At 35.9% G+C, this 144,179-nt stretch overlaps 9 protein-coding genes and 1 long non-coding RNA gene across 15 annotated transcripts in view; 8 read left to right on the forward strand and 2 right to left on the reverse strand.

Annotated features, from left to right (window-relative positions):
* LOC110112194 (mechanosensitive ion channel protein 5-like) overlaps positions 1-2,569 on the forward strand; it is a 4,378-nt gene extending 1,809 nt beyond the window's left edge. The window contains exons 1-4 of the mRNA XM_020844328.2: positions 1-204; positions 1,495-1,618; positions 1,695-1,988; positions 2,081-2,569. The exon at positions 1-204 is cut by the window's left edge and continues 1,809 nt beyond it. Of these exons, the coding sequence (XP_020699987.1) occupies positions 1-204; positions 1,495-1,618; positions 1,695-1,988; positions 2,081-2,356 (898 nt within the window). The 3' untranslated portion in view covers positions 2,357-2,569. The remainder of the gene's footprint in view (positions 205-1,494; positions 1,619-1,694; positions 1,989-2,080) is intronic.
* Positions 2,570-20,255: 17,686 nt separating this feature from the next.
* On the forward strand, positions 20,256-21,484 carry LOC110112172 (glutathione S-transferase F10). Its single transcript, XM_020844286.2, has 3 exons — positions 20,256-20,573; positions 20,640-20,688; positions 20,766-21,484. The coding sequence occupies exons 1-3, from the start codon at positions 20,424-20,426 to the stop codon at positions 21,215-21,217; spliced, it is 651 nt and encodes a 216-aa protein (XP_020699945.1). The 5' UTR covers positions 20,256-20,423; the 3' UTR covers positions 21,218-21,484.
* A 6,070-nt stretch (positions 21,485-27,554) lies between these two features.
* Positions 27,555-28,212, forward strand: LOC110112177 (glutathione S-transferase F12-like). The gene is made up of 2 exons (XM_028692871.1): positions 27,555-27,582; positions 27,740-28,212. Exons 1-2 carry the CDS (start codon positions 27,555-27,557, stop codon positions 28,210-28,212), a joined length of 501 nt encoding a protein of 166 aa, XP_028548704.1.
* A 5,036-nt stretch (positions 28,213-33,248) lies between these two features.
* Positions 33,249-49,134, forward strand: LOC110112203 (thiol-disulfide oxidoreductase LTO1). 2 transcript variants are annotated; one of them, XM_020844345.2, is made up of 7 exons: positions 33,249-33,468; positions 33,542-33,794; positions 34,560-34,816; positions 34,894-35,006; positions 40,698-40,845; positions 47,835-47,972; positions 48,709-49,134. In XM_020844345.2, the coding sequence occupies exons 1-7, from the start codon at positions 33,382-33,384 to the stop codon at positions 48,808-48,810; spliced, it is 1,098 nt and encodes a 365-aa protein (XP_020700004.2). In that variant the 5' UTR covers positions 33,249-33,381; the 3' UTR covers positions 48,811-49,134. The 2 variants fall into 2 exon arrangements, with proteins under 2 accessions (XP_020700004.2, XP_020700005.2); XM_020844346.2 differs by having other exon boundaries at positions 33,545-33,794.
* Positions 49,135-50,800: 1,666 nt separating this feature from the next.
* LOC110112174 (probable alpha-amylase 2) lies at positions 50,801-76,790 on the forward strand. 5 transcript variants are annotated; one of them, XM_028692886.1, is made up of 13 exons: positions 50,801-50,956; positions 51,126-51,216; positions 51,492-51,522; positions 52,202-52,239; positions 60,046-60,172; positions 60,244-60,470; positions 61,756-61,901; positions 61,987-62,102; positions 70,548-70,636; positions 70,728-70,850; positions 71,010-71,045; positions 76,274-76,372; positions 76,448-76,790. In XM_028692886.1, exons 2-13 carry the CDS (start codon positions 51,199-51,201, stop codon positions 76,637-76,639), a joined length of 1,242 nt encoding a protein of 413 aa, XP_028548719.1. In that variant the 5' UTR covers positions 50,801-50,956; positions 51,126-51,198; the 3' UTR covers positions 76,640-76,790. The 5 variants fall into 5 exon arrangements, with proteins under 5 accessions (XP_028548719.1, XP_028548723.1, XP_028548720.1 ...); XM_028692890.1 differs by having other exon boundaries at positions 76,274-76,312; XM_028692887.1 differs by having other exon boundaries at positions 50,810-50,956; positions 51,166-51,216.
* Positions 76,791-78,348: 1,558 nt separating this feature from the next.
* Positions 78,349-87,894, forward strand: LOC110112173 (prolyl endopeptidase-like). Its single transcript, XM_020844287.2, has 12 exons — positions 78,349-78,589; positions 78,676-78,895; positions 78,974-79,174; positions 80,650-80,720; positions 80,812-80,974; positions 82,063-82,656; positions 82,812-83,192; positions 83,319-83,394; positions 83,483-83,546; positions 87,103-87,238; positions 87,340-87,453; positions 87,547-87,894. Exons 1-12 carry the CDS (start codon positions 78,492-78,494, stop codon positions 87,610-87,612), a joined length of 2,184 nt encoding a protein of 727 aa, XP_020699946.1. The 5' UTR covers positions 78,349-78,491; the 3' UTR covers positions 87,613-87,894.
* A 3,826-nt stretch (positions 87,895-91,720) lies between these two features.
* LOC110112191 (prolyl endopeptidase) lies at positions 91,721-116,719 on the forward strand. The gene is made up of 13 exons (XM_020844323.2): positions 91,721-91,827; positions 91,901-92,125; positions 92,211-92,430; positions 92,508-92,708; positions 92,811-92,881; positions 92,973-93,135; positions 107,527-108,120; positions 108,273-108,653; positions 108,779-108,854; positions 108,944-109,007; positions 113,970-114,102; positions 116,239-116,352; positions 116,442-116,719. Exons 1-13 carry the CDS (start codon positions 91,772-91,774, stop codon positions 116,505-116,507), a joined length of 2,364 nt encoding a protein of 787 aa, XP_020699982.1. The 5' UTR covers positions 91,721-91,771; the 3' UTR covers positions 116,508-116,719.
* Positions 116,720-118,495: 1,776 nt separating this feature from the next.
* On the reverse strand, positions 118,496-119,573 carry LOC110112192 (UPF0548 protein At2g17695). The gene is made up of 3 exons (XM_020844325.2): positions 119,242-119,573; positions 118,953-119,163; positions 118,496-118,858 (listed from the first exon to the last, which is right to left on the reverse strand). The coding sequence occupies exons 1-3, from the start codon at positions 119,484-119,486 to the stop codon at positions 118,670-118,672; spliced, it is 645 nt and encodes a 214-aa protein (XP_020699984.1). The 5' UTR covers positions 119,487-119,573; the 3' UTR covers positions 118,496-118,669.
* Positions 119,574-123,699: 4,126 nt separating this feature from the next.
* On the reverse strand, positions 123,700-124,891 carry LOC110112205 (dehydrin DHN1). Its single transcript, XM_020844347.2, has 2 exons — positions 124,458-124,891; positions 123,700-124,358 (listed from the first exon to the last, which is right to left on the reverse strand). Exons 1-2 carry the CDS (start codon positions 124,731-124,733, stop codon positions 123,882-123,884), a joined length of 753 nt encoding a protein of 250 aa, XP_020700006.1. The 5' UTR covers positions 124,734-124,891; the 3' UTR covers positions 123,700-123,881.
* A 7,765-nt stretch (positions 124,892-132,656) lies between these two features.
* LOC114579144 lies at positions 132,657-143,452 on the forward strand. Its single transcript, XR_003699990.1, has 2 exons — positions 132,657-132,914; positions 140,523-143,452. It is a non-coding gene; the product is annotated as an uncharacterized LOC114579144 (long non-coding RNA).
* The last annotated feature ends 727 nt before the right edge of the window (positions 143,453-144,179 follow it).

Here is a 144,179-nt window from a genome sequence, read left to right on the forward strand (position 1 = left end):
ACACAAGCTCAACCAGAAGACCATATCAGCTTGGAATATGAAGCGACTAATGAGAATTGTAAGGCATGGAACATTAACGATAATAGATGAACAGATAACACGAGAAAGTGGAGAGGACGAGTCAACTTTGCAGATTAGGAGTGAGCATGAAGCGAACATAGCCGCAAAAAAGATCTTCAACAATGTTGCAAAACAAGGTGCCAAGTAAGTCTTGAAGGTTTCTTATGCATGTTATTAGTTAATAATGATAGATATATTAATCTTACAAAAAAGGTTAATATGTCACCAAAATTTTTCATTCGGTTGAATTCCTTTATGTATTCATTCATCCGTCTTTCGTTCTTATTATTTCACATTTATAAGCACGTTTACAAATGATTACATTTTTAAAAGCAAATCAAATCTTATATGCATTCTACATCGTTGTATGTGTGTGTGTGTACACATGGAGAGAGAGAGACATACATGCAAATGTTGATGATCAAAACCTTTGGAATGTAGGAGCAGCTATGATTGTGAAGTAAATGACCTGGTTCAAATTCTTAGAAGAATGTCATTTTTTATATCCTAGGTGTTGCTATAATCTCAACTTACATCGTGACCTCCTTCTTATAAGATAACAATGTGTCAAGAAAGTACAAAACTTGACCTTATTGTATATTTTGATCTTGTCTGGTCAATTTTAACTATTCATATTCGATAGTAGAAGACAAATTGAAGTATCATTATCAAATGGCCTAAATGTAAGTTATAGTCACCTGGAAATAAGGAAATCATTTTTTTTTTTTTGGCTATACCTTATTTTGCAATCACTGTCATATGTTGTCCCTCTAACCGTATATGATAGTACCTCAAAATCCCAATCTCGGGACCATCCCTGTTGCACCCTCCTTGTGCACCTACTATCATCTATTGCTTGAGATTTCTTTCATAATTTATGTAATATTTGTGTATATATAGGCACAAGTATTATATAAATATATATCAAGTTTTATCAATTACCTTAACAAGTGTAACTTGATCTATTTTATGACTTTAGATTTTCAATAAAAATTAATTTTCTCTGTCTAAAAAATAAAATCAAATATTAAAATTTTGAGAGAATCCCATTTTAAAATGGAGCTCTTTTACTGTTTTCAACTTTTGGAGGAAGTTTCTTTCTCATTTTGCCTTGGTAATATGCATACATGGGTGGATCCACCTTAAGGTCTTGCCCCCCCACCCCCCTAAAAGTTTTAAAATACTATGATCTTTAGGCAATTTCCCCAATATAATTAAACACATTGTGTAGAGATGTTATTGTTAGGGAAGGATGAACCAAAAACAAAGAGAAATAAGAAGAAAAAAAGATGTTATTGTTTTTTTTTTTTTTTAAGTTTCTTGAGCTTTTTAGCAGGTTGATTATCTTCCCTTTTGTTTGCATATTCTCAATGCTTAACTTCCTTCATAGTTGATGGTCGATTCACCTATGACAAGGATTGCAATATTTTGCAGGCATATCTACTTGGTGGATGTAATGCGATTCATGAGGGAAGATGAAGCTCTAAGGACGATGGCCCTTTTTAATGGAGCACGGGATTATAATAGAGTTAGCAGGAGGACTCTCAAGAACTGGGTGGTATAGGTCAAGCAAGTCATGCTCATTTAATATTTGAATTACCATATATGAATCTTATTGGATATTTATGTTTCAGGTCAATGCGTTCAGAGATCGCAAAGCCCTTTCTTTGACATTAAATGATACGAAAGCAGCAATGAACGAACTTCATCAGATGGCAAACATCATTGTTTTCATAATACTAATGGCTCTCTGGCTTCTTATTTTGAACATCGCAACAACACATTTTTTACTTCTTCTTAGCTCTCAAGTTCTATTATTGGTGTTTATCTTTGGCAACACATTAAAAACGACTTTTGAAGCCATCATTTTCTTATTTGTGATGCATCCCTTCGATGTGGGAGATCGTTGTGAAGTGGATGGTGTGGAGGTAATATAGAAGTTGTTCGTTTTTTTCCCCTTTTGGAACGCTTCGATGAACTTATTTCAAGTCCAAATTAACTTTTCTAATTGAACTTTCAGATGATTGTGGAGAAGATGAATATTCTGACAACAGTATTTTTGAGATATGACAATCTGAAGCTTACGTATCCAAACAATGTGCTCGCTCGACTACCCATTAGCAACTATTGCCGAGGAAAAGATAGCAATTATGCGGGAAAGAATTACAACATAAGTAAAATGCCCGTCGGTTACAAGAGATTATTTTGTGCGGATACCGGACACAGCTTACCGTCCAGAGGAATATCAGGTTCAGCCACGTCATCCAGTACCGAGTATTATCGAGCTCAGTACTGAGCAGTACCGAGCCGCAATACTGAGTTGGGGTGATGTGGCGTTTTTTCATTGGGCTCTGGATGGCGTTCGATGTACGCACCTAATAATTTCACGCCGGTTACAATTTTTAACAATCCAAAGGATATTGCTATGTACCATAAAAGCTTTAGAGCATTTCACGATATGCAATTATTCTGAGAATTGTATCAATATGCAAATCTTGTTTCAAATTTATTATGGTGCACTTTTTCTTATAGGTTATTTAGTTTAAATGGAATTGGCTTTATAGAGTGAAGTATTTTGTATAAAGAAATATTTCACTCTATAATCTCTTGTAAGTGACGCTGGTCTTTAAATTAATATTAAGTAATAGAATTATAGCTAAAATATTCATTTTATTTATACTAATAATAAATTAATATGACGATGGCACAATTAAAGCCCAATGTAATCCAAATTTTTTGTAAGATTTAGTTTAAATGGAATTGGCTTTATAGAGTGAAGTATTTTGTAGAAGAAATATTTCATTTTTGGCTTATCTTTTCTGTATAAGCAGGTTCTTTCTTTTTTTTTTTTTTAATTGCTGCAAATGAGAACACGATGAAATACTATTTACTTTTGGCTCAAGATTATTGGGGAGTTCCAGCTTAAGGGATCAGAGCTGTGCTGACATATTAGCGACCAAACTCATTTTTTAAGCTAAAAGCTTAATCCTTTGAGGAAGGGACAATTATTTATATTCATGAATCAATATAAATTTTAATTATTTGGTATGAATAATCCTAATGTACGTTCTTATGTGCATCAATGATTTTAGTCAAAAATCACCTGACTACTTGAGTTACATACAAGAGAGAAGCTAAAGAGATTGCTCCAACACGCCTATCAATGATCATGATCCATCAATAGTCAAATATATTTGCAATCTAAAAGCTTAAGCTTCTGATTGAGGGTTCATCACTTGTATTTCTATAACAACATATTTTAAAGTAATGCTATGTGGGATTATATGAAGACTCTCATGTGCTTGAACAAAAATAAGATTTTGTGGTTACAAATCTGAATGCTTGCATTGAAAATTAGTTAATGTGGTCCAAATATCATTTCACTAAGAAGCATTTATGGTGAAGTAAGGGATACATATCAATTCTGAGCAATAGATCCAAGATATCTAAAATGTGCACTATTATTAATGACTTGATCGCTCAAAGTCACAAACCCCAATAATTCAAGTTTACCTTCAACTCCATGTATTCGGTTTTAGATCTACTGAAACAAAAACCTTTAGACTCTAAAGTTGACCTCCATAATTCAAGTTTACCTTCAACTTCATCTTTAGTCTTATCAACAAGAAGAATATCATCAGCAAAAATATATACCAGGGATCATCCTCTTGCAAATCTCTAGTAAGAACATCCATGACTAAAGCAAAAAAGATATGGGTTTAAGGTTGATCCTTGATGTAATCTGACTGAAATTGGAAAATACTTGGTCAAATCACCTTGTGTTTGAACACAAGTAACAGCTCCAACATACATATCTCTAATGACTTGAATATAAGTATTATTAATCCATTTTTATTTTAGAACTCTCCATAGCATTTCTCTTGGAGCTTTGTCATATGATTTCTGTAAATCAATAAATATCCTATGAAGATCTTCCTTTTTCTCTCTATACTTCTCCATCAAACCTCTCAATAAATGTATGGCTTCCATAGTATGTACTACTCGGTATTTGCTCGGTGTTGCTAGGTACTACACGGTATTTGCTCGGTATTTATAGTAACTCACCATGAAACGCCGACACGCCGCCGTTCGCCCGCGAGAACGGTTCCGGCCCGTCCGTATCAGGACCGCCTTGTGCAGCAACGGCTAGGCCCGCACCAGCGCATCCTGGTGGTGCTGCAGCACGTATGGTGCGTATGATACGCCTCCATTGGACTCATCGTCATCGGCGACTAGGGTTCGTCCGATCTCGGTGAGGCTGTAGCGGCGATCGACGCCATCGTGGTATTCGGAAAAGACGTTGTGGCTGGAGAGGAGGCGTTGGAGGTTAGAAGGGGAGGCGGAGGATGAGAGGTTGAGATGGGCGAGGATTTCCGCTGCGCTGAGAGCAATACCGAGCAAATACCGAACAATAACGAGCAAATATCGAGCAATACCGAGCAAATACCGAACAAATACCGAGTAGTACCTAGCAATACCGAGCATATTCGTTCCGGGTCGGGTAGTCGGGCCGCACGGTAAAGAGTAAGAGCACGTGGCTATATATTATAGGCTACCTGATGTATCTCTACGTCAGGTAACCTGAGGCAATAAAAATTCCTTATTCTGCGCCCCACCAACTTCAGGTGGTCCTCCTCCTATGGCCAAGTGGTCCGAAACATTCAGTTCTCATTCTGCGGTCCACCTTTGGAGTTGTTTCAACGAAAATTAAACAGCTTTATCCTTTTCTTATAAAAGGGAATGAATCTGTTCTTCTCCATCTAAATCTTTCTTGTATTCCCAATCGATAATACATTTGAAGGATCATGGATTCGCTCCAAAAATCTCACTGCTCCAACAAAACTTAATAGTCTTGGAACTGATTTGAAGCGACCGGGAGGAGCAAAAAACCAATTTTGTACGAAAATCGTCACGAAAACTCCTGCCATCATCAGGAGGCCATCTTAAGATCGATGACAAAAGCCAAGATATCCATATGAAGACGATAATTCTAATTCAATTTGTCGGTAGCAAGGTGTGGAAGGAGTCCAGTGAAGAGTTCCAAAATGAAGTGAATCCTAACAATGGTAGAAACGGAGTTGGGGGAAGAGGAGGAGATGACTCGGGCTTTTCATTTCAGAGCCAAAACCCTCAGTAGATCAACCAAGACCCTCCATCTCAGCCGATTAGATTATTTACGAAGAAACAAATGAAATCTGGTGCAGAGATGGCCCTCGATATGAATCTTGAGATGGAGGGGCTCAAGAAACCGATGGAGGATGTTAGACATTCGAAGGAGTTGCGTGTTGTCTATCAAGATGATTCCAATAAAGCGCCTTCCCCACTCTCCCAGACGGAGTCGGAGGAGGATGAATCTAAAACCTATGACGAGGGGTGCGAACATTGGCGAGGTTCGGCCACCGCGAGCCCTGCCGTGAGGGACGCTGGTGCCAAAGTCCTACGATGTTCTTCTAACTCTTTATTTTGCCGAAGGGGCAATAAGCTGCTAAGGGCCAAGACAAGGTCTAGGTTGATAGATTCGCTGACTGCCAATGGTGGCAGGGATGACGAAAGGATGTCTTTGTGGATGCCAAATGGATTTCATCCGCTCCCACCATGGTCTAGCCAATTCCCGCTGCGTTCTAGCCCACCCAAATCTAGACTACTCAGCAAGTCGTCGATGATAGAGGAGGATAAAGAGGACCCTTTCGAGGACCTCCCTGATGAGTTCAATCACAAAAAATGAGCAAATGGACTACACTACAATTGATCGGCTTCATCCTAATCATTATTGCACTAATTTGCAGCCTCACAATCCACAAGATCCAACACCAGACCATTTGGGGACTTCACCTATGGAAGGTTGTGGTTCTCGTCCTCGTTCTCATCTCTGATTTTCTCCTTTCCGGTTGGTCGGCATGCATCATCTTCTTTTTCCTTGAACACAACTTTAAGCTTCGTAAGCGACTCCTTTATTTTGTGTACGATGAGCACAATGTCGTCCAGAATTGTATATGGCTTTGCCTAGTGTTGATTGCCTGGCAATCACTTTTTGACAAGAGAGTTCATAGGGAGAACAAGACACTTTCCTATATCACAAGAATATTATTTTGCTTAATTGTTGATACTGTCTTACGCCACGTGAAAACCTTTATGCTCAATGTCCTAACTTTCTCCTTCCATGGTAGTATATATTTTGATCAAATTCAGAAAGATTTCTTTAAGCAGTACATTATTCAGACACTCTCAGGTCCACCACTCATTGAATTACAACATAAAATGGAAGAGGATGATCGAATGATCGCCAAGGTGCAAAATTTTTAAAATGCGGGAGACACGATTTTGAATGACCATTGGGCGGCAGCTATACCTTCCAGAACAAGAAGGGTGATTTCTGGTAGTGGTGGTATCTACAGTGGGTCCACTGGGTTGAGGTGCTCTCAAATAGGAAAGAGTATCAAGCTTTCTGGTAATCTCTTGAGGACAAAGTTTGGTAGACAACAATTGCAGGAGGAGGATGGTATTAACATGGATCAACTACATAAGCTCAATCAGAAGAACATATCAGCTTGGAACATGAAGCGATTAATGAGAATTGTAAGGCATGAAACATTAACGATACTAAATGAACAGATAACAGAAGAAAGTGGAGAGGATGAGTCAACTTTATAGATTAGGAGTGAGCATGAAGCGAACATAGCCTCAATAAAGATCTTCACCAATGTTGCAAAATAAGCTGCCAAGTAAGTCTTGAAGGTTTCTCATGCATGTTATTAGTTAATAAAGATAGATATATTAATCTTACAAAAAAAGGTAAATATGCACCAAAATTTTTCATTTGGTTGAATTCCTTTATGCATTCATTCATCCAGTCTTTCGTTCTTGTTATTTCACATTTATAAGCACGTTTACAAATGATTAGAATTTTTAAAAGTAAATCAAATCTTATATGCATTCTACATCATTGTAAGTGTGTGTACGTGTGTGTGTGTGTGTGTGTGTGTGTGTGTGTGTGTGTGTGTGTGGGGGGCAATAAGCTGCTAAGGGCCAAGACAAGGTCTAGGTTGATAGATTCGCTGACTGCCAATGGTGGCAGGGATGACGAAAGGATGTCTTTGTGGATGCCAAATGGATTTCATCCGCTCCCACCATGGTCTAGCCAATTCCCGCTGCGTTCTAGCCCACCCAAATCTAGACCACTTAGCAAGTCGTCGATGATAGAGGAGGATAAAGAGGACCCTTTCGAGGACCTCCCTGATGAGTTCAATCACAAAAAATGAGCAAATGGACTACACTACAATTGATCGGCTTCATCCTAATCATTATTGCACTAATTTGCAGCCTCACAATCCACAAGATCCAACACCAGACCATTTGGGGACTTCACCTATGGAAGGTTGTGGTTCTCGTCCTCGTTCTCATCTCTGATTTTCTCCTTTCCGGTTGGTCGGCATGCATCATCTTCTTTTTCCTTGAACACAACTTTAAGCTTCGTAAGCGACTCCTTTATTTTGTGTACGATGAGCACAATGTCGTCCAGAATTGTATATGGCTTTGCCTAGTGTTGATTGCCTGGCAATCACTTTTTGACAAGAGAGTTCATAGGGAGAACAAGTATATATATATATATATATATATATATATATATATTATCATTAATATTATATATTATTTAAAAAAATATTACTCATTAATAAGCAAATCATCTAAAAATCTAGGAACACCGAACAGTTTAGTACAACCTTCATCATCCTGGCACGTGTCATCCTAACTGGGTGATTCAAAAGATTTTCTTTCCACTCTTTCTGTGCCATCCTTGGCTCTCCCTTATTATACACTCCACTTTCGGAGCTTCCAGCGAACGGCTAGTTTGTGTCTCACATCTCCTCTTCCTACGGCTATGTGCCTCGAAACCTATCATTGGTTTAATTTCAATCAACGAAAATGAAACAGCTCTTTATTGTTTTCTTATAAAAAGAAATTAATTTGTTCTTCTCCATCTCGTTCTTCCTCGCATTCCCAATCGATAATATAATTGATGTCGGTGTAAGTTCAATCAGTAAATAATCATGAATTCATTTCACAAATCCCACTGGTCCAATAAAAACTCATCATCCTGGAACTCATTCAAAGGCGCCTAAGAGGACCAAAGATCAATTTTGTACGGAAACTCTCACGAAAGAATTCGACATCATCAGGAAGCCATCGTTAAAATTGACGACAGAAGCCAATATATTCATATGAAGACGAGATTTGTAATTCTGGTCGTCGTTAGTAAGGTGTGGAAGGAGTCCAACATTGAGTTCCAGAAGGAAGGAAGGAAATCCTAACAATAGCTGCAATGGTGTTGGGGGAAGAGGAGGAGAGGGCTTGGGCTTTTCTTTTTAGGGCCTGAGCCCATAGGAGATCAACTAGGACCCTTCATCTTGGCTGATTAGCTTGTTTATGCAAAAACAAAAGATGTATGATGTCAAGATGACCCTCGATATGGATCTTGAGATATAGGGGCTCAAGAAATTGGTGGAGGATATCGGACAGTCGAAGGAGCTATGTGTTGCCTTTCAAGATGATTCCAATGAAGCGCCTTCCCCACTCTCCCAGGCGGAGTCGGAGGAGGACGACTCTAACACTTATGATGAGGCGCGCAACTTTGGCGAGGTTCAGCCATCGCTAGCCCCGTCATGAGGGACGCTGGTGTCGAAGTTCTGCGATGTTCTTTTAACTCGTTCTTTTGTCGAATGTGCAACATACTGTTAAGGTCTAAGAAGAGGTCTAGGATGATGGATCCGCTGAGTGTTAGTGGTGGCGGGGTTGATGAAAGGAAGTCGATGTGAATTTCAAATATATCTGGTCAGCTCTTATCGAGGTCTAGTCAATTCTCGTTATGATCTGGCCGGCCCAAATCTGGATTACTCTGCAAGTTGTTGATGATAGAGAAATACGAGGATCCTTTTGAAGATCTCCCTGATGAGTTCAATCACACAAAAATGAGCAAATAAAATTATACTATAATTGATCGGCTTCATCATACTCATTGTTGCACTAATTTGCAGCCTCAACATCCATAGGATCCAGCACCATACCATTTGAGGACTCCACCTATGGAAGTTGATGATTCTCATCATTGTTCTTATCTCTAGTTGTCTCCTTTCTAGTTGGTTGACACGCATCATCGTCTTGTTCCTTGAACATAACTTTAAGCTTCATAAGTGACTCATTTATTTTGGGTATGGTGTGCGCAATGTCGTCCAGAAGTATATATGACTTGGTCTAGTGTTGATTTCTTGGCAATCATTTTCTGACAAAAAAGAACATATACGGAATAAGGCACTTACCTATATCACAAGGATACTATTTTTCTTAATTGTCGCTACTGTCTTGCTTGTGCCTCTTGAAGACTTTTATGCTTAAAGGCCTAGCTTCCTCCTTCTATGTTAGTACATATTTCGCTCAAATTTAGAAAGTTACTTCAACTAGTACATTATTCAGATGCTCTTAAACACACCACTCATTGAAATACAACATAATATGGAAGATGATGATCAAATGATCCCTGAGGTACACATTTTCAAAATGCTGGAGCCATAATTCTGAACGATCTTAGGGCGACAGCTATACCTTTTAGAATCATAAAGGTGACTTATGACAATGGTGGTATCTACAGTGGGTCCACTGGCTTGAGGAGTTCACAGATAGGAAAGAGCGTTAAGCTTTCAGGTGCTCTCTTTAGAATAGATTTTGGAAGACAATAATCGTAACAGAAGAATGGTATTATTGTGGAGCAACTACACAAGCTCAACCAATATAATATATCAGCTTGAAACATGAAGCAGTTAATGCGAATTATGAGGCATGAAGCATTAATAACATTAGATGAGCATATAGTACGAGTTAGTAGAGCGGATGATTTAACTTTGCAGATTAAGAATGAGAATGAAACGAAGATAAGCGTAGGAAATATCTTCAACAATATTACAAAACAAGGTGTTAAGTACGTTTTGAACATTTTGCATTAATGTTATTAATTCATAATGATAGATATATTAGTTAATATCTCAAGTGCTACTTCTGCACTTCTCTTGATAAGTTTTAGCTTAATATATCTATAATTATTAATTAATAAGGTGCATGAGAAACCTTTAAGATTTTTTTGGCACATTATTTTGCAATATTGTTAAGGATCTTTTTTACAGTTATATTCACTTCATGCTCACTCCTAATCTGCAAAGTTGACTAATCCTCATCCTCTTCACTTTCTCGTGTTATATGTTCATCTAGTGTTGTTAATATTCCATGCATCACAATTCTTATTAGTCGCTTCATGTTCCAAGCTGATATGTTCTTCTGGTTAAACTTATGTAGTTTGTCCAAGGTAATACAATCCTCCTCCTACGAATATTGTCTACCAAAATATGTCCTCAAGAGAGCACCTGAAAGCTTGATGTTCTTTCCTATCTGAGAATTCATCAACCCAGTGGACCCACTGTACATACCAATGTCAGAAATCACCATTTTGGTTCTGAAAGGTATAGCTTCGCCCTAAGGTCATTCGGAATAGTGGCTCCCGCATTTTGAAACTTTTTGCATTTTGATGATCATTCGATCATCAGCTTCCATGTTGTGTTATATTTCAATGAGTGGTGGACATGAGAGCGTCTGAATAACATATTAGTTAAAGATAACTTTTTGAATTTGATCGAAATATGTACTAACATGGAAAGAGGAAGCTAGGATGTTGAGCATAAGGGTCTTCATGATGCGTAAGACAGTGACGACGATTAAGAAAAATAGTATCCTTGTGATATAGGAAAGTATCTTGTTTTTTCTCTGCGACTTTTTATCAAAAAGTGATTGTAAGGCAATCAACACTAGGCCAAGCCATATACAATTTCAGATGGTACGTATTGCGCACACTATATACAAAATAAAGAAGTTACTTATGAAGCTAAAGTTGTATTTAAGGAACAAAACGATAATGCATGTCAATCAACCGGAAAGGAGATAACCAGAGATGAGGACGATGACGAGAACCACCAACTTCCATAGGTGGAGTCTTTAAATGGTCTGGCATTGTATCTTATAAATGATAAGGCTGCAAATTAGTGTAGCAATTAGTATGAAGAAGTCGATCAATTGTAGTGTAGTTCATTTGCTCATTTTTGTGTGATTGAACTTATCAGAGAGGTCCTCTATCATCGAAGACTTGTTGAGTAGTCTGGATTTGGACAGCCTAAAACGTAATGGGAATTGGTTAGACCTCAGTGGCAGCTGACTAGATTTATTTGGCATCCGCATCGACTTCCTTTTGTTAGCCCCGCCACCATTTGCAGTTGGCGGATCCATCAGACTGGACATCGTCTTGGCCCTTAGCGCGCAGCATATTGCTCCTTCAGCGAAAGAACGAGTTAGAAGAACATCGCAGAACTTCCGCACTTGTGTCCCTTACGGCAAGGCTCGTGATGGTCTAACATCACCAAAGTTCGCGCCCCTTGTCATATGTGTCAGAGTCATTCTCCTTCAACTCCGCCTGGGAGAGTGGGGAAGGCGCTTCATTGGAATTTTTTTAAAAGGCAACGCACAACTCCTCGACTGTCTGACATCCTACACTGATTTTTTTAGGCCCTCCATCTCAAGATCCATATCGAGGGCCATCTCGACACCAGATATCTTTTATTTCTGCATAAATAAGCTAATCAGCCAAGATGGAGGGTACTAATTATTTTCCTGTGGGCTCTAGCTCTAAAAAGAAAATCCTGAGCCCTCTCCTCCTCTTCCCCCAACACCGTTGCTTCCATTGTTAGGATTCTCTTCCTTCCGAAACTCATTGTTGGACTCCTTTCATACCTTGCTACTGGCAACCGAGATCAGAATTCTTGTCTTCATATGGATATATTGGCTTCCGTCGTCGATCTTAATGATGGCCTCTTGATGATGGCTAGAGTCTTCATGAGGGTTTCCGTTCATAATCGATCTTTGGTCCTCCTGGTCGCCTTCAGATGAGTTCCATGACGATGAGTTTTTGTTGGAGTACTGGGATTTGTGGAGCTAATTCATAATTCTTTACTGATTGAACTTACACCGACATCAAATATATTATCGATTGGGAATGCGATGATGATTGAGATGGAGAAAAACAAATTCATTTCCTTTTATAAAAAAACAATATAAAGCTGTTTCATTTTCGTTGATCGAAATTAAAGCCATAATTGGTTTTAGGCCACGTAGCCATAGGAAGAGTAGATGTGAGATGCAAATCAGCCGTTCGCTGAGAGCTCTGAATGTGGAGCGCAGAATGAGGGAGCCAAGGGTGATGCGGAAGGAGTGGGGGAAAACATTTTGAATCACCCAGCTAGGATGAAGGTTGTACTAAGTTGTTCAGTTTTCCTAGATTTCTAGATGAATTACTTATTAATGATCAATATTTTTTTAAACAATATAAATACTTTTCTAAGATAAATTTTAAATTTATAAAATTTACTTTAAGATGAATTAAAATTTGATTAGTTATTATAATCCAAAAATTTCTAACATTTTTATGAAGCTCAAGCTTCTAAACTAATTAGGATAAATTTAGATATACAATTTTATTTAAAAATAAAAATCACATGCATAAATATAAAATATTGCAAATATATAATGTATTTATATGCATAATTTTTTGTCTAATTTTCTATATGATGATATTGAATTTTTCATTGAATGAAAAAATATTTATTTATATGAGTATAAATAGATCACTAGAAAATCAATCAAAATAATTATGCATTTTAATGTAAATATATGGATCAGAAATTTCAATAATTAAAATTATGTTAACATGAAATTTTATTTTAAAAAATTTATCGTTAAAATGAATTTTTAAATGAGGCAAATCCAATTAAACAAAAGTTCATCAACCAAATCATATTAATCATAAATCATAGTTTATAAAATTATTTTTATGAACAAAATTATTTTTGAATCTTACATATTTATTAACAACATGAGCTTCTCGATGAGATAAACCAAATGAGTCTAAGATCATTCAATTTGAATGTCATCAAGGCATTTAACTTTTTAAAGGCTTTGATCAACATTTAGCTAGAATAGTTAAAATGCCAACCAAAACTCTATAAAAAGACCCCATTCTACACACAAGGGAGAGATAGATATTCACCTTGAGTTGAAGAAGAACACAACTTTGCCCAATGATCATTGTCTACAATTATTGTCTTTGTTGACAACAATCTCCCAAGTGTCATTGCTTGATCACTATTACAAAAATTACTATTGTCTAACCAAAATCACCTTTTGATTACACTTGACAATCACATTTAGTTATAGAAAAAAATTGGCATTCATGATCACTAATTTAGTTGGTGCATAGCATTGACACCAACATTGTCGCATATCGTTGCTAATGAGGTTGATGCACCTATCAACATGAACACCAATGCACGCTATTAAAAAGAAGGTCGATGCAAGTCGTCGACATTAACACTTAGCATGCCTTTACCAACAAGGGTGGTGCACACCATCAATATCAAGCCTAATTTTTGTAATTACCAACAAAGCCAATACATACTATCGACATTTGATCTACCTTTTCCACATCAGATCAGATTTAGCCTTTGCTATAAACATGGTCAGCCAGTTCATGCAAAATCCAAAGCAGACTCACATACAAGCATTAGACATAATACTACACTAAGGTAAGGGGAATCCATGAAAAGGGATTTTAGTTAAATCAGTTCAATTGAGTTAGGTCTTATGGTTTTTCCTTTTTTGGGGTTTTAATGCAAAAATTATTGCATATCCCAATAGTTGTTCTTGACTAATATTATCTATGTGAGTACAGTATCTACATACAATGCTAAGATGAAAGTTGTTATCTATAACAGCTAAATTTTTTAGCACACAAGTATAATGTTATGTTGGTAAACAAAGTAGTTGAACACTAACAATGTTTCTCTTATTAACAAAAAATCTAATTAGTTGTAATACTTACAAATGTTGCCCATTGGTTCTCAACCCTAAGCCATTTTTATTAATGCTATCATTATGATGCTAATCTTGCTCACAATTTGTTTTCAAACTGTTCCAAATGATCTCTTAATTATAGTTGATTTGATGCAACTTTTTAATTGCTTTGCTTTCAAATAATAATTACATTTTTTGTTTCACAACTCCATTAACTGTTTTTCATCCTTTATGCTGAATGTGAGCAAAGTATTTTGTTCAGACTTCAAACTAAAAAGTTGATTAAATCATTATACTTCAAATTAGAGGAAACAGTAGTGATTCACATAAAGCAATTTGAGCATATGAAGACAGATGATATAATTTCGAGAGAGATTTTTACTATACGAATAATAAAAAGATAAAATAGTTATTAGAATTCTAAGGAATCTCTTAGTAAGAGGATCTTAGTACGAGAGTTTCTTATAATTACATAGAAGAAAGTAAAATATAGAGCTTTTTCTTCAGTGTTAATTCTGTGTAAGGACGCTGATCTATTTTTATGATTTCTAAAGAGGCAACTAATGCATTCACAACATTGCATTTCATGAACATGGAGCTTCATGGAGAAGAGCCACCTATAAAGCATTTCTTCTCTTTGCTATCTGGATTCAATCAACCGCATTAACATAATAAATAGATAATAGATGAAAAATGCAGCCATACTTCTTAACAAAAGGAAATCTATAAATTATCTTAAGCTTTGTTTGTGATAATTTTTTATTATTATTTTTTTAAAATAATTGTTCGAGTATAAAATTTTCAAATTAATTTTTTTATTAGAAAACTGTTTTAAAAAATAATTAAAAAATTATCCTAAACAAAATCTTAATAAAATAATTTTTTATAACTTCGTCTGATTTAACAACAAAGAAGATTCAATGTAATAATGTTAAAGCAGAGGCAACAGTGAATAAAAATCGTTCTTTCTATCATGCTTTACCTTTTTTTTTTTTTTCCTGTGAACATCCAGATTTCAGATAATTGTTGTTCTGGAGCTCAAATCGTTATCAAGGATTTTGAAGAAATAAATAAGTTTCACGTGTCACTGAGGATGCCACGTCGCTTCAATTTCCAGGATATGGATTTATAGTGGAAAAGGAGAGAACCAGTGGTCCAGGAAATTATTAATTAAAATTGACATTAAATTTTTTTTTTTTTTTTTTTTTTTTTTTTTGGGGGATTCAACTGAGTAAAAGATTCCGTCAACCATCTTGTCTCTAGTTATCTTTGAGGCAAATTTTTTTGCAGTCACGTCATTTGATATTGAACATTATCGACCCGCGGTAACAAGCAATATCAAGTCACCATACTGAGCAAAAGATGATGTGGTGAAAATTTATCTTCACAACTAAAACTAATTTGCATTAACCACTGCTGTCTATCAGATTTCAGATAATTGTTGTTCTGGAGCTCAAATCGTTATCAAGGATTTTGAAGAAATAAATAAGTTTCACGTGTCACTGAGGATGCCACGTCGCTTCAATTTCCAGGATATGGATTTATAGTGGAAAAGGAGAGAACCAGTGGTCCAGGAAATTATTAATTAAAATTGACATTAAATTTTTTTTTTTTTTTTTTGGGGATTCAACTGAGTAAAAGATTCTGTCAACCATCTTGTCTCTAGTTATCTTTCAGAGGCAAATTTTTTGCAGTCACGTCATTTGATATTGAACATTATCGACCCGCGGTAACAAGCAATATCAAGTCACGGTAATGAGCAAAAGATGATGGGGTGAAAATTTTATAAGCGAACAGATTATTCATATTTACATTAATACCATGTATTTCCTATTTAAAGGATTATGTACCGCATCTCTGGTAATCAAGTCTTTTTCCCTTTTTCCTATTTCGGTTTCTACTCTCTGTTATGTTACCTTCTTCCTTCTTCCTCACCGCTGCTTTCATGGTATCAGAGCCATAAATGGCTGATCAAGAATCGACAAGCACACACACAAATCCCTCACAACCACCCTCCGGCCACCAAAATGGGGTGGCCGAACGCAAGCATCGCCACCTCCTCGAGCTCACTCGCACTCTCATTCACGCCTCTAACACTCCTCACATGTTTTGGGCGGAAGCTTTATCCACTGCCAACTATCTAATTAACCGGCTTCCCTCCAAATCCATAAATTTTCATACTCCCTTTCAACGGCTTCACAAGCGACCACCAAACTACACTTTCCTTCGCACTTTCGGTTGTCTCTGCTTTCCTTGGCTGCGCCCATACACCTCCACTAAACTTGATCCGCGATCTCAAGAATGCGTGTTTCTTGGCTATTCTACTTCTCACAAAGGCTATAAATGTTACAACTTAAAAAACGCACAAAATTCACATATCGCGGCATGTTGTTTTTCATGAAGATATTTTTCCTTACAAGACAGAACCACCTAAATCTAACTCTGATCCTTCTGTGCCTCCGATCCCCATTTCTCCTTATCTCTTAACTCCTACTTCTACAATTCCCATTCAATCCCACAAGCCAGATACTACTTTACCTACTGTACCTAACCAAATACCCATTTCTACCACTACATCTCAAAACGATCAACACAATTCTCTTGCTCCTGAGACTGCCTCACCAGCTCCTATCGCTCCGCCTCCGCATCGACCATCGCATCCCATGACAACTCGTTTGAAATCTGGAATTTCTAAACCAAAACAAATATTTTCTCTTGTGAGCAACACTTCTATGCAGGATACACCGAAAACTTTCAAACAAGCCATGATGCAGCCTCACTGGCAGAAAGCCATGCAAGAAGAATTTGAAGCACTACAAAAACAGCAAACGTGGATACTTGTACCCCCTCCGAACGACAAACCTATACTAGGTTGCAAATGGACCTATAAAATCAAAACTCTTCCTGATGGCAAGCTCGATCGCTACAAAGCACGCCTTGTGGCTCTCGGATATGATCAACAACTGGGAATCAACTACACCGAGACCTTTAGCCCGGTCGCTAAAATGACAACCATCAGAATATTACTCACTTTAGCTGTTCACCGAAAATGGAGCATTCTGCAGCTCGACATTTCCAACGCTTTCCTACATGGTGATCTACACGAGGACGTTTATATGCGGCAGCCACCAGGATTCGCCGATACAATCTCTCCAACCGCGGTCTGCAAACTACAGAAATCGCTCTATGGTCTCAAACAAGCTCCACGCCAATGGTTTGAAAAACTAACTCAATTTCTTCTCGCAAGAGGATTCAGGTTTAGTCGTTCCGATCCCTCACTTCTTATCCTTACCATTCAAAACATTCAAATCTTCTTTCTCATTTATGTCGACGACATTCTTGTAACAGGAAATGATTGTCAAGCCATACAAGCTCTACTCAAGGACCTTCGCACCACCTTCGCATTAAAGCAACTGGGAGACATAGCATTATTTCTTGGCATACAGACCATTCGGACTCCTGAAGGCTTCTTCCTTACTCAGCACCACTATGCAGAGAAAATTCTTAAGGAGTTCAATTTCACGGACTGCAAGCCAGCCCCCACGCCGAGCATAATCAAATCCAAACAACAACCTCCGGATCTCCAACTTCTTCCCGATCCTGCTACCTATCGACGCATAGCCGGATCTTTACAATACCTCTCTATAACTCGCCCCGATATTGCGTTTGCCACAAACCAAATTTGTCAACACATGCATCAACCAACAAATTCTGATCTCCAAGCCCTCAAACGCCTTCTCTGGTACCTAAAAGGTACCCTCACTTATGGCCTTCCCATCCAAATCGGAGATCTATCACTCCGCACTTACACAGATGCTGACTGGGCCTCGGACACAACTGATCGCAAGTCTATCTCGGGTTACTGCACGTTTTTGGGATCTACACTCATTTCGTGGACTGTCAAGAAGCAAGTAACGGTTGCCAAGTCTTCCACCGAAGCAGAGTATCGAGCACTCTCCGCTTGCCACCTCCGATGTCCTTTGGATCCGGCGCCTTCTGGACGAAGTTGGCATTCCCCAACAGCAGCCGACTACCATTCATTGTGACAATATCTCTGCCATGGCTCTTGCTAAAAATCCAGTTTTCCATGCCCGAACCAAACACATCGAGATAGACTACCACTTCATTCGGCAACATCTCAACTCCGGTGCCATACAGCTTAGCTACATTGCCTCTTCCGACAACATTTCAGACATTTTTACTAAGTCTTTTTCTCCTGCTCGCTTTCAAGAACTTCGTCGCAAATTAACCATTCAAGATCAGAATGATTAATTTGAGGGAGACTATAAGCGAACAGATTATTCATATTTACATTAATACCATGTATTTCCTATTTAAAGGATTCTGTACCGCATCTTTGGTAATCAAGTCTTTTTCCCTTTTTCCTATTTCGATTTCTACTCTCTGTTCTGTTACCTTCTTCCTTCTTCCTCACCGCTGCTTTAAAATTTATCTTCACAACTAAAACTAATTTGCATTAACCACTACTGTCTATCAGCAATTTTTTTTTATTATTTCTAATAATTAGCGTAACTATAGCATTTCAACCGTTTCCTCCCACTGCCAACATGAATTTTTTACGAGAAAACAAACGCATAAAACTTAATAAATTATTTTGCTTTTAGTGCATACAAGTCAACATCCAAGTTTCTTAGTTTCATTATCAAACAAGTTATCATGGAAGCAATAAGTTATTTCGATCTACTGCTTGGAATTAATTAAGCAAACGCATTAGTTAGCTTAGCTTGAACCTGAGCAAATGCTTACAGTTATGCTGAAGGAATTTTCTTCAATGTTAATTGTGCTGCATTTTTAAGCCGACAAAATGTTGACTTCGAAATGGATATTAGGCGTAGCTCATTTTGATATGTTGGTTTGGAATGTTGGTTATAAACCAAGAGGTTTTTTATTTAAAACTTGAGTGTGTGATATGTGTGTGAGTTTATTTTAATTGATTAAAATGTACACATAAAAAAATGCTAAACAATAAACTGCGTCTTTGTTGAAACACTTGGAATGTCATTTTTTTTCAAATTGTGTTCTTTGTTGAATCACATTGCACGATGCCACAGTCTCTTTGAAAGACTGATCACCAAATGAAATAGATTAAAGATTTGTTTGGGATGATTTTTTTATTTTTTTCTAAAGCTATTTCTAGTAAAAAAAATTCTTTGAACTAATACTTTTTGTACTAAAAAGTTTGTTTAGAAAGCATTAAGATAAGCTGCCCCAAATGAAGCCTGTACCTGCACATCTCCTTGCAATTGTAATAAATTCGGCTCAAATAGATGTCTCTTCAAAATAAAAATATTCATTCTCTCAAATATATTTATGATTGATCATCATTTGATAGAACAAAATATTTGAATGATGAAAGGAAGTTAAATTTTATATTTGGTTCACTTATGATATATTTGAGATATAGAGAGAGAGAGAGAGAGAGAGAGTTGGTTGTAAAATTATTGCTTAAAAAAATTTTAAAGGTAATTATAAAAAGTGACTTTTTAGAAAAGAAATTTATTAAAAATAACAACATAATAATAGTCAAATAGAAACTTAAATAATATTCTAATAAGTAAAACAATATGAAATTTATTTCAAACAGATCTTTAATTTACAGTTATTTCAAACATATAGTTAATTAAAAAAACATACATTTAATTTACACATTGTTGTCGTTAAAAACTTGTCTTGGTTGGGCATGAATTTCGATGCAACTATGAATTAGGAACTTCTAAATAAAATTTAGAATCATCCAAACTCTAATTTCAATCAAATTGAATGTTTTGAGGAGAAGAATCCAATCACAAAAAAGCCAAAATGAAAGTATTTTTTTACTACTTCTTAAATCAATTTGTACAAATCAAAATGATTTAAGAAGTAATATTAAGCTCAAAACTCTCAACTAAGAGACAAAAGTTGAGCTGCGTCAAATGAAAGCTTTTCTTATTATCCTATTTTATCAACTTTCAATTTAAGCAGTCACGTCAATGATACGAATTAAATTATATCATTCTTAATCAAGTAAATTCTATTTATGTATGAGTGAACCTATCCTAAATAAGTAAATATAAATATTTTGATATTATAAAAAAAAAGTCTATACAATCAACTTGAAACTAAAGGCAACAAAGTGTAGCACAATAATTTTCTTATCCTTGTGCCATCTGCCACTGTCGGCAAGGTAAAAGTAAATATTCTACGGCTACATTGCGTTTCATATTATTTTTAAATACTTAATCAAAATTATGAGTTTTGTTCTTCAAAATCCGGTCTTTGTTCCTCATTTTAATCCACAAATAAAGGCAACCAATTTGCTCTTCATTAATCTCTTCTTCATTTGCCAAACAACCTGCTCAGCCTCAACACTAACCCCTAAGCTCGATCGTCACCGAACGAAAAACCTTTCCCTTCTTCCGGAGAAGATGGCCACGGTCACGGTGTACGGTCCTCCGATCTCAACGGCGGTTTCGAGAGTCCTTGCCTGCCTTCTCGAGAAAGACGTTCCCTTCCAGCTCGCCGCCGTCGACATGGCAAAAGGCCAGCACAGATCCCCCGACTTCCTCAAGCTCCAGGTTCTCTCTCTGCCTCCCACCTTCCCTTTCTACCTCTAAAGAACTAACCCTCGCTATATGTCACAGCCATTCGGCAAAGTCCCCGCCTTCAAAGACGAAAACACAAGCCTCTTCGGTCAGTAATCTCCCCCCATTCCATCCTTTTTCTCTTCCCCCTTTTTTCTCAGGCATTTCCTCAAACACAAACTGCAGAGTCTCGAGCCATATGCCGATACATCTGCGACAAGTATGCCGACCAGGGTTACAAGGGGCTTCACGGCCGTGGCTTACTGGATCGGGCTTGGGTTGATCAGTGGCTGGAAGCAGAGTCACAGAACTTCGAGCCGCCGAGCTCGGTGCTTGTTTTTCAGCTCGCCTTTGCCCCTCGCATGGGCGTGAAGCAGGACTCGAAGGTGATCGAGGCGAACGAAAGGAAGCTTGCGAAGGTGCTCGATGTTTACGAACAGCGACTTGGAGAGAGCAGGTTTCTCGCCGGCGATGAGTTCACCCTTGCCGATCTCTCTCATCTCCCCAATGGGCATCACCTGGCCGATCGAGAAAATCTCATCAAGTCCAGGAAGAATGTGGGGAGGTGGTGGGAGGAGATCTCGTCGCGACCTTCCTGGAAGAAGGTTGTTGAGATGCAGAGCGCCCCTGTTTCTTGATGGTTTTTTTTTTTTTTGCGAGTTTCTGGCCTTTGATCTAACTTCTAAGAACAATTTGGAAGATTTTTGCTTTTGTGTTTTGGTTCTTCCTTAATCCATTGCCCTGATTCTCACTTTTGATGTGTAAGTTGTTAGTCTGGTGATGGAATTCAATGTGCGCATTCATCCATGTTCATTGCTTGGCTGGTCTACAAGTTATCAACGTGTAGGATATGGCAAGCAAATCAAACCTGTTCCTTTTGGCAGCTATTAACAGTATAATTCAAATTGCAATGTGTCCGTTTAGTTAACTGAATATTTGATTTAATATAACATTCAGGAAATATGACTGAAATTTGCCTCATAATATGCTCAATTAGTCAAACACCTCAACCGTTGGTTTTTTAATGAGATCAATCTCAAAGTTAATTTTGAACAAAATAACCTACAATATGAGATTTTCTCTTATATTTGCACTGTTCTTTGGACTCAAAGGTTTGTTTGGAATGGTTTTATTTTTGCTTTTTAAAACAATTTTTCCGAACAAAAATTTTTTACTAAAAAATTATTTTAGAAAACTGTAGGACAGATGTTCCTAACAAAACTTAAATCTTTCAGAGTGATTCAAACTAGTTAGAATTTGAACTTTGTTCCAATGGTCCGAGCATTATTCGTATCTCAGTTCGAACATGGGTGAAATTTGATTTTAATAATATTTGAATAAGAACATGGTTCGCCTATGATGGGGAAGGCATCACAGAAGTTTGTGAGGCGTGTGATGGAGCTCACTAGTGATGAGGAACATCATAGTTATAAGAGAGGATAGGTCTGCTTTATCTTTTGGCTTTTTAAAAGATTCTATTGCCATTATATTATATATATACAAACAATATTGTAAAGTGAGATAAAGAAAAATACACATTCTCTTTTAGAGTTGTTTGGGTTATTTATTCCCTTTTGTTCTTTGATTTGTTCATTTAGCAAATCTTCTTTTTCTTCCACCCATCCATTGCATTAGTTGTATTAGAGCCTAGAGCTCGTAGAGAATAGTGGACTGCAGAAGAAGGTTGGTTGTCGACGACAATCGAAGCTGAAGAAGATAGGTTGTCGACCATGATTGACGCGAAGAAAATGAGTTGTCGACGACGTTCGACGCTGAAAAAGATGAGTTGTCGACGGCGATCGACACCGAAGATACATCATTTCATCAATGAGGTCTTTAATTTTGTAGAAACTCATACTCAATTCTTGAGTAGAAAACAGAGAAGGAACGGTGAAGAAGAAACAGTGAAAGAGCACTTTATTTCCTATCTTGTTGCTGTCAATACAGAGCTACTAATTATATATACTAGCTGAGGCTAGGCATTACACGTGTACACCAGTAATTGGAGAACAAGAAGAGAATTAAGTAATACATGATTTGGTTATTCTAACAAATTTTACAGTTTTGTGCTCAGGGTGTGGCAGCTTTGTATTAGCAGAAGAAGTGGCTGCAAATGCAGAGATGACTGTTGTTGTTAGATCTTATCTATTTTTCTTTCATTAATCTCAAGTTTCTCTCTTGTAAAATTTCATTTATTTTCTTATTATCTTAGTCTACATCGTATGATATGTAGATATGGACATAAGATGCTAACACAACACAATATGAATAAAAAATACATCTATTATCAAAAATATAGGACACCACTATGCTTTTGACATTATATTATAATTTATATTTTAAAATTAAAAAATTATATAATAATTATACAACTTAAATAAATCATGCAATGAGTTATAAAATTCTAAGATCATAATGTTATAAAACAATATGATAGTTAAGGATTAAAATATGAATAAAAAATATCATACATTTAATAAACATGATGTGCAAATTTTAAAAAGAATGTTTGTTACTAATTATTTGGCTGAGGAAACAAAACCCAAAGATAAAAACTTAAGAAATGATGTCAATTGTTTAGTAAATCCGTCAAGCGGAGGGTAACCCTGCCCATGACTAGCTGGGCTTGAATGAACTTGTGCGTAATTAAACTGGCAGTGTATTCGGGTTGGTCGGATTTAAGGCAGAGTGGCCCGAACTCAAACTCCAAACCTATAAGATCCTCTACCACTTGAATTTGCCCCGTCAAAACTAGTTGTTAGGTTACGAAACAACTATCATCATTTTTTTTTCTTCAAAATAATTAATTACAAACATCATTTTAAAAATTTATCCTAAATATGATATGAAAACAAAAATAAAAAGAGGACTCTTATTGACACAAAAATTTTGGGCATGTTTAATTCTAGATTGAATTATTTAAGCTTGACCATTCAATAATGACACAAATGTGAGATATGTTTGAATTATGTAAGATTAAAATTTTTTGTAAGATTAATGCCCCCCACGCTACCTTTCCTTTTCTTAATTTTTTTTAAAAATCATCGATGTAGACCCAAAGCATTTGTTCTAATCTTGAGATATGACAATTCTTAGTTTTCCAGATATAAGCCAGTACCAACACTGCTTTTAGAATCTGCTTTGTCCCGTAAAAATTTAATAATTATATATAATTTATTAATTTTAAAGTATAAATTATTAATATTTATCATCAAAGAATTTTTTTTTTTCCTTTAATGTCTTATTTCTCCCTTATTCATCAAAAGCAAAATTTATTTTATTAAGTATAGACAGGGAAGCTACTCAAACCAACGCGAAAAGAAGAAAAGCCCATTCATCAGCACTGAATTTATAATATTTTATATTTAAAATTTAATTTTCTTTTTATTTAACGTTTTGGTTTTCTTATTGGCAAGCAAAGAATTTCCTAATTACCACCACTGGCTATAAAAAATCCGTCCTCGCCACACGCCTCTCAACTTACCGGCGTTAGAAGAAGAGCGAAGAGAGCGAGAGCTGCGAGAGAACAGCAGAGAAGAAATGCGCGAGCGTTCCAAGTGTTCGCTGCGGCGTCAATGGAAGGTACAAGAGTTTTCTGTGTCTATTCGAGAAAGAGGTGGACTTCCAGTTTAGTCAAGATGGACAGGCTCCAGGGACGCAAAGAGGCTTCCGAGTTCCTCAAAATTGCCAGGTTATTTTCCACAAAATATATTTAAAAAAAAATCAAAGACTTTTAACATATTATTGTATTAATAATTTATATTTTTAATTCATCTTATAAATTAAATTCAATGACCTTAAAATTTAATCTTACAAAAATTTTGATAACATTGGTTTTAATTGTGCCAGTCGTCAAATATTATTTATAATTAGTATAAATAAAATGAATATTTATAGCTATATTAAATTATCTTAATATTAATTATGTTATTATTAATACTAAAATAAAGCTAAATTTTAATATCGTTATTAAGGGTGTGCTTGAGGAGAAATTATTCTGTGCGGACACCGGACGGTCCGGAGCTAATCAGAGCATGCCAGGTCACCGGGTACAAGCGTACCGACGCACTGTACCGATCAAAAAGTTGTGTGGCTCGTTCTTATTGGTCTCCAAACCACATAATAATTTTTCGTGTTTGGGAGTGCTTTTTCATTGCTTTGTTTTTTTAGATAGTAATTATAATTTTATTTGCTTTTTTTTTACATTTTTTATATTATCATTAGTCTGTGTTTGCAAAAATAAAATTATCTTCCATCTAATTTCAATAAATACCATTAGATTTTAGCTGGCCCATACTATTCATCCTTAATGGTCGGTGGGATTTTAGCAGGCCCAAAATATTTAGTATGCCAGCTTGAAAGGTTTTATATGAGGATATTCTGATTATCTGATATAATATTTTTATATAAATTATATTAAGATGAATCAGAAACATCTTATATATAAGATTAATTAATGAGGTATATAATATTCTTAATTATGAATATAAATTGAAAATTTTTACATTTTATTTATAATTATCTGACATAATTTTTTTCTCTCTTATTGATTTCAGCTTAGGGGCGAAGCACTTTCCTACCAGGACGACAAATTTGCTCTTACTGGTGAGAAACCCTGAGGATATCTAAACCCCAAATGACATAGAACATAACACGTAATTAATCTTGATATGTTGGTTGAGAGTTTTGCCTATCAACTAAGAGGTTTTGGATTATTTTTTTTTTTTTTTTTTTTTTTTTTTTTTTTGGAAAATTAGGGGCATGAGCCCATTTTATTCCAGCATGAAATAAGAGTACAAAAGAAATGTTGACATCTACCACAACCAACCAGTAGATTCAACAGAAACTAACAGCCATAGCCGCAGAATAAAAAGAAAGCCAAAAAACTGAGAAATACTAACAGCTTGAGCTGCTGAAAAGCATAAAAAAAGAAAACCTATACCACAATAAGACTAACAGCTAGATTTGCTGAAAAGCAAAAGAAACCTATTCCACAGAAGAGGTGAAATAAACCTGCCGAGAGTAAAAAACAAAATTGTCTCAGAAAAGGCTGAACCCGGCCTTAAAGATACTCCCAGGTCATGAAAACCTGGACTCAGAAAAATGGATTCATAGCAAGTTCTAGCGACCGGGCAGTTCCCTGGTTGCCTTAAGGCCGTCCAAGGGAAGCATATAGGAGCTTCATCATCGTCCAGGTGATCAAAATGATAACGGGTGGAGTCAGATTTGAAGTCTCCTAGAAGTTCAATCAGGCAGCTACCGAAGCAGCAACAACAAACAACATCAATTATCTCGCGACCAAAACAGATGAGCCCCATAATTCATATGATGATGTAATCAATTTCAGAGCAAATGAAGCCCAGGACCCACCTACAGCAGATGAAACTATACAGCTAAATTTCTCAACAGGTCTCCATCACACCATTTGGAGACCTTGCAAAGAATAGCTTTCTTGATCTTAATCAAGATAGTGGTAGTGCTAGAAGCAGCTAAAGCAAATTTTCTCTCATTTCTTTCTCTCCAAACATGGTAAACTGTGCAACAAATAGTAATGAAATAAAGCCTTTTGGTTTGGGGAGAGAAGTTTTGGTTTTCATTTACCCAATCAAAAATTTGCATCAAGTTGGGTCTAAGAAGAATATTGGCTGATTCCGGGATGAGATCAGTAATGATGAAGTGGCTGTAATTACAGTCAAAAAACAGGTGGTTAGTGCTCTCTATGTGATTAAAGCATAAAGAGCAAGTCAGATCCACCACAATGTTTCTACGTTGAAGTTCCATAGCCGTTTTAAGGCCCCCAACCAAAGAAAGCCAGGCGTAAATAGAGTATCTCAGCGAGTGTTTTGAATGCCAAATGTATTCCTCCCAGTTGCAGTCCGGGAAAGAATTGTAGAAGTCAGTGATAAAACCTTTAAAATTTGCTTTAGCTTTATTTGCCAAAGATAGGCATTCAGAGTTATTATCCAGAATACTAACACTGAGAATAGCATTAGATACCATAGTAGGTAAATTAATTGGAATGTTCCAGCAGCCATCAGAAGAAATGAAATTGCTCACATTAAGGTCCTCATAGTTAGCATATTCCGGATTTAAATCCACCAGGCTAATAGAATTACACCAGCTATCCCAGATAAAAGAAAAGGGGGAGTTGGGAGTAACTTTGAATTTCCATATTTCTTTGGAAGTAACAGCTGTGCTACAAATGGATTTCCAAAATTTAGAGGCTTTGGAGTGGGGAGGTTTCCAAGGGGAGGAATAGTATCTGAACAACCAAGACGCCAAAGGAGAGGTTTTGGATTTGAACATTACGTTTGTGATATATGTATGAATTTGTCTTAATTGACCTAAATGTGCTAAAAATATATAGAAAATTACATTGATAATTAAGAATATTGAACAATTCTGTTAGAAACGTTGATTTACTGCATTAAAATTGTATTATATTTGAATAATTGGCAATTGCATACTTATTATGTATTTACATGTGTACTTCTTAAATTTTTTTTAATTAATGATATAACATTCTAATATATTATATATAAATATATAATTTTAAATAAATTAATAATATTATTATTTTGATATCATACAAAGATTAAAATAGTATATAAATAAATATTAGATGCATAAATGCATAGTAATTTAATGATATATGTCAAAATAGGGGTGTCAATTTCGGATCACGGGTCGGATTCGGGTCTAACCCAAAACTGACACGGCACTATTTAGGTCAACCCGAATATTACCCGTTTTTAAAAACGGGTCGGTTTTCCGGACACGAACCCGACCCGCTTCGGGTCCAGGTCAAACCGACACGACCCGAATGACCCGTTCCCAACAAAAAAAATTACTAATTTTTGGGTCAAATGGGTCAATCTCGAGTTGTCGGGTCAAAATCGGATTGTCGGGTCAAAACGGGTCACTTTCAGGTCAAAGGGTTAACCTGAACCCGACCGATTTTTGAAACAGGTCGAAATGTTGAACCTGAACCCGACCGTTTCGGGTTCTGGTTGACCCTAACCCAAAATTTTTGGGTCGGATTCGAGTCGGATTTTTGGGTCGTGTCAAATATTGACACCCCTAGTCAAAATTCTCTCTTTCTCTAATTTTGTCCATATATTCACCTGTATATAAATTTTTAATTACGCGCAACCGAGCAGAATCACGGGCAATCTGCCGCCACATTGTCGACAAGTTCAAAAACCAGGGGAACAAAGACCTCATGGGAGAAGGCGTCCTCGAAAGAGCCCTAATCGAGCAGTGGCTTGAAACAGAGTCTCACAAGTTCGATCCGCCGAGCTCCGAACTAGTCTTCTTCCTCGCCGTCGCCCCGAGTTTGCCGGAACCCGAGCTCCCTCCGACTTCGGCGATCGAAGAGAGCAAGAAGAAGCTGGAGAAAGTACTCGAAGTCTACGACCATAGACTCGCCGACAATCAGTTCTTGACCGGGAGCAAGTTCACTCTCGCCGACCTCTTCCACCTTCCTAATACTGAGCAGCTTATGAGGATTGACGAGACGCGGAATCTGTTCGAACGGCATGGCAATGTTAGCCGTTGGTGGAAGGACGTTTCGAAGCGGGAGTCGTGGGAAAAGGTTATTCAGATTGCGAAGCAACCGCCGCCTATGGCTTGAGAATGAGATTTTATATTTTATGTAACAGGTTCTTTGGTGGTTTTATATTTTATGTATTTGTGCTCCGGTGATTATGAGCGAAATAAAGAGAGAAAGTTTGATTTTTTTTTTCTTCTTAAGAATTTTCTTTTGCTGGCTGCTTTGTTGTATGTGATTGGATAAGAACGCTTTCTACTAAGGGAATGTGGCATGTTTTCAACTATATTGTTTGTTTAACAACTGCTTCGTTTAGTTAACATTTTTATATATTTTATTGAGTTTATTAGGCCATCTCCAACCGAAAAATATATTATCCACTTTAAAATGCAGTAAAACTTCTAAACGCCGTAATACATCTCCAATCGAATTGCATTTCTTTCTTCTTTCGCGCTCTTCCTGCGAAGGTATCCATCTCTCTGCTCTTTCGGACATTTTTCTCCTCTTTCGGGATCTTCTTTGGCGAATTCCACAACTCAATTTTTTGGCGTGCCTGTATTGACGACGTACTGTTCACCTACTGAATTTTGGCATGAGATTTGGAGTTCGAATGCATCGAATGACGGACGGCATACGGTGGTATGCAGTTCAATTGGAGATGATTTAAGTGCGTGAAATATGCTTAAAATTATGTTTTATATTATTAAATAAAGCTTAGTTGGTAAAAAATAATAGATAGGTGTGGGCGTTTAGTTGGTTATGAACTTATGATACTGAATTTTATTATTAAAATTTTTTTGTTTATATTCCCTCTATATTAAATTTATGTTTAGTATTTATTACTTCTAGAATAAATAAATAAGATATTTAAATCGTATAAAATGAAGCCAATTTAATATAATTAAAATAAAAAAATTAAAATCGAATGAACCAGAAAATTCGATTAATTTTGTTGTTTGATTTCGTTGAACGTTTTGGTTTCTAGTAGGAGAAGGTTGGGAATCAAATCAAAGCATTCTTAGAAAGCACCCATTAATAAGTTGTATCTCTCACGATTTATAACGAGCATAGATCGAATATGATTGATAAAAGAGTTTTGCATGTTTTTAAAATTCTCAATAATAAATTGCTCAATTTTATGACTTCTTTGACTCCGATGATATAATTATGATTGCTTCCACAACATTTCTAACGTGCATAAAAACTCGCCCATGACGGCTGGGCTTTTATGCAATTCACATTATATATCCTAGTGGTTAGAACATTGGACGCTTCAACTCTAATCATTACATAGCTCATCTTAATTTATTGATTGATAGTTTTGATTAACAATCAAGAGGTCTTAGGTTTAAATTTTTATATATTGCATGTATGAATTTTCCTTAATTGACATAAATGTTCCCAAAAAAATTTTGTTGTTAAGAGCTTGTTTTGGCTAGCTTTGTGACTATTTTGTTTTTCATAGCATAATCATAATTTTGTTTTATTAAACTTTTATTTGGGACAATTTGTTTATTGATTTTTAAAATAGTTTTCTAGTATTAAAAATTTTAATTCAAAAATTTTTGTAAAAAAAAACTGATTTAAAAGACTATATATATATATATATATATATATATATAATTAAATATCTCTCATACTTATTTTCTTATCAAAAATGTCAAAAACTTCTTCCGAACTAATTACTCATCATATATTCATGAATTGATATTTGACATTGAAGTTCATCTAGAATAAATTTGATTCGAATAAGAGTCAAAAAGTTTCTAACAACATTCAAACAATATTTATAAATGTTTGAATAATGATATAAGGCCCTAAATATGATTTGAACAAGCAATATCACAGCATACAATAATTTTTATGCAACATAGTGCAATATTAACATGTATAATATTTCAAACCATAAGGTTTCGTTTGGGGCGGCTTTCTTAGTGCTTCTTAAAGTAATTTTTTAATACAAAATTTATCTATTTTTACTAGAAACCTATTTTAAACAGTATGAAAGCTGTTCCAAATGAAGCCTGAGCATGATAAGAAAGCACAACCATAACAATTTATAAGTGCAACACCAAATCAATAATAAATCAAGCTATGAGATTGATATAGTTAGTGATATCAGAAAATGTATGATGTAACACATTATAAGTGTGACATATCAAATTGTAATCATGACAATTATGACACAATATATTGTAAATTTGATGTAATATAGTGCAATCACAATATATATTATAAACTTGATATATCATTGTGTAATTACAATAATTGCAAAACATAAGTAAATGTACATGATTTATACAACTCAATGAATAAATAAAAATTATTAAATATGCACTATTTGGTATGGTTTTAAATGAATGATATTGTGTATATGTTATGTACCTAAAGATCAACACTGTGGTAAAATAAAATTTAATATAGCCACAAAATTCATTTGCTCCTCTCTCGCTTTTCGGGGGGGGGGGGGGGCTAGGGCTTCGTCCTAGCCGCCTTTTTCGGCCTCTCCGTGCTCGATCCTTCTCTTCGACTCTCAAGGAAGTTCTTATTCTTCTCCTTTTGTTTTTCCTTTTTCTGGTGTTATGATGCCTTCTCATTTTTGTGATCCCGATTTTTTTGGTTGGATCATTGTCTTTGTCTTTTAAGGATGCTCTATTCGGATCCCCACCTTCTTCCGCGTCTTTTTCCTGAATTGAGAGTCTCTTCGCATAGAGGCTTACCTTCTCTGTGGATTTCCGAAGAGAAAATCCAGTCTTTGGCAGCCCCTTTTGAATATGATCTGGTCGGTAAATTCCTTGGGCGTAGACCTTCCCTTGATGCTATTAGGAGTTTCTTTTTTAAGCTTAAGTTAAATGGTGAAGTCTTGGTTACTGTTTTGAATTAGCAGAATGTTTTGATTAAGCTATTCAATGACTTGGATTATTGTAGGGCTTTTGCTCATAGATCGTATTTCATGAGTAGTTGTTATATGAAACTGGTTAAATGGACTCCTCTCTTGGACATTGAGATCGAATCTCCTGTTATACCTATCTGGATCTCCTTTCCTAACCTCTGGCCTCACTTGTTTGCCCGCGTATTTTGCATGTTTTAAGATTAATTTTTGGCAAACCATTAAAAATCGATAATGCTACTAACACTGGTTCTCGTCCATCAGTTGCGTGAGTTTTGATTGAATTGGATGTGTCCAAATAGTATCAGGACAAAATTTGGGTTGGTTTGGATAGTAATTGCTATGTGCAATATGTGATTTTTGAAGATTTTTCGGAATAATGTTCTCATTGTCTTGCTTTGGGTCATTCTAAGGCGGGGTGTATGATTCTTCATCCTAATCTTGACTCTGCTATTGTGTCGAATCCTTCTATTTCGTTGGGTGTTGTTGATCGTGTGGTTAACCATTCCAATTCTGTGGTTCCGGCTGTGTGTTTTGAAACTCCTGTGATTGATGTACCTGTGTTATCTAATGCCCCAGCTTTTGTTTCTTCTGATTTGGTTTCTCCTGCTAAAGTTGTGGATGATGTGGACTGTGAGGAGGTTAGTCTTATTAATTTAGTGAATCCTGGTGTGGGTTTGGAGGGAGTGGCCCATGTTGCTTTGGAGGGTGCTCAGCTACCGGTGAATGGAGTTGTGATTGCTGTGGACATTGCTGTTCCTATTGATTCTGGTGCCGATGAATCCTCGGTGAAGGTTTGTAAGGGTGTTGTGGCTGGGGTATTACATTCTATTTCGATCCCTCTGGCTTGTACTAGTGTTGGGTCATTTGGGTTGTGCCTTAAATTCTGGTCCCGTGTTATCGGAGGTGGGTGCTGTGTCTGCACCGTGTCTCTTGTCTAGTAAATCAATGCCTTATGCGGTTGGGGATTACGCGGATGGGCCTGTTCCTGCCCCTATTTTTTTTAGGTGGGGTTTGCACGGATAAACCTTCAGGTGTGGTGAGTGAGGGTTATGCTACTGTAGTTGTTCCTACCTCCTCTTTTTCGGTCGCTAAGTGTACCCTCTGTCTCCTCTCCTGTTATATGCATGCTAGTATTGTCCCTAACTCCTTTATTAATGTGCTAGTTAATCTTATTGACCCTTACACTTTAGTGTATAATGTGGGAGATAATTATGGGGTGGATGTAAGGGTATATCTCGATTGGCTTCACTGCTCATCCGATTCCGATTCCTTTTCAGAATCTTTTGGGGGTGATGATCCTTGGCATGATTTTACCTTGCAGCGTGACAAACCGATTGTTTCTATCGCCTCTCGTGAGAGGACTCGTTGCCTTGTTTCCTTCATGTTTCACTTGTTGGTCGCCTTCTCTGTTCGTCTTATGGGGTTGATCTTTTAGGCTGGGCATGTAGGCCCTTTGTTTATTTTTTTGCTGGAAGTTACACTGGGCTGGCTCATTGGTATCTGATTAATTTTACTGTTGGCGGTTGGTTTTTGCCGGACAATGATGTGGTTGGGGCTCGCTTCTCAGTCGGCTTGGCTCGTGGCAACCTTTGGTGGTGGTCTCTTACTTGGATGGTTTGGCTACTTTGCATTTCTATTCACCAAATTGGATGGTCTGCACTTGGCTTCGGGGAAGCTGGAAGCCTCGGCCATTTGAACCCTTAGGCTTGAATCTTCATTGTACTTTCTTTTGTTTTCCTGTCTTTTTGCTCATTTGCTTTGTGCACTCTTTTTGGATTTTAATAAATATTTTTAGTTAAAAAATATTAATATAACCAATTCCTGTATAATGATATATGATCATATATAACTTTAATAAAGATATTTCTTTGAAGTCAAATAAATGATGTATTATATTACATACACTCTATAACTTTCATTATAAATAAAACATATAATACTAGTTAGATTATGTGTCAAAGTAACAATTAAATTTTGAGAGATTTACATACATATCATTCTATATCATCCTATTTATATATCTAATGCTTAAAACTTTAATATTACATACATACTTTTTATATTATTTTAGTATGTCAACCATTTTTTATTCTTTGGCTTATATATTTCATTCATATCATTTATATTTAATATGAAAGTGAATTATGAGTGATATGTAATATGCATGTAATATTAAAATTTTAAGTATTTGATATATAAATAGCATTAAGTAAAGTGTTATTTATGTAAATCCCCAGTCTGCTTCTTCGCAGCGCCAAAAACCAGCCCAACCATAGCAGTTCTAAAGCGATAGCTGTTCGCCAGCGAACCTCCAGTTTCAACGCTAGCAGTCGGCGGCGGAAGGTAAGTTCCTTGGCAGGATGAGCATCTCCTCCGCTCTAGCCATCTCTCGCCTACCTTCTCTTCCACCCATTCGCTGTTCTCTTGCGGTCCCACTTCGCTTCAAGGTAACCCTATTATCCTCCACTGCAGTTCACTGCATCTCAGATGCCTTAACTTCTCATTCATCTGCGGCTGCAGCAGAGGTCATCGGTGGTTTCCTTAAGGTGCTGGTGCGGCCCTTCTCCAAAGATGGATTCCGATTCTGGGGCCTCGGACAAGGCTTTTTTCCTCGGTTTGTCTACATCCAGTTGGTGTACAGGGCTTGGAGCTGTAGGGTTTATGGAGACGGCGTACCTTACCTATATTAAGCTTTTTAACTCCGATGCTTTCTGCGCTGTTGCTGGAGGTGGCTGCAACGATGTCCTCAACAGCGATTATTCAAACGTATTCGGTAACCTTGCCCTTTTATGCTCTTTCTGGAAAATTCGTTGCCTGTCTTCTTGTATTTCAGTAAGTTTTTCTTTGTACGGATACTTTCAAAGAAGCTGTAATTTGAGCCTGATACAGTGCATTCCTGCAGTTTTTAACCATAGCACTTTTAAATCGAAGATCAATTTGTCATATGCATCTAAACTAATTTCAATCTGCCTTTCTACTTACACCTACGGTTCATTAATCGTGCTCTTTCTAGAATATTGCTACTTTCGTTCCTAGTTTTCTATTCCAACAAAAATTTTGAAGATATTCATGTCATTAGAGTAATTGCTGTTGTCGACTAGGTGACTAAGAGTTCTTTTTGCACATATAGGAAGGTTAAACAATGAAGAAGTGCAGCGGGCCTAGTACAATGACCAATCCTATTGTTACATATGCATATTATGGGATGCTTTGACGTGAGTTTTTGGTTGGAATAACTTATATGAAATGTTGAGTCATTTCACAATTCACTGAATTATTGAAGTAAAGCTGTTTGTTTGGAGTTTAATGATCCTTTCATTTAAAAAAAATGTGATTCAATTATGGGGGTTTTAAACTTTTGTTTTTGTTTAATGCAATTTGCATTACCATCCACCCTGTACCATAAAGAATTAACTTCACTTAACTGGTTTAGCTTCTCTTCTTTGTCAGTACACTCAGCTTTTTTGCTTTCAGAATAATATACCAAAGGTGACATGCTTGATAGAGGTTCACAAATGCCTTTTTTTTTTTTTTCCAGGTGTTCCACTTCCACTTATAGGCATGGTTTCGTATGGCTTAGTTACATTGCTTTCTCTACAACAATCAAGGAGCAATTTACTGTATGGATTTGGTGAAATTGATGTTCGTTTTCTTTTATTGGCGATAACTACTTCAATGGCAACAGCAAGCACTTATTTCTTGTACCTTCTCGGCACTAAATTATCAGGGACAGTGTGTTCATACTGTCTAATTTCAGTTTTCCTATCCTTTAGCCTTTTATTTATTACTTTGAAGGTATGCATTGGGATCCTAATCTTATAAAAATCATTCCTTTGTTTAATAATTTGTTTTCAACTTGATCTATATAACAGGATTATGCTTTTGAAGAGATCCAAAAGGTGGTTGGTGTGCAGTTTGCCATTGTTGCTATTATTCTTGCTACATTAAGTAATTCATATACTATGACAATGCCTAAATATTTCGGGTGAGCTATTTGACACAAACATTCTCCTTGAAAAAAAAAAAAACATGTTATGTTTCTAACGTTTGGATTGATATCTTATTGCCTAGCCTGCCCAATTTTTTGAATATTGAGGTTGCATTGGAAAGATTACTCAAGTCAAATATGATTTATTTGTTTCATTTTTGAATGATTCATACTTGCTATTAAAAAATCATTAATATATTTGGTTCATTTTTGAATGATTCATACTAGGTATTAAAAAGATAATTAATACCACCATCATCTCTAGTAGAAAGTTCTTGCTGCACAATATATAAAAATCGATTATTTGAAGACATTTTTGACCTTTCACTTGACATTTAATTATATTTCAATTCAAAGTTAGTAATCCTTTAATCATTTTAGTTCAATCCAAGGTTATATATTAAAAAAGTGGCTTCAGAGCTGTGGTGAGTGTTGTTTGGGTGGCTGTAGTTCAGAGGGAGAGAGTGATTGAGTGCTTGATAGGAATAGTGGGGTTGCATCAAATTTTGAGTCATAAGGAGGATACTTTTTTTGATAGAGGTAGGGTAAGTGATTGTGCTGGTTTATGCCAATGATGGAGCAACTATGGGGTTCCTCACTTTACAAGAAGTATACATATATTTTTCAGTAGCTTGGCAAATCTATAATGTTCTCTTGAGGAATCTGGCAAGGTGGCACAAAGTGGTGGTTTTGAACTCTTGATTGTGAGAGGAGAGGTCTAAAGATATCATATAAGAGTTCTTAACACACTTCTGTAGCTGTTGGTCACTGGCTAGGATCTTTTTACATCATTGAGATTAAGTAAATTGAGTTTGAAAGGTATGACGTCATTGCAAAGGTGATTTTGGAGCATGTTAGAGTGAACTCTTCTATAGAAATGAAGACACCAATGCTGCTGGCAAACTTGGAGATATCAAGTTAGTCCAACGTTATGGATTGAGGTTTGGAAATTTAACACAAGTTCATTGCATTCTATGGCTGATTTGAAAGAATGGGGAAATCTGAGTCAGCGTTATGACAGGATGAGTGAACCAGTTCAATGAAATGCAAATCCACTTAGCAAATTGAGATATTCACTTAAGAAGACAATTTGAAGATGATAATGCCTTAATTTATGTTTATAACGTCTACTTCCAGGTGGTTCTTAAGCTTTCTCACTACGAACATAAACTTTTCAGTATGAATCAGGGAATTTGGTTGATCCTTGTTGCTTCAACTTCTGACGAAGCACTTTATGAAGAATAAAAAGAGGAAATGGTCACAAAAAACTTTAAAAGGTGCTAGAGGAGGCCATGCAATGGTCACAAAGAGCTTTAAAAGGCTGGAGGAGGCCATGCAGTGGTTCGTCAACAACCATTTGATTGTCATCGGTAAAGAGCCATCATGTTATTGGTTGTGTCGAGCATGTGTCCAAAATCGACAAGCCATATGCAAAGGGGAGTTTGAATGCATGTGGTTTGCGTCTATATGTCTACAATTGAGCGACTTGCGATAGAGCTTTGGCCTACAAAAAAAATAGCCTGCAGAAACATTTGTAAAGTCAAGGTGGTCAGCCCGAAAGCCAACCTAGTTACAACAATTGGTGAGCTAAACAAACACAACTAGTTTTGATGTAGATGAAGGATTAGGCACTACTCTAGATCTGGGTTCCAGTCCATTACACGTGGTAAGGGGATATTGAGTTGGTTTTGGATTAGTGGTTGGTGCATTGGAATGCAATGTTGGGATGTTTGTTTTTCCCATCCTAAGGTTTGCCATCATATGATACTAACACAAGTTTGTTTTCCTTCAATAACAGTAGGAAGTGAGCTAAGCTAGCACAATTAGCCTTGATGTAGATGAAGGAGTAGGCACCCGTCTAGATCTATGGTCCAATCGCTATTGAGCTGGTACAAGATTAGTGGATAATGAGCTGGAATGCAATGTTAAGATGTGTGCCTTTCCCATTCAAAGTTTTCCCACCATTTGCTACTAGCACAAGTTTGCCTTCTTCAAATGCACTCTAAAACCTGTGTGTAATGTCACATTATCGTTGAGCGGTGATGTTGATAATGCTGAAAAGTCGGCCTACTTAAATGGAGTTGCTTGATTGTAAGGCATGAGTCTTCATTGATGATAAGCAATAGAAATGGAGACCACTCCATTGACACCGCTATCTTCCATGTAGGTATCCAACTGAAACTTGGATTTTTTAAAAAAGATATAAGAGTGATGTCGCCACATTAGTGAGGCGTATAAGCTTGATTTTGTCTTTATAGAGTATCATCATCACATTAGTTAGGAGGACACTATTCATATTGTCTTAAAAGAGCAAAGTCTTTCGACCTAAAGATGACCTTGTTATCGGGGAGGTTGTTGGGTTGCAAGTGGGAGGTGGTGCCATCACCTCTTCAGGGGGTAGAACAAAGTTTACCCCTAGGAGGTGAGTGGGAGGAAGGGGAAAGAGGAGGAATGAAAGGGGTAAGGAAGGCAAAGCCATGAAGTAGGGGATTGAGGGCAAGTGAGGATGAGGACCTCGGTAGGTAGCCATAGGTTGAAGAGAAATTTCCCTATAGCCTAGCAAAGGAAGAAGTTGAACTGCACTGGAGGCGGAAGAAATTGTTGAGAGATTAGCCAGGTTAAGCCAGCTTAATCATTGTTTTGAGATAGATGGAAATATTCTAGAATTAGTCTAATATTTAATTGATTGTAACTACTTTGGGAATTAGAAGCATGTTACATGAAGGTACTAATCCTAGGAACTATTCTAGTGAGTAAGATAAATAAAAGGTGCCTTACTTGGTCAAATCAAGATAGATTTTCATTTTATTATTTTTTCCTTTGGAAACTGTCTGAAGTGCTAAACATTTAGAAGAACTAATGGAAGATCGGATTATATCTTCTCAAATCCATAGTCTAATGTCTTATGGAGTGTTACTATGATTCCAACACCTCCTCAACGTCATGTAATGAAGTTTGTTATATATTGACTTCAATAATTGCTATACAGTTCTTCTAATACCTTATTTATGTTCCTTCACGTGATCACATTTTAGTATTATGTGGTTCATTTGTTCTTTTTAGAGTAATTTACAACTACCATGCACAACATTTATCGCTATACTTTTTCTTTTCATTTTGGAGAAAATATGATGCAGGACATGCATGAAATTTTCATTTAGATAAGGAATTTTACACGCTCGATGATTAAGAGCAAGTTAACTAAAGCTTAATGTTGATTTAGACAATGAAATAAAACACAAGAGCGATAACAAAAACTTAGGCCAAGTCACTTGCAAAAAGTAAAAACCACATAACAATCAATTATTCTTGACTTTGCAAACGAAATGAGTTTCAACAAGAAATCCCTAATCTAACAATAAGAGTAGTGCTATGAAAGATCTCTTACACAACTCCTACTAAATACTAGGCTTTAGCGGGAAGAATTAACACAACTTTCCATGAGTCAATTAGAACTATAATTGAGAGCGACTAAAAGATAAAAGAGTAGGAGGAAAGTCACCCAAATAAACAAGACATTCAAAGCTCCGGCGTGGTGTTTATGTGCTTGAGCGGAGGTAGAAAGCAACCTTGATTATTGTCGATGTCGTTGGATAGCAATCTGAACTTTAAAGCCAATGAAACAGCAATAGGAGATTGCTACGATTTCTGGACAGCAACTTTGACACTTGGTAAATTCTGGACAGCAAGTAGCCAACCTGGAACAGCGATTCTGGATAGTTCCGGGCAGCAACGGTAGCTCCCAGAGGGGTTGGACAGCAGCGAACTGCTGCTGGAGTCTTTGAACAGCAGATAGGTGGTCTTGGACAGCAGCTTTCTAGGTTTTGGAAGGGTGGACAACCACTATTAGCATCCATAAATTTCTGGACAGCAAGTAAAGATGTGTAAACAACAGCACATTAAGATTGGGACAGCAGTGAGAAGCCTTCCTGGTGGTGGTACGGTAAAGGAAGTCTTGCTGGAGTGAAGGGCAGCAAGCTATGGACAGCAGTTTACTGTGTATAAACTTCAAGACAGCAAGTAGAATATGTCCAGAATGCAGAAATCTATTCTGGACAGCAAGATATTCTTGCTGGAATAGGGGGGACAGCAAGCAGAAAATCAGGGAAAACTGAGGGCCACATGGTAGAGAGCTGGGAGGGGCGGCTGGGGCTGAGAGAAGGTTGGAGATGGCTGGTTTTGAGAGTCTAGGGAGTTAAATATGGATTGATTGAATTGGGAAATTTAAAATTCCCTTTCCAAACTTAGGATGTTAAATACGAAAAGAGGATTAGAGGCAAGTATCTAATTAATTGATTGAATTAAATAGATAGAGGGGGCCGGCCATGCATGGGGGGAAATTGATCGGGGATTTAAAATTCTTTCCAAACATAGGATATTAAATCAGGGAAGAGAATTAAAGGGAATCTCCAATTAAATTCAGATTTGAAGAGATTTGGAAAGTGTACAAATTAGATTATTCTTATTTTAGGAAAGGATTCAAATTCAAATTTATTTGAATTTGAAATTTGAAATCATTCCAAATTTAAGAAGATCAAAATTGGTAAGTCTTCAATTATTTCTTTATAGGAGATTTGGAAAGAAAGGAAGGAGGGGCAAGTAGGGCCGGCGGGTGAGGGCTTGGGTGTTGGGTGGCCGGTGGGGTTGTGGTTTTGGCCGAGAAAGGAAGAGGGGTTATTGCCGGCGGTTTAGAGGGGATTTGGTTGGGTTGAATGGCTTGGTGGTGGGGGAAGTTGGCCGGTGGGGCACGATCGTAATCGTAGATCTCTGATGTCCTCCTCAAAACATCAACAAGAGTTTTTGGTAATGAAAACTTCTAGCCATTTTTTTGAGCTTGTATAATCTTGATGTTGTTTTGAAAGAGTAGCATCACTGCATTGGTTGGTTGATGCGCTTGATGTTGTCTCAAAAGAGTGAAGCCTTTTGACTTGAAGATGATCTTGTCATTGTGGAAGTTGGTGGGTTGCAAGAGGACGAGGACCTCGGCAGGTAGCCATTGGTTGAATAGAAATTCCCTGATGGGGCCTAACAGCTGAAGAAGTTGGACAACACTGGAGGTGGTAGGACACCAATCGTTGAGACACTAGGGAGGTTAAGCTAGCTTAACCACTGTTTGGAGATAGAAATAAATATTCTAGAAGTCTAACATTTGTTTGATTGTAACTGCTTTGGTAATTAGAAGCATTACGTGAAGGTACAGATTCTATGAAGTAGCTTTGAATTCTAGAAAGTAGGATGAATAAAAGGTGCCTTACTCGGTTAACATAGGATAGATTTTCATTTTATTCTTCTTTCCTTTGGAAACTTTTTGACTAACATTGAAGAACTAATGGAAGATCAGAGTGTATCTTCTCAAATCCATAGTCTAATGGAGTTACTATGATTCTAACCACCTCAAACTTCATGTATTCAAATTTGTTATGTATTGAACTTCTATAATTGCTATACATTTACTTAAATACCTTTATGTTACTTCACCTGATCACATTTTAGTATGGTGTGCTTTATTTTTTCTTTTTATATTAAGTTACAACTACCATGCATGCAATTTATCACTATACCTATTTTTTTCCTTTTGGAGAAATCATTTGCAACAGTGTGCTGAGTAATGAAAAACTTCTAGCCATCTTGTTTAGATTACATAAGTTTCCAAATGTTTATTTTTCTTTTGCTTTTGAGGCTACACAGGTCAAGTGACATTATCCTTGAACCATATGAAACAGAGATTATTGAACAATCAACCCCTTGGACAATAGCTTTGGCAAAACACTTGCATTCTATAGGTGCTAAGATGTATGGGGCCTTCTGGTGTTCTCATTGCCAGGAACAGAAACAGGTATTGTTTATGTAATTTCTTATATATGTCTACCGTCAGATGTATAGCTCAGTGGTATTTCCCTTTACCTCTAAATGGGAGGTTTGGGTTCAAAATATGCACCAAAAGATATTTTTCTTATATATTTGTTATCCCAGCTACGTTTTTATGGTAAGAGACTGCAGTATTTACTCTTTATTTTTGCATAGCGTGTTTTTCTTAAAAGGTCTGATGATGGATTCCATCTCTATTATGACATAATGTTTATATTTTACCATGTGTGATAAGTCTGGCCGGCTTAGTCCTTTGGACAAGCCTTAGCTATGCAGAGCAGTGCTTTTAGTGCTATTTATTAGTAAACTTTTTTATTTTGTCAGCATTCTCCAATGGGATCATAGCTTCCTTAGTCCGGAAGAATCTCACTTTAAGATGTTAACAATAGCTTGCCCGATTAGATGATTAAAAAGTTTAGTAAGGAATGGCTTGTCCTTAGTGAAAATTAGTATTACAACAACTACAACAACAAGCCTTTATCCCACTACATGGGGTCGGCTACATGAATCCTTTTTTTTTCCATTGCATCCTGTTAAGAGTCAAATTCTCATTTAGATCTAATAAAGAAATGTCATTTCTAATATTTTCTAACCAAGTCTTTTTAGGTCTACCTCTACCTTTATTAACATAGGTTAAATCTAATACATCTATTCTCCTAACCGGGTCATCGAAAGGCCTCCGTTTTATGTGACTAAACCATCTAAGGCGACTCTCTCTAATAATCTTATCTGCCACTAGTGCTACTCCAACCTTTTCACGTATATGCTCATTTCATATCCTGTCTCTAAGAGTAAAGCCACTCATCCACCTGATCATCCTCATCTTTGCAACACTTAGCTTAATATTATGCTTCTCTTTTAATGGGCAACATTCTACGCAATAAAGGATTGCAGGTCTAACCACCATCTTATAGAATTTACCCTCAACTTTGAGTGGTACTTTTCTATCACACAACAAGCTCGATGCATTCCTCCATTTGATCCATCCAACTTGAATTCTACTAATAATATCCCATCGATTTCACCATCACTCTGAATAATAAACCTAATATATCTAAAATATGTACTCTTATTGATGACTTGATTGCTTAAAGTCACAAACCTCCACTAAATCTATTATTACTAAAATTACATTCCATGTATTCAGTTTTAGATATACTCAAATGAAAACTTTTAGACTCTAAAGTTGACCTCCATAATTCAAGTTTACCTTGAACTTTCTCTTTAGTCTTATCAACAAGAAGAATATTGTCAGCAAAAAACATACACCAGGGAACATCCTCTTGCAAATTACTAGTAAAAACATCCATGACTAAAGCAAAAAGATATGAGCTTAAGGCTGATCCTTGATGTAATCCAATTGTCAAACCACCTTGTGTTTGAACATAAGTAACAACTCCAATATACATATCCCTAATGACTTGAATATAAGCATTATTAATCCATTTTTTTTAGAACTCTCCATAGCACTTCTCTTAGAACTTTATCATATGTTTTATATAAATCAATAAATATCATATAAAGATCTTCCTTTTTCTCTCTATACTTCCCCATCAAACCTCTCAATAAATGTATGGCTTCTATAGTAGACCTACTTGGCATAAATCTGTTAGACCGGTCCTTAGTGGACCGGTCCAATTACAACCGGTCCCTTTAGTTCTACTCTAGGAGGGGAGGCGACAAAGGGAGAGGGAGAGGAGTGGGGTCACCAATGCTTCAAATTCAAATTCCTTGGAGGGAAAGGAGGGGGTGGCAAGGACTCCTTAGTCATTTTGCTTGATTAATTAATTGTATGTTTTAAGTAGGATGAGAGAATTGGGGTTAGGGTTATGTTTTGATTATTATATTCTCTTGGAGTTCTCTTGGGTGTCTTGGGCTCTAGATTCATCATCTAGAGATTGGGAGAGAACGATCCTCCTCTCGAATTGAGGATCAATTGTATCTTTGTTTGTTCTTGCTTTTGGTTTGATTTCTATAATACAATCTATTGTTTTTGGATTGTTTTCATTGGAGATCTTGAGGTTTTCTCGCTGTTTTTATCAAATCTTGCAAGGGGTTACTTAAAATACTCTAGTATTTCCTATCAAAATCCAGATTGATTTTGAGAAAATTAGTATCATGTTGTAACCTATGCTCCATAACTCTCTTCCATAGTTTTTAAGTATGACACATCAACTTAATTCCTCTATAATTTGCACAATGTTGTGCATCACCTTTATTCTTAAAGATAGGAATCAACACACCTTAATTGAGAGGGAATTATTTAGGGCAAGAGATCTGATTTAAATTCAAATATTAGAGAATTATTTAGGGAAAGGGGACTGACTTGGGAGGGAATTAGGAGAGCTTATTTAAGGCTGACAGTAGGGTGATTTCAATATTATGTTTTGAGTTTGCTGAAATTATAATTTTTTAGGTTGTGAGGGCTCTAGCCGCCGGCTATGAATTTGGGAGAGCAGGATCTTTCTCTCCAATTGAAGATCCAATTATATATAACGTTTTCCTTTCATACATCTTTTAATAAAGAGTTCTTGTGTGTTCTTAAATTTCTTGTGTTGTTCTCTAGTTTTGTTGAAATTGCATTCACTTCCTATCAAATTTCTGTCAAAGCTGTTGGGCTATGACTTTGAGATCTAGTATAGGCCAGTGTTAGAGAACAAGGTGACTGATGCCTTGTCCAGATGCATGGGGGAGCTCCATGAGTCAGCCATGTCGATACCACTGATGCTAGATTGGGGGGCTATTAAAGAGGAGAGTGTGCATGATGTGGAGCTGGGAAAGATTAGAGCAGATATACTGAGGGATGAGAATAGTCACCCTGGCTATTTCCTATAGAGGGATAGACTATTGTACCAGGGGAGGTTTGTGTTGCCTCGGACCTTGGTCCATATTCCACACTTGCTGCAGGAGTTCCATGAGAGCGTTGTTGTGGGTAATTCTGGTGTGCATAAGATATACAGGAGATTGACACTAGAATTGTATTGGAAGGGGATACATAATGATGTGTAAGAGATGGTGGCTAGATGTGAGGTATGCCAACGGGATCAGTACATGACCATGGCTCATGGGAGTTACTTCAACCCCTAGCTGTACCCGACAGGGTGTAGGAGGAGGTCACCATGGACTTTATAGATAAGTTAGTATGCTCATTTCATTCCTCGATATGAGTGATTTATAATGATTCTGGTGGTAGTTGACAGATTGAGCAAGTATGCTCATTTCATTCCACTACGACATCCATACAGCGTAGTGATAGTGACAACGACATTCATCAGTAAGGTGGTCAAATTGTATGGGATATTGGAGTCTATAGTGTCCGTTCGAGATAAGATGTTCTTCAGTCATTTTTTAAGTGAGTTGTTTAGGCTGCAGGGGACATTACTGGAGAGGAATACTGCTTACCACCCTTAGACAAATGGGCAGACGAAGGTGGTTAGCAGGAGCTTAGAGACTTACCTGTGATGTTTCACTTCAGAGACATCTCCGTTGTGGGCCGAGTGACTATCATGGGCAGAGCACTGATATAACACTTCGTATCATTCGGCTTCGCAGATAACTCCTTTTAAAGTGTTGCACGGAAGAGATCCACCCCACCTGGTGCATTTTGGGTTGAGTAGCACACCAATTTCTTCAGTGGAATATACTTGGAGGAGAGGGATAGGATTTTGGAGGAATTAAAAATACATTTGTTGAGGGCTCAACAGATCATAAAGAAGCAGGCAGATGGGCATAGGAAGGACATCCAGTTTGAGATGGGGGATAGGATATATTTGAAGCTTTGTCCTTATAGACTAAGGACAACAGCTAAAAGGAGGATCGAGAAGTTGGCCTCGAGGTACTTTGGTTCTTATGAGATACTAGAGAGGGTTGGGGAAGTGGCTTATCGATTGAGTTTTACCAACGACGGTTACCATACACCCAATGTTCCTTGTGTCCTAGCTAAGGGGAGCTATTGGGGATCATTCAACCAGTTCAGATTACCGACGACACTCAATGAAAATTGGGAGGTGGTGTTGGAACCACTGGAGCTGAAAACGGGTACGACAGGGAGGAGGGATCAAGGAAGTGATGATCAAATGGAAAAACTTACCCGACTATGATGCCACTTGAGAGCCGTACGAAAGGGTGAAGCATCAGTTCCCGCCTTTCACCTTGAGGACAAGGCGAGTCTTTGGGAGGAGGGTATTGTTAGACTGATCCACGATTTAATGCACTAAGATGAGGGGCGGGAAGAGTTGAATTTGGAATTAGGAGGGCTATGTTGGTATTTCACATGTAATTCTATGCTTTAAGTAGGAGTTTTCCCCAGGGTTAGGGTTTTCTCTTGTTTGGCTGAAATTAGATTGTTCTAGGTATTGATTGGGCTCTAGATAGCGGTTTGAGATTGGGAGAGTTGGATCTTCCTCTCGAATTGAAAATCCACTGTATCTTGTTCGTTTTCTTCCATATTTCATCAATTATAAAGATTTTCTCCTAGTTTCCCACATTGTTCTTCTCAATCACTGTTTTGCTTTTGCTGAAATTCAAATTCAGCCAAACTTTTCTTGGTTTTTCTACAACTGCTTCCTTTCACTCTCCCCATCCCTAAATATGCTTCAGCTGTGTGCTTTGCTGATATCATTTTTGCGCCACTGAGGCTTCGTTTGGGACTGCTGCAGTTGTCGGCAAAGCAGGTTATGAAGTTGTTGTCCAGAAAGCTACTTTATAATGTTGTTGTACAAAAATCAATAAATTTTGTTTGGGTAGTATAACTGCTGAGCTGCTGCTGTATTACAATAAATTACCTTGATACCCTTCTATATATTAGCATGAAATTTTTTTATTAAATATAAATGTTTTTAAATTTATATGATAACAAACTAATAATTCTAAATTCAAATCAAATATTTATTTTAATTTTTTTAAGTTTATATATAAAAATATTATAATTTTTTTACTTAAATTTTTCTACCATATTTCAAAATAATTTGTTCAGATTTTAGATTCTCAATTATTACTTTATAATGAACCATATATAATAAATGTTGCAACTTCAGCTTAAAAAGTGGTTAAACAATTAATAAAATGGATATAATCATACAGTCGCAAGGGAGTCGGGTTGCAGCTCGTGGAGCAAATGGAGTGGTTCCGTTCAAGTGGCGCCGAATATGCATACATGGCGACCGACAAAGACAACGAAGCCTCTCTCCGCCTCTTCACTAGCTGCTGCGGCTACACCAAGTTCCGCACGCCAAGTTTACTCGTACAACCGGTCTTTGCCGGACACCGCCTCCCCCTCCGCAGAGCCGTCACACTCGTCCGCCTCTCCCCTGCAAACGCCGAAATCCTCTACCGCCGTTGCTTCTCAAAAGTCGAATTCTTCCCCCGCGACATCGACGCCGTCCTTCGCAACCCTCTTTCCTCGGAACCTTCCTCGCCCTCCCCACCGGCTCCGGCTGGACAAACATCCACAGATTCCTCGCTGACCCACCGGAGTCCTGTTTTCACAGAGAAGACAATCACTGTACTATACTGCTTGCCGCGGCACCAGAAGCCCTTAGGCCTTCCAGATTCCCTGTTGGAAGCCCCAAAAGGGGCTGAAGGCAGAGGAGATCCAGACGACGTAGCCACCGTTGGAGGGGAAGAGGGTGGAGAGCTCAGCAGTGATTAGAGCCCAGACTGATCCGCTGACGACGAGGGAGAAGCAGTCTCGCACAAATGGGGGCATTTACAGCATTTTTTTCTCTTCAAAACCACGGGAAGCAGCGGACCGCGGGAGGCACCGAAAGGTCGCTGAAGTAGCCACAGGCCGCAAAAATTTTTCTAACTTCCTTCTGCCGCGACGCCCCAAATAAGCATTTAACAATTTTTTATAAAGTAGCGTAGCCATGAAGCCGTCCCAAATGAAGCCTGAATCTGTTGTTGGTTGCTGCTGCTGCCACAAAAAACAGTGAAAGAGTCGCTATTCAGCAAATGGAAGCTCGAATCTAAGAAGAAAGTTTGCATTATACAGCAAGCAGAAAGGGAAAACAGCAAATGAAACTCATCTAAAGTGGATATACTCAATCTTGAGATATCTAACTTACTCCTAGCTCATTTGGAAGTCTAGAAAAAATACACAATTCTCATTTTCCTTTCACGGTCTCTTAATTGTTTACTTTGGTCACACGTTCATGTATTTAGTACCGGATCAAATTGATAGTGTAAGTGAAAAATATGACTTGAAATATGTATTGTAAGTAAAACTCACCCAAGGGCAATCATGATTTGCACTTTAGTGAGGCTACTACACATTTAAATAGATGCTATACCATAGATTGTGATTTTGTTTGTTGACATGATGGTGCGTGATTGATGTCTGTAGCGTTCCCTAACCGGCTTTTTCCAGTTTTCAAAAGCTGTTTTATTATTTTCTCAGTTCAAAATAAACCACCACTTGACTAATTTAGGCTTCGTTTGGGACGACTCTTTCTTAAAGCGGCTTTTTAATATAAAAAATTTAATTTTTGTGCTAGAAAGCTGCTTTATGAAGTAGTAAGAAAACCTTCCCAAACGAAGCCTTACATTTTTTTTTAATTAGAGATTGAATTCAAGAGGGTAATAAACAATTCTAAAGGACATGTTCATTCATTAACTGCCTATGATCAAATTACTTCAAGATCATTTTTCTTCATCAATTTGGTATAAGTATAATTATAATTTATTTCTGTGTCATCTTCTCTCTGTGAAACTGTTGTAATTATTTATTTGTTTATGCCAGACGAGAATTATCTGAATATTAGCATCCCTGAAAATTTTGAGCCTTGAAAAGCGCGCCAATTTTTTTATTTGTTTCTAGCTTTTTGGTTATAGCAAATCATGCTTCACGAAGGGTAAAAATTAAATTACCCAAAGTGTTCCATGATGTGCTAAGCCTTGTCAAAAAGAGTTTTTCAATATTGTCAAAATTAATTCTTACAATCAAATCTTTTGATTTAGATGTTTGGACGTGAAGCTGCAAAAATTCTAGATTATGTTGAGTGCTTCCCTGACGGGGTTGGAAAAGGAAGGAAAATGACTACGGAATGCACACTTGCTGGACTGGAAGGCTTCCCTACGTGGATTATAAAAGGGAAGGTAATAACTAAGTCTATTTCAATGAGAAAAGTTCGGTAGGAATTAAGATATTGTGTTCAAAATTTAGTTATAATAAATTTTATAATTATTTAATTTATTTTGAAATTAATGCAACACATAATTACAACAACAACATCAAGCCTTTGTATCACTATGTGGGGTCGACTACATGAATCATTTTTCTCCATTGTGTTATGCTAAAAGTCAAATTCTCATTTAAATCTAATAAAGAAAGATCATTTCTAATATTTTCTAACCAAGTCTTTTTAGGTCTACCTCTATCTTTCTTAGCATAAGTCAAATCTAGTACCTCTACTCTCCTAACCTGGTCATCGGAAGGCAACACATAATTAATCAATAAATTTTTTTTTTATTGCACTAATCTCAAACCAAATTTATTGAAGCATAAAATTCATCTCGATTAAACTTTAATTAGAATATTCTAATTTAAATTTTTATATTGTTGCTATTTAAACATTTATTGGCCTTGACTAGTCTCTATTAGCTTTTAAGAATGCCAACCTGAAGAAAGAGTATGGCTTTGTTTGGGACTACTTTTTTACTGCTTTTTAGAGCAGTAGAAAGCTGCTCTAAGAAGCAGTAAGAAAGTCGTTATAAACGAATCCTATACCTTGGAAATACTAACCTTGTTTGAAAGAGTGTTTCCTACCCATCTCATTAGTCATTATCATAAGTTTGCTTCATTCAACCATCACAAGAACGTTTCTTATATCAGGTTTTAAGTGGGGAGCAGAATCTACAAGCTCTAGCAGATGCATCTGGGTTTGCGAGTCAGGATTCTTCTTATGCGTTGGCCTCAAAGCAAGATCAGTCATGACTCTCTTTTCCCACCATATTTTAAAAGCTCTACAAACTTGCTTCCAGTTTCTGTAAAATTGGTGCTCAGCTTTGTAATTGTATATAAAGCTGATGACGAGGAAGAATAATGGAAGATCAAATTAGGGTGATAGCTTACGAGCACTAAAGAGGTGTTTCTTATGTGTAGATTTTCCCATGGAATTTTGCCAATACTTTTGTAGCAAATTATATTTTCCAACACTTAATGTTATATCTTCCATTAGTAGCAATTTATAGCAGTTACCCCCTTTTATGTAGTTCTTAAAGCGTTAAGGAGCTCTAACTCGAACATTATTTTTTTTTTTTCTGCATCTTTGTGAATTTGACATAATTTCATTTATTGTGTTGGTTAGTTTTTTAAGAAATGCGCTAAGTAGGTTACCCCAAACAAAGGATTTGATGTCTCGATGGCTTAGGGCATCTCCAACCGTAAATCTCATTTTTCACTTCAAAATGCTGTGAAACTAAAAAATGTCATGATTCATCTCCAATCGAACGTCATTTTATCCCGTAATGATCGTTCACGCGATTCTTCGGCAAGTTCAGTAGAGATCAAAAAATGACGAAGATGAACAGTGCAACGCCAATATTGGCGTCATACTGTTCATCCGCGATAAAATGACGTAAGAATTGCCGCTCGGTTGGAGCGACGGAAGAACGGCAAACAGTTCCTCTTAGGAGGTGGCATGGCATGATAGAGGTGTCAGCTGATCAGGAGCCAAGGAACATCACCTTTAAGCAAAGGCTACAAACGATGCCAATGGTGAAATGCTAGTAGCTTGAATGGTGACATTAGGGTGTGTAATTACTAAGCTAAGACAATATTTATATATTAAAGTCGCCGTGATTTTGAGCTGATGGGTTTGATCATCATCGATGCCTGGCACAGGAGACGATTACTTTGACAGTCCGGCAGAAAATACGTGACTATCATTCTACCTAAACGTTATTCAAACTGTCAATGTAGAGTCACCATGTCTAGTTTACTGTGAGAAAATATTATGTGCGGAGATCGGTTGCTACGTTTTTGTAAATATTCAATAAAAGACAGTAAATATGTCTTTATAATTATATTTTTGTTTTTCTTTTTGTTGAGTATTTATAAAAAGGGCAGCTAATTGAAGACCTTTTGTTGCGCTTTTTGTAAATATTCAGTAAAAGAGTATCAAAAGTATAATTATGAATATATATTTGTTGTCTTTTTATTGAGTATTTATAAAAGCGTAAAAAAGTGTAGCTAAAAGACAACAAATTAAAACGTTTCTTATTGTCCGGTTTTCGCACATAATAATTTCTCCTTTATTAGTCAATATTAATGTCGATATTATTGACTAGCGCTATACAGATTTGCGAGATAATATATTTGATTTTATGACATCAAGTTACTTCATTATCTCCTAAGCTTAACATGTAGAAGGCTCATGCATATTCTTGATTTAGCATGAAAAGCAAGTCTTTAAATTGTATTTGAAATTTAATATATATTTTAAAAATTAATTACTTGTTAGTTATAATTTAAATTAATTGTTGAATAAATAAATAGATATTTAACTTTAATTTAAATAATTTTTAATTATTAAATATACTATTAATTATCTAGTTAATTATTTACATATTCTATTCAAATTAATTAAATTGGTAATTCATTAGTTAATCATTCAATTATTATTTAATATTTAATTTCTCACTTTGTTTTAGTAAATTTCTTACTATTTAATTAATTTTGCAATTATTTATTATTTCACCCCTTATTCTTTGCCTTTCTTCTTCCTCTTGTTTCGGAATTTTTATTTTATCCAGTGAACGTACGCTCCTCTACGTTCGGTTCTAGGTAAAAAAAGCGCAATACCGAGTACCGAGTTGTATCGAGTTTTTTTGAAAAAACTCGGTATTGCACTATTTTGACCTAAAATTTTTTTGAAAAAACTCGGTATTGCACTATTTTGATCTAAAACTGAAAATAGAGGAGCGTACACTGGATGTAATAAAAGTTCCTTGTTTCGACTTCCACCTCTCCTGAGGTCAGGTCGCTGGAAGCTTCTTCGCCTACTTGGACGAGTGGGATCGGACGGCACACAGGTAGAGAGCGTTCTTCCTTCGCCTCCTTCGACGACTTCACTGCGACGGTAACAAACTTTCTCCCCTTTCGAGCGCATCTTCGGCCAAAACCCATAAATCAGCGTAGATGCTACCAGTTTGCATTTTTTACTTTTTTTTCTGCTTATCCTTACTGGTTTTCTCAGGAGTTTAGCATTTTTGACTTTCTTTTGTGCTTATCCTGACTGGTTTTCTCAGGAGTTCATGAGCTGATTGTTTAGCTTGGTTTATCTAGCAGGCAAGCTTTTACCTGGGTTAATCGAGGCCTTGCATGGGGTATTTTGATAATGTAAGTATTATGTGACTATCATTCATATATTTTTTTTCTGATGCAATCCTTGTCTGTTTCAAACTTTATTGTTCTTTCAAAGGAACCAATGTATCAAATAAAATAAAAATTATAATAATAATAAGAAGAAAAAACCACACAGAGATGCACTTACACAGAGAGAATGCCCCATTTCTCTCTCATAGTTAATATCATTTCTGGAAGTCATCAAACCTGTAATACTGATTTTATTTAGAAACTGTTCTTTTGCTAAACAATTTTTTGTTGCAATGCAGCCTTGGTACGAGGAGGCAGCCTTTGCTGATGGTATGTTTTCTAGGTCATATTCCTTCATGGCATTCCTCCATTTCCTTAAAAGGCACCTCCAACTGAAAATCTCATTTTTTTACTCCAAAATGCCGTGAAACTAAAAAATGCTGTGATTCATCTCCAATCCAACTCCATTTTGCCCCATAACGGTCGCTCTCTTCTTTCACGGGTTTCTTCGGCAAGTTCGATAAAGACAAAAAATGGCGAAGATGAACAGTGCAACACCAATATTGGCGTCGTACTGTTCATCCGTGATGAAATGGTGTAAGAATTGCCGCTCGGTTGGAGCGACGGAGTTGTTTGCCGTTCCATTGGAGATTAGCATAGCTTATAACGTTGCCTTTCTCTCTCTTTCTCTATATCTATCTATCTATATATTCATTTCTGTTTGTATTTATGATTCACATATAATATACTCATGGGCGGAGGGAGGGGGGGCACGTGCCCCCCTAATAATTCACTAACAAAGTTTTATCATTTTTAATATTGATTATATTGGTCTTAAGTCTGGATGTAAAAAATTGAAGAAAAATAATAATATAATAAAAAAAATTTTAGGCCCCCCCTAGAGATATTTTCTGGCTCCGCCACTGAATATACTTGTGCAGTTTTTAACTGTCACAATCTATTCCAAGGGATAAAGTTGTCGTTGATCATCTCTGGAATATTCATGCAGGTGGTGTCATACGGAATGGAAGGGAAATACTTTTCCAGGTATTCAAATAAATATTTATAATGGTTTCTGGTTTTTTGATCAATGCTTCTGTAATATAGTTTTCTTTGTAATAATGGGCATTAGATTTTTAATGAGAAGATGTGTCGAACATGGCCTTGTTTGCGAATTAGCACTGTAAACTAATTTAATAAGCTTGATCCTCTCATTTGAACATATTTCCTGTTGATGAAGCACTTTGAGCTTCTCAGTATGAGCTGCGTTATATGCTAGTTCCTTTTATATGAAAAAAAAGCTGGTAATTTACTCTGGATCCTAGTTCCATTGTTTGTCTAGAAGGAAGTTTGTGGAACTTACCCCTTGACATTTAATTGTTTTCAGAGTGAGATGTGAATCATAAAAAAAGATTAATACCCAAAACTTGTATGAAATAACTTCTTGAAGCTGATGGGGACTATTTAAAATAATAGTATATTCGGAAATATTCTTTGATATAGGATACTTCTTGATGCCCAATCTTTATATACGCATTGTAGGCCAACCAAATTAGTAAATATCTTTTCTCCTGAGTCTTGACATGAGGGTGGGTTAAAACCTACTTCAATTTTCTTTGTCGACAAGTATGAGCATATAATTAACTCCCATAAGTAGATATTCAAGAGTAGATAACTGATGTATTTCTAAAATTTGAATGGAGAAGAAAACAAAGAGATTAAGACTCTAATGGATAATGGTTTTAACAACCAACTAGACAAAAGAAGCTTAATATGGCTTTTGACCAGCTAGGGGGAACTTTCTGTATATGAGCTTGAGGTGGAAGTTAGTAAAGCGAAGCTCATCATTGTCAGTTTGTTTCAAAGAAATAAGAGGAGCAACAATGATGCATGATATGGAAGGGTTTTGTATTCTTAGTGCAACTAGAATAATATGATGAATGAAAATTGCACACAAATAATATTTATAGATCAAAGATAACTAATCATTTAAAAAAAATATTTTAAGGTGTAAACCCAAAATTAAATCTTGAACAAAATGATAATGGATCAGTCTTTTAATTTAAAGAAATCAAAGACAAATCCGATAAAGAAAAAATTCAATGAGCAATTAAATTTTTACATTGCGATTGAAATCCCAACTATAGAAAATATAACTAAAATCATGACTTAAGACTTCTGTAAAACCAATGAAAAAAATATGTTTGAAGAAAAAGATTAAGGAAATTGGCGGAAAGACTAGAAAATTCGCATAAATAAATTATTGTCAAAATCAAGAACCCAATTACAACCATCAACAATGAGGCTGAGAACCTTCTTTAAATCAACAATTGAACCAATTTACATCAATGATGAGCCAAACCAAAATAAAATATCATAATAAAAGCAGATAACATATCCCATTCTCATAGGCCACATCACTATGGGCATGCTTACAAATTTTCACTTGAATTGAAAACTACAAAATAACATAAAATTTAAAAGTAATTGTGTTTGAGTTGATCATTTATTTGCTCGACTATTCAATGAGCATAAAATCAAAGATCTCCATAAAATAGAAAGTTAGATCTTTGAACTATTCTAGTATTTTTAGATGTTCAAAAAGTAGTATATTATTTACAACAATCTATTGGGCTGTTTGATTGGATATTTTTAAAATACATGTATTTTAGAAATGAAAAGTTATTTGAAATGCATGCATTTTAGGAATACATGTATTCAAAAATGGATGAGTTGTTTGGTGGTATGTTAAATCAAATGCATTATTATTATTATTATTATTATTATTTTTGGGATACATTTCAAATGTATTGAAATGTGGATGAGGCTGGGCATGGGCAACGCTAGTAGATGAGGGTGAGTGGTAGATAGAGATGATGGTGTGTAGGAAGTTATGAATGGGCACATCACAGTGCTAGATTTAGAAATCACCCAATTTGTAGATTTTCAAATGTAATGATGCCATAGATGTGGGTGAATTTCAAATCTCTCAAATTTAATTTATATTTTGTTAAATTCAAAGAATTGGAGAGGGAAAAAGCTTAATTTTATTGCTCAAACCTATTCCTATTTATAGATCTATACATATATCTTAATAAAGAAACAAATAGTTATAGAATCATATATAATTGCTCTAATATAATCCTTCCTAAATAAACCACCTAAATATAGAAGGAGATCGACACAATCCATGTGAGCCTCCCACGGATCCCCATCTAGTTGTGGGATCAAAATGCCAAGGGATGGCGAAGATCGGCGCAATCCAGGTGAACCTCGCATGGATCCCCATCCTAGCCGTGGGATCAAAATGCCAAGAGATGGCTGAGATTTAAAACTCTCTCTCAAGCTAGGGAATACATATATGTTATTTCCAGCTTGATAATCAATTTCAGAAATATGGAGTTATCAAGTCTTGATAAGAATATCTGCAAGCTAATCTTTTGATGAGACATGGTATACATATAAGACCATTGTCTAGTTTCTCCTTTATGAAATTTCTGTCCACGTCTATAAGCTTGGTTCTCTCATGCTGAACCGGATTGTGAGTTATGCTGATTGCTAATTTATTGTCACAGTGTAGCTTCATAGGTTCTTCCCATTTTATCCTTAACTTTTCTAGAATCATCATGATTCATAATAGCTCACATTTTTCCAAGGTCATAGCTCTGTATTTTGCTTCTGCACTAGATCTTGCCACCGCGTTCTATTTCTTGCTTCTCTATGTAATAAGTTTTTTTTTCCAAGGAATGTGCAGTATCTTGAGATAGATCGTCTATCTACTGGTGATCTTTCATTATTTGCTTCAGTATGTGCTTCTGGGGTTATTCCATAGTCTCTTCTGGAGAGAATCGCTTTACCTGGGTTCCCCTTAAGGTAATACAGTATTCTGTCTACATCTTGCATGTGAGTCTGCTTTGGATTTTTCATGAACTGGCCATAAATGTGGGGGAAGTTCAAATCTCTCAAAATTTAATTTATACCATGTTAAATTCAAAGAATTGGAGAAGGAAAAACCTTAATTTTATTGCTCAAACTTGTCCCTATTTATAGATATATACAAGATATCTAAAAAAAGAAACAAATAATTACAGAATCATATATAATCGCTTTAATATAATCATTCATAAATCAACCACCTAAATATGGGAGGAGATTGGCACAATCCTGGTGAGCCTTCCACGGATACCCATCCTAGCTGTGGGATCAAAATGCCAAGGGACGGTGAGATTGGCGCAATCCAGGTGAGCCTCCCATGGATCCCCATCCTAGCCATTGGATCAAAATGCCAAGGGACGGTTGAAATTTAACATATTTATTTTAATTTAAGTCAAATGCTAAAAAGAGTTGAAATATGACAAAATGGAATACAATTCCCTAACAGTGTGACCGATTAAATAGCCCGTATTTGTTAAGTAGTTGAGAATAAAAAAAATATTGTTGTAAAAAGCTCTTGTAAAACAGCACTTAACATGCAAATCTTCAGAATTTGGCATTATCTATAAAAAATAGTATAAGTAATTGCATCATGGAGAGTCACGGATTTTTTTGCATCCATTTTAGGAGAATGTCTAATTTTAAAGCTTCATTTTCAATGCATTTTATGTTATTGCTGGTATCCATCAAAGATATATTTGGGATTTTACTCATACACCCACGGTTTCTTCGGTGGGCCCAATTATCTTAAAGATCAAGCTTTTGAAAAATTATTTACCCCACTTTGCATTTGAGATTATGCCATCTTAGCATTGCTTGTCTTATTTACTCACTCAATTTATTTTTTTGAGTTTGTGCCATCAAATCTTTATATTAATGATGGTATTAAAAATATTCAATTTTATAAACAGTGATAGCTAAAGTGAATGACTCTTTTGTAAGATGGAGATTGATATGACCCATATGAGAGTTGAGAATAGTCTCATATCATATATGAAATAAGGTTCGAGCTCTTAACATTACTAGTAGAGACCATCACCTATTAACTTAGTCTCCTTGGGTTCATAATTGTCCATTCACTTGTATATTAGGCTGAATTGAGAGCTCAATTGTTTCAACCTACTAACAAGTGATATCTATGCTGATGGCTCGACGATAATTAATGATTCATTTGGTTTATAGCTTAATTCGGTATGAATTACCTCTACTATAGTTAAGCAAAACTATGAGATGGTGGCTCCCATGTAAGCTCTATGTGGTTCAATGGACTCGTAATGTTTGATAATATTAAAAAGTTTCTATTTGAAAAGAGTGATGGTCAATTTGGAGGACTCTTCTATGATGAGAATTTGCTAATATCCACATGAGAGTGAATAATATTTCTATATCATATATGGAACAAGAGTTGAGTTTTTAATATTCTAGTAGTGGCTATTATCCATTAGCTTATATTTTTAGGTTTATGGGTGTCGTCTATCTATTTGTATATTATGCTCAACTTTGATCCCTAGCATTTGCCATGCCATATTTTTTACTACTTCCAATCAACCATGGGGCATAGTAGAGATGGATAATCGAGTTAGACACATTTTTTGTAAACAATCATCCTGACTTTACTAATCAAGATTGTATTAGTGAAAAATTAATATGTTTTGATTGTCATAAAATATATATTGCACTTCACAATTATCTAGTAGATCCATCACAAGCAATGATAGTGAAGCATGTATAAATAAAACTATCAAATGAACTATAGAGCTTCTAAATATACTTCAAATATCTTTTCATAGGTACTAAAAGTTTTTAATATATATCATACACATCTTCTATAATATATCCAAAACTGCACACCCAAAAAGCTATTATAGATGACTATTTATCACCTGTCTACCGCCCCTGCGCTGTTTTCCTTTTTCTAAAACCACTGTTATAATATCAAATGAGTTACGTTTAGTGGTATAAATAATTTGAATAGAAATTTTAAACCTACAACAAAAGAATATAATCCTAATCTTATGAACTAATATGAGCATTTATTTTCATATATATAACTATCTATGCAATACTTTTAAGTCGAAATCTACTTTGATGATTTGATATAAGAATTTGATTCTAAGCAATGAATATGAATATCCCTACAATGGTGAAATATATATGCCAAATAGCAAATTGTTTAAAGCAATAGGCCAGTCAATTATTGGTATGAAATTACTTGCTTTACTTTCATTTTCTTCTAAATTTATACTTATCATTTTCTTAGAAATATTACATAATATTTGTTTAGGCTTTTGACACATTAATATGATTTGTTAGTCACCTTGTCTGTCGGCCCATAATAGCCTTTGATGAAGTTTGGTCAGTCTAATATTGTGGTTATCAAAGACTCTTTGATCAAAGGTTGGTTGTGTTCTTGCCCATAGGCAGACATTTTCATTAAAAATCTCTTACTTGTTATTGTTTGTTTGAAGCAAATAATATTACATTTTAGGTGTTCTCATTTTTGTCCTCGAGGCGCATTTATATTTTATTTTGTTGTATTTTAGTTATGCGTGTTATTTTAATAGTCCTTTGTTTAAATGATGCTTAGATGAAATTTCGGCTGTCTTCTAGCGTCTCTCCTGTATGGAAAAATTTTTAGGGAGTCTAGCCTTGCTCACTACACTAAGACGTGCATTATCGGTCTTAGGTGACACCACATCTATGGTTTTTAATCTCATGATGCCAAGAAAGGTGTGTATGATGTCTTGATTAATTGCATGAGAGAAAAGACTAATTTCCCCAGTGTGTTGGAACTATGCGAACGAGTACTTAATTTTATCTTGCCGTATTAAGAAAAACATGCACAAGGCTTACCTGATGCATCACGAACTTCATTTACGAGTTTGCCTCATCTCTTTAAGAAATGCTCGCATGGGTTTCGCTTGTCATGTTGAACGCATCGCGATCATGGTTTTTGAGTTTTGCGAGCGTTATACCTTCATGATGCGTCAACAACGCATGCTGCAACTTGGGCAATGTGGGCATCCCTTCGGATTAATTTCAAAGTTCCAAATGCAATGGCGAAGCTTGTTTTTCAAATGGATATTGTTAGGATGATTTTGTGCAACATTGCACCCATAGTCCATCGTTTTCTCCCTTGTTCGCTCGAATTGAACATTGGGGGTCCTCTCAAGGTATTTTTGACGTCTTGAATGCTATGGAGCTATTTGTTTTGTAATCAGACATCGTTTCGTCATCACACGATTGACTTACATGTGAATGGTTTCTTCTTTGGTAATTTTTGACACTCTGAACATGTTGATCCACCTTGTTTCACAAACGCACATTATTTGAATGTTATTAATAACTATTGAGGCACTTCAAGTTAGTCATTCTTGACATCACCTCTGTCGGTCGCCTTTCTTGTCGCAGTTGCTTGCATCGGTTATGGTGCTGACAAGCCGGTCAACAAATTGTTAGGAATAAAACTACGCAGTGAAAACAAACAAGAAAGTGAAAATGTAATGGAAAAGAAATAACATCAGGATTAAATGTGAAAAAAATCGAAATTGGGGAAAAAATCACGGAGCCACACCACACCAAGAAATACACTATGAAAATTGAGAGATTTTGTATAGATCTCATTCTCTCTCACTCTGTCATTGTCTCTCTTCACCCTTTTTTTGCCTCATTCAGAACTGACAAAGAGACGCACATTAATTACCCCATCGGATGCAACACTTCAAGTTAAATATGAAAAATGAGAAAACAAACTACCCAACTCGACTCATAGCGTCGCGACATAGGGTTTAGAGGGCCGCGGTGCTCCTCTCTCTGCTTCTTAGCCGCCTTGCAGCGCCGTGGTGCTGCAGCCTAGAACACCGCTCTGCTTTGCCCTTTATCGACAACCAGAGACTACAGTGCCCCAACACTGTATGGAAATTAAAAAAAAAATTTATGGGCAAGGCCCCCAAAACCAAGGAAGGGGAGACCCCTCTGAAATCCCTCGGTGAGCTCGACCGATGGAATTGAGTTCCGAGTTAAAAGTACAACCTGATTGATCGATGCAATCATATTCCACACAGAACTAACAAATCCTTTATCTATCGAACTTGTAGCGAAATGACTTAGTCTGAATCCGGGGTTTGAAAATTTTTTACTATAGCAGTAATTGTCCAAAAATAATAATAATTATCATAGAAAAGAGAAAACTAAGGTTTTATAAACTAGGATGTCGTTTTTGAAACTTAAACATCCAATATTCATTAAGGGTCACAAGTATGGTCATGTGATCTTACTTAACATTTAATTCAAATTTCTGTGATGCATTAAGTGCCATTTTAGTATCAACAACTAGGTTGGAGGATCGAAGTGATATGAAAAACTATGCAAGCGATCAATTATAGGGTTTTTAAAGACATAAGCTTATGTGATGTCCCCTTTAAGGCTAGCGACCTAGCTGTAGATTGTCCTTCTTCTAAATGGAAGAATCAAAACGAGAAATGCAACGGCTCTTCTGATACATGAGAATTAGGGGTTCGAACTATCCTTTTTAATAGCCTATTTTACTTAGAATGCTGTCCAATATATTGCCAGCAAAGCAGGGCTGCACATTTTGATGAATGGAAACAATGTCTCGCTATTATGCTTAATGCCTACAAAATCTTTACTAGGCTTCATGTGGCTTTATTCTTAGTAAATTATTTATAAGCTATATTTCTCCTCCTAGCACTGTAAGTGAATTTTTTTTCTCTAATGAGTCAGCTTGATTATATGCTTAAAAAATGAGTTCAGATTGAAGCATTTGATTGCAATGTAAAGGCTGGAAAGATGATTTTTTTTTTTGAAGTTTTCTGTGGTGGCTATATGGACCTTCAGTTTCATAACTAATGTTTGGACTTGTTTAAGGTTTTCTTTTTACTAATTTAGATTATATTCCAGGGCTTCAATTGGGAGTCTCATAAAAGTGATTGGTGGGTTAACTTAGAGAAAAAGGTTTCTGATCTCGCTGAATCTGGATTTACATCAGTTTGGCTCCCTCCTGCTACTCATTCTGTTTCTCCAGAAGGTGAGAACAAATTAATCTGATTCTCTTTCGTTTTGTACTTAGAAAACTAGGGAACGTTTTCTTGTTCTCAGGTTATCTACCGCAAAACCTATATTCGCTCGACTCTTCTTATGGTTCTGAGCTCCAATTAAAAGTTTTACTTCAGAAACTTTCCCAGCACAAAATTAGAGCTATGGCTGACATTGTTATCAACCATCGAGTTGGTACTACTCAAGGACATGGGGGAGCATATAATCGTTTTGATGGTATTCCTATGTCATGGGATGAACATGCTATCACATCTTGTTCGGGTGGGCTGGTAATTTTATTTTCTCAAATAAATAATTCTATGTTTCTTGAACTATCATATAACTTCTATTAATTTTTTAACCATTCTATTCTCTTTCAAATGTATTTAACTTATTTGGAATCATGCAACATGGAATTCATTAACTTTCCTTGCAATTTAACTTAATCCATTAGAACAACCATCCTATCCATCTTATATTTAACCGATTTATTTCAACCAAATGTAGATACGATTTCAAGGTTTAATTATCTATGCCATGCTTTTTAGAGGTGGTCATTATTGAAAATTATGTTGCAAGAAATTAATACAATCTCATGTTATATTGCTAGTTTGACTAATGATTTATTAATTAATAGGTTACTTGACCTATTAAAGTTCTTTGCGTGCTTGCTTCTGGTTCCTCTAGATTAAGATTTTGTTTGGGACGACTTTTTTACCGCTTCTTAGACCAGCTTCGTAGTACAAAAATTAAAATTTTGTACTAGAAAATTGCTTTAAGAAGCAGCAAGAAAGCCGTCTCAAACGAAACCTAAATCTTTGTGCATAGGGCATGATGATAAAATTTCACATATGCTAAATAATATGCGGTAGGGATTCCCTTATGCCATGCTTGCTTTATTAAGAATGTAAGTATAGCTTAGGTTGATCGTAGAAGGATTCAATGCGTAATTGTTCTTAACCTTTTCTCCTTATGTTTGATATCTCGTTGCCAACTTTTTCCCTTTTATTCAGTTATATGATAGGATTAATCTGCTTTTTAGTGGGAGAGGGAATTATATTCATTGTTCTTTGATATCCCTTTGATACTTGATGTGATTTTTTCATATTGTAACAAATTAAGAAGAACAAAGAAGGCATGTGCAACATTTAGATAACGAAGCTCTTAAATATTATTGTAAAGATCCTACAGTATAACAAGTTCCTACTTTAGAATCATAGTAAAATCATCTGATCTGAGGGCTTGTTGTTGTCAATATATTGCTTTCGGTCAAAGCTGTAATTGTTGTTCCATATGACATGAAAAGCCATTTTTCATTCTTTTTATTATAAAACGTTACTTTTAATCATGAATGTAATCGTAGCATTGGATCCTGGAAAACGGTCCTGGGCCAGAATGACCTTAAAGTAGCTTTGCGTTATGATGGCTTGCTCTACATAATAAATTCCTCTGCTAGAAGTGAGAAGATTCTGGAAAAAAAGAAATTATAGCTATATTGATTGGTTCGGATCCTCTTTTCCTTAACCTACTACCCCGCATCTCTTCAGAGTCCTTTAGCTTCTGCAATGCATGTAGGGAAATCAAAGCACGGGTTGCAATTTTCCTGGAGTTCCCAACATAGACCATACACAACCCTTTGTACGAAAAGATATAATCAACTGGCTCATATGGCTTCGTGAAAGCTTGAAATTTCAAGATTTCCGCTTTGATTTTGCAAAAGGGTAAGTCCACTGCGAGAGACTTTCATACATGTATGATAATAAATCGACAAATTATATTAACTAATTTTCCTCTATAAAATTTCAGCTATGAAGAAAACTTTGTTAAAGAATACGTAAAGCAGTCAAAGCCAATATTTTCAGTAGGAGAATATTGGGACAGCTGTAGCTACAGCTCAGCTAGTCAATTGGACTACAATCAAGGTAATGAATTGCAATAATTGTTTGTTTTTTTTTTTCTAAAATATGTATTGTCTTTTCTATCTGAGCAAATCAAGATGAAGACCAATTTCAAGAAGAATCTGTAACATTCTTCCTAAGAGCTTCTATTTCATATTGACTTGATTGGATGTGAAATTTTTTTTGTAAATTTTGTACTTAAATTTCAAAGGATAAGAACTGCTATAATTAAAACAATAAGAGACGTTGTGTGATCTTTTTGTTTTTGCTTTGCTTAGCTAAGATATAGTATTGTTTATGATAATGACTTTATGATTTAGGAGTTATGAGGTTAGAGTATTTTGACCTGTACATGTTGCCATATTTTATTCAAGAATATATATATATATATATTAGAGATTGATCTTGAGTTTTAATACTATTAGTTCTTGCTAAACATCCAAACTTACAGTTAAAAGTCAAGCTAGTATGTTGAATATTAGAGATGGGAATAATTGGAATTTGAAAATTAACATGTAAAACAGGTGTAACCTGAATTTTGGATATTGTGAAGTCAATTTCCAATTAGCTCTCATGAAATAAAGTGATAAATGTTTGTGAAACTCAAACTACGCAGCCGCCTAAAACACAAATCTGTGTGTGTTGAGAAGAAACATGAACTGTTAATTTTAATTTTGTCATTTCAATTTCTTCTTTTTATTTTGGAAGGAGTTTCATTTTAAGAAAACTCTCTATTCACAGGCCTAGGATATTCCCCTTCCATGAAACTTTGGTCTGTATTGAATTTCCTCAATTTCTCTATTATTCCTTTGCATTGTTCTTGCTGTTCATCTCTGGTAGTTGTCGATCCTCTGTTCCATTATTGCAATGTCCAACTCCCTCCGTTTATTTTGTAATTAGCCACCCGAGGACTTCCTCCTCCTAAGTTATAGTATTTGCATATCGTGATTTATGGGTTTGCACTCATCTGTGACTTGTAGGTGTTCTATTGTTCAACACTTGCTGTTGCGATTCCGCAACTAATTTCTTGTGGCTTCCTTTGTTATCATCATTTATTATTTCTTGTGATAGCTAATGCATTTATTTTTTGTAGGCTGCTTTGATCGGTGGAGAGGGATTACATGGGAATTTTATGATAAATTGGAGTTTGAGTCGCGTACTAAGCCGAAGCCCAAACAGCCCGTCGACCTCCTCTTTGCGACCAAGCCGAAGCCCAAACAGCCCCAACCTGCTACCTGCTCCCGAACTCCAAGCCGATGCTTTCATCCAGCTAGAGATTCATCGATCTCTGCTCTGAACTGACCCCTCAACTTTGCCCTAGCCCGATTCTAGCCTCACCCTCATATAGCCAAACCCAAATCTCCTCAAGCTTGACCCATCCTTCTTACCCGGCCTCTTACCCGTGCCCGAATCTAAAAAGGTAATATTATGATAATATAGTAGTAATATAATTGTAATAATAATAATAATAAAAGTAATAATAATAATAATAATAATAATAATAATATTATTATTATTATTATTATTATTATAAATATTATCTCAATCCGCGTGCCAACTCTACCACCGCCGACATCCCCTCACGAAGTTATATCTTTCCTAACTTAAAAATCCCGCTCTCGCGGCTTGCGACAAGCCGACAAACCCCTTATGCGCTCACGTAGCGTAGTAGGGAGGGAAACCGGTGCGACGCTTACAACGAGGTGGATAATCCCCGGACCGCTCATGTAGCGTGTGTGAAAGCCATTTTTCCTTCTAGGTTCGTTCGGACGAAATTGGATCGTCCGGGGACGATCGGTACAGGTTGTGTAGGAATTTCTGGCTGGAAGGTTCATCCCAGGACGAAGTGGGGTTTGTCCGTACGAAATTTCTCCCGAGAGCAACTCGTCCAGGGACGAGTTCAAATTCGTCTGAACGAATTTTGACCCGAGGGCAAGTCGTCTCGGGATGATTTTGGATCGTCCGGGACGATCTGCATTGATATATATAGGAATGAGATCTTTTTGAAGAGAGAGAAAAGTTCAGGAGAGAGAAAATCGAAGGAAAAAGGAAAAAAAGTGATTTTTGGGCGACTTCTGTCCGTAGCGGTAGTTGGAAAAGTTAACCGACTCGAAGTAAGGCACATTCTGCCTTTCTCAATTTTCAGAAACGAGGATTTTGACGACTTTTCTGTTTCGGATTTTGTCTCCGTTAGCGAATAATTGATTCCGTTTTGTACTGATGAACTTTTTACTGCGTAACTTTTGGTATGTTTCTGAGATGATATTTGTGCACGTTTTGAGTATTTTCTGGAAGATTCTTATCGGGTATTTTGAATTCTGCGGAGTTTTGATCGAATAACAATTTATCTGGATGTCTAAATTTACTGTCTCAGTACAATGAAAGTCTTTGAATGATGTTGTGTACTATCTGTGGTAATTTGGTAAATTTCTGAATCTGTGAATTTTGTGGAAATTCCGTATACTGTCGTTATGCCGCTGACGATTTTTCTGATTGTTTTGATGAAAGAAAGAAAGAAGAAAATAGTGGATGCATTTCTGTATATTTGGATGTTTTTAGCAGCTCTGTGTTTTCTGTATGTTTGTTTGAATATCTGGAAGAAAGTTCTGAAACAAATTCCAAAACTAGATCCTGGATTTTCATCCGTCTCGACCCGACGCGAAAGGATTCGTTCCGGTCGGGTTGGGTCGTGACAGCGTGAGGGGGACAAAATTAAGTTCTCATGGGGAAATCCCTGTGCTTCTCTCTAACATGTGCTCGAGACCCCTAAGCGCTCATGTAGCATCTTGGGGGATAAAAGAAAATGTCACCGCGGTATCACCCGACACCTTCCTGAAGCGCTCATGTAGCGTGGAAGGGAAGGAAACCTTTTGGTTTTTCCCCTAAATGGGGGAGACGTTGGGAGGTTGCCAAAATTTCATTTGAAGTGTGGAGGACTTGAACAAAATTTGGACCAACAGAATACTTGATTTTGTACAACAAGAGAACAAGGAACTTGCACAAAATTAACTCAAACTTGAATCCAAATAAACTTGAATTTGAAATGAATCCTGAACTAAAATTCAACACAATAATATAAGGCTTGAACTTAAATAAATGAAATTGAATGAACTAAGCCTGAACCATATGCAACAGAACTCAAATGAACAAGGACATGACTTGAACATTTAAACTTAAGTAAAGACTTGAGTAACAATATAAAATTCGACTCAATCCGAGCACAAATGAGTCCAAATCAAGGACCCAAAGCACAGTTGGAAGATTCAAAACATAATTTGGATGATAAAACGGTTTTCAAAATTTATTTGCTTATAGTCTAATCAGCGACTCGACGAGACGAATCCAAAGAGCTAAAGATCGTTGATTTCTGAAATTGAAACTCACTTAAATTAGTTGAAATAAAAATATTTTAAAAAATGTTTAGTAAAACTCATTTAAATATCTTTCACTTCTCTCTTGCCTCCAAAGAGAGACCCCATGGTAATGAGACAACAAACAAAATTATTTTAATTTAGGCCCCCCCCTCAATAAAATTTCTGGCTCCGCCACTGACTACAGAGGACTTGGATAAATTTTTGAACTTACACAAGACTTGAGCTTGATCAAACTCAAAGGATAAATGAGAACTTAACATGAGCTCAAATTTGAACATCATTTGAACACTAATTGAGTATGATTTGGACAATCCGGATTCAAACAAGGATTTAATTCAAATAGCAAAGAACCCATCTTGGACTACAACGAACTTGAATATGAATCTAAATTGGATTCAATTATGATTGAGATGAATAATTTCTTGAAGGGTTAATTCCTTAGTGGAATCATCATTTTGGTTTGTATGCAAATCCTAACTAAGAAAGATTTGAGTCATTCAAATCCCATGCAAACAAACAAGGACCTATGTGTAAATTCATTCCAAACTTTGACATGGAACTTTTGAACAATAATTTCTAATATGCAAAGATAATCTTGATTGGGATAAAGATATTGATAAGTGATGATATTAAACTTATCATGTACATTGAATCATCAAAGCAAGAAATTTGCAAATGAAGTTTGTTCGTAAACTAAGGAACTTGGTTTGATTATAAACTCGTAATATGAGCTTTTGGACCATACCGATTTATTCATAATATTGGAGCTAGCTCGTCTCTAATCTACTTGCAATGAATGTATTGATTCATTAGAAAAGCTCTTGATGAATATGATGATTCATGGTTTGCTCGTAACCTATGCCAAAGTATTCGTTAAGACACCTATAATCATTGATGATTGATACACAACAGTGGTGAAAGACCCTCTGCATGAAAATGTTGTATTTATAGTTGGCAATCATCGACTAACAAACAAGTGCAATAGCTCCCTCTTGAATAACAATGGTGAACAAACCACAAACCTGAAAATCTCATTGAGTTCGACATCAATTATTTCACAAACACCCTGTGGTCCTTATGAATGTCGAAAGATATAAGCATTTGCAATGGTCCCCATGAACATTGAAATATATGGAAGAATGTAATGGTGGCGAATGCAAATGACCTTCGAGGATAAATAGACATATAATAACTTATCCATCAGTGATGCATTGATGTGATCATGAATAAAATTTGGAGATCTAACAATCCCTACAAGATTGAAATGGCAATACCATCAATTGATAGTGGAAGATCCATCCTTGCAAACAAGCACATCAAACCACCTGAGATTGGTGAAAGGTGGATGCGATGCAAGTACAATATGCTCTTCAACAAATATGTCCGGTGGATTATAGTGAATATAATCATTCCTTGTGAGCAAGGGCGGATGATACAACCACTTGTGGATAACAATAATGGGTATATCGTAAGCACAATGAACTCTTGTTGACACAAGTATATATATCACCTACTACAGCGGTGATTGAAATTTGCAAGTACGTCGGACATGAAGACAACTTGATGTAAGGAGGACACCTCCTAATAGAATGGGAGAGATGTTTGAACAAATTCAAACTAAACTTCCTGGTGTTCCAAAGTTTCTTCTTGGTTCTATACTTGGAAAGAAAACAGTTCTGACACCCATGAACATTGGAAATAACGAGTCCGCCCAGATACCTCTATCCATTTTGAAGACAATTATTTGATTATGGATGATACATCCTATAGAAGTCTGATACACTGTGAATCTTAAAAGTTCTTTTCAAGGTAGTGGCCACGAATTTCAAGGACCTCCCGGTGAATGAGAAAAGGGAGTTTACATCAAAACAATGAAGTATCTTATTGCAATCATGTGATAACGCTATGATTCACCTATATCCAAAAGCAGGAGATTAATTAGTGCACTATATTCAACCTGCATAAATTATGCAAGTAGTGCACGACAGTCTACTTATATTAAGTAGTAAACAATTCAATTTAGAAGCTGCTTCAATATGCCATTGGATCCGCAACAATCATACAAGTGGATAGGTGTTTACAAATATTTTAAAAATACTCCCGTATATGCACTGTAATATGTATGTACATATGTACACTAAAGGGGTAAATACAACTGCTACCCGCATGGGCCCCGACGAGTATATTATTGGTATATACATAACGTCTAGGGATGTTGTGTGGGTCAATAAGTGGATTTAAGTTCGAACCTGATCTTCCTATACGAATCAATAAGAGTCGACATGGTTCGAACCATCAAACAAATATACGGTTACAGCGATTGATATATTTGTTTTAATGCATTCATATTAGGCCTTCAAGGCCTATAACAATGAGAATTCACTAACAAAGGCATAACGCCTACAAAATTCGATCTTCTGTCAACAGCTTGGCAAAGTTAACAAGGTTCATCCACAAAATGCAAATATTTTCAATTGAAAATGGCCCCACACCCCGATGATGACCGTGTTGATGCAAATCTCAACCGGAGGGGTTCACAAATATTTCAAATGCCATCCAAATACCCGAAGATCCAAAAATTCTAAAATCCAAATATTTAAAATTGAAATAAATCTAACCACTTAAAGCAAAATTCATCCAACATCAACAACAGTTTGTCGGGGTGGACAAATTAAAATTTACTTCAGCTCATATGGAACTAATGCATAGTCGAAAATATCACTAGGATCCATTCTCAAATAATCTCCTGCCAGTAAGGACGTGGTACGTGTCTTCTGACCGGCGGTTTTGCCGACAAATGACATCGTAGAATAAATGATTATTACCTGAGGCCCTCTGAACCGAGTGATTTTGCTGTCAAATGGCACCACGAAATACCGTTATGGTTAGAGCCAATACGTTCCTTAGTGGCATCAAATTTTTGAGATATGAATCAATAGGATATGATCGATAGGACACAAAGCCCTCTGTTAGCTAAGATGGATTCAAATTTATCCCCTAAGGCAAATATCCAACCCAGATCTACAAGGTCCCCTTGGACGAAGCAACTCATGGCTGCCGACAAGGATCCTTCTATTAGGTTGGGTCGACTACCTCCTCTAACTAAGTAGACCAGGGACCACGATGGTCCGGGACGACGGAACCATGGGATCTTGATCGGGTCCATTATTCATTCCCCCACCATCCGCTTTAATTGCAAGATGGTGAAATTTCAATTTTAAGTATCAAACTCCTTAAATATCTCAACTCAAATTTTCAAACATCCAAACATTTCAAAATTCTTAAGCCCATTGATGCTACTATATGCCAGATAACACATATGTTCTACGTATCTGATTGACGACTAGCCTTAATCAAAAGTTCTCTCTTGTGATCGGGAGGGGTAATTAACTATAGGGGCTTGCGTCTATAGGAAACCAGAACTCAGATCATAAAGTCCTCGCAAAATGAGGGCGAAATCTCTGGGTAGTGTCTTATCTACAAATCCATCTGCCTTCCCAAAATTTACCTCAAAACTTAATGCGTTAAAATCTCCCCCGAAAAGAAAAAGCAACGGGTGGAGGCGGGGCTGAATTTTTGGAGCCCACAGTCCCTTCATGAAATTCCCCACAAATATTAAAGAAATTGTAAAATGTTATCTTAAAAAAAAAAAAAAATTCTTCTTCAATATTGTCTCATATTGCCTCTCCAATCGACTAGAAAGGTACTCAAACTTCTCTCAATAATCCATCACAGTCTCTTCGTGAACCAGAGCAAAGAACTGTTCATAGAAATCTCCTTCCCGACTTTTTTGGAAACATTCTAATAAACTATCTTTGAACTCCCTCCATGATCAAATTGGATCTCTCATGTCTCTCCAATATAAGGCCTTTCCCTCAAATCATAAAGTCGTCGCCATGAGTCTCTCATCCTTCGTCAGCCCATTATCTACAAAGTATCTCTCCACCTTATAGATTAACCCATGAGCATCTTCCCCCTCAAAACCAGGCATCTTCGTCTTTTGCACTCTCGGATCCCCTTCGTCCCAACTTCCTCTTCCACCTCCACCTCCTCCCATGTAACGATTTTTGTGATCTCTCCATTGTTCTTTCCCACTCCTCCTTTCGTAGATATCCTCTTCTTCAAAATCAACCCTCATTGTTTTTTCCTCCCAATTTCTCCTAATGCTATATCCTCCACCCATTTCCCTTTTGGTTATCGGTTCAAGAGGTGGCATATTTTCCCTGTTGCCTAAGATTTCTACCTCTCGATCATCCCTCATTGTGTCGATATTGGGGTTTCCCTCGCTTCCATGGCCGCCCACCAGTGCCTTCACCTCCAATTTTGCCAACTGGGTGTGAAGCTCCATTTTTTTTTTCATCATGTCTTCTAGGTTAGAAAACCATCCTTCCATGGATGAAATCCGTTCCTCAACTTCAAATTTGAATTGACCAACTTCTCATTCTAGTTTCTCCTCCAAAGCATCCACTTTCTTCGGTGCCATGGGTCCCGAATCGTGCTCTTATACTAATTTGATAGGATTTGACGACCAAAACATCACACAACAATGTAAAAAACAATAAACTTACTCTAAAATGGTTCCAGGAATAACACCAAGGGGGACTTTAATTACTAACTTCAAGCAAAGAAAGACAAAATATAAGTTAATTCACTGTTTGTGAGGTGAATCATCTCTCCCACAATTCTTAAAAACCACTAGGAACCCAAAACCCCTACAAAAACTGTTGTAGTATAAAATTCAACATGGTCCTAATCCTCTATAATTTTCCCCCCTTAAACAGCCCAAATCTCCTAATAAATACCCTTTACATCTTTCCCGAAGAGCTCCTCCCAAAACCTCTTCTCCTATAGGTGATACTAGGCCCCACAGGGGAGCTGAAAGGTTCCTGATCTGCTAAAACGTTCCTAGGCCCCACATCAACTACCTAGATATTGAAATTTGTTTTTTATGTTATTATTACTTGCTGCTTTTGATCAGGCTAAAATACCATTTGTCAGATATTTCTATTGGTGAATTCTTGATGTCATAAGTGGCTTCTACGGATTATATATTCTTTATTATTATTTTTTTAAATTTATGTGTTGGAAATTACAGATAGCCATAGACAAAGGATTATAAATTGGATTGATAAAACTGGAGGGCTTTGTGCTGCATTTGATTTCACAACCAAGGGCATTCTACAGGTATCAGTCAAAGGGTCTAGCTTTCTCTTGAACTTGACTCCATTAGCAAGTTATTTGAAATACAATAAACCAAGTTACTTCTCTGAAGTAGGAAGCAATGAAAGGAGAGCTATGGCGTTTGAGAGATCCCCAGGGCAAGCCACCTGGTGTAGTGGGCTGGTGGCCTTCGAGAGCAGTAACCTTCATTGAGAATCATGACTCAGGATCCACTCAGGTTCACATGAGCTGATGAGCTGCTTGGCTATTAACTGTGATTCTATGTTTTCTGATGTACTTTTTTCACTTTTAGAGTTGAGAGATGATTAAAAAGATTTTCCATTTTGATCTTCAAGTTTAATTATTTACTCTTTCCTTAATGTATTTGTTCTTTCAGGGTCACTGGCCTTTTCCTTCGGATCACATTATGGAGGTATGGATCTATGCTAATAGAAATATTTCTTAAATGGTAACCCTCTTTACTGCCAATATGTCTGAGCTGTGATTGCCATCTTTTCCTTGCTGTACATTTCTAGTCTACCCTGCAGCATGACTTATTTTCTGCTCTCATCAACATATTGATTTAGGTTTGAAGACAAAGAATCATCTTAAATTTGATTTGTATTTGATATGAAAATTGTTTAGTATCCTTGCTTGGTATATTCCCTTGCTTTGCATGGAGCTGAACTAAAAGTAAACTTTGGATTTGCCCTTTATATTTTTAGCATGTTCATAGATCAGAAGTGGTTATGACATTTATTTTCATATGCTTATCATGTTAGTTCATGATGAGTTTGCAAAGGCAGCCATGTTATTATTAAGAAATCTGATAATGCGGCAAGTATATCAGAAATAGTTGTTGGGGATGGAAATGTGAAAATCGATGAGTTCATTGCAAAATATGAGATTTTGGAAGATGCTGAATGAGGACTACCTGTACTTCAAGAAATTTCATCTAGCTCTTATGAAGACAACTAGCATTAGTGAACCAATAAGATTGGAGTATCTTCAATAGGCATGCATTGGGAGTTGTGCGCTTATTATTTGCAAAGAATGTTAGTTTCTATGTACTACATGAATATATCACAACTCGAGTGATAACAACTATATCAACATGTACAAGAAGCCATTGATAGTAATGAATGAACTTCTAATAAAAAAATGATTCTTTGATCTCAGGATTCCAGGAGATGGTTATACGGTGGAAGATATCAATGAATTATGAATTTAATGAGTTTGGTTGATATCAACATTGATGATGAAGTTTGTATCTGGTATTTTCATCACCACCTAATTGTTGGTGTTGAATAGTGACGGAGATTAATAGCTAATTAAATTTGAAGCTCAGTGATGTTCATGATTTAATTCTTAGTGAGGAAATTTTAATATGAGATTAACTGAAGACTTTTATTTTGCTTTGAATATTGAAGGTAGAGTAAGAACTGCAAAAATGGAGTGTATCAAGCAATATCCAAATGTTGAAGAAGTAATTAACATGAATTTCTTAGTAAAAGTTGATATAAATGTCACAATGATACATGTTTGCAATATGTAAAGACGAGGCATATGAAAAGAGATTGCTTGTAGAAGAAAAGCGTGTGATTCAAACTAGAAGAGTTGATGATTGTTGCCATAAAAGAGATTCAAGGCACATTATTAATCAATGTGATAACCGTAATGAATTTTTAATTGTGGACTTGTGTGCATATTCACTTCACATAAAGAGCTCTTGTCTAATTATTTTAAAGAAAAATATGGGCAAAGCATAACTTGTTGATGGTGAACCTTTAAACATTATTGGAATTGGTGGTGTTTAAATCAAAATTGTACAGGGGATAACATTGAAGCTTTAGAGAGTGAGACATATTGCAAGCTTGAAGAGGAATGTGATCTCTATTGGGCATATGGATAAAGAAGGATGTACATGACTTTTAGTTTGTGCATTCAAAAGACGAGTGTCATTATGATAGCATGTGGCATAAAAAAGGCTTAATAGATAACTTCTAACACAAATTATGAGAGTATCAATAAACTGAAATGCTGAGTCATATCTATTGTATTGAAGGATATGACATAAAAGTGAGATATCATTTTAAGGCGAGCTTTCATATTTAAATTTTGCTGTTATTTTTTGTGAAGGCTGTTTTTGAAAAGAAAAGAAAGGTTAATATTTCAAAGGATGGAAATGAACCCAAAACCCAAAACTTAGAAATTGAAGCTTATGCTCACCATGTTTAGGGACCATCCCAGTGGCAACTGCTCACTTTACTATGCTATTTTGAGTGATGACTCCAAAAAATTTTGCATTTAGTTTGTAATAGATCAATATGATATCTTTGACCATTTAAAAAGGTGGAAGGTCTTATCATAAATTGAGTTTGGTGCAAATATGAGCGTCTAAGAGAGATGTGAAGGAGAATAGTATAATAAGGAGTTAAAGGAATTTTGCATAGCTAGTGGCATTTATATATAGAGGATAATTCTAGGAACATCATATTAGAATAGGATTTTGATGGACCGGCAGCTGAGCCGGTGGGCCCCACTAGGAGATTTGTGAGTTAATATTTCTTATGTAAGGAGGAATCAATGGTGAATTGTTTAGGAAAGTTTTAAATACAATTGGGAGGGAATTAATCGGGGAAAGAGATCTAATTTGAATTCAAATTTGAGGGGGTATTTAGAGAAAAAGGGCTGATTTGGGAGGGAATTTGAGGAGCCTATTTAGGGCTAACAATATTGTATTTTTGGGGATTATGCTTGTGTTGTTGAAATTAATGTTTCTTAGGTTGTGAGGACTCTAGCCGGCGGCTAGAGATTTGGGAGAGCCGGATCTTCCTCTCCAATTGAAGATTCAACTGTATCTTGCTATTTTCTTTCATATTTCTTTCAATAAAAAGAGTAAAGAGTCTTGGTGTGTTTTTCTTCCCAATTTCTTATTATTGTTCAGTGATTTTGTCTGAAATTACATCTACTTCATATCAGACTGCTAAGCACATGAACAAAACTTGAAACATGAGATTACATGTAGTATTATATAAGAAATTTTGGGTAGATGTCATAACTTAATCCTTCATCTGATCAACAAAGTTCCCTCCAGTTCTTTTTATAAGCTATCTTAAGAAATTTGTACTCACAATAAAGTAAATCTTTTTCACGTAAAGGGTTTTTTTTTTGCTCTTACGGGCATGCAGACTGTTAGTGATGAACTAGATCCTAAGTTTATAAATGTTATTTCATTGGATATGGATTTGTTGACTTCGCCTGCTAAATTTGGTATGGTCGAGATTCAAATATTATCATTAGTATTGATGTTATATTAAATGAATCAATCACGTATAAAAACAACTCTGGCAATACTTAAAAGTAGACCTCCATTGGTTAACAAGCTAAATTTATGGAGATATCTAAAATATGTGCAAGAAAGAGATCAAGTGAGTTGAGACAGCTAATGATAAGCATTCATATGATAAAATTAAGAAGATTTGGAAATAATTTTCAATCATATTTATAGGTTATTTATTGTTTATTGATGACGGTGAACCCTAAGTGTTTTGAAGAAGTAATATATGTTAAAGACTTACCAAGCGGAAGCTATTAGGAAATGAGGATATCAAATCTATAGATTAAAATGACACTTAGACATTAATTAAGGTAGGCATTTTAGAACAAATGAATTTTCAAAATTAAGGGCGCAATAAAAATACAATATATATACATTAAAAGGCTTATAGTAAAAGGAATTCCACAAAAAAGAAGGGGCCAATTTTGGTATGATCAATAAGCTGAGGGAACAATTGTCAAAGGAGTTTGGCATGGACTTGGGAAAAACAACGATATTCTCTAGATGAGAATTAGTTATGATAAATTGTTTGATCATTTATCTTAAGTATATTATATTAAGTTTTTAAATAAATTGAATATGTTAAAGGTGAAATATATTTTAGATAGTTTATACAAGGGGAGCTATAAGCAAGTATATTTTAACTCCTAGAAAGGCACTTAGGAGGAGGTGAAGTGGATGCTGTTATACTTGAAACTTGGAAGGTATGGTAACACCTCATTGATGCTTGGCAATAGTGACATGAAACCATAGGATTTTATTGATGTTAATCTCATTGTAATTTAAATACTTGATGAAGAAAGACTCGATATCTCTATATCTTTGTTGGTATTATTATTAGTTGGTCATCACAGTTACAAAAGATAGTTGCATTATCAATCATATAAGCAACATACAATGCAGTTGCTAAGGTTAACAAGAAAATGATTTAACTAGATAACTTCCTGAAAGAGTTAGAAAACTGATAGTTAGATGGAGTTCTTTTTTATGATAGTGTTATAAATCTTTCAAAAAATATAGTATTTCATTCCAGGATAATGCTCGTTCAGCTAAAATATTATTTTATTCGAGGCTTGTTTTAATAGGGTATCTTATTATTGAAAAGAGTAAAATGATATGAGAACGCTGTTGACATTCTAATAAAGATAGCTATGGTAGAGAGACTAAGGATTTACTATCCCTCAATTTATCTCCATGGATAATGAGAGGAGGTACCATAATATTGGTTTTTATTAGTTAATATATCTATATTTTGATCTCTAAGTGGGAAATTATTGATCGGTGGACCCCCCAAATAATTTTTCTTTACAAGATGATTAGTGATCACCACGTTTGTATGGAAAGTTTTATGGATAAATACCAATTTATTTGAATTGACTTAAAGTATCATAGGTTTAAATTTTTTGCAATTCAGGTATTTGATGAAATTTAAATTTGAACCTTTTTATTATTTTGAATTTCGATCTCCTCAACTCCTACAAATAGGAGACCTAACAAAGTTTTTGTGCTTGTGTGGATTGCTGGAAAAATTATGATTATCGACTGCTGTTTACGGTTTTTGGTGAAGGGCATTAGATAGAAAGTAATAGTGTGTGGGTTGTTTTATATATATATTGTTGAGAACAAAAAACAGAAAAACAAGGGAGAGAGAAGAGGAGAGAGGAAATCACTTGGCTATTTCTACGTGTCCATGGGTGGATCCACCTTAAGCTCAAGGGGGCAATTGCCACAGCTCAAGGGGGCAATTGCCCCCCTTCAATTTTTTTTTTATATGATTCTTTAGGTAATTTGTCCCACTCAATCTATTTTTTAGTCTTTATAATATTAGTTTTTAGGCAATTGCCTCCCCTAAAAGTTTTGCCCCAAGCATAATCAAACAATGAATCAAATACAAAGAGAAATAGTAAAGAACATCCAAAAATATCCTTACAACCAAAATTTATCTCCCGCAGGGGCGCTGCCCCTTTGACCCCTTGACCTGGCACAGGGTCTTTGATATTTTCTCTTTGTATACTAGTTGTTTGAGCTTCTTTGTTATTTTCTTCTCCAAGATTTATACTTCATTTTGCATCTTTGTTTTTTCTTTCCCTAAACCCTAAAAAAAGGAAAGAAAATTCTGATATCTTCTTTGACGGAATTATTTTTGTGCTGCCATCGACGAGCATGCCAATCTTATCGAACTAATAAATCTTTATATCTTTTATTGTGTTTTTTAAAAGTTTTCTTCTCATTCTCACTTTTACTCTCACTGTTATTTTCCCATCACTTATCATTGCTGCAATTTTTAATGCAATTTATAATTCTAACTTGTACTTTTGCAGGGATACGCTTACATACTCACTCATCCAGGAATACCTACGGTATTTTATGATCATTTCTATGACTGGGGAAAATCCATTCATGATCAAATTGTGAAACTGGTACTTCCCATAGCTTCTCTTTCATGATTTCTATTGCATTCATTTCCTTCAAAACTATGAAATTTTTGTGTTCAGATGGATGTGCGGAGACATCAGGATATCCACAGCCGCTCCACTATTAGAATACTGGAATCCCACTCCAATCTGTATGCTGCAATCATTGGAGAGAGAGTGTGCATTAAGATTGGCGATAGGTCCTGGTGCCCAACAGACGGGGAATGGAAACTTGCTACTTCTGGCACCAGATATGCTGTTTGGTGCAGGTAGAGTTCATTTTAACTCCATTTCATTGTAGTCAAAGTTGAGAATTTTTGGTATTGTATTAATATAAATAAAGGAATAGAACCAGATTTCATGTTGCTGTTTAAATATAAAGTTCATTTCAGTGGAAATTCATATCAACTTTCATTTGATTTCATTATTTAGCAGCTTTTTAGTACCAAATGAAGCCTTAGTCTCTATTTAAAGTGATAAAATTGATATTTTTATATAGTTGGGGGCTATTATTAAAAAAAATTTGAGTGCTGTAACTTAATTAATCATTAAAAAAATATTTGTCAAGTCTATTGCCACAAAAAATGCATTACGTTGAATTTTTTTATTTTATTGCAAACAGGGATTGGGGGCTACTGCACTCATTATAAGATTATGAATTTGAAACTTATGGATTTATTATGTTTTTGAAATTTCATTGAATTTTTTTGCTACAATCATAAAAGGAGCTCTATCATTATATGATATATCTGAGAAATTAAAATTGTAATGCTCCACAATTATTATAAAAGTAAAATCTATAATGTTAGAAAGACAGCCATCGTTGTAAAATTTTTTATTTATTTTATTTTATTTGTTCTTAACAATTTATATTACACGTCACCTATTTTACTAATAAAGATACGTTGATGTATAAAATGGAAAAAAATGGCTCAGGATGTTCTTATCAAATTTTTTATCACGATAAAATATTTATTTTTAGATTAGTGTAACATAAATTTGATTTATTCTTAAAAAATTAATTAGTCTCAAATTTAATTTATTAATATTTAAATTAATCATAATTAAATTAATATATATAAATGAACCCAAATAATTTTCCTATAAATTGGTGATGCATCATTAGTAATGTAATTACTACATAACAAACACTTGTAATAATATTGGAGGCTGTGTACGTTATATTTTTAAGGTTTAACTATCCAAATTTGTAAATTAGGATAAATTATAATACCTATATATAAATTATAAAAATATTGTTGCTTATTCACTAACGTGCAAAAAAAAGCATAAAATTAAATATTGTTCATTATCTCAAATGAAAGATACTATTCATTGGCTTGTGATGATTTTTTTTTTTTCTATTTATTGAGCAAATATGAGGTTGATTATACTTACTTTTATTGTGTAATCCTCGTATTTGTACCGGTAAGAGGAACAATTATTAGGTTAGGTGAACGTACGTAGAGGAACATCCGGTCGGAGGCAAAATCCCGCCAAAAAATGAGATATTTACTCGGTATTGCTAGGTATTATTTGATAATAACGAGGAATACCGCTATGTGAAGACCAATACCGAGTTATACCGAGCTATACCGAGCAATACCGAGTTGTACCGAGTTTTTTGTAGGAAAAACTCGATATTTTTTTGTATAACTCGGTATTGCTCGGTATAACTCGGCATTGGGTCTTCACATGATGGTATTCCTCGTTATTGTTTGGTATTGCTCGGTATTTCTCGTTTTTTGGCGTGATTTTGCCTCCGACCGGACGTTCCTCTACGTCCTATCGGAGGACGTAATAATTGTTCCTGTTAGAGAGCTTTTTACAAAACGGCCCTATGTATATAAATAATTTCTTATTTTTCTATTCATTAAATATATGCATCGGGTATATATATAGTATATTAAAAATTATATTATATTTAACTCAAAATAAATTGAAAATTTAACCTGCAGCGAGCAAAATCTTTTCTCCTCTCTCCGCCGCCCGGCCCGCCCGGCTTGCCCGGCTCGCCCGGATTCCTCCTTAAATTCCGCCACCCCATCTCAGGCCTTCCATACATGATAAAACCCGGTTTTCCATTTCGTCCTCCTTACAACGCACGATTCCGTCTGCCGCCGATATGGGTTCCCTTGCTGACCTGTACTACCCACCGGCACGCCGCGACAACTCCGTTGTTGACGACTACCACGGTGTCCTCGTTTCCGACCCCTATCGCTGGTGCGTGTCATTCAAATGATCTCTTCCTTCTTCCTTAACAAATAAGATGGTTTTGGTCATGTTGTCTTTGTTGCTGGTAAGAAAAGGCTGGAGAACCCCTATTCGGACGAGACGAAGGCATTCGTGGAGGCGCAGGTGGCGCTTACGGACTCGATTCTGGCGGAGTGCGGGGAGAGGGAGCGGCTGCGCGAGCAAATTACCAAGTTGTTCGACTACCCACGCTACGAAATTCCCTTCAAGCTGGGTGGGAAGTACTTCTATTTCCACAACTCCGGCCTTCAGGCGCAGAGCGTTCTGTATGTCCAGGTATTGTAGAAATGATTTGATTCCGTCTTCAGCTCATCTTATCTCCGAGGGTTTTTGAGATTTATATTTTCGTTGCAGAGCGATTTGGATTCAGAGGCCGAGGTTTTACTCGATCCGAATGGTCTGAGCGAGGATGGGACGGTGGCTGTTACCACTGTTTCGATTAGCGGGGATGGAAAGTACTTGGCATATGGGCTTAGCTGGAGTGGGAGCGATTGGGTTACCATCAAAGTAATGCGGATGGCTGACAAGATGCCTGAGCCTGATACGATATCATGGGTAAGTTGATAATTGGCGTGTCTTTGTAGGAGAAATTATTAGGTGTGGAGTCCGGACTTAGACATAGCAATACGGCCCGACTCCAATAAAATGTTCGCACGTGGAGTGGACACGTAGATATTCAATTAGATTTATTTTTTATTTAATGTGTCTTCGAAACTTTAAACCAAGCACAGACAAAGCGCAGTAAAAAAGTGCAACAAAAGAACAGTAAAGCACAGCTAAAGTGTAACTAAAACACAAGTGAAGTGCAGGAAAACACAAGTAAAGTGCATAAAAAAAGTATAACCAAAATGCACTCCACATGTCAAATTTAAAGTGGATATCCGAATGTATCTCTACGTCCGGATTTTGCACCTAATAATTTCTCATTCTTTGAAGTTAGTATTTATTATTATGTTTGAATTCTTTCTTTTATGTGCAAAGCTAAGGAGTACGGGCAAGGTCCCCTACTCCATAAAATTATATATATATATTCATATTTTTTAATTTTATTTTTTTATATAAAAATATCAAGGTTGTGAAAATGGGACCGGACAACGAATCGGAAGAGGGAGAGATTCACTGTTCGACCGGTTGAACTGGGGCCGAATCGGATGACGTAATAAATAATAACATTATTAAAAATTAATAAAATAAAAAGTCATATAATATAAGTATATGAGTATTTATTAATATTTATAAAATTTTAAAATATATAATAAAATTTTATACATATAAATATTATTTAAGAATAATATTTAATACAATATGTGAATCTATAATATAAAAAATTTATCATCATTAATTAAAACAAAAATAATTTTTTTAACCAGCCGGCTCTTTCCAACCCACATCGGCTCACCGGTCGCTGGTTCAATCCAGTTTGATCCGGTCTGATGCAGAGCCGATTTTGTAAGCTGGATTGAACCGGCCATCAAAATAATTTTTTTTTATAAATTGGCCGATTCTTTCCAAACTGGACCGGTTCAACGGTTCACCGGTTGATCTGCCGGTTCAATCTGGTTTGATCTGGTTCGATGCAGAGCCGGTTTTGAAGCTTGATCGGACTGGTCACCAGACTGGTTCACGGTTGAACCGGCCGGTCTGGTCCTGTTTTTCAAAACTTTGAAAAATACTATATGTTTAGATATTAAAATTAATTTTTTTATGATAAATTAAAAATTTTAGAATTTATCCTAAGATCAGTGAATCTATATGATTTGAAAGAGTTTTTTTTTATTATGATAATTATAAAAAATTGAGTCAATTGACTATAAAATAAAGTAGAGATTATAAATAAATAGTATTTTAATTATTTATATTAAAAAATATTTAATTGTATTGATAATAAAATGATTATTTATATATATATTAAATAATAAATTTAAATAAAATATTTTTCGAAGTTGTTAATGAGAGTCTCAAATTTGAATTGGCTCTGCCATTGTTGCTTTGACTGGGTTGAAAATGCTACTCGATTCTGATATTTGCAGGTTAAGTTCTCAAGCATTAATTGGACTCCTGATGGGAAGGGATTCTTCTACGGAAGATATCCGGCACCAAAGTCAGTAGAATTCGTGATCCATGCTTTTATTTCTAATTTAGGTTTTGATACTCACAGAAATTGTATTTGATTTATTGATGTTGTCCAACAGAGGAGGGGGCAATGTAGATCCAGGGACAGAGACTGACATCAATCTTAACCATCATCTATGCTACCATTTTTTGGGGACTGATCAGTCTGAGGATGTCTTGTGCTGGAAGGATCCTGAGAATCCCACGTATATGTTTGACGCATTTGTCACCGAAGATGGGAAGGTATTATTGGAACCTGGTTTTCTTTCTTTACTAATAAGAAATCTTTAGCAATTCCCTTATTTTGTTTCATTCCTTGGTATGTTTTTCTCCAGTTGCATCAGCTTTCATGATTTGTTGATTTTGATCTGTAATTGTGCAAGCTTTTATTGATATTTTTGCACTTTATTTCATTGTGTAACATGTTTGACAAGGTTAATTAAATCCCTTATAAAAAACTACTTAGCTTATAAATGTAGTACTTTCTTCTCACTTCCTGGCATTGCTGTATTGTTCATTATTTATGTATTGTGACCAACCTTCTCACTTCCCGGCACAAGATTGCCCAGTGGATGAAGGAAGCTCTCAATCCTCACACCACACACTTCTGAGCATCCCCCTTAGAGCACCGAAGGGTTGCATATAGGTAGAAATTACCCTCTAGGTTTTCCACGATGTCATGAAGTGGCTTTTTTCTTCCATGGATTGCAAGGTAAGTGTAAGAAGCAAAAAACCTTCCAGTCTTGCTCATGAAAGTTCATATATGAACACGCTATTGTCAGCTATGCAACAACATATTCACTCATAAACTCCGAAAGATATTTAGAAATTCATGTCATGTAATAAATTCAATTGCACGAACCATCCTCCTCATAAAGAGAGATTAACCCAATAAATACAACAATTAATTTTTTTCTTATGTGATTCCTAATGTGTTTTTGCAATTTAACTTAGAAGCTAGCAATTAATATTCTAAAAATATTAGAATGTAAAGTCTTTGATTGTGCATCCTTTCAGCCTCGGCATCGTTTAATTGAATATGAACTATCTTTTATTTCTGATATTTTTTATCCATATCTCACTTGTTCAACAAATTTTCAGGCAGAAAAAAATGGTTTTGGAGATCTGCTATTATCTTTCTATGTTTTATAGCTGCCATGAAAACATACCTTGGGCTATTATGTTCCCTATTATGATATGTTGCGTTTTAGATTCATGTTCATTGCACATAAATAACCAATTTCAGTTTTATTGGTGATATACAATCTGGTTCGATGATTATGAAATTCTTTTCTGTTTTCTTGAGCTAATGGTACTGATTTGCATTGCAGTATATTACTTTAGCTATCAGTAAAGACTACGATACTGTAAATAAGTTATACTACTGCAATTTATCTGCACTTTCTGGTGGTCTTGATGTTTTGAAAGCAAGGAAAGATATGCTTCCATTTGTTAAGTTGGTTGACAATTTTGAAGCACGCTACAATGTTGTTGCAAATAATGATACTGAATTCATATTTTTGACAAATAAAGAATCTCCAAGGTATAAATTAGTCCGTGTTGATCTCAATAAACCTGAAATATGGAGTGATGTTTTGCCAGAAGACCAAAGCATTGTGCTAAAGTCAGCCTATGCTGTTAATGGGAACCAACTTTTAGTATGTTATATTAGCGATGTGAAGTACATATTGCAAATACGAGACCTAAACACTGGTCAATTGCTACATAATTTACCAATAGATATTGGAACAGTTACTGGGATCTCAGGAAAGCGCCAAGATGCTGAGATTTTCATTGGTTTTAGTAGCTTTCTTACACCAGGAATTATTTATCAGTGCAACTTGTCTTCTGAAGCTCCTGAAATGAAAGTATTCCGGGAGGCTTCTGTTCCTGGATTTAATAGAGATGATTTTCATGCTAAACAGGTAAACTTTGTATTTTCATTTTTTTTCCATTATAAACTCTCTATTTTGCCATCCTTTTCTATTTGTTTGAATAAAGATCCTCACCAATATTCAGAAGTTAAGTCTACTTGCTAAGAAGTGAGGATAATTTACCTCCTTCGTTATCTGTTTATCAGGTTTTTTTTTCTAGTAAAGATGGGACCAAGATTCCAATGTTCATTGTTTCAAGAAAAGATATCATTCTAGATGGATCACATCCAACATTACTACATGGTTATGGTGGTTTCAACCTGAACCTGACACCCATTTTTATTGAATGCCGGATTGTTTTGGCTAGAAATTTAGGTTTTATCTTCTGTATTGCAAATATTCGTGGTGGGGGCGAGTATGGAGAAGAATGGCATAAATCAGGATCTCTTTCAAAGAAACAAAATTGCTTTGATGACTTCATTGCTGCATCAGAATTTCTTATCTCAAAAGGCTATACCCATTCCGAAAGGCTATGCATTGAAGGTGGTAGCAATGGTGCACTTTTAATTGCTGCATGCATAAATCAGGTTCAACATCTAGTGCTGTTATTTCTTTTTTTATTCATACGATTCTAGTCAATAATGAGTTTTCTCTTCTATCATCTACTAATTATGCTATTCTATTTTAATTTACTTGAACATTTTGCTATGCAGCGGCCTGATCTTTTTGGTTGTGCCATTGTTCATGCTGGTTTCATGGACATGCTGCGGTTCCACAAGTTCACAATAGGTTAGTCTATCTTTTTTATTACTATTATATACCTTTTTTATTCGTCATGTTTTCTAATCTTAGTGGTTAATGCCTTGCCATTATTCAGGTCATGCAGGGACATCTGATTATGGTTGTTCAGATAAGAAGGATGAATTCCAATGGCTTTTTAAGTAAGAATTTTTTTCTTTTAAATGAGTGTGAGAAGTTTTCTGGTACTAACACGTGTATTTAATGGCGTTCTTTGGTTATCAAGCATCCCTTTTTGTGACTATTATGAAATTTGTTAGTAGTTTCTATGGATACATAAACAACACATGACATAATTAGTATAATGATCCATTTTCTCTGTCAATTCTATACACTTATTTTCATTTGGTATCCGTGCTTGCACATTCATACTGTGCATCAAATTTGTATGTACGTAAATAAATATTTGATTAGCAGACCATTTTAGAGCCACCAGTTTCTCCTCTTAACCAAGGACATAGCTTGCACTTTGCAACTTTGATGGGTGTTAAAGCAGTTGATTTCTAATTGGAAAATTTGCATGCTTTACTAATTGATGAGAATGATTCTCTGGATTGTCTGGAAAATGACTGTTAGACTTTATTTGAGATAACTTTCTTACTGCTTTACTTTTTAGATCGCAATCATAACTTTTATTTAGCCACTGCTTTTTCATTGTTTTCAATAAATTTCTTTGCTATGAAGTTGCTTTCTACATCAGCTTTCAAAAAAGTTATTTTCTCTACAGTAGCTTTGTAATCGAATTTATAAAAAGTTGTAGTCGTCTCAAATGGACCTTTATTAGGACATAATGGAGAAAATTTATTTATGTACATGACCTCATCTAGTGGGATAAAAACTTGTTATTGTTGTTGTATTAACTTATGAGAATGACTCTCTGAGTTGTTAGAAAGTTGGCAAGCTAACAAACTTTCTTCTTTTTTGATTTTTGGCTTGGGAAAACCCATCTCTATCATCCATCGCTGACTCCCTTCTTCTATTGTATGCATGACCCTACCACAAAATTATGGACTACACGTAAAGCTTCTTTCATTTTTTCTCTTTTCAAATTAAGTGTTATGTCAAGCCCACATAGTTGTGTCATAATTGAACATTGATTATTATGCTTTCAGTCATGATTCTCTTTAAAGGAGTGTGGGCTATGAAAAATGCTCATAAGTTCATGATGTGATCCATTTTCTTCATCCCCCTTATGGAGTTTTAGGAAAGGATTGCAACATAACATTTAGTTTCAAAGACAAACTAAAACAAAATCTTAGAGTTTTTCTTGGATAACTGATTAAGCTTATCGAGGTTTATTTTAAGTCTTACAAGTCAAAGTTTTTCATAGGCTTAACCCACCATAATTACTTATATCTTATGCCCTTGAGAACACCCGATTAAGGATATTATTGTGCTTTGGATTGGTTGGAAGATAAGTTTGTATTGGGGCTTAATAAGGGATGGAAGGTTAATCCAATCAATATCTTATGATTCCATCATTATGAATCAACTTAATGGACATGGTCTACCGACAACGGATGGTCGGTAGGCCATATTGTGTAGGAAGTTTGATTAGCTGCTATATGTTGCTTCCTATCAAATATCTTGAGTAGATTGGGATGGTCGTATGTTAAGGTTTATATCCCTTTAAAGTGAGGCCCAAAGTTGGTTATGAACGAAAAAGGGTGTGTGGGTCTCCGAAAGGAAAACTACAAGCGGGGGTTAGAATGCAAATGGTACGATCTCACTATCCCAAAGAACAAAATTGTCATAGACCTTTACACTCTACACAAGTAGTCCAATGTAAGAGCATATAGATTATAGAATTACATATATGATTATTCATTGAAAATAACATCTTTCATCGTACATCTTGATAGATAATAATATAGATAATTCAATAGCATGAGATTTTATCCATTCGGTACATCAACTAAAATGAGGTTTATTTGATGTGGGTGTTGGTTTCTCATGGGCGCAATCCCCTATGGTTAATTATATCTTAGGTCTTAACTTAAGAATACTCTCGATTAGGAATGCTATTTTATTCTCTTCTTGGGTTGGTGCGTAGTGGGATTCCTAGATTATTCTAATCCAAATGGGATAAACTCTTCTCTTTATCTTTAGTGAGGATTAGATATTTTAAATGTATGAAGATTTTATTAAAAATTTGAGTTTAGAAGTTTAAAAATTAATTCGTTATTTTAGAAGAAATTATATATTCAAAATTTATTAAGAATTAGAGAAGACACACTGGGGGATGTATAATCAGGACTTATGTCTTCCTTGAGTGGACAGCCAGTTAACATCCTAGAAATCAATCAACGTCCTATATATGCAAGATAGGATGACTCTATCATAAAGAGTCAATGATTTTAATTCAGAAATTTAAATCAGGGCTATTCAAAATATGCAAAGGAATATAGCTAACGCCATTTATGATGTTTGAAATAAATTCATAAATAAAAAATTTTATTCATTTACTTGAAACATAAATAATCATATGCTCTTGCTGTAAAAATAAGGTGGCTAAGCTCAGGTTAATTTCTTTCATGTGTAACTTCTAGCTATTAATGTCACCTGTTTACTTGATTGGACAAAGTCATTTATTCATCCAGGTGCACTTAAGCTTGGTTTAGATTCTTTTGAGTGAGGTTGGATCCTCAATTTAAGGCTTCAGCATAGCCAAGTTGAATGGACTCTGACACTTCATAGCACCGAATCAGATGAATTGATGAATTAATAGAGTAGGCCTTTATAAATTTATATGATGCTTAAGCAATTTATAATTATGTTTAGCCTCGATGGATTTTTGTTAGACTTGATAAACTAGGTCAATCATTTGAACGAATTGATTTTAGGTTTCAAATTGATTTTAGGCTTGAGCAAATATATTGAACTCGTCTTGATTTTAGGTTTGAGCAAATATATTGAAATCGAATGGAATTGTGCTTTGTTCTTGTGATTGAACTATTCTTGAATTATTTCAAACAATTTTGAATGAATTTGCAAAAGCTTGAGAATTTGTTAGCCTGAGTAGAACCTAATTAAGCTCGAGCATAGTCGATGTAAATTTAAGACAATCTAATGAGAATTCGAGCCTATAGAATTGATGCTTCTCAAAGAATTTTTGGACGTGAGCAAGGTCTATGAGCTTTAGGTGATGTATGTTTTTCATAGTGAGAAAATTTTTAGTTATATTTATGCGCGTAGATCACTCAAATAGCATTGACTGCCAACTGCCCCAGTACCATATTGAGGTATTTGAATATAATAGAACTTTGTGGAAATAATCATTCAAGAAAATTAACCAGTTTTTATTGGAAAAAATATCATACAAAAGATGATGTGTTCTGCCAATGCAATTTGGTAAGCATGCAACCCAAATGAAACTAGTTTATAAGTATTTTGTTGCTTACGCATTATATTCTGTGGCCTCACTTGTGCCAATCTCTGTAGAAATACATAACCCTAAATGCCTTGAATAATTATATTGGCTAAAAACTTACATGATTCGACTTACATTTTGGTGATTAGCTTATAGATTGGCTAAAAACTTGCGTGATTCAAATTACATTTTGATGATTAGCCCATTCTTAACCATTACTGAGAAAGTTTCTTAAATATGAGTTTTCACTTTGCTCAAAGCTTTTTGCAAGTTGGAAGTTTTTGAACCTCCTCATTATGTCTAATTTTCTAATGCATATTATGTTGCAGATACTCACCACTTCATAACGTGATTAGACCATGGGAGAAATCTTCTGATTCATCTAGTCAATATCCTTCAACCATGCTGTTGACAGCTGATCATGATGATCGTGTAGTGTCACTACACGCATTTAAATTTTTGGCAGTAAGTATTCATTCTTTTGAATCTCGTTTCCTTTTCTGCCATATTTTAATTTGTTTCTTAGCCAAAAATAATGAAATATTTATCTCCTCTAATGTCTGAAGACCATGCAATACATACTCTGCACGAGTCTGGAGAATACTCCACAGAAGAATCCTATCATTGCTCGCATTGATCGCAAGGATGGTCATGGAATTGGTCGATCTACCCAGAAATTGGTTTGTATATTTGACCTGCTTTATATTGTTATGCCTCTCGATTTTACTTGTGGCCCTTTTTATTATGAATGATCTTATCTGGTTTTATTGTAGATTGATGAGGCTGTTGATTGTTTTGGCTTCGCTGCGAAAATGATGGGAGTTTCTTGGAACGATTAGTTTTGTTTCATTAGAATCAACCCACAAAAAATTCCGAAAATCTTATCTTTCAACTCGGCCTTGCCGAATTTAGACTTCATTTGGTACAGCTTTATTAGCCTTTTATAAACAAAAAAAATTGTTATTTTATATGTTTGTCATACATTTTGTTTATTATTGCTGTAGAAAAATCAAATAAAGTGACAAATGGGGAAATTGTTTTGAAGGAAATGCTTGTCTTTCAGAAAGTCAGTTGAGTGTTTATTATCGAAAGCAAAATTAAAGACGCTTCTTTTTGTTTGATTTTGTTGTTGGAAGACCTTTTCATTGAATAGAATCCGCACTCAAGCGTGCTATTATTCTTTAAAGTTATAATTTTGATAGAGCAAAGTGGAGGACTATTTCTGTAGGGAATGCAACTGTTCTAATCTGTTGGTTGAAAGTTTAACCTTTTAATTAAGAGGTCTTTAATTTAAAATTTGTATGGGTGATGTGCGTGAATTATTAATTTAGGATATATTTGATATTGTTGTAGCTTTTTATGAAGCTGATTGTGAAGTTGTTATGAAAAAATTAATTTAACTACTTTCATTATAAGTAGTAGTAGTTTATAGTATAAATTTTTAAAAAACAATGAGATAGTAACAGAAAAGTAATAATCAAATGAAATTATAGTTGTTATCGAAAAGTCAAGTAGCTAAAAAATTATCTCAAATAGACTCTAATTCTTTTCAATCCTTAAGAAAAAATTTGACAGATAAGTTATATTTAAGGGTTTATTTGATTTGATGATATTGTATACTATTATATAGCTACAAGCTAAAAAAATTATGCTTAAATTATATTATAGCATTACATAGAGTTTCTCATATTGAGATAAAATAAATTTTGAATTTTGTTTGTTTAGATTATAATTTTTTTAAAGGATGTTTGAGTGCTGTAATTTAATTAATTATTAAAAGAAATATTTATGAAGGCTACCGCCACAAAAAAAAAAAGAGGCAATGTTAAAACCTCAATAGAATCGCAACTCAACATTGCAAATAGTGATTGGGGGCTACTGCTCTCATTATAAGATTATCAATTTGAAACTTATGCATTTAAGTATATATTTGAGAGTTATTTTATTAGCAATCACCCTAGCATAAACTTGTCATTAGGGGGTGCCAAAAGAGAATGACGGGTCGGATTCATGTCTAACTTGAAATTAAGTCAACTCGAATATAGTCAATCTAAAGCTAACCCAAGTCAAAAAGATGAATCCAAATTGAGTCAGTAGCAACCCATTTTGGTTTTTTTTCTTATAATTTATCAACGATAAAGTTTATATTATTTGATAAAAAATAAGAAGATCGTACCAACAAACAAATAAATTTAAAGAAAAAAAAAATTAAATCGGTCTTTTTTTTTAATCAAATGCTAGTTTGTGAATCAATCCGAACCAGACTTGTTTAATAACGGATCAAAATTCTAAATCCGGATACAATCCTTTTATCAAACAGATCAGAATGGGACATTTATCAACACCCCTTCTTCCCATCACAGAAATTTTAAAGAAGAGAAAAAATTAGCCAAACAAGATCTTAATTACTATTTGAAACAGAACATTGAAAAATCCCACCTTTTCAAAGAAAAAAAATATATTTTGCATTGTAAAATAAGCAAAATGCTTTCAATCTCAAATCACAAATTCTTGTGGATTCCACTGCAACCAGCAAGCCAACTCATATAGGCTGGACCAGCGACCACTAATGGCTACAACAGAATGGCAACATCATTACTACATCCGCAGCTCGCTCTTTCCTTTTCATGTAACTGACGACCTCATATATTCTCTTAAACATATCTATAATTTCTTATTATTTTCTAAAACAAATTTTTAATATTTTTTTTTAACTTATTTGAAATTTTTATATAAAAAAATAATAAAAAGTTATTCCAAATAAAATCTGAATTCATATATTTCATCCATAATAACTTGAAGCTTCTTTGATTTCCCGCATGACATTAATGATTTTGCTCAATACTTCCATTTAGCTCCAGCATTAGAGCCTCTTTTTCGATATATAAAATTAATAAAAAAAAAATATTATTATGTATTTATCTAATAATAATTTTAATAGATAGAAAAATCTATTACAAAAAGTTCTCTATCTCTCTCAAAAAGAAAAGGAAAAGAAAAAGATGTAATTCAATTAAAATAAGAAAAAAACCATTTATGTTTAGGGCTGTAAATGAACCGAACGTTCGACGAGCTGTTTGTGGCTCTGCTCGATAAGAGCTTCTTGGTGTTCGTTTGATAAAGTAAATGAATTAGTTTGACTACTTTTGATAAATGCTCGATAGATAAATAAATGAGCTTGACAATAATTGGTGTTCGATTCGTTTATGTTCATCAACAATATCATTTAAAGCTCACGAATAAGCTGGTTAAGAAACTCAATTAGAATTTGAATAAGAAGCTCCATTAGAGCTCAATCAGAGTTTTGAAAATAAGTTTGAGAAGCCTACTAGATTAGAAGTTCACGAACCCGATCCTGCTCTGTACACTTCGCTCCAGCTCTTCAGCTCATGAACCTGATTGTCCGATCCCGCTCTACGCTCTTCGTTTCAACTCCTGCTCTAGGGGTGTCAATATTTGACATGACTCAAACATCTGACTAAAAAATTATGGGTTATGATCAACCCATTTCACAAACGGGTCGGGTTCGTGTTCCAAAATTTTGACCCATTTGAAAAAAGGGTCGGGTCCAGGTCAACTTCGGGGTCAACCTGCTAACTCGAAGTTGACCCTGACTGACTTTAACCCATCTCTTGCTAAGGCGCTAACCCACTTGCCTCTCTGCTTCAATGCGTTCGCAGTTCACACACCTCATAAAAGCCAGCCTTAGCTCCTGCTCCTCTCTTACGTCGCTCGTGCCCAAACAAGTTCCATACGTAGCTTATCACACCTTAGAAGCACCCTGAGGTCTTCGATGGCCCGATCCCTCTCTTCCTCATTAGTGGCCAACAACTAATCCTCACAAGACCCCTCTGCCTCTAGCCTCCATTTGAACTCGGGCTGAATCTGACGCCGTCTCCTCTCCCTCTCCCTTCTCTAGACTCCCACCGCCGCTCCTGAAGCCAACGGCACCGCCTCTTTGCCGTAGCTAGCACGTCGTTTTTTTGGCAAAATTCCATAAGTTGCAACATTTCGTGTCGGGTCGGGTCCGAGTTGCATTTTTCTGATATGTTTGTAAAAACATATCTGATTCGGGTAGTGTCAAACAGTAGCGCGTTAACGGCTGGTTCGACCAAAACTTGACCCATAAACCGATTTTGACACCCCTATTTGCTCTCCAGCTCCCGAATTCGCTCGATTGGACACTCACGAACTCAATCCCTCTCTAGCTCAGTGCCCTCTGCTTTTATTTAGTCCCACACCATGCAATGCAAGTTGACAACTTAATTTTGCTCTATAAAATGAAAAATATTGGGACTACATATGAAAGATGGGCGTGGCTCGTTCGTAGGCTTGAATTAAGCTTGAATATAGGCTCGTTAAAAGGCTTGAGGATGAACATGAACATGAGTTGAGCTCAAACAAGAGATTTTTATAGGAGCTTGAGCTTAAACAGGTATAAAAAAAAGCTCGAATTTTTTTGAGCCGAACTCGAACATGATCTTAGGAAATTAACTCTAGCTCAACCAAGTCAAAGCTTAGCTTGGCCCGGCCCAATTAATTTGTAGCCCTATTAATTTTATTTAAAGAAGTTGCAATTATTTATTTTTTAAAATTTATTAGAAATTATTAGATTTATTTTGAAAATAATATTATATATATAAATTTATAAATAAAATATTTTTTTTTTTAAATTCAACATATCAATATATCATTATAATTTATATCAAAATATTGAGATATAAGGGTCAAAAACGGGTCAATCTCGGGTTTTCGGGTCAAAAATGAGTTTTCGTGTCACTTTCGGGTCAATTTCAGGTTGGCGGGTCAACCCGAACCCGACCCGATTTTTAAAACGGGTTGATTTCATGAACCCGAACCCGACCCGTTTCGGGTTTGGGTTGACCCGAACCCGGATTTTTCCGGATCTGATTTGGGTCGGGTTTCGTGTCGTGTCAAAAATTGACACCCCTAACTCCGTCGGCCCGCCTGGCCGCTTAGCCGTGCCCCGCGCGCGCCATGATCTCATCTGCCCGTCACGCGCGCGACATCCTCCTCTGTTTCCCCTTCCTTAAATCCCGCCCAAGGCTTTTAAAACCGGACCGGACCGGCCGGTTCAACCGGACCGGTCCGGTTTTAAAAGCCTTGATCCCGCCACCCCCTCTCACGCTTTGCACACGTGCTAAGACCCGGTTTACCCATTTCTTCCTCCTCACAACGCCCGACTCCCTTCTCCTCCTTAATCGTTTCGTCGGCCGCCGACATGGGTTCCCTCTCCAACCCTCTCTCACCGCTGCACTACCCACTGGCACGCCGCGACTATTCCATCGTTGACGACTATCACGGGGTCCTCGTTTCCGACCCCTATCGCTGGTGCGTGTTATTCAAATGATCTCTTCCTTCTTCCTTCATAAATGAGACGGTTTTGGTCATGCTTTTTTGTTGCTGGTAAGCAAAGGCTGGAGAATCCAGATTCGGAGGAAACGAAGGCGTTCGTGGAGGTGGAGGCGGCGCTTACGGATTCGGTTCTGGCGGAGTGCGGGGAAAGGGAGCGACTGCGCGAGCAAATGACCAAGTTGTTCGACCACCCACGGTACGAAACTCCCTTCAAACGGGGTGGGAAGTATTTCTATTTCCACAACTCCGGCCTTCAGGCGCAGAGCGTTCTGTATGTCCAGGTATTGTAGAAATGATTTGATTCCGTCTTCAGCCCAGCTTATGTGCGAGGTTCTTGAGATTTGGATTTTGGTTGCAGAGCGATTTGGATTCGGAAGCAGAGGTTTTACTCGATCCGAGTGCACTCAGCCAGGATGGGACGGTGGCTCTTAGCACTGTTTCGATTAGCAGGGATGGAAAGTATTTGGCATACGGGCTTAGCTTGAGTGGGAGCGATTGGGTTACCATTAAAGTAATGCGGATCGCTGACAAGATGCCTGAGCCTGATACAATATCATGGGTAAGAGGAGAATTGACGTTTCGTTTTATTTACTATTTATTTTTATGTTTGAATCCTTGCTTTGATTGGGTTGAAAATGCTACTTGATTCTATTATTTGCAGGTTAAGTTTTCAAGCATTAGTTGGTCTCATGATGGGAATGGATTCTTCTATGGAAGATATCCGGCACCAAAGTTAGTAGAATTCGTGATTCGTGTTTTCATTTCTAATTTAGGTTTTGAAACTGACAGAACCCGTATTTAATTTGTTGATGTTGTCCAACAGGGAAGGGGGTGATGTAGATCCAGGGACAGAGACTGACATGAATCTTAACCATCAGCTATGCTACCATTTTTTGGGAACTGATCAGTCTGAGGATGTCTTGTGCTGGAAGGATCCTGAGAATCCCAAGTATTTTTTTGACACAATTGTTACTGAAGATGGGAAGGTATTATTGGAGCCTGATACTCTCTCACTACTTAAAAGAAATCTGTAGCAATTCCCTTATTTCGTTTCATTCCTTGGTATGCTTTTCTCCTGTTGCTTCAGCATTCATGATTTGTTGATTTTGATCGGTAATTGTCCATGCTTTTAATGATTTTTTTACACTGTATTTCATCGTATAACATGTTTGACAAGGTTTATAAAATTCCTCATAAAAAAAATACTTAGCTCATAAAAATAGTACTAGCTTATCATTTCTTATACTATTTCCCTAAATACATCTTCTGTGAACTGAATATTTGTCTAATTTGTTCTGCATGCGCTTTAGTTGGAAAGAGTATTCAAACATTGTTAGACATTATTAAGACTAACTTAATACTATTAAATTATTTGTATATATTAAAGGGTTATCTACACAGTAACTTAACCAATTGCTTTCAAGTGGCTTGTGCTTGTGCTTTTGAGTTATGAATTATGATAATGGAGAGACATCACTAGGATGAATTGCTCAAGTTAAGTTTTATTCATAAGATTTGATATATTAAGCTTATAACCTTCAATGCTATTAGGATAGAAGATGCAAATGCGGAATACCTTATTTAAATCTATGGATAAACGATAAGAGAAAAGAAAAACAAAACAATATAAGAGATCATGATATTTTTCAGTGGAAAACCCAATTGGGAAAAAGTCAATGGCCAATCCAAACCAAAGTGCACCAATGTACATTGTAATGGGATTAAAACTATGATTTCCCTGTTGAATTTCTTAGCAAATGGAGGATTACAGGCAAATTGTTCTTCACTAAGATGTTGATAACATGAAGAACTAACTGACAACTTTGATCAAACTTTCTTTGGACACATCTTGCTTGGACTTTGTTAAGACTTTGTCATGATATCTAGCTCATTTTTATCCAAATGGATTTTCAGCAGCTTCAAGATCTTCTAAAGCACATCCTAGATCCACTACTATCTAAACTCAATATACTTGGACTTCCAGTGGAAATTGATTTTTTTTTCCTAGGAAGATAACACTTTGACTGTCACAATTTAGTACAACAATTATATTTTAAATCATATTTTTCAAAGAACCTTTTTATCCATTACAAATACCTTCAACCTTTAATAATTGCAATATACTCTGTGTCAATGGTCGATAAGGCAACAAATTTCTGCAACTTGAGTTGCCATGATACAGCTCCCCCTCCAAAAGTTCACTAAATCTACATTAATGTATCCTTCTTGCACCAATCCAGCTTTTCAAAAGTACAAACTGAACATCGATATGTCTTGAAGATAGTGAAACGCCTACTTAATAGCTACCTCATGCTCTTTCATTAACTTTGCAAAGTAGCACTAATGGCACCAATTGCATGTGCAATGTTCAACCTCATACGAACCATAATAGGTATTTTATGTTGCAAAAGAGCAAGAGCTTTCTTCCCTTATTCCTTGTTTGAAGGACGTTGATAGGAATCCAGCTTGAAGTGGTTTTAAATGGAGTGGCGATGTTGACCTCTACAGCACATCGAAAAAAAAAAAATCAAATTAAAAATGCATTCTTTGTCATACCTATCAAAGCCCATACACAAATCCTGCTAAAATAGCTGCTCTAGTTGTATCTACAATGCCCCATGCCCTATAGCGCCGAACTGTCACTTCGTAGGATTTCCTGCTCACTTCGATCCGACTCCATACTCGTTGATAAAACGAGAGCCAATGGGCTTTCTGTCTCTTCTTTTCTTCCACACACGCGAAACTCCCGCATCCATCCCACAGCCGAACCCGTCGCTGCCTTCTGATTTCTCCAAGCATACAAACTGACGCCTCTTTCGACGCCATTCTTTTGTTGGATCGGACGAAGAAAGAAGGCAGGAGCTTGCTAGTTTAGAAGGTAGCATCTTTCTTACCTTTCGCACGCTTCTTCGGCCAAATCCTGTAGGTTTGTCAAGCAAAAAGAGAGAAAGAGACAGAGAGAGTTAGAGATTTCTCTCTAACCTAACCAAACTCCTCCTTCTCGTTCTCTTCTTGTAGCCAGAGCCAGGACCCAACCCTACCTCCTACGACCGTCTCCCCCATCCCGTCGCCTTAAGTGTCGAACCCCACCCAAATCGAAGCCTCACCTAGCCGATCCCTCCATAGCCGACCTCTTAAGACCCACAATCCAGTCTTCTGCTCTCCTCAAGCCTAAGAAGCTCCCATCCGACCCTGTCTAGCCGACGCCTCCTCTCTGCCCGATCTCCTTGTCTGGTTCGCAAAACATATCAAGCCCGAACCCTTTCTTATCCTCAGTCAAACCCAAGTGACCCCCATCCGAGAGAGAGAGGAAGACGAAAAAAAAGAGAGTAGAGCTTCCAAAAGAAAAAAAAATGATAGATTTAAAAAAAAAAGGAAAAATAATGTTGTCTCGATTTTTGTACCCTTCACCTGGCGGTCGCAAAGGTATAACCCCTCTAAACCCTGAAACTCTGAGAACCCACCTTTAACGTTTGCAGCACGATAAAATAACCACCTATACACGCTTTTGTTTGCGGGTAGGAGGAAGTGCTTCACGGTGCTCTCGACGAAGCGGATAATCACTTAAATCCCATTTTTACATTCGCGGCGCACCAGAAAATCGCCTATACACGCTTTTGTTGCGCGTGGTGGGATGAGAACCCGGTGTGACGCCTACGGCGATGCAGGGTTATTTATAAGTAGCCTTGAGCAGAGGAAAGCCAACAGCCTTTTAAAACAGGTGCCCTCAAAGACCCCATACACGTTTTTATTAGTGTGGTAGGAATGAAGACACGGTTGCAGTGTCCATGGACATCTATCATACACGTCTTTATTGTGCATGGTGGGAAGGCACAATTTCTCGTAGTTTATCCTGAACGGGGGGAGACTGTAACATTAGTTTTGCTCCAGTATCGTCCGGGCCGATCGTGGATCGTCCCGGGACGATCAGTTGAAGTTTTGTTACAAAATGTGTACAGAAGTTACAGGAAAGTTTTCCTCCCAGTATCGTCCGGGCCGATCGGGGATCGTCCCGGGACGATCAGAGGGACGAGACGATCAGAGCAATGCAAAAGACAGAGAGTAGGGGTTTTTATCGTCCGAGAAAATTAATTATCGTCCTGAGAAATCGTCCCAGAACAAAGTGATTTTGTTCAGATCGTCCTGACGATCGTGCGATCGGCCGGGCCGATCTCAAGTTTATTTAATGAAAATCAGCTCGTTTTGAATAGAGAGAAAATCAGATTTTTATAAAATATCATTTGAGGAGAGAGAAAGTCGAGGGCAAAAGAGAAAAAGTGGATTTTTGGGCTACGCCGGTCCGTTTCCGTCCGTCGAGACAGTTCAAGAAATTGGTGTACGCAAGGTAAGACACATTCTGCCTTTCTCAATTTTCAGAACGGTGAAGTTTGAACGATTTTTCTGTCCGGATTTCGTTTTCGTTAGCGAATTTCGTCCGTATTTTTCGATTGGTTCAGTTTTTACCGCGTAACTTTTGGTATGTTTCTGAGGTGCTGAGTGCGCACGTTTTAATTATTTTCTGGAGAATTTTGACCGGATAGTTTTGATTCGGCGGTTTTTTCTTTTTGACTGTAATTTCTGATGATGTCTAAATTGTCTGTGCAGTAGAATGAAAGTCTTATAATGTTGTTGTGAATGTTTGTGGTAATTTGGTAAATTTCTGAATCTGTGAATTGTGTAAAATTCGTATACTGTCGTTATGCCGCTGGATTTTTGTACGATTTCTGAAATTGTCTGGATTTGCTTTGAAATGACATGATATGACTGTATGCTATGAAAAGGGAGTTATAAGGGGTCAGGATCCTGTGAGATCCGTCTGTGTCAGGGAAATCTGAATGAGCTCTGAAATCTGAAAACAAGTTCTGTTCCGGATCCGATGATAAGTTCTGTTCTGGTGCCATGAGCATAAAGGGAGGCATAAGGGGCCAAAATTCGAGAGATTCTGTCAGTGTCTGGGAAGGGAGGCATAAGGGGCCAGAATCGTTGAGATTCTGTCAGAGTCAGGGAATATGTCCTGACTTTTGATATGTTCTGAATTGATATAATTTTGGATATCCGCACGATTTTGATATGATTTATGATTCTGATACGATTCTGTTCTGTTTTGATTTGACCTGATCTGTTTGATTCTGTTTTGATTCGATATACGAATCTGTTGATCTGATTTCTGTACGGATTTTTGTCTAATGTGTTTGATGTGAATTCTGAGGATTTTGATTGGAGGTTTGATGTCTTGCTGAGCTGTTGTAGCTCATCCTTGTTTTCTGCGTGGTTTTCAGGTTCTGGGAAAGGGAAGGAAGTCTTGGAGTAGGAGTTCAGAGTCTGATCTGTTATAGGTATTTTGTACTTTTGATTTTTGTACAGTCATGGCTTTTCTGTTCTGTTTTCTTTCTGTCTGAAAGCCATGAGCTGTATTTGTATATGATTCTTTTGAGGAAGAAAAAGATAGATGATCGGTTCCGCTGCATTTTGATGTTTATAATAGCTCTGTGTGTCTGTTTCTGTGGGTAAATGTTTGGAAGAAAGTTCTGAAACAAATTCCAAAGCCAGATCATGGAATCAGTTCAGTCAGTTTGAGTTTGGGCACGACCCGATGCGAGCGGGATCCGTCCCGGTCGGGTTGGGTCGTGACAGAGACGCCCTGTCGAAATTTGTACTTATGAGGGACTTTACTTGGCTTGAATTGAACAAAAACTACTTGGGACTTATGAGCTTAATTTGGATAGCAGCTAACTTGGAGCGAATGCAAAGGACCTTTACTCAATTCAAATAATAAATGAACTTAACTTGAACCTAAACTAGAATTTAAATGAACCCCAAAAAACTTGAACTTCAATTGAGTTTGAACTCAAGAAGACCACAAGGAACTCAAGCATGAACTAGACTTAAACAACAGAACAAAGAACTTGACTCAAACTGACTTGAGCTGAACTCAATCGAGTAACAATGGATGATTTTCTTTGAACTTGAATTGAACAACAAGGAGCTTGAACTTGAAAGTGATACAAGGGACTTGGTTGAACTACAAAAGACTACAGGGGGCCTGAACTGAAATTGAATGCAAAGAACTCGAACTGAAAGAACTACAGGGAACTTGCAAAATTTAGACTTGAATTGGGATCAACGATAAACCAAACTTGAACTCGAATTAAGATGACAACAAATTAAAAATACACTTCAAAATTAAAATCCTAATTGGTGAAATAACAAGATCCAAATTAACTGCGGAAGAACATATACAAAACTTGCAGTGAATAGGGAAGACTTGCAAACACTACTTGCTTATAAATAGTGATGAATTGTAGACAACATAATCAGACATCTTGCGAACTACATAGCAAGGGGCAGTGAGCATGGCAAGAGACTACAATCAACAATGGTCAACATACAACTGAATACATCGATCTTCTACGACATCAGACTGGTGTGTAGTGAACATGACAGTAGCATGTGGATGACAAGTGGATGCAACCAAGCAATGAAATTGAAGTCAATGATAGTCGGTAGAATGATCTTGCAAGAAAAATACATTAGTTATTATTACATCCATCGGATAACACTAACAAAGGGTTATATGTGGTGGAAGATATTACAATTTGCCCACAAGTGACCCTAGCAGAATCATCATACAACATCCTTAGTAGAATATAGAAAGAATTATGGATGAATACGAATGTCTACTAGTAATGATAAAGATCTACAATACATATAATCTCTCTACGAATACAGATGTATGTACAACATGCTTCCTGTGGGTAGATGTAGAAAGAATTCAGTAAATGCAGTATCCTGTTGTCAGTTTCAGTCGGCGAATGAATATATCTACCTGCAACAGCAGCGGATGTATTGTAGGGATCAAAGACCACAACAAAATGTATAAAGAATCCAACAAATGCAAATATCCACATACCTTTGTAGGAGACCCGTTGTGTACACGAAATGCCATTTATGAACAAAATGCCAGATGAATACAACAAATGTAAATGCCTACGGACCACTGAAAGAAACCAGTTGTGCACCTAATAAGCCACCCACAAGAAAGATACAAAGGAGTAGTAGCAAATGCCAACATCTATCATCAACAGTAGAAGATTCGTTAATGCACTACAACCCACCCGTAGAAAGTAATAAGCAGTGCATGACAGTCTACCTGCATGAAACAAACAGATAACCAGTACGACGTTACACCACTGGATCCGCAATCTCCATGCAAACGGACAGAAGATGTTTACATATATTTCAAAGTATCCCCTCACATGCATCGTAATTTGTATACACATAGATACACAAAAAGGGTAAATGTAATCAAACACCCGCATGGGCCCCGACAAGCGTGTTATAAGAACACACGTAATGTATAGGGATGCTGCGCGGGTCAATAAATTTGAACCCGATCCTCCTAAATAGATAAATAAGAGCCAACAAAGTTTAACAAATAATTATAAAATGCCCCCAAACACCTGCATGAGCCCTGGTGTGCGTGTTTTAGATACACACACGAAGTTTAGGGATGCTGCACAGAGGGATGCTGCACAGGTTAATAAATGAACGTAATTCGAGCCCGATCATTCTATATGGATAGATGAGAGTCGACACGGCTCGAACTATCAAACACATACCGTCAGGTAATGTTTTAAATTTACGTATTCGGGTATTGAGGCGTTTTTCGTTCATGAGGCGAGGCGTAAGCCTCAAAATCAAAAAATTGCATAAACAGAAAATGATAAATTTTGTATATAGTAATGAGTAAATAATATATAAAATATAAAAATGCACAATATATGAAGTGAAATCAAAATATCCAAATAATAAAACAACATGAAATATAGTTCAACTCAAACTCCATCTTTCCCAAATCACAGCATTCTTTTCATTAACATATAAGAGTTATTTTGAGCGATAACGGAACAAAATTTTATTGTAAGAGTTTTTTTGAGCGATATCGAGCGGTACTGGCTCGGTATTGAGCATGTACCTAGTGGTACCGATCATGTACTGCTCAGTACCGAGCATATACTTGCTCGGTACCAAGCGGTACTGGCTCGGTGCCGAGCACTTTCCTAGTGGTACTGAGCATGTACTGCTCAGTACCGAGCATAATTTTTAGAGGCGGACGCCTCTTAACAGTGAGGCGAGGCGCGCCTCAGTAAACTTGAGGCGTATGCCTCAAATCTTGAACTCATTGCGTAGGCTTTGAGGCTTAAATGGATGAAATTGTGCTGAGGCGCGCCTCTTATTGCGCAATTTTAAACCATGTTGTCAGGGTGTCTACCAAAATATATGTTTTATACATTCATATAAGGCCTTCAAGGCCTTCAATAAAGAAAATTCATTAATAAAGGTATAAAGCATATGAAACTTGATCACATATCAGCAAGTTGATAGGTCAACAAGGTTTAGTCAATGAATGACCCCATACACCCCGATGATGAACGTGTTGATTGAAGATCTCAACCAAAGGGGTTAATTTCAAATACTTCAAAATGCCCTCAAATTTTCACAAAATTCAAATATTTTTAAATGACCTCAAAGTCACCCCGATGATGGCCGTACTTAATGATAATCTCAACAAGAGGGATTAATTTCAAATATTTCAAAATGCCACTCAAACACTCACCAAGTCCAAAATCCAAAAATGTTTAAATTTTGAAATTAATCATCAATCACTTAAAGTAAAATTCATCTACCATCCACAACAATTTACTGGGGTGGACAAATTAAAATTTACTTCAGCTCATATAGAGCTAATGCCTAGTCGAAAGTATCACTAGGATACATTCTCAAATAATCTTATGTTAATAAGGACGTGGTACATGTTCTCTGACCGGTAGTTTTGTCGCTAAATGACACTGCGGGATAAACGGTTATGACCTGAGACCCTCTGAACCGAGTGATTTTGCCGCCTAATGGCACCACGAGATAGTGGTTATGGCTAGAGCCAATACGCTCCTTAGTGGCATCAAATTTTTGAGCTATGAATCAATAGGATATGATTGATATGACACAAAGCCTTCTGTTAGTTAAGGTGAATTCAAATTTGTCCCCTTAGACAAGCATTCCCCCCAAGTCTACAAAGTACCCGTGGATGCCAACAAGGATCCTTCTTTTAGGTTGGGTTGACTACTTCCTTTGATTAAGTAGACCAGGGGCCACGATGGCCCTGGATGACGGAATCATGGGATCTTGAACGGGTCTATCATCCATTTCCCTACCATCTGCTTTAAATGCAAGATGATGAAATTTCTAATTTTAAATATCAAACTTTTCATATTTTCAAATTCTCAAGCCCATACTGCTACTATACGCTTGATACTACGTATCCATAGATACAACATATCTGATTGACGACTAGCCTTAATCGAAAGTTCTCTCTCGTTATCGTGAGGGGTAATTAACTATATGGGCTTGCGCCTATAGGAAACTAGAACTCAGATCATAAAGTCCTTGCAAAATGAGGGCGAAATTTCTGGTTACTATCTTATCTACAAACAATATGCCTTCCCAAAATTTACCTCGAAACTTAATTCGTTACAACTCCCCTGAAGAAAAATAGCAACAAGCGGGTAGAGGCTCGGGCCGAATTTTTGAAGCACATAGGCGACAAGATTGGGTTTATTCACATTAAACCTCTTAAGCATATTCTTCATCTAAATCGTCTAAGATAGCCCTAATTTTATCATTCTTTTATGACGATAGATCTTCATGCTAAGAATTTGTGATGTAGAAATATATGCTTTAAAAAGATGAAATAAGAATTTGCACAATTTCTTGAATTAAGCACGTACGGTTACCACTATTAGCAATCAAAACGATGATAGAAAACAAAAGAGGGGTGCCTACATTTAGGCTAAGCCATATGTCAAATACTTGGAGATTCAAAACAAGTAGAAATTCAATCACATGCAAAGTAAATAGCTTTCAACAAAAATTCCTAATCTAACAATAAGATTAGGAGCAAATAAAGTGCACTCAATCCTACGTTTACTAAGCTTTGGCAACAGCGAAACAAAAGTCCTACGTTTACTAAGCTTAGGCAAAGGTGAAACTCGCCTCCTTATGAATCTCCATCACCTACAAGATTAGGGAGATTAGAAAAGTAAATAAAAATGGGAAGAAGTTCACCCAAAGGAATATGTTGAACAAAGCTCCAGTGTGGTGTTTATATGCTTGAGAGGAAGTAGATAGCAACATGCAACCTCTAGCTGCCTTGGGACAGCAGTTTGATGATCATTGGCGGGCGGGCAGCAAAGTATCTTTGGACTGGTTTCTCTAAATAGCAAAATGAAGCTCTTGGACAGCACACTATGACCTCTGGGTGGCAAGGCAACCAACAAAACAGTCCAAAATTTCTGGACAGCAATATTGGGTCTCCAAGGATGCAGGACGGCAAGTCAATAATGTTGGAAGATGTGGACGGCCAATTGGATTTTCCAAACAGCAGTTAAAGGTCTTCCAAGGGTGGAGGAAGTAAAGCTACAACTGAAATTTTCTAACTGCAGTCTTGGGAGGAAGAGGGATCCACGTTGTCAGGAGTTTGAAGAAAATTTAGTGGAGGAAATTCCACGTGAGGGTCTTGAGAGATTTCAGCCAGCCAAGGACTATGGGAGATATTTAATTCCCAAAGTAAAAGAATGAGTTTTGGAAAGATGTAGAGGTGAACACAGTAAGGGGAATTTCGGCCAGGTTCATATGAGGGGGTCTTGAGTACTTTCCAAGTGTGGCTAGGGGGAATAGGAAATAAATCTCTAGGATTTATTATAAGGTGGGGCCGGCGGCTTGATGATGAGGGAGGAGATTGAGGAGACATTCAATGCTTACTTAAATTAAGAAATTAAATTTGGAATGAAAGATTTCGTCCAATTTAATTTGAAATTTAAATAGGCTATAATTAGGAAGTTACCAAAAAATAGGATTATAATTTAGGTAACTATTTAAATTCAAATAGATTTGAATTTACTCATGAATAGAGTTACCTAAAATATAAAAGACTATTCTAAGAAAGGTTTCAATTAATTCCTCATGAATTTGAAATTCAAAGGGGTCTATATTTAGAAACTTTCCTAAAATAGTTTTCTTAAATAAGGAAAGAAAATCTCAAACTTAAAATATTTGAAATTTGAAATTGGATCTTTCCAAATCAAGATCATTTATTTATGGAAAGTATTCAAATAAAGATTTGAATTTTGGAGGGAGGGGAAAGAAGTTGAGGCCGGCGGCTATGGTGGGTGGCCATGGGAGGGGTGAGGGGAAAAGAGGTTGGGTGAAGGTGGAAGGGAGTTAGGTCTAACCAATGGAGAGGGGGAGTTGTGTGATGGCCGGCGACTTAAGCCAATGGGGAGGAGCTCTAGGCCGGCAGCTAGTTGAGGGAGGAAAGAGGGGAGAAAAAAAAATAGAGAAGGTAGAACCACGAATCCGGCCTTCTCCAAGGTTGGTGGGTGATCCGATTTTCACTCTCCTAAGGGTTTCTCCAAAGTTCTCTCCAAGAACTCTTAAACGCTCTCAAAACACACAAGTGCAAGAAGTTTCTTTTTCATAATAATCATTCATTGATTTTTCAAAGAGAACATAGGGCTATAAATAGCCAAGTACAAGGACTCAAGAAAAGAAAATGACAACAATGCCCTCAGGGCTTATATACGACCTCCCTTTAAGTAAGGGTAAAGACGGAAAAACAATTACAACATAATAATAAAAGACAAATAACAAAATAAAACAAATGCATATAATAACTCAAAAGTCATCGACGCAATCGTGGCCGTGGATCGACGACCCCGCCTTTGATTCATGCTCTGATGTCCTCATCAATTTGCTTTACCAGACATAAATCCTTCATAACAAAATTATTGCTAAGCTTCTTCAACTAGTCAATGTTGTTAGCGTCCTTGCCACTTATTACTATGTCATAGATATAGAATAAAAATATAATAAAATTATAATTATTGAATCTCTTAACAAAACATAATACCCAAAAGTGGCTCTATTATATTAATCTTTGAACATGAATGAGTCAAATTTCTTGTGCCACTATTGGATATCTTGCTTCTAAGCTCTTCTTCGAGCAATAAAAGCAAACTCTCGGGATCATCTTATCCAAGGTCAAGACATTTTGATGCATAAGCCTCACAGTAAAAAAAAAAAATTGTAAAGTCAAGTAAGAAGTAATATATTATCATTTTAACTTATTATTATATTAAATAATGAAGTTAATATTCTAATTTAGCAAGAAGTAACTGATTACACAAAGTAAAAGTGTAATGCAAACATCGATGTGATAAGACATTCAAAAGAGTATGAACTATAATAAAATAATTTAAAATATAATAATTAACAATAAATCTACTCTAAATTGATCTATGAGTTATCTTGCACCTCTATTAGTGGCAAAGATTATGAAGAATCTTTTCCACTATGCTCACTCCCATAATAAGATCGAACATTAATTCTATTATCAATTTGTTTTTTTGCGAATTGTTTTGCAGCATCGCCTTATTTATATATGTTTGGGTCTCTTCTTTCACTTCTTCAAGCACCTTGGCACATAGTGTAATATTTTTGTGCAAGTGAGAAAGGTGTTAATTCATCCTTGTAACACCACCTTAAACATTCTTATCATAATAGTTACACTTTTGATAAAATATGTTTTCTCATTCTATCTAATATCAACTTGTGCACTATGTTTTTTTACAAGATCTTTTTTATGTATGGTAGCACTTTTCCCCTTACCTCTTCAATGTCTCTTAGCTTAGGATGTGTGGCTTCTTTGGGTGAAACAATTAGACTGAGAAATAGAGAGCGCATGGTGGGTTAATAAGAAAAGAGATCTTTTTAAATACCTAATCCCAAAATATTTTAAGGCTCACACCTCGCAATGATTATTATGTTGAGGCGCGCTTCACATTTTTTGAGGCATATGCCTACATAAAAACCTTGAGGAGCATGCTTCAAGGCAAAAAATATCAAATTATGCTAAGACGGTGATGTAGGACTAAATGCGTGGGTTGATTTTCAGTAGGAACTTACACGCTTATTTCAAAGCAATCATAATTATCCAACTTCTAGCAATTTTAAATGAAAGATTGAAAACAATAAAGAGATGAGTATATTAGGCAATCAGTTATACGATAATCGTTAGGAGCACAAAATAATCAATTCAAATCATACTTTGCCATACATGAAAGTTTTCAGAAAATCCCTATGTTAACATTTAGACTAGTCACTATCTAAAATTCCTCACTCAACTCTTTAATAATTGATGAAAATGGAGAAATCTTACATAACCTAACACCACAATTAAGGGAAAACTTAGAAGAGATAAGATTTGGAGGAGAGTTCACCATTCTCAGGAGCCGGAGGTAAGTCACCACTGAACGGGAGGGTTTTGTTGGTCGATAGCGAGTGACGAGAAAGAAGAGGATCATCTATGCGTAGTCTTCAACAGATTGGTCTTTCTCAAAGTTGATGTCGCAAAAATGGTGACCGGAGGATGTCGATGAATCCTTGGTTGTCGAATATGAAACCGTGATCACGTTTTGGATTGACCATTTATGAGTAAGGAGGTTGAGAGAGATTTTGTTTCTTCTTCCTTAGGTGAAGTATCAAGCATAGGAGAAGAGGTGTAGGGAGGAGGGAGGAACTTGGGTGGTCGGCCAAGGCTAGCAGAGGGGCTGAATTTGATTTTAGATTTTGTGGATTAACTAGGGAGGGAAAGTAAATTCAAAAACTTAAATTTAATTTCAGATTTAATTGGTAGGTGGATTGGAGATTTGAAATTTGAATTTCTAATACAAAGAGGGAAAAGGAGGAGGGTAGGAGAGGGCGGTCCTTTTATGAAGGGGTTGATTAGGGTTCCAAAGGGGAAATGGAGATAATGTAGGAGAGAGAGGAGGGAGGGGCTGGCGGTTTGCTTGGGGGATTGGGGCTTTAAGTGGAGTTAATGCTTGCTCTATTTAGAATCCAGACATAGGAAAGGATGTTTTAAATCAAATCCTTTTAAAATTCAAAATAGACGTGATTTAAGGGACTTTTCTAAAACTGGGTTCCTTATTTAGGAAATAAAATTCAAATTCAAATTCAATTGAATATGAATTTAAATATTTTCCAAAGTTAAAAGGAGCTAAATTAGGAAGGGTTTTGAATACTAGATTTTGAAAATTTTAAGCCAAGGAAGGGTGTTGGCCGACAGCTTAGGGAGGAGGATTAGGGTTAGGGCCAGCGGCTAGGGTTAGGATTAGGAATTGAGATTTGGGCTGGCAAATGAAAAAGTACAATAATGGGGTGGGTAATCAAAAAATGAAAAAGGTACAATAATAAATCAAATACAAATAATATCTCAAAAATAGAGTGGTATAATCATGGTCGTAGATCATCGGCCTCTCCTATGGTAAACTCTCCATTGTCGGTTGAGACGGCCTTAAATTGCGCAATTAAATCATGATCTCACATATAACAGGAAATAGGTTTGACTCTTAGGCATACCCAATCCTCTATATATATGGCAGTAGAGCCGATAAGGTTTTTAATGCAACAAATATTTGAATGAACTTATACGATGTGCAAATCACATACCCAATTTTTGGCAAGCAAGAAAAGTTGATAAAATTCAAAACAATCAAATGAAATAAGCAAATGCTCTTATAATGGGTATCATCTATTGGTTATATATAGGTAAAAATTACTCTAGGTTTTCCATGATGTCATGAAGGTAGTGGCCTTGATATTTAAAAAAAAAGTGGCCTTTTTCTTCAATGGATTACAAGGTAAGTGTAAGAAGCAACAAATCTTCCAGTCCTCATGAAGATGCATTTATGAACATTCTATTGTCAGCTATGCAACAACATATTCACTTATGAACTTCAAAAGATAATTAGAAATTCATGCCATGCAATAAATTCAATTGCATGAACCATCCTCATAAAGTGAGATGAACCCAATAAATACAACAATTAATTTTTTTTTTTCTTATTTGACTCTTGTGTTTTTAGAATTTAACTTAGAAGCTAGCAATTAATATTCTAAAAATATCAGAATGTATTTTCTTTGATTGCATCAGGTGCATCCTTTTAGCCATGGCATCGTACAATTGAATTTGAGCTATCCTTGATTTATAATATTTTTATTCATCTCTCACTTGTTCAACAATTTGCCAGGCGGGAAAAAATTGGTTTTGGAGACCTGCTATTATTTTTCTATGTTTTACAGCTGCCATGAAAACAATCCTTAGGCTATTTTATTCCCTATTATGGTATGTTGCATTTAAGATTCATGTTCATTACACATAAATTGCCAATTTCAGTTTTATTGGAGATGTGCAATCTGATTCAATGATTATGAAATTCTTTTATGTTTTCTTGAGCTAATGGTACTGATTGGCATTGCAGTATGTTACTTTAGCTATCTGTGAAGGCTGCGATCCTGTAAATAAGTTATATTATTGCGATTTATCTACAGTTTCTGGTGGCCTTCATGTCTTGAAAGGAAGCAAAGATATGCTTCCATTTGTGAAGTTGGTTGACAATTTTGAAGCACGATACTATCTTGTTGCAAATAATGATACCGAATTCATATTTTTGACAAATAAAGAATCTCCGAGGTATAAATTAGTCCGTGTTGATCTCAATAAACCTGAAATATGGAGTGATGTTTTGCCAGAAGACCAAAACGATGTGCTAGAGTCAGCCTATGCTGTTAATGGGAACCAACTATTGGTATGTTATCTTAGTGATGTGAAGTACATATTGCAAATAAGAGACCTAAAAACTGGTCAATTGCTACATAATTTACCTATAGATATTGGAACAGTTACTGGGATCTCAGGAAAGCGCAAAGATGCTGAGATTTTCATTGGTTTTACTAGCTTTCTTTCACCAGGAATTATTTATAAGTGCAACTTGTCTTCTGAAGCTCCTGAAATGAAAGTATTCCGGGAGGTTTCTGTTCCTGGATTTAATCGAGATGATTTTCATGTTGAACAGGTAAACTTTGTATTATGTTTTTATCTATTATAAACTCACTATTTTGCCATCTTTTTCTATTTGTTGGAATAAAGATCCTCACCAACATTCAGATGTTAAGTCTACTTACTAAGGAAGTAGATAATTTATCTCTTTCGTTAATTGTTTATCAGGTTTTTGTTTCTAGTAAGGATGGAACCAAGATTCCAATGTTCATTGTTTCAAGAAAAGATATCATTCTAGATGGATCACATCCGACATTACTATATGGTTATGGCGGTTTCAACATTAGCCTAACACCCACTTTTACTGTGTGGCGGATTGTTCTAGCTAGAAATTTAGGTTTTGTATTCTGTATAGTAAATATTCGTGGTGGGGGCGAGTATGGCAAAGAATGGAATAAATCAGGATCTCTTTCAAAGAAACAAAATTGCTTTGATGACTTCATTGCCGCATCAGAATTCCTTATCTCTTCTGGTTATACCAATTCCGGAAGGCTATGCATTGAAGGTCGTAGCAATGGTGGACTTCTAATTGCTGCATGCATAAATCAGGTTCAGCATCTAGCACTGTTGTTTCTTTTGTATTTATATAATTTTAGTTAATAATGAATTTTCTCGCCTATCATCTACTAATTTATGTTTGTCTATATTAATTACTTGAACATTTTGCTCTGCAGCGGCCTGATCTTTTTGGTTGTGCCATTGCTCATGTTGGTGTCATGGACATGCTGCGGTTCCACAAATTCACAATAGGTTTGTCTATCGTTTTTATTACTATTATAGACCTTTTTTATTCATCATTTTTTTCTAATCTTATTGGTTAATGCCTTGCCATTATTCAGGTCATGCATGGACATCTGATTATGGTTGTTCAGATAAGAAGGATGAATTCCAATGGCTTTTTAAGTATGATTTTTTTCCTTTAATTGAGTGTGAAATTTTTGTTACTAATGCATGTGTATTTAATGGCGTTCTTTGGTTATCAAGCATCCCTTTTTGTGACTATTGTGAAATTTGTTAGTTTCTACAGATACATAAACAACACGACAAAATTAGTATAATGATCCATTTTCTCTGTCAATTCTATTAAGCTATTTCCATTTGGTATCTATGTTTGCATAGTCACATTGTGCATCAAATTCCTTTGTATGTAAGTAAATAATAGATTAGTAGACCATTTTAGGGCCACCAGGAGAAACCCTCCTCTTAACCAAGGATATAGCTTGCACTTTGCAGCTTTGATGAGTGTTAAAGCAATTGATGGCTAATTTGAAAATTTTCTTGTTTTACTGATTGATGAGGATGATTCTCTAGGTTGTCAGGAAGTTGACTCTTAATAAGACATAATGGAGAAAAATATTCATTTAGCTGACTCCATGTAGTAGGATAAAAGTTTGTTGTTGTTGTTGTACTGACTGATGAGAACTACTCTTTGGGTTGTCTAGATGTTGGTAGGCTAAATGAAAATTGGTTTATAAATTTTTGGGCAAACAAACTTTCTTCTTTTTTTTTTTACTCGTTAGGTGAAACCCATTTTTATCCCCCATCAATGCCTCCCTTCTTCTATTGTACACATAACCTTACCACAAGATTAAGAACTACAAGTAAAGCTTCTTTCATTTATGTTCTTTTCAAATTATGTATCATGTCAAGCCCACATAGTTATGTCATAATTACAAATTGATTATCATACTTTTAGCCAAGATTCTCTTTAAAGGAGTGTGTTGTCATTGCCCAAAACTTAGAACAGGAGGATTGACTAAATCCCTTGAGCGTGACATGCCGAGTGGAAGCCAAGAAGTCCTCTAGAACCATTCCTAAATAGGGTCACATGATATTGAAAGGTTGTGAAAGACTCTAGATAGGCAAAGAGTTTCCTAGAAGATTATAGATGCTCTAGAATGTTATAGGATGATGTATATATTTGGAGAGTAATCTAGGATACTCTAGAACTCCCTAGAATATTATGAAATTTTGTAAGTGTAAGAAATGATGTGGAGTATTCTAAAGAACTCAACATTCATGAATATTAGAGGGAACTTTAGATTGTTCTTAGGCATAGGGGGAGGGCTATAAATAGGATCCTTCCCTTTCATTTGGAATCAACTCCAAAAACTCTTCAAAACCCTACCAACCCCTCTTGTAAAAGTTCTCTTTTAATAGTGAAGTTTTCCCATTTACTTTCCCTCTCTCTAGCATTCTTTGCTCTCTTACTAAGCATTTTATGTTCCCCAACGGCTTTAAATTCTTGAGTAATGAATCAATAGGATATAATCGATAGGGCACAAGGCCCTTTATTAGCTAAGGCGGATTCAAATTTGTTCTTTTCGGGAAACATTCACCTTATGTCTACAAGGTACTCTTGGATGACGCAACATATGGTTGCTGAGAGCCTGAGAAAGATCCTTCGATCAGGTTAGGTCGACCAACCCCTCTGACTAAGTTGACTAGGGACCATGATGACCTGGGACGACGGAGCCATGGGATCTTGTTCGGGTTAATCGTCATTCCCCCCACCATCCCCTTCAATTGGAAGGTGGTGAATTTCTAAATTTAAATATTAAGATTCACATCTAAAGTTGCTGCTACTTTATGTTGGATACTATGTATCTATTCTAACAACTAGCCTTAATCAAAAGTTTTCTCTCATTATCTAGAGGGGTAATTAACTATAAGGGCTTGCGCCTATAAGAAACTTGAACTCATATCATAAAGGCCTCGTAAAATGAGGGCAATCTTTGGGTAGTATTTTATTTAAAACTAAATTTGTCTTTTGAAAATTACCTCGGAACTTAAACTTGTTAAAACTTTCTTTGCTGACAACTAAAAAGAAAGGGGCTGCAAAGAGGTCGAGGCGCGAATTTTCGGATCCCACATGTGGATGATATCTTCTTGACTGTGAATGATGAAAATGAGAAAGTGATTATAAGGAAATGACTTGCTAAGAAATTGATATCAAAGAACTTGGTAGATTGAAACATGTCTTAGGAATTGAAGTGGTCCATTCTAGTAGAGGAATCTTCATTTTATAATAGAAATACATTACTGATCTTCTTAAATAAACTAGTAAACGAGCTTGTAAGCCAACACTAACACTAGTAGAATCAAATCTCAAATTGGGGGAAGCTAAAGAGGATCCAAACATAAATAAGGGAGCTTATCAAAGACTTGTGGGGAAATTAATATACCTTTCCCACACCAGACCAGATTTGCCTTCGTTGTACGCTTGGTCGTCCAGTTCATGCATATTCAAAGCAAACTCACATGTAAGCAGTAGACAGAATATTGCACTGCCTCAAAGGGAATACAGGAAAGGGATTATCTTAAGAAGAGAATGTGGAATAACTCCATAAGGTTATACTGATATAAATTACACATGATCACTAGTAGATAGAAGATATACCTTATAATAGTGCTCACTCTTTGGAAGAAACCTATTTACTTGGAGTAAGAAATAGAATGTGGTGGCAAGGTCTAGTGCCAAGGCAGAGTTTAGAGCTATGGCCTTAGGAATATGTGAGCTACTATGGATTAAGATTATCCTTGAAGTTATAATAATTAAGTGGGAAGGATCCATATAGCTACAATGTGATAAAAATTCAACAAATCAATATAACTCACGATCCAAAGGAATTGATAACTATACATTTTTTAGACTAATTACCAAGATAGGAATAACAGATTCATTACTCCTAGCCATCCCTTGACCCTTTGATCCCATGCATGCTAGCATGGGGATTCATGGAAGACTCACCTGAAACACCCATCTAGATCACGCCGATCTCTTTCCAGATTTGGGTGGCTGATTTAGGAAGGATTATATTAGGGAAATTATGTATTATTCAATAATTATTTGTTTCCTTATTAAGATATATTATATAGATCTATAAAAAGAAATAACTTTGTGCAATAAAACTAAGTCTATTTCCCTCTCCAATTCTCAAAATTTAATAGATTATATTAGTAATTGGAGGTGGTGAAGTTGTTTATGTGGGGGCATATGATTCTCGTGACATTGGTACCCATTGCCCCCACTCTCGTATAGAAACAAGAGAGGAAAGTACATGGAAGGAGGGAAATGAATAATAGAAGAGGGAGTTAGAGATAGAAGAAGATGGAGAAAGAAAGAATTTGAGAGTGGCAAAGAGAGAGAGATGAGTAGAGAGTTAAAGAGAGACGGTGAATAGGAAATGGAGATAGTTGGAGATGACGAGGGAGAGAGTAAGAGATAGTGAGATGGTGATGAGAGTTAGAAATAAATGACGATGAGAGTTGGAGAGTGTCATGTTGTCGATGGCTGAGTTGTTGCTATGAGTGTAAATTTTAAAGTGATAATGAGAGAGTTAGTCGGCAGGGTCAAATGGCATTGAGTAGGCAATGTGTGCCCAAGCCATTTGCAATAGTGAAGAGTCTGCAATTTTTTGTGGGGGATGTCCTCTTCATTCCCTAGCCATAGGCATGCTAGGGTCAATTTGTAGTTTTGATGTATGAAGAGGGGATGAGTCGACAGAAGCGATGGTTTTGCAAATTTTTTTTAAAAAAATTAGGGTTGTAAGTTAACTAGTCCGCACAATGAGCAACTCAAATTTGGCTTCTTAATATTGGATGAAGTTAGTAATTAAATGAATTTGAACATTTTAAGAGACTTAAAGGCTAAATGAATGAAGCTGGAAAACTTTCGATTACAGTCCTATTTGCTCATGTCAAAGATCGCCTCTTTTTTGTTATTTTAGGTGAGAGGATTAGCAGCTGACGTTTATAATGAAGGAATGGGCAGATATGAGCAGGCCCAGGTGTGCATCCGTTAGATTTATGTGTGGGAGAAGGGATATGGTGTGCTGCAATAGATATTTAACTCATTTAGATGGGTGAAACTCCTAGATGTAGTTAAAAAAAGGGAATTAAACACTTTTTACTTGATTGGACCAAGTCATTTATTTGTTCAAGTGCACTCAAGCTTGGTTTAGATTCAGTTGAGTGAATTTGAATCCTCAATTTAAAGGCTTCAGTATAGCCGAGCTGAATAGACTTTGAGACTATAACACATGCCAGATTAATTCTTGAATGAACATATAGGCGTTAGTTCTTGTGATTGAATTAATCTTGAATTATTTCAAACAAATTTGAAAGAATTTGCAAATTCTTGAATGGAATTTGTTTGCCTAATTAGAAACTAATTTAGTGCGAGCATAATCAATGTAAATTTAAGCCAATTTACTGATAATTTTAGCATATAGAGTTGATGTTCCTCGAAGAATTTTTGGAGGTAAGCAAGGAGTATGAACTTTCGGTGATGTTTTTCGTAGTGAAAAAAAATTTAGTTATATTTATGCGTGTAGATCACTCAAATAGCATTGACTGCTAATTGCCCTGGTACTATATTAAGGTATTGAATATAATAGAACTTTGTGGAAATAATCATTTAAGAAAATTAACTCCTTTTTTTTTCTTTTTTTGCAAAACTAACTCCTTTCTATTGGAAAAATATCTTACAAAAGATGATGTGTTTTGCAAATGCAATTTGGTAAGTATGCAACCCAAATGAAAATATTTTGTATGTATTTTATTGCTTATGCATTATATTCAATGGCCTCACTCGTGTCAATCTCTGTAGAACTGCATAACCCTAAATGCTCTGAATAATTATATTGGCTTAAAACTTGCGTGATTCGACTTACAATTTGGTGATTAGCTTATAGATTGGCTAAAAACTTACATGGTTCAAATTATGGTTTGGTGATTAGCTCATGCTTAATCGTTACTCAGAAATCAAATATGAGTTTTCAGGTTGCTCAAAGCTTTGTGTTAGTTGGAAGTATATTGAACCTCCTCATTATGTCCAATTTTCTAATATATTTTTTGTTGCAGATACTCACCACTTCATAACGTGAAGAGACCATGGGAGACTTCTGATTCATCTTGTCAATATCCTCCGACCATGCTGTTGACAGCCGATCATGATGATCGTGTGGTGCCTCTGCACTCCTTAAAATTATTGGCAGTAAGTATCCATTCTTTAGAGTTGGGTTTCCTTTTCGATGTCATATTTTAATGTTTCTTAGCCAAAACTTTTCAAAAAATTCACACACCTAAGGATAAGCTTGCTGCTAAGTTTTGTATTCATGGTAACAGTTGTTTGTTCTAACTACATGATTTACTTAATGGCTTACTATGTGAATTCTCGTTTCACCTATTTTAAGAGTCCCATTTAATTAAGTATGGCTTGTTGCATTTGTGATAAGAAATACTTAGAGATCTTAAGTATTTCTATCAATAGAGATAAAATCATCGAACAATCTCACAAAATCTGAGAGAAAATCACACCAAATAGTAGTTTATATTGCAAGAAGCAAACTAACGGAAAGAAGAAATCAAAGCAAGATTCAATTGATCCTCAATTTGAGAGGAGGATCGATCTCTCCCAATCTCTAGATGATGAATCTAAAGCCCAAGACGCTAAGAAGAAGAACCCAAAAGAACTCAATAATCAAAACATAATCCTAACCCCCTAATTCTCTCATCCTACTTAAAGCATACAATTAATTAATCAAGCCAAATGACTAAGGAGCCCTTGCCGCCCCCTCCTTTCCCTCCCAAGAATTTGAATTTGAAGTTTTGGTGGACCCCACTCCTCTCCCTCTCTCTTTGTCGCCGCCCCTTTTGGAATAAACAAGGACCGATCCCCTATAGGGACCAGTTGTAATTGGACCTGTCAACCAAGGACCGGTCTAACAATTTGATACCGATTTTAATATGGGAGATATATGTTTGTCTCAACAAATACTAAGACTTTTAAAGACAATTCTTTATGAAGATTCAAAGCAATGCATTATTCATTAGAGCAAATTAAAGTAGTTTGCCACGTGATATAAAACTGATAGATCAGAAGTATCTGCATGGGACAAAATTTTAAGATAATTATTAAATTTAATATTAAATATTGAACACCATTTGATACTCCTTGGATACAAAAAAACAACAAATGAAAAATGAGAAAACTGCATAAATACTAAAAATAATGGCTGATTTTGGATTATAACTTCAATACGAAAAAATTAGATACATGTGATCTTCAATTCGAGAGGTAGATTGGCTCTCCCAAACAACTTAGACTGCACCAGGAAGTCCTCCAAAAAGAAAACTATAACAACTCCGAAATAAAATTCTTCATACAAAACATAACATAAACCCACTTGTAGCAAACAATAAACAACAAATATCAAAAGCCCTTCCCCCAATTCCCTCTCAAATTAGCCCTCAAATATGTCATCTTCAATTAGGAAACATCTTTTAATCTCCTCCAAATCAGCTCTCTTCCATTACGAAACATCTTTTAATCCCTTCCAAATTAGCCTCATAAACCTGCCATCTTTAATTAGGAAACATCTCATAATTGATCTCCTTCAAATCAGTCTTCTTTTCCCTAATTAATTCCCTCCTTAATTCCCTTCCTAACATAATGAATTATTGTTTTGTTGGGCCCCACAAGATGTGCCGAAATCTTTTTGGATTTGGTTCTAGGTTCCACCCCCTCCACTACTATTTTTAGCACGACTTGTTCGGAAAATAAAATACTTCTTTATTAATTGATCCTGGTGTTAGTATACTTGTAATCTTGTATATAGATAAGAAAAGAGCAATGGAAGAAAAATATAATAAAGAAGAATAACGTCAATAATTAGGATAAATTATTATAATAACCTATGTAGATTATTATTATTATAAATATTTAGCACATATGTATATATATATATATATATATAATATAGCTTTTATTATCATTTTTGTTTAAGTAACAACTTTCTCTTTGTGAAACCAACAAACAAACATGGTAGTTTACATGATGGACATGGTGCTCTTTTTCTAAATATCTAAGATTTTGTTTGGGGTAGTTTTTGGTCACTATGTTTTTATTACTTTCAAAAAACTTTCTATTAGAAAATAACTTTAGAAAACATTAAGAAAACTGTCCCAAAAAAAACCTAAATCTTTAGCAAGAACGCTTCATTTTTAATGCGAAAGAATAAATATTATGTTGCCACTTGACAATTACCTATATATAACTTTCTGATAATTTTTTTTTTCTCACCATATTATTTCAAATAATGAAATACTTTGTTTCCTCTAATGTCTGAAGACCATGCAATACATACTCTGCATGAGTCTGGAGAATAGTCCACAGAAGAATCCTATCATCGCTCGCATTGATCGCAAGGCTGGTCATGGAGCTGGTCGACCTACCCAAAAAATGGTTTGTATACTTGACCTCCTTCATATTGTTATGCCTCACGATTTTACTTGTGCTCTTTTTATTATGAATGACCTCTGATTTTATTATAGATTGATGAGGCTGCTGATCGATATGGCTTTGCTGCGAAGGTGATGGGAGTTTCTTGGAATGATTAGTTTTATTTGGAAGTTTATAAAGTAGTGTTGCATTGAACTGAAATTCTGGTGCGTCATCCGATTGCATTCTATCTAGTACATGAATAGTTTCTTCTTTTGAACAAAATCTGATTTCAGGCTGATGTACTCGTCAGCAAACTGCTTTCTGTTAATTATATTCGTGTGTTATATTTGCAAAGCTTAAATACTAGAAATAAACAATAAATTACTCTCGGGATGGATCTTTGAATGTCTCTGGGCAACGATGAGTCGAACTGGTATCTTGTCCGTTTACTCCCTGAAGGGCCTCATTTTCCGCTTGCTTCTTGGTCCAGCACTCAACCTGGCATTCTGCACCTTGCTGGATCGTTCTCGTGACTTACTCATGGCACAACCGGGAACAATACTCTTATATTTTGCCATTTTTTCAGGCAATGAGCCGTTCATGCTTTTTGATGTATTCGTTGCCTGCTGGCCTGTTCGAGTATTTTCCTGAGCCCCTGAGAGACAGTTTTGGTTTTTTTTGCCGGTTCCGGTGTTTTTTTGTTCACAGCTCTATTATTACTTGTATATCTTTGGAGTTGGATTTTGATTTTCTTATATTTCTCTTATGATCAATATATGTGCTAAGCCCCAAAATTTCCCAAAAAAAAAAAAAACAATAGATTTGTTTTGTCTTGTGCTTGTAGATTTTTTTTTATTTGTGTGATTACAGGGATGTATTGTGTTGACATTGAAAACACGTTGAGCCAGGAAGGCAAATGTGAGTACTATCACCAAAGATCTAGGAAGAGATGGGAATACATTATTCCTAATGATTACTTGATGAGTTCAAAGAGATCATTAGGAGAAGAGAGCGGAAGAGAATATATTGAAAATTTTTTAGTGATTCAATCGAATGACCTATTTCCACCATGAGATTAATAGAGATGATTTATTATGTTCCATAGAGGAAACGTAAGAGTGGCCCATAGCACCTAGAGAAAAAATGAGGAGAAATGTTCTCATATTTGAGCTTTAGCGAGTTGTGAGAAGAGAAGGAAAGTTGAGCTTCAAGGAAATGAAGATTGTATATGCGAAGGCGCTATAGAGAGATGCAAATGGATTACTATTCTAAGAATTTTGGATTGTCTTGAGAATGAGGGGAGTGTGCATGTTCTCACCAGAGAACTAGAATGTTTATTTCATAGTCATTACACCTATTGCACTATTGCACTGACACTTAGCTATGGTCATTGGAGAACATATAGTGCAATTGCATGATGAGGGTGTCATGGCAATGATTGTGAGGTATAGGATCACCATTAGGTTGAATATGTGACAATGCAGAAGTTATGCCTCAATTTTATCGGTTTTTGAGTAGATTTGATCATAGCATATGATGACCTAATCTAAGGCATATCAAACTTGCATGTTATGAAATCAAGGTGCATTGCGGTACTCCATATATTTGTCGTTGCATTCGAGGAAGGCTTGCAAAAGAAATGAGAGCAACGGTGAGGTTTCTTGGGCAGGGATGGCATGATTACTTGGGTTGAATGCCTTCCCAAGTTGACTAGGCATACCCTTCAGGGCATCGGAGACTGCCTCAGAATTCATCTCATCTTGATCTATTGGTTGGGTACTTGACTCGTGAGTTTGAAGTTTGTGTATATGATGTAAGTGTGACGTTGACTTAATAGCTCAAATGTCCCAAAAAAATTTTTTAGCTTTTTATTGTAATGCTCAGAATAAAGTTTTTGAAGTTGTGCAATTTATTTGAATTAAAAAAAAAAGAGTACTCTTTTGGTCTGTATTTAAGTTTGTTTGTCATATTAAACTATAATTTTCTTTGAAAATTATTTCATTGAGAAGCTCCAATTAATCATATTATATAATGTTTGGAGCTTGGCAGCGGCATGATCTGTCATGAGTAATCGTTTGTGGGCACAACAGTTATCTAAAACGAGCATTGCTCTCTCCTTCCACAGCCTCATGATTTGTTATCACATGAAAAAAGAAAATAATCATCCAAAAAATAAAAAAAAATTTGATTTCTGCAAAAGAACTGATTGATGAGCCCTTCAAACTACGAACTTTCAAAGGAACAGAGACGTCGAAAAAAATAAGATTTTTTTTTTTTTATTCGATTAGATGTCACCTTCCCTTTCTGAAACATTTGAGCGATCTTACATGTCTACAATTTAGGATTGCTGGGCAGTGACATGCTTCACCATTGCTTCTGTAGACTGCCGAGCAAAACATTTCTGCCTAAGTCGAACATACGGATAGCCGATGGCGGAGAGAATGTGCGCAGGCTTTGAAAAGGAGAAGATTTCGTACCAGACCCGATCGTTCTCATCCCACTGAACCGAAAACCTCTCTTCTCCGGCCTGTTTGATCACATCCCCAATAAAATAAAGCTTAAAATCCGACGAATGCAGAGATGGAAATAGACAAAGTGGAAATAGAGACGGAGATTCGTACAAGGAGATGGCCTTGAAGAGTACCGCTTCCGAATCCGAAGGAAGCCTTTATTCCAGCGACCGGGCGAGGCTGCACCGACGCGTTGGCGACGTAGGCGATTTGGAGAGGCATCATTACCCACGGAAGAAGCTCGTTCACGCAAACGCAGAATCTTCTCCCTTTCTCCACTGGGGTTTGTGGATCCACGAATGTCCATCTCAGCCCAAAATGTCTGCAATCTTAACTTAGACGATGCAATAGCATTTGATTGAAGAAAGGATGAAGTGAAGGATTAGGGTTTAATTGTTACCTCCAGGAGAGGATGGCAGACTTGGCTAGGGCGTAGGTGATGGGGCCAGTACCGAGGAGTACACGAGATCGGTTGATGAAGAAGCCATTTTTTGTGAGTATGTTTTGAAGGCTTTTGTCGTCGGCGGAGAGGGCGGTGGCGCCGTGGAGGGTGGAGTCGTAATTGAATTCTCCGGCGCTGGTGATGCAACCTTGTTGCTGCTCATGAGTCGGACGGCTCCAGCTCAGGAAGATCTTTCCCGCCATCGCCTATCACCTGTTCGATGGAATGCCGCTGTGGAACCGGCAGATTTTTTTTTTCTTTTTTGTGGACCAATGGGTAAGCCGGACCTCACTATTTATTTATTCAAGTCAAGAGAAGGACGCATCGACAGTCAAAAAAAAAAAATCTGAAAATTTGTCCTTAAAAAATAATTATGGACCGAAATAAATACTTAGGGAGTGTGGACGTTTTGTGCAGGTTTTTCAAATTTAAATGTAATATTGGTGTCAAATTACATTTAACGAATAATTGATTTGGTAAATAATATTTTAAATATATAATTTTTAAAATTTTATATAAGGATATTTTTCCATTAAATTTGCTACATAGCGATATTATATAAGGGTTTTGGTGTGATGTCCTACCTCTTTTTTTGTTTATTAGCTCTCTCAGCATCAACTTCGCCCAACTCCATAGAATGTTCAGTGTTTAAATCTATTTGTGATCAACAAAATCACCATATATGAACTTTAACTCTATCAAGGCCCGCAAAACCCTCTTATGCACTCATGTTCTTATGCAATACCTAAATACCAACCTTCCAATGACACTATCATGACCCATGATCTTCCAACCAATTAACTTTAACCCCTTCATATGGAAAATTATTAGGGTGTCTCTAGCTGAACTCCAAACGAATGTAAGGCGGAGCTGATTTGCTCCATTCGAACGATAAAAAAATGAGGATAAACAGTACAACGCCAATATTTGTGTGGCACTGTTCACATACGCGATTTTTCTATCTCAATGGATTTGTCGAAGAAACACTCAAAAAAGAAGAAAGACGGCTACCTTCGCAGAAGCGAGCAAAATGGAGTTTCGATTGGAGATGAATCATGATATTTTTTAGTTTCACTGTATTTTGGAGTGAAAAAATGGGATTTTCGGTTGGAGATGCCCTTACGTGAGGTATCCGGGTGCGTTTGGAGGACAATTCGAACACGCCACGTCATATGATACTCTTGTTGAAGTGTGTTTCTCCTCAAAAGGATTTGCAAATAGTGCTTTGGATAATTTGAAACTACCCGTCATCTACTCTTAAGGATATTTGACAACAAATCAACCAGATGAATTTGGGACCGAAAATAAATAAACATGTTAAACTTTATTGTTGTTAGAAGTCAAGAAAACACTAGTTTGTCAAGGAAGAACTAGACAATTATAAGTGAAGAATTAAGTTCTATCTCATTTCCTTAAATCTCTCTTCTCCCTATTTTAGAAACTACTTGTTATTTCACAATTAATGGCCCCTTTTATATAAGTGAGGGCTCTCAATTTCATTAAAAAAAAGACTATAAAAAGGTAGCTTCTCTAGCAATCCATATGCAAGGATATATGATGACTTAGCTTGATTCATTGCTCAGGGAGTTATTAAATATCTTTCATTTTGCTGTTTTGTTGTCTGCTTGCAACTAATATGCTTCCTAGTTTTTGTTTTTTTACTTTTACTCTTCATATTTCTACCATGACATCTTTCTATATAGTAGAGGTGTTTCAATTGCATAAAAATGAATTATTTGTAGGTAGATGAGGGAAGACCCAAATTTAGGCTTCATTTTGGACATCTTTTTTATTGTTTTCTAAAATATTTTTTTAGCTTCTTTAGAAAGAAATAAAAAAGTTGTCACAAATGAAGTCGTAGAAGATCTAAATTTTATTTATTTTTTAATAAAAATTATATATGAAACAAAAGCACATTCAAATTTGGCATAAATCTTTCCTTCATTGTCTTCCTGAAGACTTATAACTAAAATTTTGCATATTAAGGCTTCGTTTGGGACGGCTTTCTTGTTGCTTCTTAAAGCAGCTTTTTAGTACAAATATTTTAATTATTATACTGAAAAATTATTTTAAAAAGCAGCAAAAAAGTAGTCCCAAACGAAGCCTTAGTCTTCGTTTGGAATTGCTTTCTGAAGCAGTTTTTAAAAGAAAAAAAAATCCTAGTTTAACAAATTTTGAACTAAAAAGCTGCTTTAGAAAGTAATAAGCAAGTCATCCCAAATAAAATTTAAAATGCTATGCTCCAAAAAAATTATGCATTTAAGCTCATGCTTCATCACTTTCTTGTTGGATGAACAAATAAAAAGTATCTTCATGGAAAAGTTTGACATAATTTTCATTTTTATTAATTCACCTAAAAAATAGTCCCATATGATTTTTTGTTTGTTTGTTTGATTTGCTTTTATGTGAATTTAATATTAAAAATTCACAAACACATTGTATTAGATCTATAATTCTCATAATTCATAGAAGATCTAAAGCTCTTCACCTCAAATGTTATTTTCTTCTTGGGTTTCTTTTTCTCGCTTTAGCTTTAGGAATCTTGCTCAACGATATTTCCTTTCAGCAAGTTGTTCTTTTCTTGCAGGTTTTGAAGTGAAAATCAAGACATGAAACAATAATATTCAGTTCGCTTTAGCTTTAGCTTTAGAATAAGTTCATTTCAGCAAGTGCTTTCTTCCAATTCATAAAACATCTTGGAAAAAAGGGAGAGAATGGGAAGGAAGTTCTGTCAACAATTCTCACCTTACCTATTTGGTGCAGTATGCTTTCTGCATAATTTTGATGCTGCTATCATGAATATCTGATGGGTCTTCCATCATTCATTTTTACAATCCTGAAGTAAGTAATGTTTTTAATGATCTTGCTCACCATTTTCTTTCTACCACAATAGCCCAACATTTTTATGCATCTCATTCTTCTTTCCCTTTTAAGAGAAGTCAGTTTGAAATTAAGACTTCGTTTGGAATGGCTTTTTTATTGCTTTCTAAAATGGAGTTTTAGTACAAATTTTTTTATTTTTTATTAAAACTCCGTTTTAGAAAGCAGTAAAAAAACCGTTCCAAACAAAGCCTAAGGGATGACTTTTTAATTACTTTCAAAAGCAGCTTTCTAACATAATAATTTAATGAAAGTAGTGACAAACAATGGCAAAAAATTGTCCCCAACGAAACCTAGGTGATGATGATTTTAATTTTAATTCAATATGAAATAAGTTGCAATTAAAGATGAGAATCATTTGATCATTCAAGAAAGAACATTCAATCCACATTCAAGGAAGGGAAGAAAATGAAGAAGTGTTTTAATAGATGCGCTGAGATTACCTTTTAATTGTTTATTATTTTACTTTTATAGTTGATAAAGATGTCATGTTATGTGAAATTATTCTGTGCGGTCATCAGACTATTCGGAAGCAAATCAGGATGCACTGCGTCAACCGGTACATACCATCGACGCACAGCAAAATAGTAATGTGACGCGTTCTGATTCGCCTCCAGACGCCGTCCGGTGACCACACCGAATAATTTCTGTAGATAATGTCATCATATAATACTAGGATTGTTCTTTAAGGATATTTGACAAGATCCACATCCCCATGCTTACTAAAACATGGCACATGCCACACAGCGCGGGCAACTTCTATATAATTATCACATTCATCGTGCTTGCTTACAGGCTGGGTGAAAGAGTGCAACACTACTTTTGTAGCAGGCCACCTTCTTGATGTTTTTCCCATACCTATTTTTTTATACAATTAATATAAATATATTTTAAAAATAATAATTTATTTTGACTGTGTTAAAAATCATCATTATATTAGAAATATTTAGTATATTTATTGAATTTTGAATTAATTTTCATTTTTTGAGTACCATTTATCAATTAAATAGAAAATTTTACTAATTTTATTAATTTATTAAGCAAATTTTCTTAAAAAACAAATGAACCTATAATGACAAGAAGTTCACATGCTAATCATGGATTAGCTAATTTAATTGTTTAAAAGCTTTTAATTATTGCCAAAAAATTTAATTTGAATGCAAAATGAGTATATAGGTGAAAAGTTTGGGATAGCTCCGATGGTGCATGTAAGATTAGAGAGAACCACTTTGGATGATTTGATCATATAAAACATCGGCCTTCTAATATTCCAACTATCAGAGTAGATATATTAAACCTTAAACTTATTTTAAGAAATATGAAGACCAACCTAAAAAAAATTTATTAGAAAGTATTAGAACTTTTTAATTAGGTTTAAATGAGAATTTAACTCTTAGTATTATCATATTATAGAATATCATCATCTCCATCATTAATCAACCTTCTATAAAATAAATAATAAAAATAAAATAAAACATTTATTTTTACACCAATCTTATTTTGAAACAACATGATCAACACACCAAAGAAACAAAATCACAAAGAACAAATATATATATTTCACACATAAAAATCAAAACATATAATCATCATCATCATCAACATCAACAACATCAATACTCAAACCACAGCAACCAAAATACACAAAATAATAACCACTAATACAGAAACATAACACAAAACAAGTAAAATCATCAAATCTTCCATACAACCGGACCTCAATGACTACCAGGACTCTTCTCAGGCTCCTCCCCTGCGTTCTTATGATACCCTGGCAGCTTCTCGATTATCTTCCCCAAAAAACCCTTCTTTTCCTTCCCTTCCGTCCCCTCCACCACCTCATGTTCCTTGACATGCTCGGCGGGGACCTCAACAACCGGCAATGGCGGTGGCGGGACAGCGCCGCTCTCTTCGGCGGCTTTCTTGCCGTGTCCTGGAAGCTTTTCTTTTATCTTATCGAGGAACCCCTTCTTCTCCGCTTCCGGCGGTGGGGCAGCTTCCTCGAACACATCTACTTTCTCCACCACGACCGCCGGCGTTTCCTCAGCGGCAGCTGGTACAAACGCAGGCTCTTTCTTCTCTTCTTCCTTCTCTTTTTTCTCTCTTCCGTGCAGCTTCTCCTTCAAACCCTGCTTCTTCTTCTTAATCTTCTGCTTAATTCCTCCCTCCCCTTCAACTTCCTCTTCTTCATCGCTCTGCCAACATACAGTAATTTATGAACAAATAGAAAACCTCAAAGGATTAATAGACAAATCACTCAAAAATATCAGGCTTAAAAAAAAAGATTTTTTTACCGATGAGCTAGAAGAGCTGGAGCTGTGAGATCGGTGGAGCTTTTCAAGAAGCCCGTGGTTCTTCTCCCCTTCTTTCTTCTTGTCTTCTACCTTGTGGCCGTCCTCTATGTGAATCTTCTCGACGCCGCTGACCAGAACCTCCTCCTCCTGCTGTGGCTTTTTCTCTTCTTCTTCCTCTTTCTTCTTGTGGACGAAGTCAAACAACCCCCGATTCCTCACCTCCCCTTCGCCTCCCTCCACGTTCAAATTAGCCTGATCCTTGAACTCTTCAGCCATCGCTGAAACTAAAGACTGATTGATTAACCAAAAACTTGATTTTTATCTACAGAAAGCGTAAGAGTGATCACTATGAAGAAGAAACTGTCTGCAAACTGCAAAGTCCCTTTAAATCCTAAAAGATCGAACTCAAATGGAGATTTGAGTGATGAAGAAGAGAGTGCGCTTCTCCTCTCCTTTATATAGAGTTAACAGTACCTGCGGTTAGAGGAGGAAAATTATAAATTTTTATTTATTACTGAACATAAAGTGGGCTCATTAATATACTTATAAGCTATAAAATTGTTATTCAATGTATTCAACATGAATAAATAAGGCTATAAAATAATTCTTGGCAAGAATTTGGATTGATGCATAGAAAAAAGAAAAAAAATGAAAAAAAAATATGTTTAAAATAAATTAAAAATTTTAAAATATAGTTTTTTTTTGAAATTTGAATTAAAATAATTTTAAATTAAAGAAATTCCTAATAAATAATATTAAAGAAAAGAATTTAATATTACTGTATGCAGCCGTAAGTTACTAATTTAGAAGCTGATTAAAATTTAAGATTCGTAGATACTAGATTTTAGAAGCTGATTAAAATTTTAGTCTGATTAACTAGAGACACAGTCAAAACTTTTGATATTAAATTCTTTTATTGGAATATTTGATTTGATTTAAGTTTAATTAATGGATAGTTTTTATTTAATATAAATAAAAGAATATGATATAAATATAAATATATATTTTTTCTTTTATTTATATTTTATATTTACATTTTATTAAATTTATAAAATAATATAAATATTTAAAATTTAAAATATTTTTAATGAATTACTTAAATTAAATGTAATTGTATGTACCTCAGTAGTTTAGAAGAAAATTATAATTTTTACTAAATATTTAAAAATTAAATAATAAAATTATTTAATGATTAAATAATATTTTATTTTGCCAAATATATTTGAATGACATATTAATATAATGGAAAAATCTTGGCTTAGTAGATCTACCTAAGTAGTTTGTTTGTTTTTTTAATGATGGGTTCTAAAATTATATAATTTAAATTTTAATTGATTATTTCTTTATTTTAAAATAAAAAATAGTACTTTTATATCTTATATAATCAAAATTTGACCACCATATTTATCTAAAATTTAAATGTTAAGAATATCTATGAAGCTTTTGTATATGTGAGAATGTTTTCACAATCTCATACGTGGATTCACGCGTTACGCGAAGGCAACACGGAGGAGGGATTCTAATTCAAAATAATAAAGAAAGGAAGTGGGACCGTTCACTCCGACCGACCTCTGCGTAAAAGGACTTAAAAATTCAACTCAAAGTCGCTACTGGCTTACATGTGTTTATTTCTCCACGTGGAGACTGTACAATTGCGGTTGCCGTGAGTGGTCATTATTTAGGTGTAAAAGAACTGGTGTAAAGAGAAAGAAACGGACACCGAAAAAAGTATTTAAAGAAGAAAGCGAAAATGACGCTAAGTTGACAGAGGAGAAGTAGGGGCTTGCCGACATCCACTAATTAGATGCCACGTGTATTAAGGGCCCAGTAGGTCCCGCTCTTATTGTAATGTTAAGCTATCAAGCGTCCTTTAGATCGGCATCCAGATTCATGATAAATAATTTCATTAAATTAGAAAGCAATGCCAATTCAAATTTATAATTACTTTGGAGAAGTAATTAGGACAACTTTTTATTATTTTTAAGTAATTTTAATTATAAAATATTTTTTAACTAAAAAATTATCCCAAACGAAGAGATAATTATATATTTGAAGTTATGAATTAGTCATATAGTTTTTAATTTATTGCATATTATGTTAAAAAAAATCTTACACAACGAGATTTTCAGTTTTTTTGTGAAGCTGAATAATTTCTTAATTTTTTTATTTTAATCTCAATTTAATGGGTTCGCGAGAAAAATTAGCATTAATCTTTAACAATTTAAATAAAAATAATTAAGAAAAATATTTATTTAATTTTAAAAAGATAACGTACATCTATATTTATATTATTATTATAAAATGATTAACGAAAAATTTAAATTAAATCTTTATCTTTCAATTTGAATAAGAAATCTTAGCAGTTGATATCTATTAGCAGTTTATTTATTTTACTCTCTTTTAAGTTATAATAATTAATATTAATTTTTTATCTTTGTTGAAACCCTTCCTCTACTCGCTAACTAATTCTTCCCTTTGGAACGAAATTTCAAAACGGCTCTCTTAAATTTAATAATCCCTTGACAATTATAACATCTTTCTTAATTTCTCATTCTCTCCAATATTGAAACGGTAGAAGGTGAAAGGTTTCTCTTAACTTTATTTTCCTTTCCTCTTTATGAATCCCCCAATTCACCAGAAATTATTATGCGCGGAGTCTAGACCGGAAGAACATATTCGAACATGTGAGTATATAGACTGTTTGCATATAGTGTATTAGTGTATATACTCATAGTCTGGATGATTCTTCCCGTCTGGACACAGCACCGAATAATTTCTCCCATTTCACACCTCACATTAATCAAAGGGTCCGATTAGAATAAAAAACAGCTTTTTTTTGTTTTATTTTTCAAATCTCAATTGAAGATCTATTTTATTATTATTTTCTTCTAGAGTAATATTATATTCTTATGAAATTTAAATAAAAAAATTAAAATTATTAAATTTATTCTAAAGTAAATATAATATATAAAACATTAATTTAAATTTATACTTCATATTTTATAATAAATTTTTCTTTTATTTATCTGGCCAACATATTTGACAAAGTATTTTGAGCTAATTTTTTTATGAAACATTTATATTATATATATTAATTACAATATAATGAGTTTTTGAAATTTAAGTTTTAAAATATAAATAAAAAATATAAAAATAAATAAATCATTGTAATTTATTTATTTTAAAACAAATTCAATTTTTTAATTTTATTTTAAAAAAATATTTCATCATCCAAAATTTTCCTTTTTTCGTACCCGCTGAGCTTCATGTGGGCAATTGTCGCCTACATGTCGGCCATTACTACTATAAATATCTTAACCGAGAGTTTTTATAAGTTTAATAGGCTGTAAGGCGGACCGGGCGGTGTTTAAGTTCTCGAGAAAGGAACGTACGATGGGATGATGAGCCTTTTTTTATTTTATTTTATTTTATTCCTGAAATGGAGAAGCTGTTGATCATGACTGAACTTTTTTTTTTTTTTTTAAATATTAAAATTAAGTTTACCCAAAAAAAAAAATATTAAAATTAATGTGGGATAGAAAATTTGTGAGGATATAGAAGTAATTTTATATTTTAATTTTGGATGAGATCTGACACGTAAAAATGGCTTGCAATAATGGAGGATTGAGAAAATTGCCCTATAAAAAAATATTTAACAAGGTTGTTTTTATTATATTTCAATTATAACAAATATTTTTGTTGGTATTTTTGTAAATGAATTAAATAAAATAAAATTTTAACATGGTTTTAGCCCCAATTTTACATTGCATTGTGATGTACTAATACACTACTTAATTGGATATAATTAAAAAAAAAATTTCTTTGAGCTTTTCGCACTCTTTCTTAATGTCAACTTAAGAACCATTTCCTTCAAGCAAATTTGAGTTTAGTGCATCTTATGTTAGTTTAGCGTTGCAATTTACATTGCAGAGATTTATAATAATCAGTATATTATATGAATAAAGAACTTTTGATCCTAAGATTTTGACCTATAATTGAAGTATTACATTATATAAAAGAAAGAAATATACATCAAATCATTGTGATTTTCCCATAGCAAAATCCAACCGCGCAAATGTGTAAAGTGATCAGTGTTGACATGAATTATATATTAGGTAATTTTTTTTAACTTTTATGCATTTATGTGTTGAATTACTTATGTATATATATTTTTTCATTAAATATGAAATATATATGTACCTACTTGTTGCGTTCTGGAATATTCGCGGCGGTAGAGAGTGGCATAGTTTAGTGTTTTAGTTTTATACGAAAATCCAGCACACAAACATATAAAAGAATACGAGTATAGCATTTATAAGAGACACCAGAATTTTTACGAGGAAACTCTTGAAAATGAAAAAAACCATGAGGCCTAGCCCAGTTTGAATGAATCCACTAGTGCTCGCAATTGATTACAAATGAGGCCCTTCCTTAGGAGGAAGGTCTTCGCTCGATGTAGCAAATACACATCATATAGAGTGCATATGGTAGAAGCTGGAAGAATTAGTGTTGATATGTTCGTTTGGGAGGCAGGGCCATAGTCGATGAGCGATGTAGGTCGGAAGGACTGTAGTCGGATGACAATGGTCGGAAAGACCGTAGTCAGACGACAGAGGTCGAAAAGATCGTAGTCAGGTGACTGTGGTCGAAATGATCATATTTAGCGAAATGATTGTAGTCAGTAAGCAATGATGGTCAGAAGAACCGTAGTTGAAGATGGTCATTAGAATGACCGTAGTCGGGCGACGGAGGTCTAAAAGATCATAGTCATGTGATGGTGGTCGAAAGGACCATAGTTGACAGAAAGATCGTAGTTGACCGACATTGATGGTCGAAAGAAACATAGTTAGATAATAGTGGTTAGAAGGATCGTAGTCAGGTTGTGGAGGTTAGGAGGATCATTACTGGGCGACAGTGGTCGGAAGGACCGTAGTTGGTGGGAAGGATTATAGTCAGTGGACTGGCAGAAGTTCGATAGTGGTTGGCGGAATAACGGAAGTTTGGCGGTGGTCGACAGAGTCCGTCGGTGGTTGGGAAGAACTCCAACAGTGGTAGGCGGACGGGAAAAAGTCTGGTGATGGTCGAGAAGAACTCCAGTGGGGGTCGGCGGATGGCCGGAAGTCCGGCTGTGGTCGGCAGATGAGCGGACGTCTGGCAGTGGTCGGCGGACTTTAGAAAGTTAGTTGGGGGTTTGGAAGAACTCCGATAGTGGTCGGCGGACCGGCGGAAGTCTAACGATGTTCGGGAAGAACTCCAGTGGTCGTTGGCTGGCGGGCGAAAGTTCGACGGTGGTTAGCAGATGAGCGAAAGTCTGGCGGTGGTCGATGGACTGGCGGAAGTCCGTCGGTGGTCGGGAAGAACTTCGGCGGTGGTCGACGGATAGGAATAAGTCCAGAGATGGTCGTGACCGAACTCCAGTGGTGGTCGGCAGAAGGGAGGAAGTCCGGCGATGGTTGGCAGATAGGTAGAAGTTCGACGATGGTTGGCATACTAGCGGAAGTTTGACAGTGATTGGGAAGAACTTCGGCGGAGGTAGAAGAATAGGGGGTATAATAGTTTTTTGAGAGTGGCATGACTTGAAAATAAGTGAAGGGTCAAGGTCAAAATGAAAGTGGTTTGAATGGATGATCGATACGATCCCCATGATCATTGATCGTTTATTAATCATTTGTATGTCTTAATGATATCATAATTTGGTGATCTTAGGCTCCTTGGATTTGTCTCGTCGAGCCGCTCGATTTGACTATAAGAATGTCACGTTTGGTAATTCAAATTGTGGTTTGAACCTTCCAAATGCGCTTTGAGTCTTTGATTTGGACTCATTTGGGCTCAGATTGAGTAGAATTTGGTGTCGTTGGGTTTGTATTTCCGAGACATTTAGTTCGACTATAATTTTACCGAATTCAAAGTTTGGATGATCCCAAATTTAATTTCGGAAGCTTTCAACTTCATCTTTCCTTGAGATTCGTGCCAGATCAAGATAAATTTTTGATGACATACCACTACTATATTTTTCTACTATGGAAAGCTCTAATTTTCACCCAATTATTTTCGTCATGGCTGCAATGAATTTATAATGTTTTGAACTCATTTTTTTGTACTTTTTTGTTTCAACTTATTTTTTTTCATGCCAGGCTTAGAAGATGGACTAACTACTCAAAGGATCCTTTTGCTATGATCTTTAATATTTTTAGTTGTATGATTTGCAGTCATGCATGTACTATTCATTGTACTTTTCTTTCAATTGTATTTAGTGGTTGTATGGAGGAAGTTTAGTTCTATTTGTCATTGTTGAACCTCTGTACAATATGCATGATTTGCGTCTCATTCATATTGATTTGAGGCAGTACAACATTCTTGTTGTTTCTCAAGAGCATGTAAAAAATGTTTGATCACAGGTTATCCTTTTTGTCATACCTAAATTATATAATTATTTATTATTTGTTAAATGTTAAATTCTACACTTAATAAATCTTGATTTGCTCATTTCTTTGCATAAACTTTTAAAATTTTAATTTCATTTTATTGGCTCAATTTCCCAGTAACAATATGAGATTACCCAAGTAAAGTGTTGTAAATGTAATTGATTTTATAATAGCTAGGATCACACTTATATTGTATCAACGAGACACTACATGGCTCCTGAAGTTATATTATGTTTGTTCATGACTACTATGATCATATTCATCCTCTTATGTTATTGCTTATGTTATTTGGTTATATAACTCTGACGCTTGAAATAGGGCTTGGATGGAGTTATATAACTCTTCTCGTGCAAATATCAAGAATTTCTTTTTTAAGGAAGTTCCAAAATCCATAATGCATTATAGTTTGACGTATATTTTAATATCATATTATTCTTGACTTGTAGATAATCAATATCTAGCTTCAATCCATCAGGCAAATTAATGTGAATTGAACTTGTGATCCTTAGACCAAGGATGGCTATTTATTTGTCAAAAAATGCAGGGTATTGGTAATGGCTTACCGTTTGGAGCAATAGTCACGACTCTTAAGATAGCTCAAGTGATGTCTTAAAGGATACAATTCAATACATTTGGTGGGAATCCTGTGTGTTCTGTTGGTGGACATGCGGTGCTTAAGGTTCTTGACAAGGAGAATCATCAAACACATTGTGCAAATGTGGGGTCTCACCTAATTGTACTATTGAAAGAGCTTCAACATAAGCATGAAAGTGAGATTTTCTGCCTCATATTTGTTTATTGTACATTACGAAACATATTCAATAAACCTATATGATCTATATATAGAAAGGTCTTGCAAATTCTATGGCTTTTATGTGGATAAAATATTACACTATTCATTTCATGTTAGATTTTGATTCCTAAATACAGTGATGAGTTAAGAGAAGCATGGTCATACATTCTTTTTTATTGATTTTTAGTCCAAACACCTTTAGGAGACTTTGGGTTCCTACTTTTACATTTCATAATATACAATAATGAAGTTAGATATGTTTACTTTATCATATTGCAGTTATTTTCATGATATTTGCTCTTATTAAATTCAAATACTCTTTTGCTGGTTGTCTATAAGATTAATTTCATTTTGCATGACTAATAATTTATCAGAGATTCACTAACATTTAAATATAATTTGTTCATCAAATGATCAGAGTTCAAAAAAATTATCACTCACACTCCATGATTCCATGTCATACAATTGCCTTATTGAGCAATGTACACATCGCAGTCAGTGGAGATGTACAGGCAAGGGACTAATGCTTGGTGTGAAACTTGACAAAGCTCTCCAAAGTAGACTTTGATGTTTCCACCTCTTTCTCTTATTATCTCATGTTCCTATCAAATACAAATTGATTTCAGTTCTTGCTTGAATTGGGTTGTGTATTGTTATAATAATAAAGTTTAGGTTGTGATGATATGTTTTCAGTTCATGCTCTTATCAACTATCAATTATAAGAAGTATGTGCACATAATAATACCATCACATTTAGGCTTTCACACTACATTTAAAAATGATATAATATATATATATATTTAAAGAATGATAATATTATTAAAATATTTATTATTATTGTAAATAATTACAGCTTGAATTATGAGATATATAATAAAATTTAAATTAATCTTAAATAAAAATTATATGAGGATATTTGCCACAATTTTTTTTAATGATTTAAAGGTCTAGCTGGCACCCGCAGTAAAAATTTTTTGCCGAGCTGTTTTTTTGCCAACCGGAGTCTCAGGACGCAGATCCTTCACAAAACCGCGCATTCATTTCGCATACAACCGCGGCACCCATGGCAACCGCTGGTCACGGCATCAACGTCGTCGGAGAATGGCAGAACTTCGGCGACGAAAGGCCTTTTCTCGGTTATCTTTCTTCTACTTGGTTTATGCAGCGAGGTGATCATCGCGGGGAGAATGGTCCTGTTTTTCTCGGACGCTGATTTTAGTTTGGAAATTCGAACTCAGGGTATAGACCTAGTATTCTGCTTCTATTATTTCCCTTTTTTTATGTGCTAATGATGAACATTTCTAGCTTATTCGAGCCGTTGTTGGCATTTCTAATTTTGTTGTAACAGCTATTGTTGTATTTTGACTTTCTGTAATCTTTTAACCTATTGTTAGATGGAATATTGTCTGTGTTCAAGAATCAAATCCTTGAATCTTCTGCAATCTGCTTGTCATTTCTACTTCTTGTTCCATTGTTAATTTTCAGGTGTAGTATAACATACGTGCTGCTAACCGGGCTTACATTAGTTCAGCATCTCTTCACAGCTTGCTCTACCCCCGGCCCCGGGTAGTGGGTTCTGAGTTTTGAACTGATATTATTTAATTGCTTTTGCCTGGATAGATATTTGAATATTTGCTTTCTTTCGGTGGGTTCTCTTCGGTTCTTTGCTTGATACTAGGTATCGTTGATGCATTGAGAGCTTCCAGTTTCGCATGCCAAATATACAAAATCATAAAGTAAGACCACTTTTTTAACAGTTATCCAGATTCTTTCGAGTAAGGGTGAATGCTAATTTATGGAAATGCCTTCAACTTGTAGTTGCGCAATATAAAAACCATTCTTCTTGTTGCGTCTTGGAATATTCGTGGCGGTAGAGAAATATGAAGTTTAACGTCTTAGCATTGCACAAAGATCCAACATGTAATCAGATAAAAGAGAATGTTTAGCGTTCATAAGAGACCAAAATTTTTACGTGGAAACCCCTAAAAAGGAGAAAAACCACGGGGCTTGGCCCAGTTTGAAGGAATCTACTAGTATTTGCAGTTGATTACAAATGAGGCCCTTCCTAGGGAGAAGGCCTTGGCCTGATGTCACAAATGTACATCATATAGAGTGCATTACATGGTGGGAGTTACAATATAGACATGTTTGTTTGGTTGGCACGACCATAGTTGATAGGATAGAGGTCAGAAAGATCGTTGTCTGGTGATGGAGGTCGGAAGGACCATAATAAGTGATGGAGGTTGGAAGGACCGTAGTCGGCGGGAGAGAGAGGTCTGAAAGATCGTAGTTGGTAGGAGACCAGGGTCAGAAAGACCGTAGTTGGCAGGATACCGAGGTTAGAAAGACCGTTGTCTGGTGATGGAGGTCGAAAGGACCATAGTAGGCGACGGAGGTCGGAAGGACTGTAGTCAGTAGGATACAAGGGTTAGAAAGACCGTTGTATGGTGATGGAGGTTGGAAGGACTATAGTCAGCAGGAGACAGGGGTTCGAAAGACCGCAGTTGGCAGGAGACCGGGGTCAGAAAGACCGTAGTAGTAGAGTGATCCTTCAATAGAACTCCAGGCATAAGGCAGTGGTCTGACAGAAGTTCAGGCCTCAGGTGGTGGTTTGGCGGAAGTTCACGCCTCAGGTGGTGGTTCGGCAGAAGTCCAGGCGTCACGTGATGGTCCGGGAGAAGTTTGGGCCTCAGGTGGTGGTCCGACAGAAATTTGGGCGTCAGGTGGTGGTCTGACAGAACTCTGGGGGCGTCAGGTGGTGGTCCAGTAGAACTAAGGGCTTCACGTGGTGGTTTGGCAGAGCTCGGGGCCTCAAGTGGTGGTCCGGCGGAGCTTAGGGCTTCAAGTTGTGGTTCGGCGGAACTTAGGGCCTCAAGTGGTGGTTTGACGAAACTCAAGGCCTCAAGTAGTGGTTCGGCGGAGCTTAAGGCCTCAAGTGGTGGTCCGGCTGAGCAACGACGTCATGAGGTGGTCCGGCGGAACTCAGGCGGTGGTCGAGGAGGAGCTTCTTCCTTCTCGTCTCTTCTTCTTCTCTTGCTCTGGTCCCCCTTTCAAGAGAAATAATGTGGTCTATTTATAGATTTCTGGAGTGGCATGACCCGTAAATAGGTGAGAGATCAAGGGTAAATGGGAAGTGGTTGGATGGACGGCCGATGTTGAATCCCTTGATCATAGATCGTTTGATGGACATTTGAATGTCTTAGTGATGTCGAAATTTGGTGATCTTGGGCTTGTTGGATTTGTCTCGTCGAGCCGCTCTATTCGACTATAAGCATGTCATGTTTGGAAACCGTTTGGTAATCCAAATTGTGGTTCGAACCTTTCAACAGTGCTTCTAACCCTTGATTTGGATGGACGCTTTTGGGCTCATATTGGGTTGGCTTTGGTGTCGTTGGGTTCGTATTCTCGAGACGCTCAGTTCGACTATTAGTTTGCCAAAATCGGAGTTCAGATGGTCCCAATTTTAATTTCGGAAGTTTCCAACTTGATTTTGCATCGAGATTTGTGCTCGATCAAGATAATTTTTTGATGACATATCACTTCTAAAAGGTATTGTTCGCTTTGGCCTAACTCATCTCGTACCAACCTGAAGCTCAAACTTTTACGCTTTGGCCTAACTCATATCACTTTGATGACATATCACTTCTAAAAGGTATTGTTCGCTTTGGCCTAACTCATCTCGTACCAACCTGAAGCTCAAACTTTTATGCTTTGTCATAGAACTATTCAAGAGGTCACTCATCCTAAGAGTGCTTATTACAAACACTCTTAATTGTAAAGTTCTCATAAGAAATTCACCCATATTAGCATATATATTATAGTCAAACTCTTTTTATATAACTCAATCCTTTCCTCTTTTGATATGGGATTAAGGTTATTTTTATTCCCCTTTTTAGGTTTTCCGTCATTTGAGTGTTGTCCAACATCTTCATATTGAATATCTTCTTCATCAAGAACACTTTGTGGCTTCTCATACATCTTTGTCAGTGGGACCATGAAATCGACTGTAATCTTCTCATTTACATTGTTGAATGCAACATATGAGGAAAGTGAAGGTCGTATCAAACCTAGTGCAGTCTGGTCAAGAACCTTTCATTCCTCCATAGTCATGGAATCCAGCTTTTTGGCGATTCCCTCAAACGACAAATACAACTTCTTTTGATACAACAAATCTTCAATTTGCATCCTCTAGAATGCGAAGTTAGAACTGTTGAACTTCTCAATGTTGTACCTTGCTTCATCCGCTTCGTCCACCATCACTCCCACTCGAACTAAAGATCCTTGTCTTTGATAGCAATTGTTGGGGATGAACAGGAGTAAACACCAGAATGATGAAATAAGCAAGAAAGTAAAAGCAGTGAAAAAATAAATGACATCAAGATTTAATGTGAAAAAATTCAAAATATGGAAAAAACCACGGAGCTACACCACACCAAGAAATCTACTATGAAAATTGTGAGAAATATGTACAAATTCTCGTCTCTCTCAATCTCTCCTTTCTTTTCTTCTCACATGCACGATTCTTAATGTCTAACCAAATAAAATACAAGAGAATGCCAAGTAAAAATAACTCCAAGGGACACAACCCTTCAGAAAAATGAGAAGGAAAATTGTCCATTCCGTCCCAAACAATGCCTTTATTTATTGACATTTGAGACATTTACTGACAAAATCAGCAACATCTTTATGAAGACCAGGCTAGAAAAAAATTATCAGCAACATCTTTATGAAGGCCAGGCTAGAAAAAATTGGCGGAGAGTCGTTTAATTGTTTTTAGGGTGCCACATGGCCGACCAGTGGTGTAGAGTGAAATTCAGCGAGTAATTGATTCTTTGTAAATTTTTCCCTTATAATAAAGAATGTTATTCCGAGTTTGATATTCTTGTTGAGATAAAGCACATTTCTGTAATTTCGAAATAAGATGAATCATATCAGGTGAAGTGGTGTTTTCATTTTTTAATGCATTTATAAAAGATAATGAGAAAAATTTGAATAGTGTAAATAAAGAAGTGTGATCATGTGGAATAGTGTTGTGTTATATGGTTGACGAGATAATGAATCTGCAATAGTGTTTGTCTTGCTCGATTTGTATTCAATACGGAAGTTAAAGCCTAACATTTGTAGAGGTAATATTATTGTTCAGGAGTTTTAATTTTTTGTCTTTGTAGTTCACGAAGGCTTTTTGATGTGAAACAACATGCGGTGAATTGCGAATTGCACTTAGGAAATTAATAGAAGTAATGATTCAAAACTTGCTTCCAAAACTCTTTGCTTACTCAAGTTGAGTTCGAGAATTAGACGATGATAAATTAAGTAATGACAAGAAATCGCATTTAGAGATTAGAAGACTTTCAAAATAACATAAATAATTCTAGTAGTGCAAATAGCTAAGACTAACAAAGCCCCAAATTTAAGATTTAGATCCTTCACCTTAAGATCCGTCACTCATATTTAAAGTAGTGGCTAGCGGAAGAGAACCGTAAGTAGACTTAGCAACGCCACTAAGAGGCAAGTGATCTTGAGAGGACTTGTCGCCGGGAAGGGAGCCGGGTTCGGAGGAGCGGGTGGACGGCCTTCAATGATCCACGTGTAGACGGAGAAGTGGTCGTCGATGGACTCCACTAGTGCTGGTAGGATCCGATCCAAGTATTCTTCGACGGTGTCGTCAAAATCGAAGCCAACGTCGAAAAAGGGTGATTTGAGGATGTCGACTCTTCCTTGGTTATCGTACTCAAATCCGAAGTTCCACTCGGGTTCCTCCATGCATTCTTGAAGAGGAGAGTGGGTGGTCGCCGCAAGACGTGCTCAAATGAAGAGGAGAAGTGGATCGGGAGCTCGGGGAAGAAACGTTCAAACTTTGGCGGGCTAGAGGGGTTCGGCCAAGGTGGGGATCCAAGTATGGGGTGTAGGAATTTCTGCAGTAAATACAGTTTTTGGAAGGTTTAATGGGGTGGATTTAATTTGAAAATCAAATTAAATCAAGGAGGAAGAAGGGGCGGTCAAGAGAGGGAATTTGGGACTAATTTTGTGGAGTTAATAGGGTGATTAGGAGAGAGAGAGGGCTCAATGAAGGGGCCGGCCAAGAGAGAGAAGAGGGAGGGGTTTAGTTTAAGCAAGTGGGGACCACAAAGATTAATTTCAGAATTTAAACCAAAATCTGAATTTAAAATTTCAATTTGAAAAATAAAGGAGGTTCCTAAATTAGAGCAATCAATTGGATTGGATTTGAATTTCAAATTAAGGGAGCAATTTAGGGAACATTAATGGCCAATGAAACCCAAACGTTTCAGAATTTTGAAATCTGAAATAGGAGGGAAATAGGGGGTGGCGGTGGCAAGGAGGGAGGGGCCGGTGGGCTGGAGTGGCCGGCGGCTGCTGGGTGGAGGTTGGGCCGGTGGGAGGAAGATCTGGCTGGGGCCGGTGGGAGGGAGATCTGGCTGGGACGGGCTGGCCAGTGAAGCCGGCGGCTTGGCTGGAACCCAAGGGGCGGCGGCACTAGGATGGAGGGAGGGAAATTTGAAGAAATATGAGAATTTCTTCCAACGATTTCCTTGCCTCAAATTTCTTTTCAACTTCACCTTCACACCACAAGCATGGATTAAATCTAGAACTCACGGAGAGATCTAGTTCTCCCTTTGAACTCACTAAGAGATCAAAGGAAAATGCACTCACAAAGAGAACAAAGGAGGATAATTTTCATTCAATCCAAAAAACTAACTCATTCCAATACATGATGCCTCATATAAGGAGGTCCAAAAATAAAAACTGAAAAGACAGAAATGCCCTCTGGGCTACATAAGCAAAACAATGCCCTCAGGGGCAAACTCGGAAAACTAAAAGTACAAATGAAATAAGCTGTAAATAAATCAGAAATAGATGCTCTGGATCGTAGCCGTCGATCTGCGTCGCCGGCGATGATACACGTGTCGAAATCTAATGTCCCCATCACTTTTATGATCGGTTCGTTTTATAAATTTCATACCTAAGAGATATTTGCACCATTTACCGACGGCTTTCGAAATAGCATATATTTTATTTATATAAGTAGATGTTTGTGATAAATGATGCCCTAGTTTCTTACCAAAGAGAAAGGATGGTTGTTTTGTAATAAGACCACTTAAGCCAAAATTTGAAGCATCCGTGTCAATAATAATGATTTACTGAAATCGGGTAAGATTAATATTGATGGTGATGTTAGTGCAAGTTTTAGTTTATTAAAAGCCTCGGAGGTCTGGATTTAAAGCATTTGTTTTTAGAAGGTTAGTTAATAGGTCGACAATGGGACGATGATAATATCCCATTAAGCCTAAAAGGATAGAACATGCCGTAAAGATGAAGGAATAAGCCAATTAATCATTTCCTTAATTTTATCTAAATTTGCCTGAATAGTTCCAGCTTGAGATAATATGACCCAAGTATTCAATGGATAATTGACAGAATTTGTATTTATTGAACTTAAGAAATGAATTATGTGTAGCGAAGCCTTGAAAAACAAGGCAAAGATGATCATAATAGAGATCTATGGTGGAGCTATATATGAGGATATCATAAAAAAAATATAATGACAAACTTGTAAAGATAAGAAAAAAAAAAACTTTGTTCATTAGTGATTGAAAAGTAGTTGGTGCATTAGTTAAGCCAAAAGACATAACTAAAAATTCAAAATGACCGTCATGTGAACGAAAAGCTGTTTTATGAATGTCCTTTGGATTCATGCATACTTGATGGTATCTTTAACAGAGATCAAGCTTGGAAAAAGTGATGCATTATGTAATTCGTCTAAAAGTTCGTCCACATTTGGAATTGAAAATTTATCTTTAATAGTTGAAGTATTATGGGCGCATTAATTGGAGTAATGATTCCGTCAGGTTACCGAATGCATTCGGAAACCAATAACAAAATGCCACGTCACTAAAGTGCTCGGTATTGTGCTCGGTACACTCGGTATGCTCGGTATTTTTACTGGACGCAATAAAAATTCCATTAATTGACACAAAAGCATCAAGTACCATTGCGTTTTTTGACAAGTAGTACATAACTTGAAAAAGGAGTATGGTTGTGACGGATAAGACTTGCTTGTAATATTTTTCTAAGTGTTCCATTGCATCTTTCTGGGAATGAGGGTATCGATATGGCCGAACATTGGTTTGGATAGAGGTGGAAAATTAACCCATTGGTTGTTTGAAAGATATATTTAAAATTCCATAGTAAACGGGAAATAGAATGTGGTAAATTAGTGGTGATATTGCAAAGTGTATGCAGGGATTGGACAACCTATTCATTAGTATCCACAATGGAAAGACTATTCAAAAGTAAAAACAGAAATTTTCCATTTTATTTAACCTGGCATTAAGTCTCCTGCATGACACTTTCTCAAAGTTTCAGACATTTTACTTTCATAAATACAATATCTTGAAGAATGTTGACCACTCTCTCTTCTTTTATGACAAATTCATGAGTTTTCTGTGAAATTTTGGTGCCCTTTGTGAAGATTAGGGCCCTTGATGAATGATGAGGTTTTGTTTTCTGAAAGTTTGTAACGATATCATGACCCACCAAAAGCACCCCATCATCACCTACAACAGCTATTTAAAGAAAATTCTCCCAAATTTACCTTTAGCTTTATTGATAAGACCAAGAATCTAATTTTTTTCTAGTGGCGAAAAATCTCCTCTGGCTGAATATGATTTTCCCTTAATATAATCTTTCTCTGATTAAAAAAAGCAAGGGTTCTCTTTTTTAAATTATGGGTACTAATCTAATTATTTCGATATTGTAATTTCTTAGGATCTAGTTTATTACTATTTTTCCAAAAAAAGTAGCAATTGTCTAAAACTTTTTTGACAGCCACTACGCTCAAAGCATTGCCATGATTGTGACAAGTGTGTCCTTCAATTTGATCATCGCTTCCATTGGCTTGGTACATACATGGCAAGGGAAATCATTGCCGAGTTTGGTAAGTTTGTTTTATATTTATATTTTTGTCTCAATTAAATGAAATTTTAGAAATGTTATTAATCTAAATTATATTTACCATTGTTTTACTTTCCGTGCTCTATACATTCCTGGGAGGAATTTTTTATGAAGCTCAATAGATCATATGGTGTCATAAATTGGTTTGTTATCTGTTAGATCGGTTCAGGGACCAGTCTAGCCGGTCCATATGGGACTGGCCCGCATATAACAGAGGCGGAACTCCGCTTCTTTGGGTGTTCCGCTCTCTACATGGGGCCCAACATGCAGGATTTAAGTGTGATTAAGGTGGTTTAGGAGGGAAATTTCAAAGGAGGGGTTATTTAGATATTTTCTTTAGGATTGTTTGTTTTAAGTAAAATGTTTTCCTAGGGTTTGGGCATCGAGTATTTTTCTGAATTTAGTTGTTCTTCACTGTTTTGGGCTCTAGTGGCGTCTAGAGATTTTGGAGAGCCGGATCCTCCTCTTCAATTGAGGATCCATTGTATCTTGTTTGTTTTCTTATGTATTTCATCAATTAAAGGTTTCTCAAGTGTTTGACCACAAGTTTCTTCTCTACTACTATTTGCAATTTGCTGAAATTCCAATTTAAACCAATTTTTTTTTTCTTCTATTTTTTACAAGTGTTTACTATCAGAATCCAGCTCCTCTCTGAATGTATTGTGCTATTTAGCTTAATTAGAGCATTGATCTTTAAGATTCACGATATCTGTGTGTGGATTTGTATGTAAGATCACTTAATGATATATTGGCTTATGAAAATTTTCATTTTGTGTTTGTTATCATCATGCTTACAGCCACCATTGTATCATTTCTTGGTGCTGCCGAAGGCATCGAAGTTGATTTCATTTAGATTATTAGTTCTTAATACTCATTTTTGAATTTTTGTTCTTTTTATAATGAGAAAACCTAAATTCACAAATATTTAATTATTGAAGAACTTTTGAACAACGTGGATTCTCTCCTTAAATCATCGACTATTTTTACTTCCATAATTATTACTTATGACCAAACTAGTAGGGTAAAAGCTAACGATCAGATTTTGCATTCTTGTGTGCAAAACTCTTTGAAAAGGACTTCAGCGTTTTGCAAAACTCTTTGTTTCTATTACTATCCTCCATGATTACCTATGATGTAGTCTCAAGTTACTATCTGGGCAGTATGGCTTTCAATTGACTTTTATCTCAGCGTTTCATCTTCTTCTCTTCATCCCCTAATCTACTTCAATCAAGTTAAGTTTTCAGTCCTTTTTCTATCCATTTTATCTATTTACCATGCCTTACAGAGCATGCATGATAGACTCAAATTTGAAACCTTAACCTAGAGAATGGAGAGCATATCATTTGAGCTAGAGCTCGTTTATTTGATATAATGCACTGACATTTTTCGTCAAAGAGGTATGTAGTGTTTGATACATATCGGATATGACATGCGTCCGACACACCTCCGACACGCGTCGAACACGCCGATTGTGACTAGGGTTTCACAACACTGAATGCCATCTAAATATCGATGTCTAACACCGCTACAGTGTCAACATTTCAAAACTATATATCTATCTCAAGTTTGATATTGTCTTGAATTTGACGTTCGATGTCAACAATTTCTACACTCACAATTTGACCCTTGTGCCTTCTCAATATCTTATCTTTGACCGATGCTTCTCAACATCAACGATTGGTGTCCATTGCATAACATTGATGTTTGACTCTCGACAACATTTTCGTCTCCCCTTTCAATGCCTGACACACGATATTGACGCTCGATTCTTGACATTCTAATATTAATCATTTTAAAAACAAATCTTAGTTTAGTGACTTATTATTTCTCAATTATTTTTCATATTCTCTTGATTTTTTATACATTATTTTTAAGATATGAAAATTATAATATTGCATCCAACCCATATATATTTTCAATAATTTGCTTGTCTAGTACCCGTGTTGTGTAATGTCTATATTGTCGTGTTCATACCTGGGCATCATAGTTGATTTGTCTAATAAGTTCAAACGGACATCATCTATGCAAAAAGAATTATTTATTCTAATTAACATCAACCATCCTTTGAAGTCGGCTATACTATCCCATAACCTGTTCTGTCATAATTTAAGAGTTCGGAGCAATTCTTCTATTTTTCATGCTTATTTGGAAATTTAAAGGACTCAAATTTCTGTGAAGTAGAGCTGATGTCTTAATTTACATCCGTTATTTTAAAATGGAACTAAACTTTGATGTAATTAATTTTATGGTACCATTTTCAGCATTGGCCCTGTTCCTTATCTTGTGTTCATGTTTCTTCATTTCCATCTCCATTATTTAAAAAAAAAAAAAAAAAAAAAACGTTTTTATAGTTTCAAGCAACATAATGAGCCTTAACTCAAACCAGCACACTTGGAACTTTTTCGATTGAAATGTTTCTGCTGCTCTAGAATTTTTTTCCGTCAATTCAGTTTTTTTGTTTTTGTTTTCAATCCAGACCTCCATACTAATAATGCACTATTGCCTTCTTATGAAGCTATCTTGCTCTGGAATAATAAGACTATATTATGAATTCCATAGGAGGTAATGCATCTCTTATCTGTAGAGTATTCTTCGACATCCTGTAAATATGCATATATCCATTAGTATTACATCCATGTCTACTTCTGAAGACATTTTAAGGTATTCCTGAAAAGGTTAATCCTTTCAGTAGATAACTTTGCAAACATTGTTGGGGAAGTAAACTATTCTGCGAACACAAATAAGAAAAAAACAAATACAACAAAAAAAGAATATCAGGATTTAACATGGAAAAACTCAAAAAACAGAAAAAAAAACACGGAGCCACACAATACTAAAAAATTCACTATGAAAATTTGGGAGAAATTTGCATAAATCTCTTCCTCTATCACTCTCGCATTGTCTCTTTTTACCCTTTGTTTGTTCTCATGATCAAACAAAGAGAAAACATATTAAAACCACTAAGGGGCATAACAGTTAATGAAAAATGAGAAAGAAAATTGACATCTTGTCTCACAACGCCACGACGCCAAATGAGAATTATGACGCTTAATTCTTTGTCTCTTGTCTGCCTGATAATGCCGCAATGCCAAGGTCTGGATAGCCCAATGCTCCCTAGCAATGCCAACATTTGGAGCACTGTGGCACTCCGCTCTATGTCTGTCTCCAAGAAAGCTATATAGTGTCGTAATGCTTAGGTACACAACGTTGCAGCAACCTCCGGTGAGTTTGACCGATGAAATTGAGGATTAAGACAGCAGTATGATATGATTGATCAGCACAATCGGATTCCATGCAAAACTAAACATATGTACTTATTTTTCATATCTAGAGAGTGTTTTTTACCCAAAACTTCCACTTTTTGCGTGAGAAATTGAAGCCAGAAGTGGACCATACGTCAAGTTGGACATTCTTAGTTCTTGTTGCTGATGCATAGCTTAATAAGTTGGATTATATTTCGGCCTAAATGTTTTTATAGAAGAAAATCATTTGCATCGTCTAGACAAGGTGAAGCATACATGTAAACTTTCA

This window comes from Dendrobium catenatum, unplaced genomic scaffold, assembly GCF_001605985.2.
Source record: "Dendrobium catenatum unplaced genomic scaffold, ASM160598v2 fragScaff_scaffold_178, whole genome shotgun sequence".
Lineage (NCBI taxonomy): Eukaryota > Viridiplantae > Streptophyta > Magnoliopsida > Asparagales > Orchidaceae > Dendrobium > Dendrobium catenatum.

What these genes read in the sequence shown, in the direction of transcription:
- LOC110112191 (XM_020844323.2), top strand. Translation starts at nt 91,772, where the DNA reads ATGATCTCATCTGCCCGTCACGCGCGCGACATCCTCCTCTGTTTCCCC. An exon ending in ATGATTTTCATGTTGAACAG is followed by an intron (nt 108,121 to 108,272) that starts GTAAACTTTGTA and finishes ATTGTTTATCAG; the next exon opens with GTTTTTGTTTCTAGTAAGGA. An exon ending in GTCGACCTACCCAAAAAATG is followed by an intron (nt 116,353 to 116,441) that starts GTTTGTATACTT and finishes ATTTTATTATAG; the next exon opens with ATTGATGAGGCTGCTGATCG.
- LOC110112203 (XM_020844345.2), top strand. Translation starts at nt 33,382, where the DNA reads ATGAGCATCTCCTCCGCTCTAGCCATCTCTCGCCTACCTTCTCTTCCA. An exon ending in CGGTCCCACTTCGCTTCAAG is followed by an intron (nt 33,469 to 33,541) that starts GTAACCCTATTA and finishes CTGCGGCTGCAG; the next exon opens with CAGAGGTCATCGGTGGTTTC. An exon ending in TTTTATTTATTACTTTGAAG is followed by an intron (nt 34,817 to 34,893) that starts GTATGCATTGGG and finishes TCTATATAACAG; the next exon opens with GATTATGCTTTTGAAGAGAT.
- LOC110112172 (XM_020844286.2), top strand. Translation starts at nt 20,424, where the DNA reads ATGGCCACGGTCACGGTGTACGGTCCTCCGATCTCAACGGCGGTTTCG. An exon ending in CCGACTTCCTCAAGCTCCAG is followed by an intron (nt 20,574 to 20,639) that starts GTTCTCTCTCTG and finishes TATATGTCACAG; the next exon opens with CCATTCGGCAAAGTCCCCGC. An exon ending in CGAAAACACAAGCCTCTTCG is followed by an intron (nt 20,689 to 20,765) that starts GTCAGTAATCTC and finishes CACAAACTGCAG; the next exon opens with AGTCTCGAGCCATATGCCGA.
- LOC110112173 (XM_020844287.2), top strand. Translation starts at nt 78,492, where the DNA reads ATGGGTTCCCTTGCTGACCTGTACTACCCACCGGCACGCCGCGACAAC. An exon ending in GTTTCCGACCCCTATCGCTG is followed by an intron (nt 78,590 to 78,675) that starts GTGCGTGTCATT and finishes TGGTAAGAAAAG; the next exon opens with GCTGGAGAACCCCTATTCGG. An exon ending in GGAAGATATCCGGCACCAAA is followed by an intron (nt 80,721 to 80,811) that starts GTCAGTAGAATT and finishes GTTGTCCAACAG; the next exon opens with AGGAGGGGGCAATGTAGATC.
- LOC110112192 (XM_020844325.2), bottom strand. Translation starts at nt 119,486, where the DNA reads ATGGCGGGAAAGATCTTCCTGAGCTGGAGCCGTCCGACTCATGAGCAG. An exon ending in TCTGCCATCCTCTCCTGGAG is followed by an intron (nt 119,164 to 119,241) that starts GTAACAATTAAA and finishes TTAAGATTGCAG; the next exon opens with ACATTTTGGGCTGAGATGGA. An exon ending in CTCTTCAAGGCCATCTCCTT is followed by an intron (nt 118,859 to 118,952) that starts GTACGAATCTCC and finishes GTGATCAAACAG; the next exon opens with GCCGGAGAAGAGAGGTTTTC.
- LOC110112205 (XM_020844347.2), bottom strand. Translation starts at nt 124,733, where the DNA reads ATGGCTGAAGAGTTCAAGGATCAGGCTAATTTGAACGTGGAGGGAGGC. An exon ending in CCAGCTCTTCTAGCTCATCG is followed by an intron (nt 124,359 to 124,457) that starts GTAAAAAAATCT and finishes GTATGTTGGCAG; the next exon opens with AGCGATGAAGAAGAGGAAGT.
- LOC110112177 (XM_028692871.1), top strand. Translation starts at nt 27,555, where the DNA reads ATGTTGAACCTGAACCCGACCGTTTCGG. An exon ending in CCTGAACCCGACCGTTTCGG is followed by an intron (nt 27,583 to 27,739) that starts GTTCTGGTTGAC and finishes GCAACCGAGCAG; the next exon opens with AATCACGGGCAATCTGCCGC.
- LOC110112174 (XM_028692886.1), top strand. An exon ending in CATCTTGTTCGGGTGGGCTG is followed by an intron (nt 60,471 to 61,755) that starts GTAATTTTATTT and finishes CAATGCATGTAG; the next exon opens with GGAAATCAAAGCACGGGTTG. An exon ending in ATGACTCAGGATCCACTCAG is followed by an intron (nt 70,851 to 71,009) that starts GTTCACATGAGC and finishes TTGTTCTTTCAG; the next exon opens with GGTCACTGGCCTTTTCCTTC.